Here is a 123,742-nt window from a genome sequence, read left to right on the forward strand (position 1 = left end):
TGCATGCATTTTGCGGAAGAACATTGTTTTGGAGTCCTTTGGCTCTGCGTTATCCTACTACTGTTCATAAGACATTCACTACTAGGCTTAAAGGATTAGTTCTCTTCAAAATTAACATTTCCTGATAATTTACTCAACCCCATCTCATCCAAGATGTTCATGTCTTTCAAGTTTTTTGAGGAAAACATTCCAGGATTTTTCTCTACATAATGGATTTCAATTGCAAACAATGGTTGAAGGTCCAAATCAATGCAGTTGAAGGGCTCAAAGGGCATTGAAGGGCTTCAGAGGCTCTGCACGATCCCAGCTGAGGAATAAGGTCTTATCTAGCAAAACCATCTGTCATTTTCTAATAAAAAAAACAAAACAAAACCAAATGTATATACTTTTTAACCTCAAATGTGCGACTTCTGTGTTGTTCTTCTTCACGACGTATGACGCCATCACATTGGTGAAAGTACCGACCCAGTGCCGAAAAACTCTCTCATGTTCTCCTCCAACTTTAAAATTGTCCGACATTGTTGTTTTGCCTTTATTTTTGTAAAGGGCATTTTATTTAGTCTTTGCACGTTTGTTTTAACATTGAGACGGTACTTCCATATATGTTACGTGCATGACCTTTCCGACGTGATGACGTCATACGTCGTGAAGAAGAACGACACCGATGTCGCGCATTTGAGGTTAAAAAGTATATAAATATATTATATAATATATATATTGTGACGAGCGTCCTCGGAGGAATCAGCGTCGCCCTGGCAACCAACACAAAACACCTGCACACCCTCACCGCCGGCTGATCGGTCACAGCTGCTCCCAATCAGCCCACAGCCGCTGAAATTTTTTTTTTGAAAATGACAGATGGTTTCGCTGGATAACACTACTAGGTTGCCATTGAAATACATTATATGGAGAAAAATCCCGGAATGTTCTCCTCAAAATGTTTTTATTTCTTTTCGACTAAAGAAATAAAGACATGAACATCTTGGATGAGATGGGGGTGAGTAAAATATCAGGAAATGTTCATTTTGAAGTGAACTAATCCTTTAAGAGATCATGAAATGACCTTACAATAGATACTGCTTTACAATGAACTCTGTTACAGAGCTACATATGGCAGTTTATCTGTTTAATTACCTGTTGAGTAATAAAAACCCCAACTCCGTGTGACTTTTACAACATTTTGAATCCCTCACTTCTCGCAATCTCTGAAAAGCCAAGCTAATGTTGATTCTTGTTTTATTACAAGCTCTGTCACGTTCTCTCTTTGCCAGTGGACTCTCCTCTGTTTGGTGTTTGTTTAAAACGGGTGATTCCCTGGAGGTTCGAGATTTAGCTACTCCATGTCGACCTTTCTCGCTCGATGTGCCACTTACACACCATACACACGTCAAAGTAGCCGGAGCAACTTTCCTCTATGACGAGACACGCATGGGCGAGGGATGTATGTGCGCAATTTCCCCTGAATACCATCCCACTAGTTCTAAAATATAAACACTTCAGGCCCCGATTTACTTCAAACTAAATTGAAGAACGTACTGATGTGACGTTATTTCGAACAAAATCAGACCGAAACGAAGGTCATTTGGAGTTTGTTTTGGAAGTTCGAAACAGCTTGACAAAAAGTTTGCTTCGGCTGGTAAACACCTTCGTACTACCATTGGTCCATGGCCATTACGTAAGATAGGTGTGCACGCGGAGACTCCGCCTTCTTTCACGTAGATAATCTTTTCCAGTTCATTTCTCCTCACGATTCTGTGGAAGTCAGACGTCCACGAATGAAAACACGAACACACTGGAGAGCTGCTTTATAGTAGAAAACAAAGTTGTACTTTAGATGAAACGAGACACTGACACTGTTTTTCATGTTTAATACGGTAAAGCTGCTTGATTTTAAGCAATCAGTTGTATAAAGTGCAATAATATAAACTTGATGTGACTTTACTGGAGTGCCGAGTTGCAGAGTTTGTGGAAACAAACATACCCACATTGCTACGATCAGATGCTTTTCTTATGCTTTATTAAAAAGATGAATTTACATTTTCATCTCAACTCTGCTCTCAGCAGATGTTTGCTAACAGTATATCACCGCTCAAGTATTTCAAACTTCTTTTTACCCCTAAACGAAGAACGAAAAAACACTTTGCTTGAAGTATATCAGGGCCTTTATAATAGGCCCACCATAGCGAATCAGGGTGAGACAAAAACATGTTTGGGGAGAAGAATGAATGATGTATTGACTGAAATTTTGTTAATTTTGAACCAAAAAAAGGTTACATAGTGTACCTTTAAAATTAAGTCAAGAACCCTATAGGGTTCTATATAGAACCACATTAAACTTTTTTTTTCTAACAGACATGTTCTTAGCAGATGCTTTCTCACCAAATAGAAAATCTGAACCACACAGACAGCAAAAACCTCGTGAAACAAACATAATTAACCAACGTTCTTCATAAAAATCCTCCAGGTCCTGCACATTCTAGGTTTCCAGCATCTTTTGCATATTTGAACCCTCTCCAGCAGTGACTGTATGATTTTGAGATCCATCTTTTCACATTGAGGACGATTGAGGGACTCAAACACAACTATTAAAAAAACGTTTCAAACATTCACTGATGCTCCATAAGGAAACACGATGCATTAAGAGCCGGGGGGTGAAAACTTTTGAACAGAATGAAGATTTTTCTTATTTTGTTTAAATATCAATTTGTTTCATTTAGTACTGCCCTTCGAAAGCAACAGAAGATACTTACATGTTTCCCGGAAGACAAATTAAGCACAATTTACCTTGATCTTCAAATTCAAAAAGTTTTCACCCCCAGCTCTTAATGCATCGTGTTTCCTTCTGGAGCATCAGTGAATGTTTCAACCTTTTTTAATAGTTGTGTTCGAGTCCCTCAATCGTCCTCAGTGTGAAAAGATGGATCTCTCTCAAAATCATTAAAGGCTTAAAGGATTAGTTCACTTCAAAATGAACATTTCCTGATATTTTACTCACCCCCATCTCATCCAAGATGTTCATGTCTTTCTTTCTTCATATGAAAAGAAATGAGTTTTTTTTTTAGGAAAACATTCCAGGAGTTTTCTCCACATAATATATTTCAATGGCAACCAATGGTTAAAGTTCCAAATCAATGCAGTTTCAAAGGGCATTGAAGGGCTTCAAAGGCCTCTGCACGATCCCAGCCCAGGAATAGGAACTTATCTAGCAAAACCATCTGTCATTTTCTAAAAAAATTATAAAATATATATATAATTTTTCAGGTTTGAAACAGCAAAGTCGATAATCTGTTGTGCATAATGTACATATAATAAAACCCTTCTGAGTTTGTTTTGCATTAGTGTCTAATGCAAAGCAAACTCGGAAAGGGTTTATTTTGTCATAATAACAAGCTGACTGTATGCTATCCCTCTTATTACACAGCTTACCAAATTAATAAATACTCATGAAATATTAATTTGAGTTATTTTACTTTATGAGGTGAAAGAGACCACAGAGTGATGTGAGAAACATTAAACTAGCACCACACAAATTGTTTCACAAATTTGTCAATTATTCAAAAATATTTGATGGCAGAAGGTTGTGATCAACCAATCAGAATCAAGTATCCCAGAACATTGTAGGTGATGAAAAAATGGCAAAGCTGCTTCTCGCTTTCCCTTTTATGCCATTACATCTATTTTTTATTAAGCACAGACCCAGCTGAGGGTAAACGGGCTGAAGTTGAGCTGTGATGGACGTGTGCTGTGCCCATCAGCGGCTGTCTGATAGAATGCAAGAGACAGCAGCCTTACAAAAGGCAAGAGACTCATCGCTCATCTCAGCTGCGTCAGGAAAACAGATTCAATTTGTCGGCCCCGGAGACTCTAACCTTGATAGTGAAAAAAATGACACAAGCATACAGTGCATACAATAGACATGCACTACTGGATTCGAATGTACTACGAGTGCATGATGAAAATATGTTGTGTTAAAGGAACACTCCACTTTTTTTTTGAAAATAGACTCATTTTCCAACTTCCCTAGAGTTAAACAGTTGAGTTTTACCGTTTTCGAATCCACTCAGCTGATCTCCGGGTCTGGCTGTAGCACTTTTAGCATAGCTTAGCATAGATCATTGAATCTGATTAGACCGTTAGCATCTCGCTAAAAAAAAATTAACAAAGAGTTTTGATATTTTTCTTATTTAAAACTACAGCAGAGTCAAGTTTTAAAAAAAATATCGAAACTCTTTAGTCATTCTTGAGCGAGATGCTAACGGTCTAATCAGATTCAATGATCTATGCTAAGCTATGCTTAAAAGTGCTACCGCCAGACCCGGAGATCGGCTGAATGGATTCAAAAACGGTAAAACTCAACTGTTTAACTCTACGGGAGTTGGAAAATGAGCCTATTTTCAAAAAAAGTGGAGTGTTCCTTTAATACCAAAAAGCTACTTTTGAAAACACAAGTTCATTGAATGCTTTGTTTATTCGATCATTTAAATAAATGTTGATAAATACATATTTACAGGTCTATATGGGCAGATTGGCAAGCTCTTCTAGTCTTCGGGTTACATTAGCTTAGCGAAATGGTATAGATCAACATTAGGAGACATTTCCAATAATCCATCAGAAATCAGTCACTGCATGCCACATAATTGCCTTACTTCAGTGTCTTAAGTGTTTAGTATGCTAAATTTACTATGTATATGTGTCTACTTATATTCCAGTTGTTTCACACTACCGGCTATAAGTTTGGAATAATTATGATTTTTTATGTTTTTGAAAGAAGTCTCTTATGCTAACCAAGGCTGCATTTATTTGATCAAACAAACAGTGAAAACAGTACCATATTGTGAAGTATTATTACAATTTAAAATAACTGTTTTCGACTGTAATATATTTTAAAATGTAATTTATTCCTGTGATGCAAAGCTGAATTTTCAACATCATTACTCCAGTCTTCAGTGTTACATGATCCTTCAGAAATCATCCTAATATGATGATTTGGTGCTCAATTATCATTGGTACTCAATTTTTAATAATGGTTCTTATTATATTCAATCAATTTGTCAAAATCAACAGTTGTGCTGCTGCATATTTTTGTGGAAACCAATGCATTTAGGATTCTTAGAAAATACAAAAGAACAGCATTTATTTGAAACAGAAATGTCTTGTAACAATACAAATGTCTTTACTGTCACTTTTGACCAGTTTAATGCATCCTTGCTGGATATAAGAATTAATTTCTTCACCTTTTTTCTTTTAGTCTTACTTACCCCAAACGTTGGAATGGTAGAATATCCTGGTTCCCACAAAAATATTAAGAAGCACAACCTTTTTCGATATTGATAATAAAAAAGAAATGTTTTGTGAGTGGTAAATCAGCATGATTTCTGAAGGATCATGTGACACTAAAGACTGGAGTAATGATGCTGAAAATTCAGCTTTGCATCAAAGGAAAAAATCATTTTTTACAATATATCAAAATAGAATTTTAATACAATTTCACAATATTACTGTATTTTTGATCAAATAAATGCAGCCTTGGTGACATAACAGACTTCTTTCAGGAACATTTATAAACATTAAAAATTTGTCCAAGCTTTTTACCAGTAGTGTGTATTCCAGTGAAAATGAATATCACAAAAACAAGGATAATGCTCAGAGGTCATCTGACTCTGGGATAAATGTGTACGACATGGATGATATGGGCTCAAGGGGGATGCTGGGAAGTATCAGAGGAGCACTGTCAGCAACCCAGCCTGAGGCTGTTCTGTTGAAGGTGGCCCGTTTGACGCCGGCAGGTGCTGCGACCATGGGACTTGGAATTGGGTGGCCGGGTTCCACATCAAGAGGTTTAACAGGGGCTTTGGGTGCCTTGCCGAAGCCACCAAATGGAATAGCCACCCTTTGATTAGAAAAGTGACAGTTAATGAGAGCTTTGTGGTTTTGTTAGACAACAGTCTTACAGCAAAAAAGTGTAGCATATACTGTACCAACTCTGCAACATTTTACACACTTCATCAGATTATCTTGCTGACTGACCCTAATTCAGAAACTGCTGGATGACATCTTTCCGCTCATTAAACACGTTCCTATGTACAGTTCAGGCAGGTTTCCAACACATATACTTAAAAGTCAACATAGCACAGCATTTGTACACCATTTTATTTTTGTAATTTGACATATTTACATATGCGAGTGGATATTCAAAGAGAAAAAGGGCCTGGGAAGTAGGAATTGATTGGATTGTGAAAACTGGGCATTACATATTAGAATGGACCAGTGCAATTAGCTGAGCGTGATCTATTGCAATGTTATTGGGAACTAAGGGTACGTTTTCACGACAACGATGTACCAAAAACAGAAACAAAATTCCACTGTGTTTTTCGCTTACAGATGACAACGGATCTGTTAAAACGACTAAAACGCGGTATTTTTCATGTCAGGCCAGTAGTTGGCGGTCACTTTGTAAAGAAACTAGTACGTCAATTACATTTTTTTTCTGTAATTAATTGTGATTAAAAACATGAGTTTTTTATATTTTTATATTGTAAATAGTATTACAGATACTCTCCAAATTAATGTAGAAACAACTTAAAGACTGGCTATCACCAGACCAAGCTCAATTTGTTAAGATTGAACATTAGTCTGGGGAGTCTGCTCTGTGTTTTCTACTGCACAAGAGGTGTGATCAACGGGCATAGTTCAAATGACTCTTTATGAAATTGGATAGTCCTTCAACCAATCAGACCACAAGAGGCGTGATCAACGAGCATAATTCAAATGACTTTGTACGAAATTGGATAGTCCTTCAACCAATCAGACCACAAGAGGCGTGATCAACGGGCATAGTTCAAATGACTCTGTATGAAATTGGATAGTCCTTTAACCAATCAGACCACAAGAGGCGTGATCAACGAGCATAATTCAAATGACTTTGTACAAGATAGTCCTTCAACCAATCAGACCACAAGAGGTGTGATCAACAGTTAAAAACATGCAGAACTAGCTCCTACTACTGGCCGTACTCTCTAGCCTCTGGCCAAAAAAAGCCTCGATGACGCAAATGTATCAACAAATATCATCATATTTGTATCATCAGAGGCTTTTTTCTAGCCTGACAAGCCAGACCCAACTGTTGGCTCTGGGAACACACCATTGTCAGGGCTCAATCCGAGGGGCAGGATAAACGGTTGTCTTTCAAATTCTCTCTGCACGCAAGATAGCGCTACAGCCAACCAGAGCAACGAAGAAGGTGAAGCGGAGCTAGTTGATAGATTAAACTTTTGCCGTATCCGGTGGGCAAAAATTTGAACACATCTTCTTTTCTTAAGAATGACTTCAGTGCCATTCTTTGTTCTTTTCTCAAGGAAAAGCTTAACTCCAAGTCTTCCAGAGTCACGGCCAAATCCGATTCGAAAGACCACGGTTCGCCAGCTTCTTTGTTTACAAGTAGCACGCAGAACCGTCATAACTCTGCCGTCATTATGTTAAGCCCGCCCACCAACTCTATACACAATGTGATTGGCCTGACCAGAGTTTGGTTTTTCCAGCTCGCAAACCAACGGAGAGTTGCTAGATGACCCTGGCTGCAAATTAGATTTGCTACCGCTAGGGTGCGTCTAGATTTCTAGGCTAGCTTTTTTCCCAGACATAAAATAAATAAATCTCTCGTCTCAGGGGGATATGGGGGGGGGGGGGGGGGGGAGCACGATCAATCGAATATACCACTGGGTTTCTACTGATACAAAGCTTAATGCTAATCACGATCAATCGAACGATCAATCGAATATACTACTGGGTTTCTACTGATACAAAGCTTAATGCTAATTGCTGAAGTATCCCTTTAAGTTCATGTAAGACGTTATTTAACTAATTTAAGACTGCTCTTATGCGAATACTTGACAAAATGCGCATTTTGTCATAATTCAGTGTGTTATTGTTTGTTCAAGCACGAAAGAGAACTTGATACTGTTGCGCATCTTTCTATGCGTCGTGTGAAGGACCTTCACAGACAGTGCGTTCTTGATTCGTTGTGCTCTAAAAGCATTTGCATGAATAAGAGCATGATCATATAATGTAATGCTAGCCCAAGCATGACAGAAAAAACGGATGCTGCAGTATTTATGTAAAAACTGAAAAAATGAATTGCATGTGTTAACGTGGTAATTTTGATAGCACTTAAAGAAACTACGCACCTATAGACTGAACACATAATGCGCATGATGTCACCATTTTCACAAATTCACATTGTTGTAGTTTACATGGAGACGATAAAGGTGGCGTTTTCAAAAACGTGTACTTTGAAACCCGGTTTTAAAAGTTTTAAAAGTTTTTTTGGCCCCCAAAACGCTGTTGTCGTGTATGAATGGCCAAAATGCATAAAACACTTTTTGGCATGAAAATGGTGTCGTGTAAACTAGGGGTTTTCAAACTAGGGTCCCCAGGGGTCCACCAGAAGGTTCCAAAGGGTCCCCAGAAAATTTCAGAGGATAAAAAGACTACCGAACATTCTGTTTCATTTCTAAATTTCCTCTCCTTTCTTGGCGTATACGTACTTTCCAGAATTGTATATGTTTGCTTTGTATCTTTCTATAGTCCCCTTTATCTTGCTCACTGGGGATGTAAGGCAGTTTTCTTAACGCAGTACATATGCTGCTTACATACATTTATAGTGTAAAAATTGCTTATACAAATAGTTTTTAATTGAAAATGTTCTTCTTCAGGTTTATACATTCAACATTACGTATAGCCATAAGTTTGGATAACAAAATATTGTTTTTACAATGTCACACTTACTATTTATCTAACAGTTTAAATGTTTTTTCATACATAAAAATATATATAGATGATTTTAAGAAGGGGGTCCCTCATAAAAGTTTAATCATATTTGGGGGTCCTTGGCATCATACATTTTGAAATCCCCTGGTGTAAACAACCCCTAAACCTATAAGTATTATATAGTATTTTTAATAAGTGAAATAAAGCTGAAATAATAAAAAATACAAATACTAGATCAAATAAATATTCATTAATATTTATTCATTAATGAAAATTATAAATCATTTTTTGGAAACTAACTGAAATAAAATAAGTTAAAGTAATGTACTAAAATAAATAAAACCGAAATATAAATAGAATTTAAAAATAATAAAAAAATTACAAAAACACATGAAAAAAATTATAAAGCTGAAAAAAAGCTAACTCAAAATATTAATACATACTATAAAAAGTATTTAAATTATACGAATATAACACTGGTCTGAAGCGTATTTATAAATTTTTTCCTTTGAATATTATGCACAGATGAATGAAACACAGTTAGTCCAATAATTTTAATTAATTTTAATTAATTAAACTAAATTAATTTATATAATTTTAAAATATCTACGTTTATTTACACTTCTTACAAGTTTTGAGTATAGCACAAACCTGTTAAAGCTCTTGTATTGAGGTATCTCATGTCTGCTTTCAGGTTCAGGCATGCGGGCGACCAGCGTTTCGGCCAGAGAGGGGTCACTAATGAGGGCCTGCTCCCAGGGGGACTGGTAGGATCTGGGCATTGCTGTACAGTTGAACTTCTCTGCTGGAACATCCTTCAAGGGACCACCATAGCCTATTGAAAGCATGGAAAAACTTTATTTGACCATAAGGCGGGCCATGAACCAAAAACATTTACAAGACATGCTGAATGACAAAAAACTGCTGATAAAGAAAAACATGGTAACACTTCACTTAAAGCATTTATATATAATGCATAATTAAAGAAGTTTAATGCGTTTTTTATTTTAAATAATGCATTAAGTATGCCTTATAATGCACTTAAGATCTCATTAATAATCAGTCCTTCCAGAAAAATGCGGCTTTTTTTTTTTATTGTTGCGGGCAAAAATCCTTGATTATGCGGCACGTTTTCTTAAAAAATGCGATGGAAAATGCAGGATATTTATGCAATTTTATGCTATGAAATTGCGGGATCTTGCAAAAACTGCGGTTTGATGAAAAAGAGAAAAAAGGCACTACATCACAGAAAGTGCTGGGAATATTTAAGTTCTCATCTTGTTTTATTGAAGACCTTAATAACTCACTGATTCATAACGCTCCAAACCGCTGAATCGACTCACTGATTCATAACGCTCCGAACCACTGAATCGACTCACTGATTCATAATGCTCCAAACAGCTGAATCGACTCACTGATTCATAACGCTCCGAACCGCTGAATCGACTCACTGATTCATAATGCTCCAAACCGCTGAATCGACTCACTGATTCATAACGATCCGAACCGCTGAATCGACTCACTGATTCATAACGCTTCGAAGCTTCTTGATGCTGTGTTTTGAAATCGGTCAACACACTGGGAAACGGCTTTGCGCGGTCTTTTGCTGCTATTTTTGTTGGCATGGGAATGGGAATTTGCGGGCTTCATCATGGTTTCACCGATATCTATGGTTTCACCATGGGGTTTGCAGCTTTTCGATGACGTTCGCGTCGGGTAATTATGTCACTTCAAAACGTTCCCATGGCAATAGGGGGAAATGGCGGCTCTTGTGTGAAGTAAACAAACATTTTTCAACTTTCTGCTAATATATATGACTTTTTTGCAACGAAAATGCGGGGATTATGAAATCATGCTAGCCCCGCATATTTTGCACGCGGAAATAGGCAATTTATGCGGCGAAAGTGTGGCGTATTTGAAAAAATACGGCCCCCGCATTAATATGCGGACTTTGGCTGATTATGCATTAAATCATGCGATCGCATGATTGTGTTTTTCTGGAGGGACTAAATAATTGTAACCATGGTAATACATTATGGCCCGGTTTCACAGACAGGGCTTAGACTAAGCCAGGATTAGGCCTTAGTTCAATTTGGCAATTTAAGTAGCTTTTATAAATCTGTCTTAAAAAAACATTACTGGTGTGCATTTGCTTTCAAGTTGCTTTCAGTTAAAACAGCACAAACATTTTAGTCTTGGACTTAAACCTTGTCTGTGCTACTTATCTATTCATTGAACACACCTTTAGAAAATATAATACATTAAAACGCATGACAAACAACCAATTTCAGATGCAACAAGGAATCTGCAAATATCATAATGCACTTTAACTTTGGTTATGTGCTCAAGTGAAAATAAAGTGGCAGATCAAGACAAAGCACATGATAGGAGAAGAAAAATGTGCATTATATCAATGAAAACATTTGTAGAGATTTCTAATTGAATTGTTACTGGTAAGAATGCAATTGCAGAGCTCTCTAATCGCAACTGTTACTAATAACAATTGAATTGCAGAGCTCTCAAACTGAATTGTAGAAAAAATACAATTACTATGAGTAATACTGGGAAAATTTAATGCTAAAACGGCTTGCCATACAGTGACACCTATAGGTCAAGGAGACACATGGGCTGCGTCCGAAACCTGGAAAATACTGCCTTCAGAGTACACATTTCAAGGTAGGAAGGCATCAAGGCACGTCTGAATCTAAAGTTAGCTTCACTTACTGCCTCCTGAGAGACCTTCATCTGATCGAGTTTTGAAGGTAGCACAAATGTCTCCTTCGCTGTCTTTGATATCCCAAAATCCTGTCTGTGTGTTCCATTCTGTGACAGCTGAGCTAGAAATAAAGATGGCGTCCAAAAGTTGCGTTTGCTGGTCAGTTTGTGTGTAAATGTATGTTTTTGACCAACGTTTTCCACTTCTGATGTAATTTATAGTGAGAAATTACTACTATAGCAATAATCTTTTAAAAAAGTATTTGTTTAGTTCTCACTAAAGCTTGCGCTATTTTGCTGTAGACCAATAAACTGTTACACTGCCTCAGAAGTCTTCAAGTGTGTTTGTTCCCAGTCGCTTGTGGCTGCAATCACAACTAAGTCTCCTGAGCCACCTAAGACTCATTTTATTTTATTAATATTATATTATCTGCATAAGTTTTCAGATTTGAAGTACACTAAAGTGCACATTCAATACAAATAAGCCCACATCTTTTTCTCAAGGGAAGTGAAAAAGGGAATATTACTACATTTTCTTAGGATTTATCTCTTTAGCTTATTGCTATGCTACAGTACCTTTAGGTTATTGTTATGCTGTATGGACTGCTAGCACACTCTGTTAGCTACTGCTAGTGTATTGTCAGCTTCTGCAGTGATATATTACTGTCTGGTCATAATTTAATCTGCAGTAAAAGGCTTCAAAAGTTCTAAAGCATGCTGTGGAGGGACGGAGGGGGACCCTTCAAAAAGAGTATACCTCAAATTGCTGTTCACTGGCAGGGCCAGCAAGCCCAAAACAGTTATGTAATGTGGGTGTTCTGTCACATATCACCCTCATACTGTGGACAATCTCCTTCCTGAGTTTACTGGCCTCAAGGAAGCAGCAAAAAAAACCCTGCATATTTCAGAGCTGAGGGTCTGGGCAGTTCAACGGGCCTCAGAGAAATGATAATAACAGCAGGAGGGGGTTCGTTTTTAGACTGTTTTCATGGGGCAGTGCACTGACACATCAAGACACTGATGAGATATGAAACATTTCTCATTAGGAGGCAATTTATGCTTGCTGGCTAGTGGCGCAGAAAAAGTAATTCACTCAAAAATGTTGAAAGATGGTGTTTATGCAATATTTTAGACAAAATTCCTTTCTTCCTTTCCCGTCACTCCCCAAATATGCCATGCTTAATCAAGTTCAGATTTGGTCTAACAGTAAATTATACCAACTAATATTACGTAAACATTAGGTGCCAAAAGTGAGGTCCAGCCTATAGGCAAATGTACATCTTTACCCTTTATTTAAATATAAAATTGTTTAAGATTTTGTAAGCATATTGCATTGTTGTACTTGGAGACAATTGTTTGTTTTGTGATAATGTAATGAAACATGCCAAATTGTGCAGACATAATTTTTGGTTTTGGTTTTGTACATAGTACGTAGGAGGGCGGAGGGCGGAGCTGGGCTAGTGACGTATTTCCAAGTGAAACGGAATATTGAATAGAGGGCAGGGTTTTACTTCAGCGCTCCTCCTCTCCATCTCTCGCTCATAGTAGACGGCTGGAAAGGAGTGGTTAAGGATATTCAAACCCAAGCCGTCAAATTGCCGTCATCCGAAAGGGAACGCTGTTCCAGACCGGAAGTTACTTTTCAGATTTTGATTAGAGATTACCACGGCAAACAATTTTTTTCTGTGTATTAACTTGCACAGATTAATTGTTCACCCTAAGACCTGTGATGTATGCTAACATGGTAAATAAGATCGATTTTGATATTATGAGAACTTTTTTTTTGGCGCTAAATAATGCCCCAAAATACCAGTAAATTGATGAGCGTAAACCTTAGTAAATCACCTTGCATAATTTATTTAAATACTCTCCTCCAAATTTTCCACTGTGCGCCCTTAGTAAATCTTGAAAGTAGGTTTTTAACAGCAAAAGAGGGTTTGCGCTGATGCAAGCTGTTAGTAAATCTGGCCCTAGGTTTGATATTAATCTTGTTTATTTATAATCAAAAATGCATCGGCCGGTCTTCATATCATCCCCTCCCAATCCAAATGAAGCCTCAAAGACACTAAAATAGCAGGACGTACAGTAAATGTGTGCTCATTCACCAATCTAGGAAGGGTGGCCAAGCCCCAAGGCTAGATCAGGCCATGGGAGTTATAAGGATAGGATCTGTTTAAGATGTTATCGTGGACAGCTGCGGCTCTGTGCCACCACTTAAAGGACACAGGAAACACTTAACAAGCTTCCTGTTGGAGCACTACGGCCACTGTTCACACAGGAATTATATGCTCAAGACGTAAAAGATGTAATGTGCAGTATTTAACAGGAAAATACATCAGAAAGTTTAGATAAATTTTCATTTGTAGTCTGTCTTGGTTTTGGTTTCTGTGTTCTGTTACCGTTTTACCAGAGTAAAAAAAGTAGTTTCCTTGGCATTAATTAGCTTTACACCTGTTCTGTTGTATCCTTCATTATGTTCCCTGTGAATTTATTCTTTAAGTTATGTTTGATAAGTTGTCAATGTGATCGTAAGTGTGTTTGAGAAATTATTACTGTTATTATTAAAGTTTTCCCATTGTGGATTTTCCCTGTACTCCTTTGTTGTACGCTCAACACTTGTGCGCTAATGTAACAGAATAACAGACCCTCGAAATGAGTATAATGGACTTGCCGGCAGTCCAGCTGCTCTGCCTGGAAAAGGGGCAGCAGTCTCTCGAGACCCACACCTGTGGACTTTAAAATCTGGCATGTTAAACCAACTTTCCAGACCATTTTCTGTGCACTTTCTACTACACCAGCCTGAGTGAGGAGACAAAAACACGCCTGCCTGGTGTGGGTCCTGGTAAACAATGGATCAGCGTTTACCATCGGCCCTTGCGGACATTACCAGCCCCGCTCCTCATCCAGAGCCCAGCCAGCCAACTCTGAGCTGCACAGAGATGTTGCTAGAGCCCAACGCAGACAGTGAAACCGAGCATGCCGCAACGCACGAGCCAGTAAGAAACAGGACTGAGCAAATCATTGCCCCGGAGCCCGAGTCACACCAAGTCTGACCAGGTGCGTGAGCCGGCTACAACGTCAGTCCCTGTAGGGTCGCTTTTGGAGTTCAAGGGCATGGTGGGAAGCCCTTCTCCCACCCTCGCCGCTGTGGAAGAGTTATGCCTGACCTCTGGAAATTATTTTGATTTGGAAGAGGAGGATTTTCCTGTTTGTCCTGTCGAGCACAAAGTCTCTTGTTTCTCCTGAGATCCCAACCAGCCTCCTCTTCCAAACTCAGCCAGTCCATCAGCCCTGGCTCTGCTGGTTCTCTTCAGCCCCTTGGCTTCTCTTCTAACACTGCCTACATCCGTTGATCCCGCCACTCCACCTTGGTCCATCAACCTGTTGGCTGCGCCTTGGCTCCTCTCTCCCTTGGCTCCTTGATGCACCTCCAGGCTCCCTCATCCCTCTGGCTCCACCTTAGTCAAGCGTCACCTTGCCTGCGCCACTTTTGAGTCATCCACTGCACGTCTTTCAACCCCTACATCTCTGTCTGGCTCCACCATACCTTCCAGCTACACCTCGGTCCTCTGTCCCACCAACTCCGCCTCCATCCTCAGGCATCCTGACTCCACCTTGGACACTCGTCCGGATCCATCTCGGCCTCCAGGACCATCAGTGTGGTCTGGTGTCATCAGTCAAGTCTCCACCATGGCTGCTCCCTCCGTCGACACTGCTGCGGGCTATCTTCCTGGCTGCGCTCTTGTTCTGCCTGGCTACTCCTGCTGACAGCTCCTCCCTTACTCCACTCCCCCATGGACTGTTCTGCCTGCCCCTGACTGGTTACGTTACTCTCCTGTTCCACGTCCTCCTCCAGAGCCCTCCTCAGTTGGACCGTTTATTACAATGAGGTGATCCACCTTCCGAGAGGGTTTGTAATGGCATGTGTAGTCTGTTTTGGTTTGGGTTTCTATGTGTTTTGTTTCTGTTTTACCTGCCTGAGTTCCTAGTTAGTTTCCTTGGTTAGCTCTACATCTTTTCTATTTTATACTTGATTACGTTCCCTCTATATTTATACTCTCAGTTCTGTTTGATCAGTTGTCATTTATTGCAGATGTGATCGTAAGTGTAAGTAATTATTACTTACATGGTTAAAGATATTTGGAACCATCCCAACAAAGGTTAATGTCTCTACGACTTGATGTCTCTACTGATGCCCAGACACTTTAGGGTAGAGTTCTTCAACCCTCAAACACACCTGAATCAGCTCATCAAGCTGTTCAGGATCACATGAAAGTCACATTGGTGTGAAATTCAGGTGTGCTGAAGCAGGTTGGATATAAACTTTGCAGGACAGTGGGGCTGAATTTGATATCGCCCCCTATACCCTCATATAGGGGATTATTTGAGGGGACAGCCATTTGTAGTGGTGTCCGAAACCATAGTGGGTGTTATTGAGTGCTCTCATTTAATCCCACATTGCACCGCAATAACGAGTATACAGTTGATGTACGTTGATACAGTGGACTAAGTAACGTAAGGGGTAGTGATTGAGGGTTTAGGGGGCGATTTTGGATTCAGCCTGGGTCTCTAGAAGCAGGGTTGAAAACAGTATAAGTACAGTAGGATCCAAAATATTTGGTCCTTGGACCCCTAAAAAAAGAAATTGCTATGGACAAACCTGGGGCCAAAGTCTCAGGGTTGAGTGTATTGTGTGCCTGGTCAATGCCAAGACAATTTTCATGACTTAAAATTTCAGCACTTGGGCCCAGAGAAATGGCATCAATCTGAAAAAAGAAAAATGGAATGATCACTATGAGAATTTTGGTTATTTGGATTATATATAGCCACACACCGACAGTCTGTGCTTTTGGACCACAGACTCTGTGTTCTATGTAGCAAATGACACTTACACTGTGCTGTGTGTTGGCTTCATTCTGAATGCTTTCAAAAGTGTATTTCTCTGAGCGCTTCTGACGCATCTTAAAGAGACGGGAGCCCCTGTTTGATGCTAAGGAAAGTTCCTCCAACATGATCTCCTTTGGTGCGCTAACTTTCTTCCCTAGATCCATCTCTGCTTCTGTGGAAAAAGAGTAAAAAGTTTACAATATAAGTCAACACAATAACATTTTGAAAATGGGCAGTTGGGCTAATGGTTGATAATGGGCAGTCATGGCCTAATGGTTAGAGAGTCAGACTGGTAACCCGAAGGTTGTGGCTTCGATTCTCAATCCCGGCAGGAAATGACTGAGGTGCCCTTGAGCAAGGCACCTAAGCCCCAAAGACTCCCTGGGCCACACAGCAAAAAAATGGCTTCCCACTGTTCCGGGTATGTGTGTCCACAGTTGCAGTGTGTGTGTCTGTGTTCACTACTCACTACTCCTAATGTATGTGCTCTAACTTGGATGGGTTTCAAATTCGGAGTAGGCTATGGGTTACCATACTTAACCTTCACATGTCACTTAAATGAAATATGCAATTGACCTATAGGTAAGCCCCACCCCCCTTAGTTACTGTTGCTAACTCGGACAAACAAACAGAGTTGCTAACTCTCTGACAATGACAGCTGTCAGTTTGAGAACATTATCCCAAGTAGTTTTTGGACACAGAATGTAGCCCGAATCATTAATCCGTTCGAATGATGGCCAAACTTTACTGATGGTTTATAAAGTTAATTGCGTCCTTTTTCATTCCAAACAAAATCACTGTAAGAGCAGAACAAACAAAGCATAAGTGCACATTAACATCTCATTCACAAGCTCTCTATCTCCGTTGCATTATCATTAAAATACACAGCAAATTCCACAAAAACACTCATACAACTAACAGTAAAAAAACATATACAGACTGTGGGCCCTATCTTGCACCCAGCGCAATTGACTTTGTACACCGACGCATGTGTCATTCCTATTTTGCACCCGCGCAAAGCGCGCTTTTCCCTCCACAGAAGCACGTCGCTAAACTAGTGAATGAACTTGCGCTCCCTGGGCGGTTCAGCGCAAAAAAGGAGGCGTGTTCCGGCGCAAACAATCCCTGGTGCTATTTTGCTGTTCCATTAAACAATTGCGCCACTGACCAGAACAAACCTAGTCTAAAGTCAGTGGCGCGTTGCGCGTTGTTCATTATGCTATTTTAAGGGCGCATGCTTGACCATAATGTATAGCGTGCACAACGCGCATACACTTTGCTCATGTAATCTACACAGATGCAACAGTTATTTTTGCAAATCATAAATTGTTACACTAAAAAAATATTAACACATGAGATGACGGAAATCATTGTGGTGTGCCACGAAGATGTGAAAAAATAGGCATAAATCTAGCTTACAAATGATTCAGGCTAAAATTGTAATAATTAAGGATAAGACCTGTTTGCCCAAGAGTGGCAAGACATATAGCCTATGTATATAAGGACATCTGACAAATTGGTTTGTCCGTCAAGAACCAGGAAAAAAAATCGACTGAAAAACTGAAAAAACTGAAAGACTGAAAAAAAAAAGACTGTGAAATCACCTTTACCATAATGTACAACATTACAACTTCACTTCTCTGTCTTTCACTGCTCTTACAAGAACATCAGTCTCCTCGGCTGTGAACCGCTCCTGGCGTGCGCCTGGTAAATACGCCATAATAATAGCAATCCATAATGGAACTTGCGCACCTGCTTTTAAAGGGAATGTTGGATGAAGCTCGGATTGGTTTATTCACGTTACGCCCAAACCACACCTATGAATAATGAAGCTACTTCAGACCAACCCATTTTAGATTTGCGCCGGGCGCAAGAGCCATTTATCCCGCCGGGAAAATAGCAACAGCGCCGAGACCCGCCCACAAAGTTACTTGCGGTTCGCGCTTTGACACTTGCGTTTCAGATCGTTAAAATAGGGCCCTGTATGTCTTCTCGGGAGGTGCTAATAAACATTGTATCTGCAAAATAACTCTGATAAACTGCGAGCTCTCCCTTTCACTATAGACTATAATACCCATCAAAATAGGAGTTCCTCCTTTGTAAGACAGATAATGCAGACCTTAAACATATCTAAACTCATAGAAATATAAAAAAATGTATACAAAAACAAATTATAAGATAAATCACAATAAAATCTGTCAGGAACACCTCTCGTCGAGGAGCATTCAAGTGGGACTTAAATATGCCATGGAGGGATAAAAGATTTTAAAATAAAAATGATGGGAGATTAATTTGGAAGCGATGGTTTACAGATCTCAATGCAAGTGGGAGAAGCCTCATGTTACGCTCATCACGATCGCAGATGACAACATCCAGGATCAACACTGTTCATGTACCACAGGGTAAGATTAAAGCTACACTGTGTAACTTTTTTAGTCTATTCTTAGCTAAAAACACTTAGTTCTTTCAAAAATATATGTGCTCATTAATGTATATTTACTTCTTTCAAGTAATAAAGTATTCTCGTAAGTTTATAATATGCCAATGAAAATACATAAGGTAATGGGATCTAACGGTGGTCGCCATGTTGCCCCTCCATCTTGAAAGTACATTAGCCAAAGAGGGACATACCCGTAAATTCAAGCTTCGCTTTTCGCGTTTTAACCGGTTTTAACACTCGATGGCACTGTACAAAATTCTCTGCCTCGCGCATGTGCGCGTCAACTTGTTCAGACTTGTCTGGTGCATGTGCAGAGAGTTTTCATCTCAGCAGCTCCAGTAACAGTTATACGGAGTTTTCCTGGCTTGTTTATTCCTCAAAAGTCTGTTTTTCCTTGTGTGGTATTTCTGTGCGTTAATAACTCCGTGAGTAATAATAGTTATTGTCATTGTAGATGTGTTTCAGAGTGTGTCATCGCGTAATTCAGTTGATGTCACCTCAGAAGTATTTTTGTGTCAACATACAATAGCTTAATGCTCACCTATTTGAATAATCATTCAGTTATTTTGTTATCAACAATGTTTATTCGTTTTTAGAAAATATTTGCTTGTAATGTATGTTGATGGAAATATGTATCAGGTCTGATCGGCATATTATCAATTGTTATACAGAGCGCACTGCAGTGCTAACGTTAAAGCGGCGCACACACTTTTGTAACCGGACACCGCTTGTTAGCAGCAGCAGCAGCAGCTCCGCTCCTTTTAATGCAGCTGCATTTAGCGCCTATATATGGTACAATAAGCTCTGGTTTACGGTTACATTATACAAATGTAACTTATAAGTATAGTTATACAGTTCTTAACTGTGTATGTATATTTACCTTCCTTATTTGTTCTCTCACAGAAACCACATTTATGTACATATCCATGCAAACCTGTTTATGCCTTGCAATTGGATGACTGAATAAACATTACTATCATCAAAGTTCACTCTGGATTAGCTGCAGTTCTTTCTAGCCGAATAATTAGGCCAGTTGAGTTCCAACCATCCCACTGCGCACAGAATATCCCACAGGCACCGTGTTGAATGTGGACGAGGTCGAACTGGAAGCCATGTTAATCTTGGACTAAATCGGCCACCGTAGGAGTTGAAACGAAATCGGAATTGAGAGGAACAGAAACTAAAATTCACTGGATGGTCATATACCTTTTCACCACTAGATGGGGGAAAATATCACACAGTGTAGCTTTAAATTAATTTACATTTAACCAGTTTAATACGGAGAGGCACTAGACCTTCGTTTATGTGTTTTGACCTACACTGTACATGACGTGAGAACAGTTCGTTATTTCGGTTTGTACGTTAGCATAGACTCAATAACTTTAATTGTAACTTCGACAACCAGAAAATCCATTCAGGATACCTGGAATCGGTGTTGCCGTACCACAGGCACATCGTTTTACCATTTTTGTAGCATAAACACCATCAAACCGATGAGAGCTTTGGATTTTCCAATGTTTCTCTATGGCGCTGAAACCTAAAGATGTCAGAGTTCCGGTCCCTGTGCAACTGATACTCAACTGCCATTGGCTAATCTGCGTTCGAGGGGAGGGGCTTACCGATAGGTCAATTGTGCAGCCACATATTCTAAACCAGGAGTGTCAAATACACTACACAATTTTCAAATAAAAATAAAACTTATGCTTTTTGGCTGTTCATTTACACGACAGCGTTTTGGGTGCCTGAAAATGCAAACTTTAAAATGACACCATTATCGTCTTGTCAATTCTTGACAAGAATTTGTCAAAATGGTCAGGGCATGCATGTGTATATTACGTGTTCAGTCTATAGGTGCATAGTGTTTCTTTACAGAGAGACATCGCCAACTACTGGCCTGGCATGCATAATACAGCGTTTTTAGTCGTTTTCACATATTGGTGTGAAAGGGGATTATTTTGACAACCTTGTCTGTACATGAAAAACACAAAGAAAAAACATATCCGTTTTTAGTGCATCGCTGTCATGCCAACATACCCTCAGTTCCTGCAGAGTTTAGCTTTAACCTTTAATTAAGTGCACCTGATCTAGATAATCAAGTCCTTCAGGCATATTTGAAAACTACATGCAGAGATTGTCTGTGTTTGAAATCACCCCCTATACCGTTAAATTGGCCACTATTTGAGGGAACAGTCATTTGTAGTGGTGTCCGAAACCATATTGGACGTTATCGACTGCACTCATTCAATCCCACAATACACTGCAATAAAGAGTGTACAACCGATGTATGATCAACAACTAGAGAATACCCATAATGCATTGTGAGAGTCGCGCGTCAAATGAATTCCCGCATCTGACCAGAAGAGGGCGTCCGCAGCTGAATCATCCATCCATCCATTTTCCAAACCGCTGGTCCAATGTGGCTACAGCATAATATCATAGAGGCATCAATTCCTTTTTTAATTGATTAATAAATTGTTAAATTAAGGTTTATACATAGTTCATTCATGACAGATCTTACACACGCAGAAAAAAAGGTACAGTGGAGGTACAATTTTGCTCCTTGGGGAACAAAATGTATAACTGTACCTTTAAAGGGACACAATTGGTAAATACAATTATACCATAGTTTTCCTCTACTTAGAGCAGGGCAAATTCGGTCCTAGAGAGCCGCTGTCCTGCAGAGTTTGGCTCCAACCCTGAAAGACATAGAAGCTCTTATTGAGAATTATAAGAGGTTTAGATGTTGATGTTTTATTGAAAATGTTTGGTCACCATTATGGTGATCATTGTTTCCTTTAGTTGGGCAGTTTGACTCTTGGCTTTTTATGCGAGTTTGTGGTTTTTGTTAATGTGTTAACAAAACACATTATCTGTTCAAATCGTAAACAAAAATTGTCATGAAGAAATGTTTTTGACTAAACTCACACTGACTAAAAATGTTAATAAATAATATTCAACAACAATATTTTCTTGCCACAGATCAGACATTCTGAATTCTGAATTTAAATACATTCTAGGGGGGGAAAGTTTAGACACACACAGATATCAAGAATCAGCATATGAATTTCAACAATGGTGACATACTTAATGCTGCAGTGCATGCTGGGAACCAGGAGTTCTATACTATGGTGGCTTAGTAGGGTAGGAGCTAAACTCTGCAGGACATCAGCTCTCTAGGACCGAACTTGCCTACCCCTGACTTAGAGGTACAAAAATGTACCCTTAAGGGTATGCCCCAGTGACAGCAACTTGTACCTTAAAAGGTACAATTTTGTACTCTTTTTTTTAAAACTGTACTACTGGATCATCTTACTTGAGCTGCCAGTTTGCCAAGTTTCAAATGATTATTAAACAGTAAGCACAAACAATGCAAAAGCGGCAGCCCTTCTGCCACACTCAGTGTCTGAATTCACTCGCTCGTTTTCATTCACTCCCTCAAGTGGACTATATTAGTGGAATGATGTAAGGTATAGGGGTGATTTTGAACACAGCCATATTATATGTAGATGAGTGGCTCTGTGGCTCTTAACATTGGAAAAAACGTAACGGCTAACTTGGATCATGTGAGGCTTGTGAATAATGTTCTATATTTGGTGTTATATCGCTAGTAATTCTACAGTAGGACTGCAATGTGCTTGTCTGAGTCAAGTCAAGTAAACTTTATTTATATAGCGCTTTTTACAATGCAGATTGTTTCAAAGCAGCTTCACAGTGTTAAACAGGAAAATAATGCAACAGAATTTGATTCGGCTGTACAGCCGCTCTGGAGAAAACAGTGATGTCATCATCAGCTGATTTCAATTATCATACAGTGACAATGTGGGCAGATCAGTAATTTAGTTTATATGGTTAATTTAGTTTACTAATTAGATTTATTTGGATATTTAGTTGAACATTTTGAGTGGTACGAGTGGTAAAAAGAGCCTGTTAGCTGCAGATTACTGGTAACACATATCACTGATACTAGTCACTAAAAATGTAATTGTAATTTAATTGTTGAAATCTGGAAGCCATAGACAGAATACATTTGTTTATTAAAATCTTTATATTTAGTTTACCTTCATTCATTAAAAAGTGTTATCATTATTAGGCATACACAGTAGTCATAAATCATAACAATTCAAGCCTAATTCCTAAAACCTTGAAGCTGTAGAGAGAACACATCATCATTTTATTTTTTCATTAAACAATATAAAATATTTATAATTAAATTATATTTTTTTCTCTTTATTCATTAAAATGCATTTTATAATCATATAATCATTGCAGTCATAGTCATTCAAGTCTTATTATAATTGGTCAAACCTGAAAGGCAAATAAAGAAAACATACATAGGGCTATTGTTTTTTTTTAATAGACAATATAGAATATCACTCAATATTATACAACGCCTATTATTAAATTCTACTACAGTGTGGTAATGCTGTAGATGAGTCCTACCTGTTGCGTCATTCCCTACTCTGCCTTCTCTTAAAAAATAAAATTTTTATCAAGGTAAAATCTACATATCATTCCCAACGAAAGTATTTTTTTGTGTAAAACATGTTGAAGATTAGCAAACAGGCTGTTGATTCATTACATTTTGAGCTATGTCCTCTCAAAAGCTGTTTATTCAGTGTAGTTAAACCTCTTCTCCATTGATATCCATAAAAAAATGGTCTCTTGTCTCCCCTGTGTACCGCCACAGTTGGAGCGTTAGCATTAGCCGCTATGCTTTTTGGACTAAAGGTTGCAGCTTGCCTTCGATTGGCTATAGGTAGGCCTATGTGTGTTGAGCACAGACTGTAACTACAATTCATCGACTGGCCGCTAGGGACAGGCTCCAGAAGGGAGCAGAATCTCATTGAGCCCCATGTTAAATTGCCCAACTTTACAGCAGAAAAAAAAAAACATGTTTACAGCCTGGTACAAATTGTGTTTTTTGTCTACATGGTTAATTTTGCCCTTCATGACAACTGTGAGGGGGGTGAATTATTTTATAACTCATTCGTTTACATTATATAAAGCCTTAAAGTTATGCATAATTAAGGGCGTGGCCACTTTGAGTGACAGGTGGAATGTCGTTTGTCTGCTGTCTGTTAGTCATCACGTCACCTCGCCCACGTCCCGCCTCTTTGCCCATTTTCTGTTATCCTTGCGTGCCGCGCTGCCAAGATGGCAGCGGCCAACTCGACCCTACTTTATGCTTCAAAAATGGCTCTTCAGAATTCTATGGGTGACGTCACGGACACTACATCCATATTTCTTTTACAGTCTATGGTGTTGAGGCAGGGTTGGATCTAATCTCTGTAGGACTGTGAGGAGTTTGACCCCCCCCTATTCTAAACTGTGATGCAATGTTCTTGATCACTGATCAACAATTCAATTTAGTTGTCAGTTGTCTTTAGCAGAGGCCCAAATTGAGTTATTAGCCTAATGAAGGCTGTAATGCAGGTCACTTGGGAAACTCTTACAGGCAAATCAAAGGATGAAAATATATCCTACTGGTATGTTCTTACAGCTGTCAAGCATCATCTCTTGCAGTCAGCCACCGACCGATCAGTTGTCCGCTACCCGAAATAGAATTTCAAACAGACAACTACAAAAGGATTAGTTGCTCCCGGTAGTTATACATCTCTACGGATTAGTATTTTTAGCTGTCCAGGGTGTGGTTAATCTAATTACTACAAATGTGAATACACAAATCTTAACAGTGTTTTAATGTCGAAATGTACTATAATTACCCTAGCTTGTTTGGGTTTACAGTATGTTTATATTACAAGGTTTATATTAACTTGAAAGCCTTTAAAAGAAGAAATTCTTCATTCATCAAGGATGCAACAATTAAAAGTGCAAGTAAAGACTTTTAGTATGCTATAAAAGATAAAATTTTTTTTAAAAGAATCATGGACAAAATGCACCAGGGTTTCAAATATTAATTAGCACATCTGTTTTCAACATTGATAGTAATAGAAATGTTTTTTGAGCATCAAATCAGCCTATTAGAATGATTTCTGAAGGATCATGGGACATTGAAGATTGGAGTAATAATCTTGCATGGTAACACTTTCGTTTAGGGTCCAATTATCAACATTAACTAGTTGCTTATTAGCATGCATATTACTATGATATTGGCTGTTTATTAGTATATATAAGCACATATTAATGCCTTATTCTGCATAACCATATTCTACATCCCTTAAAGGTGCAATATGTAGGATTTTTTGCATTAAAATATCCAAAAACCACTAGGCCAGTGTTATATATTTTGTTCAGTTGAGTACTTACAATATCTCAAATGTTTCCAACTATTTGTAAATCGTGAGAAAATTGCGATTTTAACCAAGGTACCGGGACGTGTGAGGGAGTCGCCTGTCAATGGCGTCATATCTGCGTTACCCTTGGTTTCCACCATAGACCGTAAAAAAATATTGACGACGCGACTTCATTGGCTTCCGCTGAAGTAAGTGAAGCCTCCGGAGGGCCGAATATGGTGATGACATCTTGCACAGATTTGGGACCGAGTCTGCGCAGTAGTGATCTCGGGACCGGAATCTGCGCAGTAGAGAGCAGGAAGTAGAGGTGCGATATCAACAGCCCGCCCACACTCTCGCAGATGCAGAACAATTCATTATGTTGGTGTGAAATAAACAGTTATGGAAATGTAGAAATTAAAGCTAAAGCTCCAATCTCCTCCCAAAAATCCAGAAAAAAGTTAGTTGTTGCCTCAGTGACAACTTCACTCAGAGAAGCCGTCAATCTCAGCTGTCAATCATGCTGTCAAAAATATTATAGCATCAAATAACTAACTACAACCAAACTTATTTAAAAAAACGAACACTTTTTAAATTAATTTAATTTAAATTTAATTAAATTAAATCAGCATGATAAAAACTGCTTAAAATGACAGAAACCATCTTTGGGGAAAAAATATATGAAGTGTAATTTGATTGTTTAGTTTATCTCGTGTTCATTAGAATACACGGAGGGGCGGGGGTTATGAGCTATACTGGGACCAACCACCTGGGGACGATCGAGGCGCATAGGCTTCAGTTATTTACAGGAGTGCTGCAGGCTTGGTTTCCACTTTTACTGCCGTAGAAACGATGGCAACAGACGTGGACAACTGCGTAATGTCGCTATTGTAGTTTCTTTCTACCAGTATGGACCAAGGCAACACGATTAAATATTATAATATCAGTATGATGATCTAATGTTGATGTAGTTTACTGCTAGTCTCATAGAGCCAACAAACGAACACACAGAATAACATTATAACTTTCAACACAATCAAATGCAGTTTAGACCAATTGAAACTGCATCGCGTTTCCTCACAATTTTAATTAGTCAAATAAACTGAACTGTATGAATAGAGTTCAGTAGAATGAAATGTCCTCATATCTTTACGTTAGGGCGCGATTACTAATAAGAGGGGGATATCTTTATATCCCCCACTTATTAGTAATTGCGTCCTAACGTGACTACCACAGTCATATTAAATAACATAAATGTATTCACTCATCCATAAACATTATTTCCCCATAAACATGATTAGATCCATCGGTATGACGACAAGTTCCATGATTCCACACTCATTCACTGCGTCATCAATCTACGCCTTTGTTATTGTTTTAATAATACATATTGTAGCTTTAATCCTACCTAATAACTATATCCAACAACCACCTTACTAATAAACAGTAATTAGATGTTTATTGAGGCAAAAGTTATAGTTAATAGTGAGAATTGGACCCTAATGTAAAGTGTCTGTGTGTGACACACACACACACACACACAGAGAGAGAGAGAGAGAGAGACAGGTTAGTAATAAATCAATGCTAGTACCGTCAGTGGCATGGATCTCTCTACAAATAGCAGCCGCCTGCATTTTCCTCTCCTGTGTTGACATCAGAGTATGCTGAGACATGCTGTCTGTGGAAAACAAAGTTAGGGAATGTGAATCTCCAACATTTTGCCCCTTGCAATCTCACACCTTTTTAACCACAACACAACAAACAAACCAACACACAAACAAACAAACAATCACATAGTCACATTCAAAGTCCAGCGGGTGACATTTATTACACCTGCTGAAAGGCTGACACTAGCACATCCCTTTAAATAACCCGGAGAAATTAAACATGACGTCCTAGCAAAGGCAGCGCTCCCCGTGTAGTTCTGCAGGGGACTGTGAATCGATATGCCTGATATAGACCCGACTGGACAGGAACGTCGCAGGCTCGCAGCCGAAGGGTGTGATGTCACAGCGTGCGAGTCGACCATGGGAAAGGTGGTAGTTTGTGTCCACGTCCATTACTGTGCTGTTCTATTCGCTAACCACGTTACTAAAGACCTAAAGACTGTAATCTCTAATGGAAAGCTTCTCTGACAGGGCTGAATTCCCACCAGAGTTGTTACCAATATCTAAAACAAAAAATATTAGATTAAAAACTAAAAAATGAGTTTACATTTTAAAATGACTAAAACTCAAAAATTAAAACATACATGTACCATGGTATTTACATGGTACTTCAAAAGAGTACTATGGTTCATGTGTAAAATACAGTATAGCCTATATTTGTCCCAAAAAAAAAGCAATATCGTGAAAAATGATTGAAATTATTGGTATTGTCCAGTGCACTTGTAGTACACTTTAAATCTTAAAAGTATATTTAAAAACAAAATTGTTCTTGCAGATAATATAATTATGACATAAAAGTCCAGTTAATTGTACTTCTGTCATGACAATTCTCTGATTGATTGGCATTGTAATGGATATGGCAATGTCAATCTTTTTGGTCTTAGATCTGCTACAGAGACTTGCTACTGCCGGTACATTCATAGACATGCTACTGCTGCACATATAACATACATGAAATAACCCCTGTTGCAGATCTACACAGGTGGAGCTGGGGAAGGTGGAGGGTTTCTGAAAGCTCGAAAGATAACGATGTGATCGCTAACAAATCAAGTTAAGGACCTACTGTATCAGCCTGTGCCATCTGAGTTTCATGACAGAACTTTGTATTTAAAGCGAGTACACTTTCATGAAGTACATTATGTTTTAATAATCTTTTGTCATGCTTTAAAGAAGTACACTTATTTTGATGTGTTGACTTAAGCCCTTCGGACGGGATTAGCTTAACATGGAGAGGTGGGTTAAAGTAACTATTACCAAAGCTTCTCAGCAGTGGCGGCTGGTCAACAGAGGGCACTGGGGCGCCGCCCCCATCAAAATTCCAGAAATATACATGTATACAAGAATTACATAAAAGTGAAATAAAAATAAAATAGTTTACTCATACGATGTGCTGGCTGTTAGTAAGAGCCTCAGCATTTAATAAGAACTGGCTTTGATGGGTTAACTATTTTATATGTTCTTCAATATGTTTCATGCGCGAGGGACGCCGGACAAATGGATCTCTATCTGAGTCTAAAAATATATGGGTAGCATGTGACCTGAAGCTGGTCTGTAATTGGTTCTTAAAGATCCTCCTCCAGACGCAGGTCGTCATTCAACTTTACACTCTTGGCCACTAAAGCGAAAGTGCGCGGGCGACACAGTCACTCCGACTCCGCCAAAACCTTATTAGGATGATCACTTTCGTAGAGATGGCAGCTGTTAAACCAATTTCTTTCACAAGGCGTTCATTAGAAGAAAAAAAATGATAAAGGATCCCGAACCGGTCCAACGCGATTTACAAATCCAGCAGCAGGCCAGTGACAGAGGATGAAGCTGCACTCGCGTCACGCGCATGTTATGAAAAACGTAGGTGGCTGGCTGGATGTGTTGTTAGCAATGCCCTTTATTGCTTTCCCTGTCTTTTATTTCTAAGTGTCAGTACTGAAGTTTTGCGGACAACAACGGGGGTAAGAGACCTCAAATATCTAACTGAAAAATGCAAACGTCATGACACTGCTGAGATGACTGACTTTAATCAGAGAGTCATTGATAAATTTGCTGGCCAGAAAGAAAGGAGAGCAAAGTGTATGTTCAGTCAACATGCTTTTTTATTCTTTTGTTTTTCCTTTCCTCATTCAATTATATGTGGGAAATGAATGTGTAAAAAGATAAAAGTGAAGACACTGTTTTCTCTTTAATGCTTGAATTTAGTCAACATGCATCTTGATACTGCCACCGCACCCCCCCCCCCCCCCGCGAAAAAAAACGCCCCCCCCCCCCAGAATAATTATCACCAGTCCCGTCCGAATGTGCCATCTCAATAATCATTATGTACAATGTCAGTACAGATTACAGTGACTTTTACCTTCTGTAAAAGGGCCCTATTTTAACGATCTGAACGCATGGTTTGAAGCGCATGGTGCAGGTGCAATTCACCCTTCGACAGGAGTTTGATTGACAGGCGATCTGACCAATCATAATCCGCCATTCGCAGAATCCGCCATTTTTGTCCGACAAAGCAGTCAAGAGAGTTCGTAGATTAACGTCAGTGGACTTGAACTTGAAAAACGGTGTGTACTGACGTCTTTCCGCGGTTGAAACAACATTCCTTCTGAAGTTCATTCATGTTTATTTGATACTATAAATTAAATTGAAGGAAGAGATGATGGGTCAAGAGCAGCTTTAACTGAGGCACTACAGCGACCTGTCACCACACATTAAAGAGCCACAAAACGGTATTTATTTACATTTCTTTAAAAAATGACAACATTTTATAGTTGAGTCTTTGTTTCATTTTAAAATTAACCTGCTCTATCCTGTCTGTCAGTGCATTGTCAGTATCCTCTTTGCTCTGCGATGTGTTTTTCACTGCGTGAGAACGTGTGTGGCGTGAGAGCGCGGCTTGTCGGACATAGCAACAGTAACTAAAGGGGGCGGGTCTTTATGAACGGACAATTATGGTGTGTCCGAATCCACTTTTGCTAGTTTACAACGGTTGGCGCTCCAGGCGCATGGTCCAAAACGGTTGTACCTAGTCTCTTAATGAGTCATGGGTGTGCTTTGGGCATAATGTGCAATAAACCAATCAGAGTCTTGTCTCCCATTCCCTTTAAAAGTCAGTTGCGCTTGCACCATGGCGGAATTTACGAGCGGAAAGACTGAACACTTATTTTTTATATTAAAAAATAGTTGTGTGCTGCTGCGCGTCCCTGTGTGTGTGTAATAAGTGCACTGTGCCCCCACCTATAGACGCATATTACTAACGCGTCCTTTAAATGAAAAAAATACTGCGCTATTGTCTTTAGGACAGGTTTTTGTTGGTCAATGGCGCAGTCGATTTCAGTTGCCTCAAAATAGCAACGCGCCAACAATGCGCCTGAACACACCTCGTTTTCAGACCAGCACACCTATGGGCGAACAGATGGGCGTGAGTGCATTTGCTATTTAAACAACATGGCGCAGGACGTGAAAATGATAACTGCGTCGGGCTGAAAGACTTGTGTCGCGTCTAGCATTGCATTGCGATGGGTGTATGATAGGGCCCAAAAGGTCCGGAAAAATGACCTCAGGTAATGCCAATCCTGTGCGAATAGACCTATACACGTAAATATTATATAAATATAAACGTTGTTTTCTGTTTAAAAGTAGTTTTCTGAGGTTTTTAAAGTATGGAGGCGCTTGAAGAAGCATTCAGTTGCACTCTTGGCAATTGGACAAGTCTGTGGCAAACCTCAAGTGTTTTCCGCACGTCATTGAGATCAAAAAAGAAGGTCCAAAACACTTGTTAGAGGCACACATTTTTTTTACTTTAGGTAAGTGCCTATTACCAACAAATCCAATCAGAATTTAATTAATTCAATTTAATCGACCAGGCCTAACTGTTTAATTTTTTTGATACGTGATATCAGGAAGCAATGTAATATGCACATGACAACAGGGAGGTGACAGCGGTGCATAAATCGAGTCACCCCTCCCACTTCTGGTATTTTTTACTGAGATTTCTTATCCCGTGCAAATTGGCCATTAATATTAAACACGTCCTGTGGTAAAATTACATTACTCCATCTACCCTTGTAAAACTAATCCTGTCCAAATAGGGCTTTACATACTAAAGCACATGTAAAGTTCTTGATTATAATTTGAACTGTAGTGTGTTATTTGATGTTACTACATTGATATTACAAGTTCATATATTCTAAATGCCAATTTCTTAATTTCAAATGTGTAATTGCAAATATATTTAAATACATGATAAACATTTCAATAGAAATGACACTAAAGTATATTTTAACTTACCATAAATGCAGTACATTCAGCAGTGAACTTGAACCATATTATAAACAGAGTAGAATTCCATAGAAATCATTTAATATACATTTAAACTACATTTTTATTTAATTGTAAATAACGTGTATTCTGCATGTGGCAGAAAACATTACATTCACGTATTTAAATTCTTGTCAAATATATTATTTACGTAATAAACAAAATACCAAAGTATTCTAAAGTGTACTTCTCTTTCACAAGGGACAATGTTCCTTCACAACTTTTTAACACACTGTACACACAACCCACACATCCCTGCTGCATAAGCACCTAAGGCAGGGGCTTCTTACCTGCAATGTGTCAGGTTGTGTCAGTATCCTTTAAGAGAGGTAAGTGGGTTCAGTCTGGATCAGTGCAACCTGTGCTTGTTCCCTCTCTGACCAGGACTGAGGGGCTCTGGTCGAGCAGACTACAGGGGTGAGGGGTGTGAGAGGGAGGGCCAGCTGTTAAGTCTGTCTGTTTTAACCAGCATGCGTTATAAATAGCGCTGATCACACACAAACAGACATACGTTAACACTTTTGAGTGTAATGGACACAGCAGGTGTCTGCTCAGGTTATGACTTCACTGTATTTGTACAGTTCATTCATCAGGGGGCCATTCTTGAGTTTCAGCTTGAACCAAGTTTTGGTTAACACAGTCAATGGCCTAGTTTCTATGAATAAGTATATTATGATTTGGAGCCAAGATATAAAACACCCTACTCTGGCATGAATATAAATATATGATATACAATATAATATATAATAAATATATACACAATATATATATATTCATCAGTATTATACATTATATATGTTAGCAACATGAACACGAAGTCCATGAAAATGAAACAGAACCAAATATCCCACACAGAATGCTCCCTTAATAGAAGAAGTGAGGGAGGGATGGAGGGGGCTTTGGAGGTGGCTGAGGTGATGACGCAGGGAAGGAGACAGGAGATGGCTAAGGCATGGTGAAGGGCTGGCAAAGGGTAGGCGAACCGGTAGAGGATACTGGGGAAGGTTCAGGAGGGGGACGGGTGACCGGGAGGAGACAGAACCGAAAGGTCCAGGGCGGTGCTAAAGATGCGGAAAGCCAGGGAGGAGCCTTGAGTAGGGCCTTGAGGGCAGGTACCCAGGCCACAGCCAGAACTGTGCTCCATGTTGGCATTGACGGAGACGGGAGCCATGTTGGTTCAAGTCCTGATGCCACCATGGTCACAGCCGGAGTCGATGACGCTGGAGAAAGACCCCATCACATACTGGAAGATCCGAGATGATGGAGCGAAGTCGAAGGCCCTGGCAAACGTGACTGAGCCACAGTGACGACCTCACGTGCTGACAGAGTGAGTCCAGAGGACAGAGGGTGAGCTGGGGCGTCCGAGGGCGGTGGAGGATGCTAATGGATGGCTGAGCCGAAGGGGTGGAGGGTCAAAGAACAGTGGACGGCCCGCAAGGTGGAGTTGGTGTGCAGGTGTGGCAAGGTCTGACCCAGGTGGAGCCGACTGACTGATGGAGCTCGGCGAGGCCGAATGGCCGATGGTCCATGCTGGAATCGTGGGTGGGAGGAGCATAGGTGAGGGAGTCAGGGAAATGGGTCGAGGTCTACCAAGGTTGTAGGCGGAGTCTCGGGCTCCTCTTGTCGAGGTGGACACAGAAGGAATTGTGGGAAATGGTGACGAGTGGGTGGCAGAAAAATAAAGACAAAAGGTCTGAATGAAGTGCTGCCAGAGTCACGCTCTCAGTAGCGGGAGGGCAGGCTGGGCTCTCCTCCTTGCCCTCCGATTCCACGACAGCTTCATCGGTGGGTGAAGGTGTAGCCGGCATGCGCACGTGGTCAGACTTGTGCTTCACAGGCTCAACAAACTACATTATCCAGACTGTTGGGTTCTGGCTGGGCACTGGGTTGGCAAGATACCAGCACCCACTCCACATAGTCGTTGAAGCTCCCTCGAGGAGGTACCCCAAGAAACGTGAAGAGGCAGTTGTCTGGGAAAGTGGTCTGAGATATGCCAGATATGCCAGAACACCTCCAGGTGTTCCTCAGGTCTCCCTGCTCAAGGCAAAGCAGCTTGACAGAAGGAATATCCATGACAGACAGGAAAAAAAACAAAACAAACTGGAAACGGAACAGAAATACGACAGAAACGCCACATCGATACTTTCACACTTTAATTTGAGGTCCGGTCTTCTGTTAGCATGGGTTGAGGACCGGAACATGAAGAAGATGATGAAGATCAATATGCTTTGATAAGCTTCAAAGATGCATCCAAAGACAGGTAATCACACACACACACACACACACACACACACACACACACACACACACACACACACACACACACACACACACACACACACACACACACACACACACACACACACACACACACACACACACACACACACACACACACACACATTGGTATACAGTACATACCCCCCATGTGAAAAGAAATACACTTAAAGGTTTAGTGTGTAGTTTTCATGAGGATCTATTGACAGAAATACATAACTATGTTTTCAGTGGTGTATAAAGACCTTACATAATCATCTGTTATGTTTTTATTACCTTAGAATGAGCCATTTCTATCTACATACACCACGGGTCCCCTTACAGAGAAATCGGCATTTTGCACCAGAGCGCTAGTCACTCTCTGCTTTCGCCAACAACGACATTTTTGTCCTCGGTCGACCACCGTAGTTATGTCCTCTGAAAGGGAGGGGGGATGCAATTCACAACCTCACCTCTAGATGGCGCTAAAAATCACACACTGAACCTTTAAGTATAGTTTTAAAAAGAGTAGCCTACTTATTACGTAAATAATATACTTTAAAAGAATATACTTAAGTGCGAACTCAATTTAATGTTTTCAGACACTTAAGTGCATTTTAATTGCAATGAAATGAAAATGCATTACAGTTTAAATGGATTTTAAATGCAATTAGCTTTTAACATTTAAATGGATTTTAAATGCAATTAGCATTTAACATCTTTATATGTAATTTCATAATTACTTCTAATGTCTTTATAATTGGTTAAAGTGTACAGCAGAATTGATAAGGATTTATGGTGAACTATAATTTATTTGATATTGGAAGTGGAACTTGCATGAATTTAAATATATTCGTAATTTCACGTAATGATGAAGTTTTCAATTCAGCACAAATCAAATGTATTAACTTTAAATGTAATATTGAATAACACTACAGTTCAAACTATAATCAAGTACTCTACATATGCTTTTAGTATGTTAGTCAACACATCAAAAATAGTGTACTTCTTTAAAGCACAACAAAAGATAATTAAAATGTCAAATGTGCTTTAAAGTAAAACTTTTAATTTGACATTATTACAAAGTTTTAAAAGTGTACTTAAACCATGAAAGTGTTACATATCTGTTTGACTTTAAGTTGTGTTTTCTTCCTGTCACGTGTTCCTCTGTCTCAGTTTCTCGCCACTTGTTTGTCACCGTTGTTACAGTCCTTAGTTCTGTTTCAGCTGTGTTCAGTTAATTATCTTGTTTCTGTTTGCTACTTAAGTTCTTCCCTGTTCCTCGCTCTTTGTCTGGTCACCGTTATGATTAGTTAGGCAGTTGCCTGTTTCCCTGCCTTTGTTTTATTTATTATTAAAACACGTTTGTATTTGCATCTCCTACCTCTTCTCCCTGTTCCTGAGCACCACACCCATAACAGAAAGTGTACTGTTAAGTGTTATCTGGAGGTTATATATTTTTTTAAATATACACTACAAGTGCACATTCAAAACAATTAAGTGTCGTTTATAATCTGTGATCGTTAAGCAAAACATTATGTGCATAAAGCATAGAAAAAGTCACAACTAATTTTATTGTGTATATGAAGTTACATGTTTTTGTCCAGCATTCTAACACTCTCATTCCCTTCATCCTTCCCATAAACAACAAATAAAAATGTCACTCCCAGACATGTGACATAATCAATCATTGCACCGTAGATGTGAGAAAATATATTTTTTTACAGTGTAATCACTCATGTCCTTGTACTTTTACAAGTATATTTTAGTATACGACTATAAATAATATATTACAAATAATATATAAATCATTATGTTTATCGTTTTATAATTATTTGCAATAAAACTGGAATGGCTGACACTGAATGTAATTTACATGTTTCCTCCAGTTTATATCCCAAATAGCAGATAAATTGCAGAACCCTATTTTGAACACGGTTCAGTCTTCAATATCAGCTGCCACATAGCTTGGTTGTATGACAAGTACAAAATCGGGAGTCGAGCCAAGCCTCCCAAGCCATTATATAACAAGACAGCAACTTGTTACAGACTATTGGGCCGAAAGAGACTCTCCCTTAGGCTATGCAGCATTCTTTTTCCCTCCCCAAAGCTTCCAAAAAAACAATGCAGAGAGATTTCTACACGTGTTACTTTAATAGAAGTGCAAGCATGGTTTTATGTCTGTCACATACAAAAAGTGGAGCTGTAGAGTGTAAATCAAACAAGCTACTTAATATACTGAGCTATACTTGGGCAAAACAGTATAAAGCGAGCTGTTTGCTTCTCTCTGTGTCAGATGACGCACTTGACAATTCAACAAATACCCAAATATATATTTTGCATCTCGATCAACATTTTACAAAAACATGTCAAAGTTTAGCTTTCTGAAATCCATTCAGTCATTGAATACAGAAATATAAGCATGAACAACTCGGTACAAAAGAGCATGCATATGAGAACCCACAGGCATTCACAGCAAAATACATTTAAGGAATGTTCATTAAAGCTGCTGTACGTAACTTTTTTTGTGTTTAAGATTGCAAAAAAATATATAATGAGAATGTACAACATTAATCCATTTTCCAAACCGTGTTTTTGTCTTACCATGAATCATTATAGTCCAACTAGGTGAACCCGGAAATGTTGAGTACACCAAAGTTTTATTGCAGAAGTGTGAAGTATGGTAGCCTGGTCTTACCAGACTCTCGTACATTTCATTTGTACAGAGAGTCTGGCCACTCTCCATTGACAAGCGTTTACTTCCTTGAAGGCGGGTACTCTGTTGAAGTTTAAAACTATTGGATCTTCCCAGAGCCACTCTGGATCTGCCATAAACAATCGCTAACGTTTGGTCGGGATGTATGTCATGCGCCGTTCGCCTCTGTTTCTCACATGGAAGTCCGTAAAAATAAATGTGCGGATTGTGCACGCCACCTCAGTGATAAAACCTTAAACTTGTGCATTCGGATTGTGATTTATTCACGGTGGAGGGGAGAGTTTTGTGATCGGGAACGCGCTGCTCACGTGGTCCGTAACATGATTGTATGCTGTAAATAAAATGTCATATGCTTGGTATGATAAGAATAAATGCTGCCGTAAATAACGGCCCAATTCAAATGTTTACGTGCTTTTTTTATTTTTATTTTTTGAGCGGTGATGAAATATATTGCTCTTGTAAACACTTGCCAGCATTTAAAGAAATACAAGTCTAGAAATGCATCCAAATTACAGCGAAGCGCAACCGAACGGTGCTCTGCAGTGGTCAAAAAGGATATAAACTCAGAGATGTGGATTCGGAGAGCAATTGAATAACCACACAACCTTGGTGTTTGTCTAAAACAGTAGGTAATTCGGCCGGGGATTTTTACGCGGGTGGTGGGAGACAGACGGCAAAAAAATCACTGACTAGCCCCTGTAAATGATGACAATACCTTCCGACCCCACGAGAGATAGGGCTTTAGCCAACTCCTTCACCACTAACGGAGAAAATCTGGAAAATCAAACTTTTCCCGAACCCTGCAGGGAGGAGGGCCACAACATCATGGCCACCAACAGAACTCAGCAAAGATTGTTCTTGTTTCGGCTTTAACTTCTGGATATTCGACAGCAGTGCCACAACGGAATGAATGGTTTTGCTCGCATCTTTCTCAGCCGCCATTACTGAACTACAACTCAAACTAGCGCACGACATCAACGTCATTGTTCTCCGTCACTCCCTCTGTTCGCTGATTGGACCGGTAAAAATTTGTTCGGAGAAAACCTAAGAATATACCGCAGTCCCAGACGGAGTACTGAAGGAAAATGAAAATTGAGCGGAAGTACGTAGGAGGGCGGAGCCAGGCTAGAAGTATGGGTCCCCAGCATACAAAAACTGTCGGATGCTAATTTACATATGTTGAGCAATTTGCATAATTAGCATTATTAGCTTTAATCGTCCATTTTGACTACATATTTTGCACTCTATGGCCAATTTCTACAATATGGGAGTGGTTTTAGAGGATGCTGATTTCATTTCATTCTAATTTTATGCTAATTTTATTACATATTTTGATTTATTTAAGCAAATTTTGATTACTTTCAAGCCTAATTTTAGGTTATTTCTACGGTAAACAAAATAATCGTACATTTGAGAATCATGAGTTCGCTTGTGAATGTTGATGCATTGTTTTCAGGGTGTAGTGAAGCTGAATCCCCTGCTGATACTTTTGAAGATTCAAAATTGCTTTTTGGAAAAAATGAATCTTTATTAGGCTGAATGTTATGCATTTCTGGAGGAAAAAGCAATGCCGGTAATTGACATAACTTGGATTCTGCAACTGTACTATGCATATTAATGGGGTAGCTCTTTAAGACACCCAATGAGATGACATCACCTAAGCCCATCACCAACGAACAAATATGTCCATAGAAATTTTGTCTGAAATTAATAAAAAATGTGTATAAATTTATCCAAATTTGTAATACCATTTTGAAGTCTGAAAGTGCCAGAAGTGAAAAAAACGTCCTCTAAAACCACTCACATATTGTAGAAATCGGACATACAGTGCAAAATATGTGGTCAAAATGGACGATTAAGCTAATAATGCTAATTAAGCAAATTGTTCAACATATGCAAATCAGCATCCGGCAGTTTCTGTATGCTGGAGACCAATACTTCACATTTCTGCAATTCAACTTTGGTGTACTCAACATTTCCGGGTTCACAAATGGAGTCTATGGGTTGGCTACTAGTAGCCTGACAAGCCAGACCCACATCGAGATGTTGGGTCTGGGAACTCACCATTGGCAGGGCTCTATCCGAGGTATGGGATAAACGGTTGTCTTTCAAATTCCCTCTGCACGCAGTAGGATAGCGCTACAACCAACCAGAGCAACGAAGAAGGTTAAGCGGAGCTAGTTAATAGATTAAACTTTCGCCGTATCTGGTCGGCAAAACTCCGAACACATCTTCCTTTCTTATGAATGACTTCAGTGCCATTCTTTGTTCTTTTCTCAAAGAAAAGCTTAACTCCAAGTCTTCCAGAGTTGTGGTCAAATCCGATTCGAAAGACCGCTGTTCGCCAGCTTCTTTGTTTACAAGTAGCATGCGGAACCGTCATAACTCTGCCGTCATTATGTTAAGCCCGCCCACCGACTCTATACACGATGTGATTGGCCTGACCAGAGTTTGGTTTTTCCAGCTCGCACGCCAATGGAGAGTTGCTAGACTACCAAATTAGATTTGCTGCCGCTAGGGTGCGTCTAGATTTCTAGGCTAGGCTACTAGACTATTATGGTACACTTATAATAAGTGTTTATATTGGGACTATTTCAGACCGGTCTTGTAGGAACCGCTACGGAGGAGCACAGTCCCTGCGTGACTCGCCATAGACATAAACAGAGAGAAGTAGCTCCGGCTGCAATGTTCATCCGCAAGACGCATACAGTTCTGTTTATTAACCACTAGAGCGCAAAAAGTTACGAACTGCAGCTTTAAATAACCTTTTTTTTTATCATCAGCAAGTAGTAGTGAATTTAAGTGAATCTGAGTCCGGGGCAACAGGGCGTGTGGGTAAGACCGGGTCACTAAAGAGTGATTTAATCTTTTCAAGAGAAGCTTATGTAACAAGTTTGTCTGTTACTGATTCAACAGTTTCTGCTTTGTAGCACACAAGCAAAATAATTTTCTCTCTTCCTCTAATTTTATGACAAACAACTGATGTTCTAGCTGTCATCACCACTGAAACACCCTCATTATTGAATTATTTTAATGCAGTCATTTAAAATGTGCAACTAATTAAATACAGACAGCAATGAAATGTCTCACACAAGCATTTACGTACTATGAAGACCTATTATGTTTTGTTATTTCTTTAGCATGTAGGCCTATCATGCACAATCACTTTGCCTCATTCCTTCGTGCAACACTTTAAAACTGATTGTGTGACACTTGCGAATAAGAAGTGCACGTAGAATTGAATGTACACTTTTAGAGTACTTCAAATATTCAAGTTTTTAATGCTGTTTACACGTCTATGTGGTGTTTTTAATATGGTTTAAGACAAAACCATGTGCAAATTCAAAAGTCAACACCATTGTTGAGTATTTTCACCTTAAAAGTCCGGTGAACCTAAGACAATCTCAAAAACGTGGTTTGAAATCACTGGTGTTTGTGACATCACAGACTACCTTGTAACCAATCACGTCAATGTGTGTGCGGGCTTTAGCATATCATTAACTATTTTCTGAAGCAGGGAGTCTCAAAAGAAGCCAGGTTATCCCGGTATATTTTTCTGTAGATATGAACAATCGGATACATTTAGCAATGTAGCAGGTTTATTATGTATATTACAATGTTATGATGAACTATAGTAGGCCTATGTCTTTCTCCACTGATGTTCTAAGATGTTCAAAACGTTTCTAAGGATACTGATTTTTAGAAAGCCGTCTGACTCTGAGATGGTGAATGGGAAAATGGTTTGTGTAACATTAGCTACACATTATTAGCTGTTTGATAACATAGTCAAGCAAAAAGTTAAGCATATTAATAAGCGTTATGTGTCCCACGTTGAAAAGAGCGATACCATTGTGCAGCGTTTACTATAGTAAAGTTGAGCGAGTGGATCGGTCACGATTCACCATTGAGAGTGATTCACACTCCACCCCGGACTGTCATTCCATCAAAGACTACATTACCCATAATCCTTTTCCCGAACTCACCAGCACTCATTGTTTACACCTGTGTCTCTTTTACCTCATTACCTCTGCCTATATCTAGCCTGTTCACCCTGTCATTCACCGCGAGGCTTTGTATGTGTTACACTGCATCTCTGAGTGTTTATCCCTGGTTGTATATTGGTATCTGGACTCTGCCTGTTTTTGGACTACCCTTTTGCCTGTCACTCCTGTCTTGTTTGTTTGGACTGCCTGCCTGTTTATTGACCCATTGCCTGTACATTGGATTACAAGTCTGGATTGTCCCTCTAATAAAGTTGCATTTGAATCTCCAACCCCTCAAGTCTCGGAGCAGTTACTTAACAGGATCTCTGAGGTGGTGTGAGGCGGGACTAATTTTTTATATTCATGGTCCGCGCATACTAAATGAAGCAAGGGTGTAGAGTTACATTCAAGCTATTTTAAGGCATGAATCATTTTTATTCACAGGTAAAATGTTTAAATGTGTCATTTTGGTGATCAAAGATGAGTTTTAAGGGATAATATTATTGACTACATGGGGACTTTAAAAGTATAAAAAAAACTACAGATAATTGAATGAAATAAAATGGCACTTAAGTGTACTTAGAAAGATGGGACTCAGAGAGCTCTCGGATTTCATCAAAAATATCTTAATTTGTGTTCCGATGATGAACGAAGGTCTTACGGGTTTGGAATGACATGAGGGTGAGTAATTAATGACAGAATTTTCATTTTTGGGCGCACTAATCCTTTAAATGGTTACAAAAGCACACTAAAGTTAAACTAATTACATTTAATAGATATTTAAACTATAATACATTTTCATTTAATTTCAATCTTAATTTAAATTAACTTGCAGTCAGGTGCACTTATAGGTGCACTGTCACATTTTTTCCAGTAAAATATCCAAAAATCACTAGGCCAGTGTTATGTATTTTGTTCAGTTGAGTACTTAAAATATCCCATGTGTTTCCAACTATTTGTAAATTGTGAGAAAATTGCTATTTTAACCAAGGAACCGGGATGTGTTAGGGAGTCGCCTGTCAATTTCGTCATATCTGCGTTCCCCTCGGTTTTATTTTGCAGAAACGCTTTACTCCTACTGCAGTGTGCAACAAGTGTCATCGCAGCTGTCGAGCGAACGCACAGAGTAACGTCATAACATCATTTTCAACACACTCAGATGTATCTAATATGATAAACAGAGCTGCGTTACCTCATACTCATGGACGGAAAAGCTGAAATGGCGCCGGCGACTGTGGCATAATAAAAGTACCGCTGCTCGAGAGGCGTGTTTTGGGTTCATCTTCTTAACAATCACTCCAGCGGCCTTGCTCAGCTCCCACAACACTCGGTCCTGCTCTGCTTCATACTACAGTAACGTTAATAATCGCATCCATGAACATGATTTCTGCCCGCGTCCTATCCCGATTCTTTTCCTCCGGCTGTGAGGTGAAGACCATATGTCACAAGATTCTGCGCTCAAACGTGGCGTCATCAAACTACACCTTTGTTTTGAATAGGCGACCTCTAGCAGACGGAAAAGTTACATAGTGTACCGTTAAGTATAGGGGAGCGCGGGGCACAACCTAACGCGGGGTTAGTTGTAACACGCATGTTTTAACCCTTTCCACACATACCAGAATGACGAAACTTAGTGTATTTACTAGTTGCCATATCAACACTATTTAGAGAAAAAATAGCGCCAAAATTAGAAAATCTTTGGAAGATATTACGGAACATTTATTTAACCATGGCAAAAGTACATTTCTTACTTAAGTTTATTTTTCATCTCTGTTTTTTGTGTTTATTTAAAATAAGACAAATCTGATATTATTTTAATCTTATATCTGTTATTTAACAGTTGAGATCGTTCTTTAATGCTGATCTAACCAGCCGAAGGCACAAGCTGCGGTTTAAATCATAGTTGCGCAGATGGGGTGCGTTGTAACACTGCGTTACAATGAGCCCCTATTAGAAATGTGCTATTATATTCTATACTTTTATGATTTTTTTTTAGAAACCATGAGAAAAGGGTGAATAAAAACTGAGAGTCAATGATCAGAAATTATTCATTATTGTTATGTTTTTAACTATGCTGTATAGCTGTATTTAGCTATGTGTTTGTTGTCAAACTCAAAAATTAGTATTTTTAATGATTTAAAAATTGCCTCATTTTATTTGAAAAAGTATGTCTTGGATATTTTTTTGATTATATCAGGTAACATTTTAAGCTGTCATTTGGTCATGTTACAATGTGCCCCTCACGTGTTACAATGTACCCCACCTATGGGGCATGTTGTCACACTTCTCTTCCATTCTTCAGAGACAGTCAAAAAGCGTAAGGTTGTGCCCCGCTCTCCCCTATATTTTTTACAGTATATCAGTTCCTATTTTAAACGTATACTAAAGTGTACTCTTTTTCACAAGGGAATAATCAAAATTAGTGATTGTTGTATTGTAAGTGTAAGTTTCAAAAGCCAGCTGTAACACTCTGTCTACTAATATAAATAATCTTTATAAACAACTTCTATGCCGACTTTCACAGACCCTCATTCTGCAACATCAACTTCTCTGTCTTTCAGTATCTTTGTCTTTTTGTTCAATAGTAGCCATACAAATTTTACTTTACTCACTTTCCAGAAAAAACTCCCTTACTTTTGATTTAACTTTCACAACCTGCATAAAATGGGTTTCCCGGCACTCCTTTAAAGGGTTAGTTCACCCAAAAATGAAAATTAATGAATTACTCACCCTCATGTTGTTCCAAACCCGTAAGATCTTCAGAACACAAATGAAGATCTTTTTGATGAAATCTGAGAGCTTTCTGTCCCTCCATTGACAGCTACGCAACTACCACTTTGACGCTTCAAAAAGTTCATAAAGAGATCGTAAAACTAATCCATATGAATTGGGCGGTTTAGTCCAAATTTTCTGAAGAGACTCGATCACTTTATATAATGAGGAGATTGAATTTAGGCTTTCAGATTTCATCATAAGATGAACAAAAATCTTATGGAATGACATGAGGATGAGTAGAGTTTTTTTTTTGGTGAACTATCCCTTTAACGTCTACAAGAACTGCTATCAGTGGCATTATAGAGTCTCAGTCTATGAGGCCCCATTTCCTTCGGATCACCCTGTGAAGGCCCAAGATTAGCTTCTGTCATTGACCTTTGGGGTTGACAATGTCTAAAGGGTGACCCATACGGGACAGGACCAGCTGGAGCCGACGCTGTGCTCTTGGTCGGGGACAAAAAAGTCAGGGGGGATTGACTCAAACTGTTTTTCGGTGGAGGTTCATATGCAACCTTTGCCTTCCACTCGGCCGGGGGCTCGGGTAAGAGCCTACTCTGAGCGGCATAGCGCAGGTTGGAAGCAATAGACTGCTGAATGTCCAGGAATGTAAAAGCTGCATCCACGAGCCCCAGTGGGTGGCGTGAGGCAGCTTCCCAGGGGGTTGGTGGCTTGTGTAGCTTGACAGTCTGTACAGAAGCGGGTTGTGATGCAGGTCTGGGTGATGGAGAAAATGACACCGACCTGGGACTGAGACCTGAAAGCCTAACAGGTGGTGACAAGGATGAGCTCCTAAGCCCCTGAAATGAGCAAACAAATATGTGTAAAACAATTTTCATGGCAATAAACAATCGTACTTGCAGATTCATATCAATAGTGAAGACACAGAAAACAACGTTGGTGTAGAAACAACTTTCACTAGTAAATTTTACAATTAAACCCAGGTGAAAAATACGTACTATTAAATGCATTATAGTATTTTTGTATTGTACTAAAAACATACTCAGGTATGTTTTAAATGCATTTAATAAATCCCATTTTCACCTGGGAATACAAAGAAACAGCTTGAATTAAATGAGAAATTTGCAAGTGGAAAGACTGAAATAGTATTTTCTATATTCTAATAATCTTTGTCCTATATTTTTTCACAGTGTAGATATGTGGATGCTTACAAAGATAACTTTCCTCTAGGTTTCCACATGGACTGAACAGATACCTAAGCTTAACAAGAAAGACTGTGCTGCCATCATCTGGTTATGACATGAACATGCAGGGCTGTAATTAATTCAATTCACTATAACCAGTCTCTTCAAGATGAACAAAATTAGCATTTTGAAAAAAACTATCCAGGCTCTTTTGCTTTTAGAAAAACAAGGACAGGAGGTCATGAAGACATGGGATTCTATTAATGATAACTTTATTTTAGTGAGTTTGTAATGTAATATGTAATATTGCTAAAATCTACAGAGCCCCTAAAGGGACATGGTGGTGGAAAAAAAAGAATAAGATGGGAATAAAAAGAACATGTCAATGCTTTTGCAATCTTTTGCAAATGTTTTGTGTTCCCCAAGAAACTTCGCTCTTTTGAGTTATTTGCGACGCAAAGTGTCTTGGGGGAACGCAAAACTTTTGCGAAAGAACACAAAAAAAGCATTCAAAATATACATTTTTCTCCAATCCCATATTTTTTTTTAACACCACCTCCCTTTATGGACTCCGTACTACGGAGAGTGTTTCCCGCGGAATTTAGCTATTTTCGCACTATTGCCTAATTGGGTTTTGAAGCAATTGGGCTGTTTTTTTGCACAAACCTGCCAACCCTGACATAAGGGAACAATTATTTTGTCAATGCTTTTGCATTCTCTCACAAATGACAAATGCATTCTCTGAAAAACGTTGTGTTCGTGCGCAAAATATTTGCGTTCCCCCGCAAAACGTTTGCGAGCGGATGCAAAATCATTGCATTTTATATATTTTTTCATCACCATGTAATGTCCTTTTAGGGTCTCCGTAAAAATCAGAAGTAATCAGATTAAAAAATGACAAATGTAGTTATTTTGTACAATTAATTTAATGTTTTGTTTTAAAAAGCCAGTATTTCAGTTGAATGTTCAATGGCAGTATTGACTGGCTTAAATAATTGACAAATATAACATCATCTAGGTGTTGCTGTTGCACATTTTCATTGTATATAAAAACATAAATGAACAAGTCTAAAGTGATATAAAAGTGACAGGTGCCATAAAGCGAGGTGCCCTGCTTTTAAGTCATGGGACCAGAGATCATATTTCTCCAAATATAGCCCCTGGAGCAGGCCTTGCAGGGCATTCATTCATATCATTTCCACTTTTCCCCAATTATGAAGTATGTCTTACTTAACTCCTGAAAGTATGATGCAACACAGGTTCAAATTTAGAACAATACTCACAGCTTGCCTCACGGCGTACTTATTTTAGGCTGTCAAATTATTTTTTTCCCCCATGCAGAAACAAATCACTTTCCTGCAAATCAAACTTTTGGAAGGACTGAGTAGGATGTAAATAATAATAGAAAATATGGATATTTCATATGGATTCGCATATCTGAAAGTATCTTATATGTTAAATGTAATCTCCTACCTTTATTGTTGGAGAGCAAGATTGAGGATTCAATTGTAACTAAATGTATCACAATCACAAATAAGATACAGTAAAGTGGTGGTAATGAATAATAAATCAAATGTATAACTGAATTGAATGATTAAATGTTTTATAAGCATAATTCCGTTAAAATAGCCATTGACTTCTTTGTTGTAGTAACGTTAAGTCTTTACTTACCTTATATAAACTCACAAGTAAACTATTACTGAAAGATACTTTGAAAAGGATTATGAAAGCAAAGAATAGTGAGAGGTGAAGAGATTGAAAAGATGGACGTGAGTGAGGTGCATGCAAAATCAAACAAACAAAACTGAAACAGTCATTTTAATGGCACTGTGGTACATGTTACAAATAGTGTACTATGAAGAAAATATCACACAAAGAAATGAGCAGAAGACAGCAAAAAAGAACAGAAGACAGCAGTCAAACTAAAAATGAACATTTTTAGAACTCTTCCACCTCTTATATCTGTTTTATTTGACGTTCTAGTTGAACTGATGAAAAAAATATTAAAGCAAACAAAAAACTTAACATAAATTCCTCCCTCAAGAAAAGTCTACTTATCTTCATAAAAAGTACAAATGAATAGCTCTCCAACTATGTACCAGCTGTTCAACAATGAAATAGTGACATTATTCGACCTACTTGAAAAAACTCACATACTGAGTACATTCATTTCTTCTTTTATGAAGAAAGTCTAAAGCATTAATTACAATTTAGAAATGTTTTTTTCCCCTCAGAAGGTGAGAGCTGATTGAACTCCGCTTATAAAATATTCACCATAATACATTCCCTCTCAGTTATACTGCATCTCCTTGCACTGTTAGCCAGAAGTTAATACATTGTTTACTTGCATATTCCAAATATCATTGAACTGTTCATATATTTATTTCTGTCTATCCACTGAGGTATTGTAAAATATTATCACATACGCATAATGCTTGTGTGAAAGCTGATACTGCAAATCCCTTTGGAAGCTATGTTAAGCTTTTACACATTTTAAATTTGATTATATATTAGTTGGTTTTAAAAGGATAACATCCTTAAGTTGTATTCCAAATCAGTGACTCAGTAGGTCTCATAATAGACTATTACATCTCTCTTTTTTCACCTGCAATAATTTTTCCATCATCCATTCCATGTTTCTCATCTCGAACTCACACTCAACACAAATTCCCTTTGACCAAAATGATGCCTAACACATAACTCATTTTCGAGCTGACTAAGTACACAAGCTTTACCTGTAGCAAGACAGGCCTATAAAATATGCAGTATAAATCAGAGAATTATTCTATAAACATCATGTGATGTAATTTTGAAATGTCTATGCCCTCTTCTATGTTAATCATTTGGTAGATCTTAACTGTAATTTGTAACAAACAATATTTCATTCTGGAAGTTTTATGTATATGTTCTACAAAAAATATCTGCATCTTAGGTTAGTTCTTGTTTTTACCTTAGTTCTTAAGGTAAAAAACACTGGGGGAAAAATCACTATAACTATTTTTCAGCAGTGCTTGGCTTCCACACCTGAGCCGCACTCTTCTTGGCTGAAAATTTTGGCTTTGGGGCAGCAGTAATACTGCCTCCCGAGATAGATTCAGCCCTTGCTGGGAAAGATGGCACAACATAAGAACTAGGGGCTGGTTGGTAGGACAGTGCAGGTCCAGCTTGATATACTGGATTAGGACCTGCCTGATAGGAGGGCGGGGAGGGTTGTTGGTAGGGAGGACTTGGTGCTTGTTGGTAAGGATTTAAAGGAGGTTGTTGGTAAGTTTGTTGGGGGTTGTATTCTTGTTGAAATGGGACTTGATGTTGTTGATAGGCATTTAGGACAGGCTGATATGTGTCAGGGGGGACTTGGTGGTAAAGGCCATCCTGCATAGATGACTGACCAGCCATTCCATAGGGTTGCTGGGCCTGTTGTGGCATAAAACCATAAGGGGGAGGACCTTGGTTATATGTAATTTGCTGGGTTTGATTTGGAGCACCTAGTGCTTGGGCTTCAATTTGGGCCTGGGCCTGAGCCTGGGCTTCAGCTGCCTTTTGAGCAGCTAGCTTTTCAGCTGTCTCCTTTTCTGCAGCAAGTTTCTCTGCTGCTGGGCCATAGGTGAAAAGGGAGGATTTCAGCTGATAGGGCTGATGTTTCATGACATCAAGAACATGAAGAGGTTTCGGGGCAGGTTTTCCTTTGCTTTTGTTCTTGTTTGTTGTTGAAGAGCTAGAGGGGGGAGGCTGCTTCATAGCACCTGGTGGATATGACGGTGAATGAATTGGATTATATGCCAAAGGCGGGGGAGCCCGACAATTGGGTGAATATTTCCAGGAATTTGACAAAGAAGCAGAAGGTGAAGATGGTCTTGCCTTATTTTGCTGCACTGTGGTAGAATCCACAATGTACTTCTCCATTCTGGATTGCCTCTTGGCGAAAAGTTCAGCTCCTTTCCCTTTCAAGGCTGGCATCTCGAAAGCTGAACCAAAACCAGAGGTTGACATACTACTTGTTGGAACAGGGGATGGTACCTTTGTCCCAGTGGTATATGAGTTCATTCGTCGTGGAGGAGGGGGCTGAGTGGTCTGAGATGGACTCCAAGACTTGATTGGTTGGGACGGCAACTTCTGGGTTGCAGTTTGGGGTGTGTTTCCAACTGAACCTTGCTGGTGTTGGGGTGCCCAAGCATTCACAGCTGGTTGAGACTGAGATTGTGGTGGTATCCATTGGCTCACAGGTGGCGGTGATGCCTGCTGTTGAGGTTTCGGTGCCCATGGAGGATGCACCTGAGGCTGAGTTGGTGGCATTGGCTGAGCCCAGGGAGGCTGAATTTGATTCTGTTCAGGTGTCCAAGAGTTCATTACTTGTTGAGGAAGTTGTTGAGAAGCAGGTTCTTGTCCCCACTGTGGATGTGTTTGGGACTGGACTGGTATTGGTGGCCAAGGATTCATGGGTGGCTGCACTGGTGCTGTGGGCTGAGGTGTTGAATGAGTCTGTTGAGCCCATGGAGGCTGTGCTTGAACTGGACTCTGTGGTTGAGTCCACACATTTGCAAATGGCTGTGTTGGCTCTTGCTGTTTGGCCTGAGAGACCCAAGGTGGTTGTGGTTGTGGCTGTGGCTGTGGCTGCCTCTGAGGTTGAGCCCAAGAAGGCTGTGGTTGTTGTTGAGGGGGTGATGCCCAATGTGGCTGGGATTCTTGGAACTGTTGTTGTTGGGTCCAGGGTGGCTGTTCCTGGGCTTGATTTTGATCTTGTCGCCAAACATTAATAGGTGGCAGTGCTGGCTCATGAGGCTGAGACCATGGGGCTTCTGGTGTTGACTGATTTGGGCTTGGTACCCATGTATTGATTTGGGACTGAGGCTTTGCTTGATGCTTGGGTGGGGGTGAGGTTTGAGGCTGTGTTACCCAAGAAGGCTGGGATTGTGTTTTAGAAGGCACTGGCATTTGTACTTCTGAAGGGCCCTGAGACTGTGTCATCCATTGTGGCTGTGTTTGAGATGGGTTTTGAGATGGGACTTGCAATTGGACCTCATTTGGACCCCAAGAACTTACTGGAAGCTGCTGATGACCTTGAGTTGGAGCTGGATCCCATGATCTGGCAGATGGATCTGACTGCGTAACAGGTGGTGCAACAGGATGAGCAGAATTAATTTGGAGCTGGGGTTGTTTCTCGCTCCAGGTTTCTGGTTGCTGGTTCAACTCCATCTGAGATTCTGGTTGTTTCCAGGCATTACTTGGAGCAAGTTGTTCAGGACAGTGTTGAATATTTTGGGTTTCAGGGGCCAATGTAGGTTCTACTTCAGACATGGTTGGGGCCCCTGTTACTGGGGCGGGAGCAGCCTCAACCCCTGTGACTGGAGCTACAGCGGGTCCAGGGACACTGTTTGCGGTTTGCTCTGGGATGGGTTGGTCACTAGTTTCTTGTTGAATTGACCATGGGGGAGAAGCTGGGTTAATGTGAGGTTTAGGAGCTACTGGTGGTGGAACTTTGTGTTTCATCTTAGGAGACTGAAGAAAGTTGCATGCTTCAGCTCCTAAGCTTAAATAATCTTCTTCTGGGCATGACTCAAAACCTGCCTTCTTGTCATTCCTGTTGAGGAGATTCAACAGAGCAGGATTAGGTGAAATCTTTGGAGACTCTTTGAAAGTGAACATAGGTTTGCTGGCACTCCTCCTCCTTGTATCTTGCAAGATACCAGTCTTGATAGCAGGCACAGATATACGCTCATCACGGGAAGCAATCTGTTCACCTTGTCCCAATTCACACCCAGACTGTTCTTGATTATCTGCACTTGTGGGGGAGGAAAATGGAGCGGCCACTCTATTTTGAATTGAAAATGGTTTGGCACTTCTGTTTGTGACTGATGCCTGCATTTCATTCTGCACTTGCTGATCGAATGTGCCATTCATATGATGTGAATACTGCTGCACTTGCTGCTGTTGGAAGTGTTGTTGCTGATTGTATGATTGGACATTTTGATACATTTTTTGTTGCTGGTATTCTTGCTGTTGTTGATACTGTTGGTGCTGTTGCTGGTATTGTAGCTGCTGCTGGTAGTCTTGATACTGCTGCTGCTGCTGCTGCTGCAGCTGCTGTTGTTGATAGTACTGTTCTTGGTACTGATGATGTTGTTGCTGTTGCTGTTGCTGCTTTTGAGCTGATATGCTGTGGTGTAGATTTACATCCATGTAATTTTGGGTTTCTTGTGCATTCATATAAGCACGTTCCTCCATGTGTTGGTATGTTTGATGTGTCTCAGGCTCCAGCGTCGCTTCAACAGGGATCCCCTTACGTCTCATCTCTTCATGTTCAGCTACTATCTCATCCATGCGCTGTTTGCGCTGGGCAAACATGAGAGCTCCTTTCCCCTTGGTGTCAGGTAGTGCTTCCATATCCTGCTTGTTGTCAAGCTTGCGCTCTATCTCAAGTAATCCGGTATCCCAATCAAAGCTTACAATGCTTTTCTGAACTGAGGCATTGGTAAAGAAATCCTCATCAATTTCGGTTTCACTTGTGGCTAGAACAGTGAACTCAACAGCGTGCTCCTCCTTGTCGTCTTCGTCGTCCTTATAATCTGGCTCGTCCTCACCAGTACCGTAGCTTACAAGTGTATACTTCTTGGCCCTCTGTCTATGCTTCTTAAACATCAACACCCCTTTGTTATGAGGGTTGAGGGCAGGGGCAGACAGCAGGAGAGCAATGCGCTTGCATTTGGACTTTGCCTCTTTCACCTGCTTCTCTGAAAGGCTCTCACTGCGCCGGAGCCCTAAGAATGACACAAAAAAGCAGGAGTTTAGGGTATGGGCGGGTGAGGTCATAAAATAGGGATAATGTACATGGTTGGTCCTGGTGGCCTAATTCACTGAACGTGTATGAAGCATATAAATAGCCCTGTTATATGAGCAGCCAACAAGTCATTTCATATGAGAGGTCTTGAACTGAGAAAATACAAGTATCAATTGAGAACCATGTAGCTAACTCATTTTAATCTAATGTGAAACCAAATACATAATTGTTTGGGATATGGGATAATAATATGCATGTGAATACATGCAATTGAGATTTTGCTGCATGAAGTAATGAATGAAGTAATGCATGACAATGTGTATAAACATGTGTATCAAAATGTATTTTAAGAGAGTTGTGGCTTCTCCGCTAATCAAGTAATGAATCCCAGATTTAGCAGGTGTTAAATAGAATTTACCGATCCCCTGACCCACATTATTCCCAATGACCCAATAAGTCATTCTCCAAACAGAGATTTGACAACACCCTCACCAATTAACTGAATCTGTGATCCATGTATAACAGCCAGATATTAACATAAGCCACTTACAGCTGTGAATGTGTCTAGAGCACGTTAGTGAGACTGAGCCAATAGCAGATCCAGCAGAGAGAAAAAAGAGAGTAAAAATAGCCCTGGGGCCGTGTGTGGACTTGCTAGTGCCAGAGAGCTAATACAAGCCCATATGTGTAGCTCCAAAAGCTGTAAAAAAAGACAAAAACACACCCTGTCCTGTTTTAGTCAATATACATACAAGTACTGTGTCACTCCTTTCAAAATAGGTTTGGCTAAAACTTGGCACATTTCTGATTCTTGTCTTTCCAGTCTCAAGGTGGACAGTGCCATAGATGAGTGCTCCTTCCATTTCAGTGCTGCTAAGATGGCCAGTTTTAAAGGATCGGGTAACAGGCCAGAGTTGCACATGTCGATGTCTGTCAAATGTCACTTCTGCAAGCATCATTAGCATGCCCATGTTTTATTCTTAACTTTACTAGTCATGTCACCCTGCAAGCCCCCACCCATCACTGCAACAGAGTGAATGATTGCCATGTTCTTTTTGTTCTATCTTCTATAGAACAAAAATCTATCTATCTATCTATCTATCTATCTATCTATCTATCTATCTATCTATCTATCTATCTATCTATCTATCTATCTATCTATCTATCTATCTATCTATCTATCTATCTATCTATCTATCTATCTATCTATCTATTATCTATCTATCTATCTATCTATCTATCTATCTATCTATCTATCTATCTATCTATCTATCTTAAGGTATTACAAAACATTTATGCATGCTCTTGCTCACAAATCACTGAAAGCATGCATAATACAGATCATAATACAGTAACACAAAAATGTATAGGTTAAAAAGAAACACACAAATTGGACATGAATTATGTTTAACGTTTTTAACATCATAACTTTAGAAATTACAAGCAATCCGCAGCTGACTCCGTCAGTTCACTGATGCTATATCTATAACCTAAGCTTTTAAAATAAGAAATTATTGCTATTCTTGCAAACAGATACTATATCACACTATAACAAGCGACATACTGAAAATCAGATGTTACTTACTGGCGTGCCTTGCCCGGTGCTTGTTGGGCTTGTTGACCTCCCTCTCCGATTCAGAGTCCCACTCCTCTGAGGGAAGTCCAAAGGACACAGAAGAGGAGGTGGGAGCTTCTTCAATGTGCCCTCCTTCTTCCCCACCAGAATCCAACCGTACACCGGCCTCTACCCCCTCCTTTCCAGAACTGCTTCCAGATAACTGCTGCACTGTCACCTCCACCTGTCTTGGCAAAGCAGGGGATTTGCTAACCAACACACCCCACTGACCAAGGGGTTGTCGGTCTCGTCTGGGTATATATAGAGGTCTATCTGGAGAAAATGTGGTGGTGATATAGTTGACGCTCTCATCCGTATTTCTATAATGGATGTCTCCCTCAACTCCACAAGCACTGCCTAATGCAGTACAATCTGGCTCTTTCAGGGTGGTCTTGGAGAGCGACAGCTGCAATTCGACCACAGATCCTGCGGTTACATCCAAACTAGTGTCTCCACCACCCTGGGCATAGGTGCCTCTACCTTTATTCCTAGAAGCAGGTATTTGAACTTGCGTCCGGACCAATCGAGTCCCCACAGGACACTCTCCATCGCTGTCTGTTTCCCCATAATATGCTTCATCCTGGGACTCAGAGATGTATATTTCCTGGGGGTCTGGATGAAGCCTAGATGGAGAAGGGATCCGAAAAGTGGTACTAACCACTTCAAAGCTCTCTTGAGGTTGAATACAGCATCTGCAGGGGGGAGATTATAGTAAAATCATGTTGTGTGCAGTTCAAACCCCAAGACTTTTTGTAAAGCAAATCAATTATTGGAAGTAAGAGAATTACCTTAACTTTTAGTTAACATTAAGAAAAGCAAGAATGAAGCATTAATTTTTCTGTGAATAATGTATTAGTGTTTTATTACCGGTAATCTAAATTAATCTAGGTCAGTGATTTTGTAGTACACAGTGGGTGAAGGTCAAGAAGGTCATAAACAAGACTTTTAATTAAAGCCACAATATGTAATTTTTCGCCGCTAGATGTCGCTTATTCAAAACGAAGGCGTAGCTTGATGACGCCTGGATTTGATTATGCCACAGACGATCGCTTCAACTTTTTCCGGTCATAAATACGCATCGCTGTTTTATCATATTAGATCCATTATTTGAGTGTGTTGAAAGTTATGTTATAATGCTCCTTAGTGTGTTCACTCGGCGGCTGCTATGAGACACTTGTTGCACACTGCAGTAAAGCTAGATCAATATTAGGCATAAAAAACATGGTTTCATAAATCATGACAACGAGATTTAAACAAAAAGACTAACTGCGTTGAGCTGTATAACAATGATTAGTTTTCTGTCGATGAATGTATCCAAACAGTTGCTCACCTGTCTAATAAAACACACAATATATTAAAGCGTCTTTGGTGTTTCCATGGTTTCGGAAATCGAGGGCAACTTAGGTATGATGTCATTGATAGCACTGACATGGGCAGTGTCCTGGTTAAAATTGCTGATTTCTCTGGATTTAAACATTCTTGGAAACATTTGGGATAATGTAAGTACACAAGTCAACAAAATATATAACATTGTTCTAATAGTTTTTGGATATTCTAATCCAAAAATCTTACATATTGTGCCTTTAACTATACTATAAAATGCAAAACACTAATTTAATGCATCACAATACGTAAGTTGCATCTGGTTTAGTATGAGTTATTGCATTAACTTCTAATACTTCTAGTAATGCTATACCTTTTTTTGCTAGACAAAAAACCTCATCGCACAAATAAAAGATGCAATACATTGAAACGTAAAGTGCATCAAGGAACATTTGCCCTAGCAATAAAATACCTTTTGACAAGCAGCTGTAGACAGTCAGCAGACGCCTCAATGAGATCAATAGCATCTGAGAGACTTAGGTTAGAGCAAGGCTTTCCATTCACTGACACCAGTTCATCATTTTCACACAATCCAGCAAGGGCAGCGGGACTACCATCCTCTATCTAGAAGAAAGATAATGATCACATATTTATTAAAGGGCAGTTTTAGCAGTTAAAACAATGTAATTTAACATAAATCTAAAGGTAGACATTGCAATGCAGAATGCACACAAAAAGTGTTTTTAGAATGTTATTTGAGTACAAACATAATTACTTGAGTAGTATCTTAATGCATATTATTAAGAAGAGGAAATACATTTGATAATAAATGAATACATTATTTTCGGGGGGAAAAATACAGATAAAAAAGACAAAATATTTACAGTGAAACTGGTGAACTAGTTACTGGTGTGTGTTTGTGTGTGTGTGGTTCAGGTAAACCTTATGTTATGGGGACAAAGATGGCAATATCTGAAATCCTTGTCCTTGTGAGGAAATTTTTTAGTCCCAAAGAGGAAAAAAGATTTTAAATCATACTAAGTGAATTATTATTATTATTTGTAAATTTAAAAAGTTTTCTGTGATGGGTCCTTTTATCAAAATGTACTACTATTCTCAGTTGAAAAGTAAACTGGAGTAGTGACGTTTGTCACGTTAACTCACAATTTTTTGTAAGGTAAGGCTTGACTATATTGTTACTATGTGTTGCTAATTTATTTAACTGCAGTTTTCTAATGGGTGATGAATTTGCATGCCTTCAGATGCGTCACACGCTTGCTGGCTTGGTGTGTTTAGAAATGTTTTGTGATAGTCGTTGCTGCAGCACATATTTGTGAATGAATGGATTGTAAAAGGTGGTGTTTCGTGCTGTCATGTGGGGTAGTAAATATAGAACATAATCGGGAATGCCTGGCCAAAAGACTTGCGTTTTGTAGTCTCAGTCTTGACACACAAGTCAAGTCTCGATTCAAGTCTCAGGTCAGTTGTTTGCGACTTAAGTGGGACTCGAGTCCAAGTCACAGACTCCAGTTTCCATCTCTGTCATAAACCTGCCATGATAATTGTGAGTAATCCCTCCTGAGGTCATCATTTATACTGAACAATTTCAATCAGGAACTGAGATTAGTTCATTTTAAACCTCATTAATACCACAATTCACCAAGCATGCACAAAAAAAAAAAATCATCCTAAGTGAATTTTTTTTTCTTTTTTTGTAAATGTAAAAAGTTTTCTGTGATGGGTGGGTTTAGGGTTAGTGGATAGAATAAACAGTTTGTACAGTATAAAGATCATTATGTCTAAGGGAAGTCCCTATAAAACATGAAAACCCAACGTGTGTGTTTTTTGTAAAACATTGTGCACATGTATACTGTACAAGTTGGATGAAATAAAGAACTATAACTCCATCCTTGGTTCATAGACAGCGTGTCTTAATTTAGACCAAGAGCCTCTAATTTACGCATCACAACAGCTGCATGTCAAATGACTAAACAGTATTGGCCAAAGCAGGTCTGTGACCCATAAGCCTTGCATACAGAACCAGAGACACTTCAACATAAGATTTAATATACGCCATCTGTAACTTTAAGTGCATCACAAATCAGCTCTCAACTATAAGGTCAAGTCATAAAGCACAGTAATTGTTCGTCAAAGATCGCTTGATATGGCACATGGTATTATTAAAACGTATTCAAGCTGGCAAGCGAACTGAAATTCTATATTACTCTATATTGATATACAGATCAAATCTTAAATATTATTAAATGGATGACCCGAGTAAAAAAAAAAGTAACAGAATTATCCAGTCCTAAGATGACCTTGTTTATTCAAATGTTTGCATTACAAGTCATTCCCAAGTATAATGGCAGATTTATCTATGCGTATGACCATCTGACAGTGATAAATACCTTCACCTAAAATAAACTTCTTAGATAAATCACCTAAGATCCTGAAACTACAGATGTCATGTCATGTCACCTGAGGTCATCATTTATACTGAACAATTTCACTCAGGAACTGTGAGATTAGTTCTTTCACAACTCACCAAGCATTTGCTCACAGCTGCTCAGGCCAAATAAACAAATACATAAATAAAATATAGCTGCAAGCAGCAATACCGGGGCCAAGCGCAAATAAGAAGAAAAGACCAAAATGGCTGGGAGTGTCAGACCAACTGCAGCAATGAGCAATTAAACACATTTTAAGATGGTTTTAGGCAAAAAGGCTGAAAAATGCATTGTAGTCTATGGGAATTTCATGTTTCGTTCTATTATAGCGCCACCAAGAGGCACAATCTTACCAATTTTTTTATGTGTCCTCAGAGTGAGCCCATGTGTGTGTCAATTTTGGTAAAAATATCTCATTTTGTTTTGGAGTTATAGACATTTATATGTAAAAACACATTAAAAAAATGACTGACACCTGACTTTGATTGGATTTTACTACCCCTTACTATCAATATTTAGACATTTGGGCTCACAAGCGTGACTTTCGACCTATGTTTCCGAACTTCTGACGCTGGTTTCGGCTTGATCGGACTAGCGGTTTCGAAGATATCAGCAATTTTTTTTTAAGCGCTAAATTACAACGCTGCACAAACCATACCCCGAAACCTGGCAAGTTTGGTATCGTTGGACTTGGCAAGGATTCAGGAGACAAAAAAAGTTACTATAGTAAAATAAGTCAATCTCACACAAAGTTATAAGCGTTTAAAAGAAAAAAATCCACTAGGTGGTGCTGTTTCGAAACTTCTCAGGCTCTTTCAGGGCATCGAGCTGATGACCCATACTGAGTTTCGTAACATGTGTTCATGTGTTCATAAAATACAACATTTTAGCACATAATTCAAAATGTCTGACAGCCAAAATGGCCGATATGGTAAAATTGGATATCAGACGACTCGACATGTCGCCCTGAATCTAACGAGACCACTTTTAGGACAAACGGTTCAAACGTTATAAGCAAAAATAGCCATTTTTCATATCTTCGGACCAGTAGGTGGCACTGCGCCGAAACGCTGCAAGTTGCCTCAGGTCACGCTTGTGATGACATGTACCAAGTTTGGTCTAATAACAATAAAGTGTTGCGAAGATACAGCCTTACGCCTGTTTTTGCAAGTGCTTTGTCAAATTTGTTCACGCGTTTATCAAAAACGATTTGACAAATCAACTTGAATTCCATAACTTTTTGTCAGCACTGGCTGAAGATGATCTGGTAAAATTTTCGTGCAAATTGGACGGACCGTCTAGGACGAGTTCACAAAACGTCTCTAGTTACGTATGTAACCTATGTTCCCTGAGAACAGGGAACGAGACGCTGCGTCAGCTGACGCTACGGGGGAACGCCTCCAGCGTGACAGGTGCCTGAAATCACAATTACAAAACGTCAATCCTATTGACCGGCGACAGCCCATGACGTCATCAAGGTGCAACCAGGAAGTATAAAAGGGCGCCTTGCCAACATGACCGTATCTAAACGTCTGAAGGGACTGTTTGGCAGACAAGCCTTGCGGCATGGCAAAGCGACGCAGCGTCTCGTTCCCTGTTCTCAGGGAACATAGGTTACATACGTAACCAGAGACGTTCCCTTTCGAAAGGGAACTCGCGCTGCGTCAGCTGACGCTACGGGGAACGATATACCAACGCTGCCATGCCGAAAGGAGTGCATGCCCAATGGCAGTGACAACTGTCAGGACAAGCAAATTCAACTGAAAAGCCTGAACCACTCCCCTTCTGGTCACATTAGGCTGTCAGTGACAGCGCTCCCTACGGTCAAAGCCCAAGCTATAAACCTGAGAAGGAAACTTCGCATACTACATGAAGTCCTACCCTGGCCGCTCGAAGGCCTGGAACCAGCCCGTTCAACAGAAGGGGTTCCTTTAAGGGAACGTGGCAGGGGGACCCGAGGGAACCCGTGCCAGTCACTATTCGGGAAGAATTCACCGAATGCCACCAGGGAGGCCTGACCTAGCGACCTCTATGTGGGACACGTCAGTTCGGCCAACCCCTGTCTGCTTAAGTACAGAGCCTCTGGTACTTGCCTCCGGAGAGACATCCTGCTAGGGTACTGCAAAAAGGCAGTGTCCTCCACCAGCCGGACCTCAGAGACGGGTTATCGTGGAAGCAGCGCTCAGCGAAGTGCTTTCTAACCCTTGCTAGCGAGGGGAGTTTAGCCACTCAATCCTAGGATCTACCAAGCACTTATTTTAAAACGTGCTCAGGAGGCCGAACAGGCCTACAGGCTGATCCTTGCTGGGAGGCCTCGATGGGCCTACAACCGACGGATCAGTGCCAAGCGGCTATCAGCTCACAGAAGACTCTCACTTGAGAGGAGCTCCCAAGCCTGCCTGGTAGGTAACCATGCTGTAGGCGATCTATGAGAGTCCCTTCCTGTAGGGACCGCATAGTAGCAGCGTCGTCTCGTCATGCTAGGGTATGAACACCGCCTTCAGGTGCTACCGGCTAGAAACCGGCGCCTGATAGCAGGTGACCACCAGCTGTCAGCGTAAAGCCAGTTATGTGTTCCCTCCTAGCCAGAAGGGGCCTCCACCTGGTAACCTGTGCCGACTGCTCGCGTGTCCAAACCACGGAGCTCGCCCTCAGGGAGGCCTAGCAGGCCTACCACCTGATCGCAGTCGAACTAGCCCTCGTGGTAGCTGGGAGAACAGGGACTCGCTCCGTCAGGGAGGCCTAGTGAGGCCTACCACCTGTTTAGTCGTTGGGCGTTCCTTCAGGGAGGCTTAGTTAGGCCTGCCACCTGACAATAGGTGCGCTAGAGATAGCTTTTTCACAGTGACTAGACTCATCTAGAGACTGCGAAACCGGAACATGCCCTTAGAGGAGGCCAGATGAGGCCTACAATCCAATAGCGAATCCCCCAGGGAAGACTGTGCCGCTTGCTACCTGTTAGCAACCCATGCCACCATGTGGTACCGGAACTGGGGACCGGGGAACGATCTCAGGGAGGCTCGCCGCCTACCACCTGATAGCAAAACCTGCTAGTCCTCCAGGGAGGCCTAGTGAGGCCTACTACCTGCTAGCACTCCACACTCACCGCCACAGAGACTGGGAACCGGGAACTCGCCCTCAGGGAGGCCGGGTGAGGCCTACTACCTACTAGCAGCTCATGCTAGCCATCCAGTGACTGGAGCCCGGGACCAACACCTCATACCCCTTTTCCACCAAAGCAGAGCCAGAGCTAGATCGGAGCCAGAGCCTAGTTTCAAATCGGTTCTTTGTGTTTCCACACCCAAAGCCCTAGCTCCGAGCCAGGAAAAGTGGTTCTTAAGTAGCACCAAAACATTGCTGGGCTAGAACAGGGCTAGAAGTAAGAACCGATTACGTCAGGCGCTGGGGGCGGGGTCAACAAGACCAACACACACTTGAGATCCGCCATTGTGAAATAGCAGCTAATGGAGCTAACAGCTGCTGCTCGTTTGTAATCTCCGTCTATACAAATTACGGCGAACTACATGAATGCGTTGGATTCGCTGTGTTTGCGTTGTGTTTTGATGCCGATGTAGGATCGTAAAGCCATGTGAATGAATAGTAACGCAACGTTTGCATTGTTGATGGAAGGCTTGTTCGCAGCGGTGCTGTGCAGACCGATCGCCGTATGATAACGAGTCCAGCGAGAGCACATGACTCCTTATGCTTTTGATTCACTCATGCGTTTTTATATCATATGTGGATCGGTCTGGCAAGCGCTGATGCGTCTCGAACAAGCCTGGTGTGTGTGTGTGTGTGTGTGTGTTTCCCGGCAGGGTTGCCAGGTTTTCACAACAAACCCGCCCAATTGCTACTCAAAACAAGCCCAATCGCGTTCCAGGGGGGACTCCCCAGTAAAAATCACATTTGGGGGTAAAATATGTGTTTTTTGGCATGGTTGCCTACTAAAATTCGCAATATGGGGCTAAATATCACATAATTGGGGTCGCTTCATCCCGTGGACATGAAAAAACATTGGCAACATTGCCGCTGCCTCGCTAGCTTTGCTGAGAGAGATGAGACGTATACAGTGACGTAAGACATGGCTCTGTTGTGGCTCTCAGCCCGTGGAAAAGCAAACGGTTCTTAGAAAGCTCCACAGTCGAACCAACTATGAACTGGGACTAGCTCTGGCTCTGAATTAGCTCTAGCACTGCCTTGGTGGAAAAGGGGTATCAGAGGAGGTCCAGTGAGCCTGCTTACCCCACAGCAGGCCCTTAGGGAGGCTTGGTAGCGCCTACCACCTACTAGCAGCTCGTGCCAGCCGTCGAGGGACTAATGCCCAGGAATACCCCCTCGGGTGAGACCGGGCAAGGCCTGCTACTCACAGCAGGCTCTCAGGGAGGCCTGATGGGGCCTACCATCTGAGCCAGGGTAACCCAAAAACGGGAGCCTACCCCTCAGGGAGGCCTGGCAGGGCCTACCTCCAAATAGGAGGTCTGCAGGTTCTATGAACCCTGCCGCGGATAGAAGAATGCTGGCTGCTGCACCCGGGCTGACGGTAGCTGTCTGCTGCTGACGAAGAACTGGACATCCAGTTATCACCTGGGGACTCATCCCCAAGGAGGCCAAAGAGGGCCTACCAGTTGACGAGGTTACTGCTGAAGTTGACGTCGACGGAAAAAATCCTCCGGGGCCCACCTATGGGCCACGACGTTGAGACTCCCTTGTCCTAGAGTCCGCTGCCCAGACTGCCCAAGCTGGCTACTCACAACCAGCGGGCCTTCATATGCCCGCACCTGGGGCTGGCTCCATCCCAGAGGCTAGAGGGCCTCCACGATAGCGCAGTCTCACAGGGCAGTGCCTACAGACATGAACCTAATCACATTGCCAACAGCAGTGCACTCAGTGCAAATGCTTAGGAACCCTCTAAAGCGAGGGGAGTACAACTTACGTCACCTGCTTCAGGGCGGCCGCCTTACTTTCTCATACAGCGGTCTGCCGTTCGTGCAAGGACGTCAGCCATTGGTAATGCTCGGGCCTCAGGGGAGCATTCGATCAAACCGCCACTTTTTGCAGAAGGTTGCGATGTTCAGCTCGACCCGAGCCCTAAAGAAGGTGGAGCAGAGGACATAGAGCAGAGGGTAAAACACATCATACAAAAATGTAACCCACCGGCCGTACCATCCTCCAGGATGAGGCCGGGGGCCACCAGAAGGTGGTGGCCACACCAGCTCTGAAAGGCGGGGCACAGCAAAACTAAAGTCTTAGACGCACACAGCGAAAGACGCTCAGCCCGGCCCCACGACCACTGGCAAGGTCGCTATCCCCGCTGCAACACCTACACTGCATTACTAAATAACCCCAGAATGCAGAAAAGGGGGCGGGCCTTGGCCGGACTACTCTGTAATAAGAGGAGGCTGAATCAAGGATGCAGAAAAACATGCACTGTTCTTATATCTTAAAGACCGGCCTAGGGCGACATACCTGCTTTTAAAGGAAGCGCCCCCCATTCTTAGCAAAGCCTAGGCCAAGTGGTGCGGTGCTAAACCTGCACTAGATCTACCCAGGGCTCGGGAAAGAAATATTATCACCCCTTACATAAACAACGGGGCCCCGAAAGCCATTTAAAAGCCCAACAGGGCTGGGCGCAGATCTCACTACAGCTCACGCATTAGTGCTTAACCCGGTCGTAATGCTACTTTATACTTAAAGCTAGGAAAACAAACAACTCGCCCCCGCGCGCCACAAGCCCGCGAGCAAGAGCGGCAAATACAAACACTCACATAAGTGAGAGAGATAACACGGAGAGGCGGTAGATCTCTACTAGCTAAAGTATAGCATTATGCACAAACATATAATGTTGCAAAGAAGATCGTTCTTAGCTTACTCACGGGGAGCTGCAGGCCCTGCGATGTCCAGCAATGTTCCATAATCCCCCGAGCCCTCTCAGGAGAGCGAAAAACGGAGTCCTGAAAACATTAGTAGAAAATGTTTCACCCTTCTCGAGGGGGACTCACCACTCGCTCTTCTCGGCGCTTCAAACCAGCCATCAAGCTAGTATACGACCACCATCCTGAGGGGGGCGCTTTCACCAAACAAACCAGGCGGGCCGTCAGAATCTTACATTTTCTGCTCGTCATTGGCCTACCGGCCTGATGTAAAGCGCCCAGGGGAAAACACAGGAGGAAGGGAAAAAGGCAGCGCTCATCTGTGCGCCCTGGGAGGCGGAGTCCGCTGCCTACGCTGATTCCGGTTACCAGCACCGGCTTCCCTCCTCTTCCTGTTGAGGGTGTCCCGCCTTCTCTGTGCACCAGTCCTACACGAAGGGGGCGCTCGAGAGGCGATGCTGGTTCGCTGGTCCCGTCTCCAGTCCTCCGATCGTGACGGGCCAGGGACACCCGGCTGCCTGGGCGCAGTCCCGGACCTCAGCGGGATACATGCTCTAAATGCCACCGAGCGCGCCTTCGCCTCCCTGAACTTTCCGACCACCGCCTCCACGGAGGTGCCGAAAAGTTCAGAGGGCGAAACCGGGGCATCCAGGAGAAAGGACTTCTCTTTCTCCCCGATGTCCGCCAGGTTCAACCACAGATGTCTCTCCGTGGCTACCATCGCCGCCATCGAACGACCGATGGCAAACGCGGTTTGTTTGGCAGCCCGGAGAGCGAGATCCGTGGTCCGGCGCAACTCGGTCACCGCATCAGGGGTTAATCCCTCCCCCTGATCGAGGTCCCTCAGCAGGTCCGCCTGGTAGGCTTGTAACACCGCCATGGTGTGCAAAGTCGCCCCAGCGTGACCCGCTGACATGTACGCCCTGCCGTTCAAACGTGATGTTGTCCTGAGAGGTTTGGTCGGCAGGGTGGGAGCCCTCAGTGTCGATGGCCGCCCAGAGGTTCGCAAACATCTCGTCCACGGGCGGCAACGACACATATCCAGCCTCAGCCAGTCCCTCGACATCAGCGAAGTTAGCTCGCTGATGCCGATGGATGCGGGCTGAATAAGGCTTCTTCCATCCCTTCGAGATCTGCTGATGGAGATCTGGAAGAAATGGAAGACTCCCGGGAGCTGGGCGGTCATGAGCGGAGAGAAACCGGTCATCCAAACGATTTGGATGCACAACCTCTCTCCTCGCGCGCTGCCACGGCAGCTGCCGTCTACCTGCAGCGCGCTCCATGACCTCCACCAGCTCCCCGTACATGGGACAGGATGGATGTGAGGTTTCAGCTTCAGCTGACTCACCAACCTCTTCATCCATCCTTTGCTCAGTCGGAAGAGCCGCAGACGAGGAGGAGGAGCCCTAATCCCGCTCCTCCTCCAATGTCTGCCCCTCGCGATCTGGATCGTCATCTGCGAGCATTTACACCAGTCTCCAGATGACGAGCCAGATCCATCTGGGAACCCCAGGACTTCAGACGCCGCTCAGCCTCAGCTCGAGCGGGGCTGTCCCCAGATGCTGAACTCTCTCCCCTCGAGAAGAGAGCCAGACGAGAGCGGAGCGTCTTCAGGGGAAAACGCTCACAGTTTGCACAGGAAGCTCCCTCGAGAACTTCCCGTGCATGCTCCTCACCCAGACAGTAAACACAGAGTGTGTGTGTATCCTCAGGTGTAAGATACCTGGTACACGGGTCCACATCTGCGGAAGTGGCGTTGCTTCTGAGCACACTTCATTCTCTCGTTTGCAAAACTTTCTTTGACGCTTTACGTGAGATAGGCAAAACAGTCCCTGAAGACGAAAAGATGCGGTCATGTTGGCAAGGCGCCCTTTTATACTTCCTGGTTGCACCTTGATGACGTCATGGGCTGTCGCCGGTCAATAGGATTGACGTTTTGTAATTGTGATTTCAGGCACCTGTCACGCTGGAGGCGTTCCCCCGTAGCGTCAGCTGACGCAGCGCGAGTTCCCTTTCGAAAGGGAAGTAGGTTTTTGAGAAAATTCCAAACGGTGGGAAATTTATAATGACGGGACATGACGTTATAGGGTTATAGGGAATTTTGTTTCTAGCCCCTTAAGGTCCAAAAGTTATTAGCATAAACATGAGTACAAATTTGGACAGGTGGTGGCGCTAGAGGGATTGAGATAGAGACACCAAAATTGCTATGGTGACAGATCAGACTGTCCTCTATTAGTGTGCCAAATTTTACAACTTTTTACCATACGGTTCTATGGGCTGCCATAGACTCCGATGGCGGAAGAAGAAGAAGAAGAAGAAGAAGAAGAAGAAGAAGAAGAAGAAGAAGAAGACAACGGTTTCAATAGGTGCCTTCACACCTTCTGTGCTTGGCCCCTAATAATACAAAAATAATAAATACATTTGCATCTTTCATTTCAGGTTTGTACAATAGAAGAGGGGCATCATCATCATCATTATTTAATTTTTTTATTCATGTGCTCTCAATCTTTAATTAAAATAACTTCCCCTCCCTCTTGCAGAGACATCTCTTCTCTGATGACGCGTTTACTGGCACGAGGGCGGGACAACCTGTCACTCATATGAGATCGACCAATAGCAAACCACAATTTTCCAACCATCCAATTAATTCCTATAGACAAAATCAAGTCCCGCCCTACATTTTTCGTGCCCGAGAAGAACATCAGAACAGAGAAGAAAAGACCATGTGACATCTCTTCTCTGATGACACGTTTACTGCCGTGACAACCTGTCACTCACATGAGATCGACCAATAGCAAACTACAACCGTCCGATCAATCAGATCAGAAAAAACATTATGACTTCCTAAAATTGTGTTGGTCCCCCTTTTGCTGCCACAATAGCCCTGACCCGTCGAGGCATGGACTCCACTAGACCCCTGAAGGTGTGCTGTGGTATCTGGCACCAAGATGTTAGCAGCAGATCCTTTAAATCCAGTAAGTTGCGAGGTGGGGCCTAGATGGATCGGATTTGTTTGTTCAGCACATCCCACAGATGCTCGATTGGATTGAGATCTGGGGAATTTGGAGGCCAAGTTAACAACTCAAACTCGTTGTTGTGCTCCTCAAACCATTCCTGAACCACCAGGGAATACCGTTTCCATGAAAGGGTGTGCATGGTCTGCAACAATGCTTAGGTAGGTGGTACGTGTCAAAGTAACATCCACATGGATGGCAGAACCCAAGGTTTCCCAGCAGAACATTGCCCAAAGCATCACACTCCATAGTGCAGCCATGTGTTCCCCAGGTAAGTGATGCACACGCACCCGGCCATCCACGTGATGTAAAAGAAAATGTGATTCATCAGACCGGGCCAACTTCTTCCATTGCTCCGTAGTCCAGTTCTGATGCTCAAGTGCCCACTGTTGGAGCTTTCGGCGGTGGACAGGGGTCAGCATGGGCACCCTGACCGCTCTGCGGCTATGGAGCCCCAAACACAACAAACTGCGATGCACTGTGTATTCTGACACCTTTTTATCAGAACCAGCATTAACTTCTTGAGCAATTTGAGCTACAGTAGCTCGTCTGTTTGAGCGGACCACACGGACCAGCCTTCGCTCCCCACGTGCATCAATGAGCCTTGGCCGCCCATGACCCTGTCGGTTCACCACTGTTCCTTCCTTGGACCACTGCAGACCGGGAACACCCCACAAGAGCTGCAGTTTTGGAGATGCTCTGACAATTTGGCCCTTGTGAAACTCGCTCAAATCCTTACGCTTGCCCACTTTTCCTGCTTCTAACACATCAACTTTAAGGACTAAATGTTCACTTGCTGCCTAATATATCCCACCCACTAACAGGTGCCGTGATGAAGAGATAATCAGTGTTATTCACTTCGCCTGTCAGTGGTCATAATGTTATGCCTGAACGGTGTACATCAGAACAAGAAAAAAAAGAAAGAAATCCCAACTACCATTTCATGTCGAGGTTATAAATGTTCTTTACTGTCTGCCTTTCATGCAGTAGAAAGTGTCCCAATGATGTCACTTCTTGGGTTTCACGATTTAATGACATTTTTCTGAGGGGAAACAGGATTGCTTTGTTAGAACGAATTGTTTTCTTAGAGAAAACCGTGAAAATATATAGTTATGTTTGACTTTTTAGCTGAGTTTACAGTAGGTGATTTACTTTAATCGATATCTGGCAACAGTTACAGGCTACATTATTTTTCACAGGCGAGTCATCTCAGCTAGCTCATGAAATCACATTCTCAAACCAAACATTTGAGAAAAGTGACATACATACATTTTCAACATTTTATAATGTCAATAAACTGTTTCACATTTTATGATAATAAGGCAGTTTACATTAATGATAAGTATATAGCTGGATTTTGGGCATCAGTAAACAGATGAGACTATTGCAAAAATAACTTTTGATTGTCTTATTAAAAAGCATATTTAAAAAAATCCACAGCTTGAAAACACTCAAAACTTGCTTGTTTGCTAGGCTTACCGTCTTTAGAAGACAATATATTTCCTATTCATCAACACTAGAGGGCAGTGTCAAGTCAATAAAAGACAAATATATTGTTATTCTCAGATGAAAAGTAAACTGGAGTAGTGTGACGTTAACATATATGAGATATATGCTAATTGTGAGTATTGGTGCTCTGCTGAAAGGTTTTGTCTTCAGTGGTTTGTCTTCTCTTGAATATTTAGGCTAAATTGTATGCATATAAATGCAACAAATGTCCAAACTGCACAACACTGCCACAGAGTAGAACATTTTTCATCAACACACAGCTGGCCCTCTGTAGCTTTACAACACACCATTGTGTAAATATTGAAAACGTCACACACTTATATTTCTCTAACACTTATACTATGCAAATTCATTAATGATTAAGCCTAAAAATACAGCTCAATCATAATATTTTGTACAGAAACAATCCTCAAAAAAGCAAAGCCTTTTAAAGCCATTGGGGTGAAAGTTCTTTAATTGAATAAAAGCATGGAGCTGTGGGATTGTTATGAAGCTGTAGGGAAAAAAAAGAACAGCTCTGGTCACCGTATAAGGGCTTTTCAGGAGGACAGAGACTATATAAATCACTGCTCATATGGATAAGAATACAGCACTTCTCATCCAAAAAAGGTCGGGAAAGAACCATCTAGCAACTGTACTTGTGACATTTGCTTTAAAGAAGTACACTTATGTTAATGTGTTGACTAATATACTAAAGCACAGTACTTGATTATGCATTTAGTTGTAGTGTTTTTCAATAAAAATAACATGAATGTATATTTTAGTTTACTATAAATAACCTTGTCAAAACATTCAGCAACTTGAACCATATTTCAAAGACAATAGAAGTAACTGCATAATGCAATATAATGTTCATTACTTTGTTATGTATGCTTTTGTATGTTAAAGCAACACATCAAAATAAGTGCATTTGAAAGTATTACAAGACATAATGATTTAAAATCTACAATGTAAAGTAAATCTTTTAGTTTGACATTACAAAGTGCACTTTTTACTAAGTGTGCTAGGAAACTGTTTGTTTCATAAAAATGAACTGTCTTTAAACACAAGTGGCCTTTTATTTTCTTAATTTGATCTGCAAGTACAACTTATTTTAAATATATACTTTTAAGATTTAAAACAATTTAAGCACACTTGTAACACCAGGATAACGTAACACATTTTAGGTTACCTGACACAATATTGAAAAATATATATGGAGGCCAAGTTAACAACTCAAACTCGTTGTTGTGCTCCTCAAACCATTCCTGAACCACCAGGGAATACCGTTTCCATGAAAGGGTGTGCATGGTCTGCAACAATGCTTAGGTAGGTGGTACGTGTCAAAGTAACATCCACATGGATGGCAGAACCCAAGGTTTCCCAGCAGAACATTGCCCAAAGCATCACACTCCATAGTGCAGCCATGTGTTCCCCAGGTAAGTGATGCACACGCACCCGGCCATCCACGTGATGTAAAAGAAAATGTGATTCATCAGACCGGGCCAACTTCTTCCATTGCTCCGTAGTCCAGTTCTGATGCTCAAGTGCCCACTGTTGGAGCTTTCGGCGGTGGACAGGGGTCAGCATGGGCACCCTGACCGCTCTGCGGCTATGGAGCCCCAAACACAACAAACTGCGATGCACTGTGTATTCTGACACCTTTTTATCAGAACCAGCATTAACTTCTTGAGCAATTTGAGCTACAGTAGCTCGTCTGTTTGAGCGGACCACACGGACCAGCCTTCGCTCCCCACGTGCATCAATGAGCCTTGGCCGCCCATGACCCTGTCGGTTCACCACTGTTCCTTCCTTGGACCACTGCAGACCGGGAACACCCCACAAGAGCTGCAGTTTTGGAGATGCTCTGACAATTTGGCCCTTGTGAAACTCGCTCAAATCCTTACGCTTGCCCACTTTTCCTGCTTCTAACACATCAACTTTAAGGACTAAATGTTCACTTGCTGCCTAATATATCCCACCCACTAACAGGTGCCGTGATGAAGAGATAATCAGTGTTATTCACTTCGCCTGTCAGTGGTCATAATGTTATGCCTGAACGGTGTACATCAGAACAAGAAAAAAAAGAAAGAAATCCCAACTACCATTTCATGTCGAGGTTATAAATGTTCTTTACTGTCTGCCTTTCATGCAGTAGAAAGTGTCCCAATGATGTCACTTCTTGGGTTTCACGATTTAATGACATTTTTCTGAGGGGAAACAGGATTGCTTTGTTAGAACGAATTGTTTTCTTAGAGAAAACCGTGAAAATATATAGTTATGTTTGACTTTTTAGCTGAGTTTACAGTAGGTGATTTACTTTAATCGATATCTGGCAACAGTTACAGGCTACATTATTTTTCACAGGCGAGTCATCTCAGCTAGCTCATGAAATCACATTCTCAAACCAAACATTTGAGAAAAGTGACATACATACATTTTCAACATTTTATAATGTCAATAAACTGTTTCACATTTTATGATAATAAGGCAGTTTACATTAATGATAAGTATATAGCTGGATTTTGGGCATCAGTAAACAGATGAGACTATTGCAAAAATAACTTTTGATTGTCTTATTAAAAAGCATATTTAAAAAAATCCACAGCTTGAAAACACTCAAAACTTGCTTGTTTGCTAGGCTTACCGTCTTTAGAAGACAATATATTTCCTATTCATCAACACTAGAGGGCAGTGTCAAGTCAATAAAAGACAAATATATTGTTATTCTCAGATGAAAAGTAAACTGGAGTAGTGTGACGTTAACATATATGAGATATATGCTAATTGTGAGTATTGGTGCTCTGCTGAAAGGTTTTGTCTTCAGTGGTTTGTCTTCTCTTGAATATTTAGGCTAAATTGTATGCATATAAATGCAACAAATGTCCAAACTGCACAACACTGCCACAGAGTAGAACATTTTTCATCAACACACAGCTGGCCCTCTGTAGCTTTACAACACACCATTGTGTAAATATTGAAAACGTCACACACTTATATTTCTCTAACACTTATACTATGCAAATTCATTAATGATTAAGCCTAAAAATACAGCTCAATCATAATATTTTGTACAGAAACAATCCTCAAAAAAGCAAAGCCTTTTAAAGCCATTGGGGTGAAAGTTCTTTAATTGAATAAAAGCATGGAGCTGTGGGATTGTTATGAAGCTGTAGGGAAAAAAAAGAACAGCTCTGGTCACCGTATAAGGGCTTTTCAGGAGGACAGAGACTATATAAATCACTGCTCATATGGATAAGAATACAGCACTTCTCATCCAAAAAAGGTCGGGAAAGAACCATCTAGCAACTGTACTTGTGACATTTGCTTTAAAGAAGTACACTTATGTTAATGTGTTGACTAATATACTAAAGCACAGTACTTGATTATGCATTTAGTTGTAGTGTTTTTCAATAAAAATAACATGAATGTATATTTTAGTTTACTATAAATAACCTTGTCAAAACATTCAGCAACTTGAACCATATTTCAAAGACAATAGAAGTAACTGCATAATGCAATATAATGTTCATTACTTTGTTATGTATGCTTTTGTATGTTAAAGCAACACATCAAAATAAGTGCATTTGAAAGTATTACAAGACATAATGATTTAAAATCTACAATGTAAAGTAAATCTTTTAGTTTGACATTACAAAGTGCACTTTTTACTAAGTGTGCTAGGAAACTGTTTGTTTCATAAAAATGAACTGTCTTTAAACACAAGTGGCCTTTTATTTTCTTAATTTGATCTGCAAGTACAACTTATTTTAAATATATACTTTTAAGATTTAAAACAATTTAAGCACACTTGTAACACCAGGATAACGTAACACATTTTAGGTTACCTGACACAATATTGAAAAATATATATAAAAATATGTTTCAAACAGGAGATTTTCAATCGGAGGAAATTCTTTGTTACCAGCACAACACATTTTTTTTTAACAACATTGCAAACACGGTGCTCATACTGGAAGCTTTTTCCTCAGAATTGCGAGATACAGTATAGACTCAATTGCAAGCTATAAAGTCTTTTATAACTCCCAATTCTGAGAGGATAAGGTCAGAATTATAAGATAAAAAAGTCGCAATTACCTTTTGTATTTTTGTCCTATGGCGGAAACAAGCTTCCATATGATATAGTTGCAGTACATACTGACATGAGCACCAGATGGAGTGCCCTTTATATCTACCAGAGGGCACTGCTCCCTATAGTCTCTTGCCATATAAGCATGGACTACATTTCCCAGAACTCACTGCCCGGACTCATCATCCCTGATTGCTGTCAGCTGTGTACTGTGTATACCTTGCATTAACCTTGTTAACTCTTCCTATATAAACCCGGTTTATTTAATCATTCATTGCTAAGGCCACATCCACACGAAGCCAGAGCTTTCCCTATCCAATCTTTTCCCCCCCTCGTCTCAAGTAATAACTGCACTGTAAAAAAAAAAAAAATCAGGTCTCCAATTGAAAATTTTCTAGTGACTGATCACATCTAAATTTTTGAGTTGGCCAAATTGAATTTCTGTTAATTAAATTGCATCAATTCACAGAAATTAAATTTGGCCAACTGAAAATGTTTAATGTGATCGGTCACTAGAAAATTTTCAATTGGAGACCTGCATTTTTTTTACAGTGTGCGTACACACGAAACCACTGAAACCGAAATTAATCACTTCTTCGATGCATCGCGATGCAGACGAGGACGATTCGGTATTGGTTTAGTAATAGACCATAACCGATTATAATGAACTGATGCTTTTCTACCGTCATTTGTCATGCACGTGCATTGTCGCGGTAGCATACAATGACAGAGGGAGGCGAGACGCGAGTGAGAATAATTAAAATGCTCCAACTACTTTAAAAGACGACATCTGGGTACAGTTCGGCTTTTATGAACAACCTGGTAAGCACGACCTGGAGAACACGCGCTGTGTGTAAATCAAAGCTATATGATTTATCAAAACGATTTCATTTACATTTGGTCACATAAATGTATCTCCGCGAAACTTCTTAAATTCCCGCAATATATGCAGATTTATTGGAGTTCATGTCACCGAAAACAACAGATATGAGCTGCATTTTATTTATCATCATTGAGCCGCGCGCTCTCCTATTGCGGCCTTTGATTTTGAAATACAAACATACCATTCTCATCTCCGTGCGTGCCATAACTCTGTCTGACGCAACCACCGCTAGCCTAGCTTAGCACAAAGACTGGAGGTAAACGGCTCCAGCTAGCCTACTGCTCAATAATTGTCAAAATAACGCCAACATTTTCCTATTTACATGTTGTGATGTGAATAGTTACATTGTGTACTAAGACCGACGGAAAATTAAAAGTTGTGATTTTCTAGACCGATATGACTAGGAACTATTCTCTCATTCCTGCGTAATGATCACAGAATTTTACTGCCGTACCATGAGTGCAACGGCGCAATGATATTATGCAGCGCCTGAAAATAGGCTAACTTCCATCAACATAACCAACGTGTAACAGACTTCATTATGATTTATCTTATAATTAGTTTTTTTGTGTAAATTTTTGACATTTCAGTGTGTTTAAATAGGTTTAAGGTCTGCATTGTCTGTCTTAATAAGTAGGGACTTTTATTTTGATGGATGTTGTAGCTAACGGAAAGATAGTGAGCGCTCACGGTTCATCGGAGTGGTTAGGCAGATTTAAAGTTTGCAGTTTGTTAAGCACCCCCCGAAAAGGCATAAGGTGTGTATGTTCTTGTTTACTGTCATCTGTAACGAGTATTTTTGTGTATTTCGCCGTATGTTAATGATAATGCTATGAAGAGAGTTTGTGTACGAGGTGTTAATGCGCACTTCTTTGCTTTATTTGTTCAGCTCTTACAGTGATTTTTTGGAGATCAAACGGTTTCAATAAACTCCATGAAACATCAGTAAAGTCTGGCCATCATTCGGAGAGGGTCCGCTACACAACGTGACAATCTGCTTGCACAGAGAGCTCTGGGGACTATTATCAGGTGCTGCATAATATCATTGCGCCGCTGCACTCATGGTACGGCTCAAAGTTCCTTGATCATTACACAGGAATGTGAGAATAGTTCCAAGCCATATCAGTCTCGAAAATCGCAACTTTTCATTTTCCGTTGGTCTTAGTACACGATGTAACTATACACATCATAACATGTAAATAGGAAAATGTTGGCGTTATTTTGTCACTTATTGAGCAGTAGGCTAGCTGGAGCCGTTTACCTCCAGTCTTTGTGCTAAGCTAGGCTAGCGGTGGGTGCGTCAGACAGAGTTATGGCACGCACAGAGATGAGAATGGTATGTATGGACTTATCTAAATCTGGGGGATATGGTGAATAAGCTAAAGTCCCAAAAAGTCGGCGTGTTCCTTTAATGAAGATGATTGTATGTTGACCACCTGCAACTTTACTTTCAGTAGTTGGTGCGTTAGCTTGATGAAGAGATACGCAGCTGCTCGTCTGCGGCAATGCGTGCTTCAGTAGCGCTGTCATATCTGGCTATGTCATATAGCCCATAACGCGCTCTCACACGTTAATTTATTTTAGCATTGTTGCGAGGAGTAAAATTTGCATATGTGGTTTCAACAACCAGATGCATTTAGACTTTAGTTTTGACTGTATTGAGCGCAGACCACCTTCTGAAGTGGCTTTTAGTATTTTCTATTTGTTCTAAATGCTCCTGTTGTCTTCTGTGCCCAGACTTGAGTTTTGTTTGATACATTCAAGAAGCGTGTTTTCTTTGAGCAGGTAAAATTAAAGGTTCAGTTCATTTAACTGACTGACAAAATTGTATGAGGATGCAGTGCATCGTCAATGCATCGTGATATCGAATTGAAGCGAATCGATGGCATGATAATCGTAATCGAACCGAACCGTGAGACCAGTGTATTTTCACGCCCCTACTCAAAACGATGTAGTTTACATGCCAGACCAGTATGTGGCACTGTAATTCTGCAACAGAGATACACTAAAAACGGAGAAGAAGAGTTGTGACTAGAAGGGGTACAGCAACGGTTGGAAGCGAGCCAAAATCTCACGATAAAATAACAATAAATACATTTGCTACTTACCAGATTGTGTTTTATTAACGCCTAAACCTACCCTTATAATAATGCAAATACAGTAATTAAATGACGCAATATTGATGTGCGCCTGCCCAGTGGCCGCAGCTGTATCCCTTCTAGTCTTTACCGTGCGGGACGTGGTGTGATGACATCACCGTTTCACAAAATATATGGATTGGCTGTACACAGGAAAACGCAAAGGTGTCGGTTTCAGATTTATCCACTCTTGGTTTCAAAAAATACCGGTTTCAGGCTCCAAAAATGCCGGATCTGTCTGGACGAACGCCGAAACGACACAACATTTTTACATATACAGCTAAACGCGTCTCCTCAGTCTTGTATGTGTCAAAACTGCATTTCTGAATCCTCCTTTGATTATCTGTCCCATGGTTTTGACCCGGTTGCCTTTTTTACAGATTTGTCCTTTGAATTACCCTGTTTTCCAAAGTTCCTGCCCTATCTGTTTGGATTGTTTGCCTGCGTTTTGACCTTTTGCCTGTTGTGGATAATGTTTTTGGATTACCCTTTAATAATCTACTGCGTTTGGCTCCTCCTTGTGATGCATACTAAGAGAATAAAATGAGACAAAATGTTATTTATCAAATAAGAATGTTAGTTCATGCAAGTACAAATCGGGTGAGTGTGTACTGTACTTTTAATGAGTGTGTAAAGCAGTAAATCTTAAAGTCTTGAAAAACTGCTGCTTCAAAGAAACCATAAGCATTCAATCTTTACTCAACTCTGTGATTTTCATTTGTTTGAAAGCAAGGCTGATTGCGTCATAGTGCATTTGCTACTTGGACATTGTAATCAAGCATTATTTGGTAGAAAAAATTCAATTTTAACAGTAACATTTTGGAAGAGAATGTCAAAAGCACAATTCGTTTTCTTCCCATACCCATACTGAGTGAACTAAGTGTTGGAAAGTTCTCATGCCTCTCAGCTACTTCTGTCTCCCACAGCTTACAGCAATTATCTTTCAGTGTTTCCAACAGACATTTCAGGTAAAATGGACCACGGTGGTCCACAGACTGTTAAATCCACATTAGCTGGACTTTCATATACTTGTGCTGTAAGTTGAGTAGCAGTTTACCCACAGCACACAGGAGTGAATCCAGCTGTAATGTTGATAGCTAAATGACTTAAGGTTAAGCATTATTCTTTACTACAGAGGTCTAAACGGTTCATTATGAAAATCTTTATGTAGGTGCACGTTCAAAAGACTGTATCAATCTTTACTTTTAATGAACTCACATTGGGCCCTTTTTTAGCCCTTTACATGAGCCAAAATATCTACAATGTGCTCTAATTGCAAGAATTCTTTTTTTTACCATTGTAACAATGTGGTCCAGCATATACATTTATGAAGCATGCAAATTATAAATTACTGCAGACGTCTATTATATGTGATATAAACATAACACATATATATACCCTACGTATGCTTTATTGTACTGAATTGCAATTGAAATTGTACTTGCAGATACTATAATATTAATAACTTAAAAGGTCACTTGTGCAGGTTTAAAAGGTGCACTTTTGTTATAATGTCAAATTATAGTTTTACTTTAAAGTACATATTAAATCATTATGGTTTAATAGTCTTTTGTTGTTCTTTAAAGAAGTATCCTAAACTCATTTTGATGTGTTGACTACTAAAGCAAATTAGTTAATATATATTTTAATCGCAACTTAATTACAAATGTGTAATTGCAAATATACTGTATTTTTTATTTACTGTATTTAAGTTTCAGTAGAATAGAAATGACATTCAATTATATTTTAGTTTATCATATATGCTTGGCAATACACTTAAACCTTATTTCAAACTAGTTATGAAATTACATATACAGATGTACTAAAGTTCTATTTAAGTGGGTCAAAAAGCACTCTAATTGCAACTTCAGCTAATTGCATTTAATATAAATGTAAACTATAATATATTTTCATTTAATTGCAATTTACTATTTTTAAAGGTATGCTAAAGTTGGCTTCTTACACTCAGTTTCATGTTAGACATGAACACCATTATGCATCACACTGAACAGCCGTTCGTCATGAACAGTATTTATCAGCTTCATGTTATATACGTTTTTAGGCATGTTTCTCTGCTGAGTTTGTTCTTAGGTGAGTCAAGTAAAAGTTATGTTTTCCAGATGAGCATGGGGTCACTCCACAGAGATGGAAGCACGTATCTGTGAGAACGTTCAGCTCAATCTCTCTCATGACAGCTCAGACAAATATTTGACTGCTCTCGGCAAAAAGTGCAAAGTCAGAAAAGATATAGATGTAACATATAATTATATGTTACCTAATAGGAAAATCATTGCTATCAGATGCTTAAAAAAAAAGTTTGAATAACAATAAAACATCAGGTATCAGATATGCTTTTGGATATGTGTATTTTAACACTTTAATCTTGTTGAGAGAGTAACGTAGACGGTCACTAATCTGAATTCAGAATTGGAATGTAATGGATATATTGGATTAATGTTAATATTACAATAATTATCCTTATTTATTATTATGCTGTTACACTAAAATAATTTCTATCACAAAGTAACAACATTTTAGTAACAACGGCCCAATACAATCCCATTAATAAGTAATATATATTCAGAGATATTTTCATGAGCACCAACACTTTGGAGTCAAAAGATGACTGCACATGTAAAAAAACTAAGAAATTAATGAGAGAGAACATAATTCTTTGTATTTTACAGAATCAGCTAATATCCCAGCTAAAAAAGAGAGAGAACGTTTTACTAACGTTCCCATTAAGTAATGAAAATGTTATTTCTAAATGTTTTTTTTCTTTATTCAAACATTACAGGGGTACTTCACTGCTGGAAAGATGAATGTGTATTTAAATTGGGTCATTTGTGTAGTAGAAATGTGAAATTATGTTAGAAGTTGGTGCCTTCTACACTGAGAAAAGCCAGAAAAACAACAACTCCCAGAATGCACTTGCTTCGCTGCCCTACGAGGCCACTCCCACCAGTTACATCTCTTGCCCACTGCGGTACCACCCCACCGTTGTTTTGATTTTTATTGTAATAAAATCATTTAGTCCAGTTAGAGAACAGACACTACAATTAAAAACTGAATGTGTCTTCTCAATACAGCACGAGCCGAATGAGAGTCGCAGCACAAACGCAGCAGGAGTCAGATGATTGCGGAGGATTTGGTTTCAAAGCTAAATGCGCCTATTTAAGTGAGTTTGTCATTGTACCGTTTTGTTGTTGTGTTTTCATGAACCCACAATTCAAGCAACCCACCCCGAATTTTAAACCGAAACTAAAATGAGCACGCACAACCGGCATTCATTCACGGCCTCACAGTAATTCACGGTGCGTGTCCAGTCTTGCGCGTTTTCAGTTCATGCCTATGGAAGCTTAACTTTCATAGGAATTCATTGAGAACACTAGCTTTGTTCCGCACCGCTCCGTTATGAATGTCCGTGTGGCCGTCAGTATCTTACATTCTGTGAGTGAGATCCCACCTCTATGGGCGGGTTGAAAACATGCGGAACCAGCTCCTACTACTGGCTGTAGTCTCTCTAGCCTCTGGCCAAAAAAGCCTCTGATGATGCAAAATGACAATATCGGAGGGGAAGCACGATCATTCGAATATACTACTGGGTACAAAGCTACCTGGTAGTAAGTAGTAACCCTTTAAGGGAACTGTAACGGTCTGCTGTAAGCAACTGGCACAAACGAGGAATACTAAAGTCTTTTATTATAAACGGTTTTATTATAAAGATTGTTACAACAACACATTACGAATAGACAATAACTGACAAAGGACTAAATTAAACAGAAAGTTTATATACAGGGAGAAACAAACAGGGACATAACCAGAAACTGCAAGTAAACCGAAACTAAACAGAGCAGGGAAACAGGAACTAAGGGAAACCCAACAAAACATCAAAATAAGAGTCCAAGACCGTGACAATAGTCCCCCCTCCCGGAAAGGCGCATCCTCGTGCCATAACTGAACATCCAACTATGGAAGGAGGGAGGGGGATTTGTAGGAGAGTAAGGGAGCTGGTGATGGACAGGGATGAGGAGTCGGTGGATACAGATACCACGGTGGAGCCAACGGTGGGAGGAGCCTGGGTGGAGGCAGAACCAGGGGACTGACTGACGGAAGCAGAACCAGGGGACTGACTTACGGAGGCAGAACCAGGATGCCTAGAGGAACCGGCAGAGGAAAAGAGGCCGACATCCATGGACCTGGTCGACATCCATGGCTGTAAGCCCAAGGCGGAGCTGATGGCTCGCGTGGCCGAAGCGGAGATGGGGATGCCGACCAGGACGACGATGGAGTGTGCATGGGCAACGGGAAAACCGGAGGAAGGGAGGAACCCGATGGAGCCGAAGGGGATAAGGGTCGAGGCGCAGCCAGAGACCTGAAAGCTGTGCGACGACCAACCGAGGTTGATCCGGATGGTCGAGGGAGCCCGGAGGAGTCCCAGGGCAGACAGGCCATGGTAGAGACGAGGGAACGCAGAGCCAGACCGAGGTTGAGAAATGGGCCTGGAGGCATGCAGACAGGGACACAGCGCCACGAAGAGCTGGTGGGAGGGAAGCCTGGAGCTGAGAGACGCATGGAGTGGCAGGGGCAGAGCCAAGGAGCTGGACAACACCAGCTGATGGATACAGGGGACTGTCCCTAACCAGCAGAGGAGACCAGGAAGTCAGACAGGAATGTCGGAGGAAGCAGATTTCCAGATGGGACCGGCAAAGAAGACAAAGATACAAGGGTGAGTACTTGGGTGGGAACTGGATCCGCGGACCACAGATAAATCAGGAAGTGGTCCGCTCCTTGCTCTGGGATGGACTGTGTGGCTGTCCCTGGCTACGTGCTATACATGGCTTCTCCTTTACCTCGCGGACAGTGAGAGAGGAACAGCTGTTTAACAACATCCACCCCAAATATTCCACCAAAGCTCTTGGTTGGAGTAGGAGGAGAGCGCTGCTGGTGAGTCCATCTTCTTTGGATCACAAACAGGCTGATATTAAGTACAACGGCACTCCTGTGTTATATTGCTTAAACATTTTGCACTGTTTAAATACTATTTCATGGCTTTGAAGATATTTTAATCTTGTTAAGCTGTTAAGTAAGCAAAGCATTTTAAGTATAAACATATGTCTTTGTCTCATTCAGAATATTCATATATTCTAAGTAGACACTCACAAAACCTGCTGATATACTGTATATAAAAAAATGTTTTCCTAATGCTCATAACGAATGTTCTATTAACTTACTGGAAAAATGTTTGCTCGTAATTTGGGAGAAACTTGCCAGAACATTAGCAAAAGTTCTGAGAATGTTCCCAGTTAGCTGGGATGTCCTCTGCTGATCAACAGTGAAATGTCAGGTTTTTTTTAACTCAATGATGACAACCTAATGACAGCTACACTGGAACGCATGATTAATGTTTAATGTGAGGGGGAAGGGATGTGACAGATGAGCATGATTTATTAAAACAAGGACCATATTACTCGAAGAAACTAAAATGTACTAAAATATGCACAAACACATTGTTCATTAACATGTACATCTTTATCCATCCCAAAGAAGTTTAGAAGTTTTTTTAGCAGAATGTTTACTTATTGTTTAATTATGCGGTATATTATACAATATATAAATTAAAATAGACAGACAATAGTCTCACTCAGATTTAGAGTCAAGGCTCTGTGGGCACACTGCATTTCTCCAATGCGGTTCACTTTTAAAATTATAATGACACCAGAAACAGAAGCTTACTTTGCCAGTTATACTTTTATGAGGGTTTAACTTGTATATAATATCATTACAAAGAGTCAAAAGTTTGCTAATTAGGAGTTTGCCAAAGCTAAAGTGTGGGAGTCTATACTAAAACACCCGCGGCCATTATAGGGACTGAGACCATACTAATGGCTATTACTGTTTTACTGAATTGTAAAATATGACTATATTTTGTGAAAAACACTTTATGGAGCTGCAAATAAATGAGCTTTTCAGCTGAGAAAGAAATTACTGCTGAACCAATTTCCCACTGGCCAGGAACACTGATCATCCAAAATGACCACTATGTGACCTCAGACTCAAGTCTAGGCTGTTATTGTCAATTATTTGTCAGTTCTAGTACCTACATAAGCCCCGTTTCCAACGAAATTATATACTGAACGCAGAACGATCCTCGCAAAAGACTTTGAAAAATGCCGGTTGAAATAAAATGCTGCATGAGTTCAACCAATCAGCATGTTCAGCGCCCAAGTCCAACCCCCGAAAGTTCCTGAACTTTGAAAAAGTACTAACTCGGGAGCAGGGCCGTTCAAAGCATGGTTCGGAGGGGGAAATATTTACCCGGAACTTCATTTAGACCCCGGTTCCTGCGGTCGAAACACACCGAGTACCACCCCAAAGTTCCTAGTTCCTGGGGAAAGTTCCTGCGGTGGAAACGCGGCTATACAGAACAGTACATTTATCAGGGTATTTCTTTTGGTATGCTACATATTATCAATTGCATTGCTGGACATGGATTTGGATTTCAATAAGCAACCTGTGGAACACATCAATTTGTATTTTATGCAAGAGTAAGTTCTGGTCCTCTAATCTGATTGGCCGAGCGGTGTACGGCCATGTGTGTTGTGTTTAAATGTATTTATTCATAAATAATTAAATATGTACAATTAACATTTAAAGTGTATGAAATTGATTTACATGCACTGCCCGTCCAAAAAAAAGTTGCTTTTTGGATTTAAATAGGCTAAAGAAAGAGTCTATGATTGGATCCTTATTGCAATGATTATTATGTTTCTAGAATGTTATATATTTGGCACAAGTTCTTCTAACCCAAACGAGGGAGTGTGTAACATTTCATTTCTTAAACAATCATGTAGGAAGACACATCATGGCCATATTCCAGGATGACAACGTCAAGATTCATCAGGCTCAAATTTTGAAAGAATGAAGAGACGAATGAAGAATCATTTTCACACATTAATTGGCACCTTCGAGTTCAGACGTTGAATGAATTGAAAGTCTTTGGGATGTGCTGGAGGAGACTTTACAGAGTGCTGGACTCTTGCATTGTCAATACAAGATCTTAACCAAAAATGTATGCACCTCTTGATGGAAATAACATCACTTATTTCCATCAAGAGGTGCATCAATTTTGGTGAAAAGGGTTCTTCATGCTCCCTCCCAAGTTCAACCATTCTTTTACAACATGCGTCTTTTAAAATAAATAAAAAATCTGGATGTTTTCTCTTGCTGCAAGCCATTTCTTTCTCTCACCATTGAGCAAGGGCAAATTCTGTATCACAGACAGGCTGATATTCAGTAAAACAACGTTACATTGCTTAAACATTTTGCACTGTTTAAATACTACTTCATGGCTTTGAAGATCTTTTAAACTTGTTAAGCTGTTAAGTAAGCAAAGCATTTTAAGTACAAACATATGTCTTTGTCATGCAGGCTTGGAGACTGTGTTTCCATATAAGTATTTCCATATAAATATAATACTATTATACACATAAAACATTCAAAATACTCACAAAACGTGCTGATATAAGAAAATAAGTTTTACTAATGCTCATTATCATTAAATCAATGTTTTCTCTATAGTAAAAAAAGATCAACTAATAAATCCAGCCTTTCAATACTAACAGTTTAGATTCTTGATATCTATGGGAGTGAAGACAGATAGCCTGTACTTGGCCAACAAACTTTGTTAGCTTTGCTGTGACCATATAAGGACCCTTGCTGAAGTCTGGGACAGGCAGAGCCTGCGCAGCACAGATCTCTCTGTAAAATTCAGCTAAAGAAAAACAACTTTGGCAGTGAACATTTATCAAAACAACGGGCGAATTTGAACTCAGTGGGTGGCCACTATAGATATGTTGTCATTATGCAAGAATCTGTTTACAGCATTGCCCATTTCCAACAAAGATGGACATTGGTTTGTGTTATTTCCTAAATAAGAGAACTACATATAAAACATTCATCCATGGCCATACATTATAGGCAACTCTCAGGACCAGCCAATGCATACACATATTAACTCAAATGTATTTTAACCTCACCTTTATCCAAGAGCCAAACTTTCATGACGCCTGACATCAACTTCAGAAAACTTTCACCCTGCTGAAAAGAGCTGTCTAAGTTGGTTTGCTGGTTTTAGCTAATATCCCAGTTCACTGTTCACGCTGTTAGCAATTGGCATCTCATCTGGCCAGCTAAAAGTGCCCAAGACCCCACTAAAGCGAAGCCCAGAAAACCACCAAGGTCTTGTGCATTGGTGTGCTTTATTATATAAACCACCCATTGAGATAACAGCTAGCCCTATAATAAAAGAAAAAGAAAACGATGGATATTCACCAGCGTCATCAGGTCTCTGCCAACGCGTACTAAAAACTTAGTTATAAAGACAGAGTCCTCATCATCATAATAGTAGCCTATAGTCTCACCTCGAGCACCTGGAGAGGATGTTGAGGGTCCTGAGCGCTCTGGATGAGTCTGAAACCCCACGGCGCGCCGCCACGCACCGTCACGCACACAAACTCCCCCGTGCCCATCCTCCTGCCGCGGTCCTCCAGTCTGAGACTGAGAGAAGTCAAGTTTGTTCAGTGCGATATCGGAGGCTGCCTTTGGTGGGTGTAAAGCCACAACATCTGGAGTCCGGCCCTCTTTTCGGCGTCATTCTTCAGAGATCATCCTGAGGAGAGGAACTGTCCTTGTACGCAGGTTTAACCGACGCTGAAAAGCAACGCGCCACATAAATGCGTTCAGAGTTTTAAAAAACTCCCTGGGGAGTAAAATCTCTTGTTCATCCGTGTGAAAATGCTACACTTTAGCATACTTCTAAAAAGAGTACTTATTGCAGAAATAATATGCCTTAGTGCAACTGAATATAATTTTTTTTTTAAACAATTTTTTGGAATCTTGACTGCATGTTATTGTTAATTGTAATAAATTATAATTTAGTCTAGCTAAGTTTATATTAAATGCAATTAGATTAACTTTAGGCATTATTAAATACATTTAAATAGGAGTGCATCTTTATATGTAACTTCATAATTACCTACTTTTATTGTCTTTGAAGTATGGTTAAAGTGTAGGCCTACAATAAAATATTATTAAAACATAATGATTTAAAATTTACTTTAAAGTAATAATTTGACATTATTGCAAAGTTCACTTTGTGCTTAAGTGTGTTTAGAAACATGAAAGTGCCAATTTAGTGGCCTTTTATTTGATTAATATTACATTATCTGCAAGGTTTTTAAAAAATGTACTTTTATGATTTGAAGTACACTGCAAGTGCACAATCAATACAATTAAGCAAACTTTTTCACAAGGGCATACTCACTCTTACATGCAGTTTAGGATAAATCCTAAGGAAGTGAGAACTAACAGCTACAAAATAACTGTTACTGTTCTGAATTGTGTTGTTTTAAAATTATTTAAATATAGGCCTAATATGCTGGGCATATATTAAAATGATTAAAATGGTAATATTTAAAAGCTAACAAACAAAGCATTTCTGTTGGCCAAACCAATATTTTTCCTCCACACGGGACTTAAAGGGTTAGTTCACCCAAAAATGAAAATTCTGTCATTAATTACTCACCCTCATGTCGTTCGACACCCGTAAGACCTCCGTTCATATTCGGAACACAAATAAAGATATTTTTGTTGAAAGCTGATGGCTGAGAAAGGCTTCAGATAGGCCTCCATTGGCATTCAGTACATTTACACTCCCAAGACCCATAAAAGGCACTTAAAACGTCTTTACAAAGTCCATCTCACCACAGTGACTCTACAATAATTTTACGATGCGACGACAATAGTTTTTGTGCGCAGAAAATAAATAAAAATAACACCTTTATCCAGGTTGTTCTCGTCTTCCGTGTGTGCCCTCCACGACGCATGCGCGAGAATATGACGCAGATCCGGCGTTCGGACACATGACCCAGAAGTGATTTGTTTACAAGCAGAGGAAGACGCGCCTATCTAAGCTGTTGAATTCTACATTGATCGTGCTTTAGGTCTCGGCGTAGTTCTCAAAATCGGGCTAAAGTGTGCATTTCATGGATTCCCGAACCCCGGCGCTACGTCATATTCTCGCGCATGCGTCGTGGAGACACACACGGAAGACAAGAACAACCTGGATAAAGGTGTTATTTTGATTTTTTTTGGCGCACAAAAACTATTGTCGTCGCATCGTAAAATTATTGTAGAGTCACTGTGGTGAGATGGACTTTGTAAAGACGTTTTAAGTGCCTTTTATGGGTCTTGGGAGTGTAAATGTACTGAATGCCAATGGAGGCCTATATCTGAAGCCTTTCTCAGCCATCAGCTTTCAACAAAAATATCTTCATTTGTGTTCCGAATATGAACGGAGGTCTTACGGGTGTCGAACAACATGAGGGTGAGTAATTAATGACAGAATTTTCATTTTTGGGTGAACTAACCCTTTAACACCATGACAAAGGCCAAGCTGTCTGGGGAAGGACCTTGAGGGAGCCTCTCCGACGTATATGTGGAGTGGGCAGTGATGGGAATAACGGCGTTATAGATAAAGGGCGTTACTAACGGAATTATTTTTTTCAGTAAGGAGTAATCAAACTAATTACTGTTTCTCCCGTTACAACGGCGTTAGCGTTACTGAGAAAAAAAAATGCGGCGTTACTATAATTGAGCTCACTGAAGCGGTTTTCATCCGTGTGTTTGTGTTTGTGTGTGCGTGCGCGAGCGTGCCAGCCATGCGTGTTTGGTACACATCACTGATGATGATTGGTGGGTGGGAGACAAGGTTGAGGTTGATAGGTTGAGTTTACACCTATTTTTTTTACGGTCTATGGTTCACACACACACACACACATACACACACACCTATGACGCACACGCATATGCACAGTCAGCGATGGCAAGTCCAACGACTTCAAAGGTAGCTTTCGCAAACTGGAAGTATAAGTGCTACTTTTCCCTCGTTTAGGTGAAAGGTAAAACTTTTTATGTAACGTGCAACTTATGCCCAGGAAGAGTTTCTCCACGTTGGTGGCAAGTAATTCTAATCTACTGAAGTGTCTCACATCATCACAGGCCGCCACAAAATTAGTGGCTAAAAACCCAGGTGATAACGTGAGCTCCACTACCAAAGGAGTAGTATAGTACTGATAATATTTACACAATATTTGCACTATAGTAGGTCGACTGATAATATTTACAATAATGTATTGAATTTGATAGGTGTCTCTCACATTGTCCCACAGCAACATTACAATAGTGTACATTAATTTACGTTTTATAATAGTAATTTATTCTATTTAGTGTCCAATTCATTCATTTAACATATCTAATATTGGGGGCATCCAAGTTATTTGACATATTTGAACATTTGAAAAAAAAAAAAAAGTAACACAGTAGTTACTTTCCCTGGTAATTAGTTACTTTTATAATGATGTAACTCAGTTACTAACTCAGTTACTATTTGTAAGAAGTAACTAGTAACTATATCTAATTACTTTTTTAAAGTAACGTGCCCAACACTGGGAGTGGGTGCTGCATTCTTCGTCAGCCCAGCGGATGATGACACCAGTCTCACTCCCAACCCAGTGCCCAGCCAGAAACCACCCAGTTGCATGGAACATTTGCCTGAGCCCACTGCAGACAGAGGGCCCGAGTCTGACCAGGTGTGTGAGCCAGCAGTACCATCCGTCATTGTGGGAGTCAAAGTGGAGTACGAGCAATGCTCCCTCTAAATTTCTTTTCTCGCTGAGCAAAACTTTTCTCCTTTGGGCGGACATTTTGGTCACCTGGGTAAAAACATTCTTTACCTGTACAGCGTACGTAAATACACAAAAAAATGGGTTCAACATCCAGTTATAACTTTTAACTTTAATGTGCCATTCCTATTTTATTTAATCCTTGCTGCAACTTAGTGATATATTAAATAAAAAAACAGTTAATTCAGCAGTCACTAAATTAAGCACATTTTACAGTGCTGTTAACTGTAGTCTTCTTTACCAAGAAATACTATTAAAATCTCCCCCAGGACAGTTTAATTCTTTAAAATAATTAATATAATATAATATATTATGAAAAAATTAAGCAGTTACACTGAGATGGTTCTAAATGTGTTTTTGTACTGTAATTTATTGGCGACAGGCAGCATTAAACCATCAAAATTAAATGTTTGTGTATTGCTTATGAATTTCCAAGATTTTCTATATCAGGGGTTTTCAAACTTTTTAATGGCAAGGATCCCTATACAATCCCCTTGTGAGATCAATTCTTTATTAGGCGTACAATATAATAGCCTATAATATAATATAAAAGTGAATTGAAATATTTAAACTGATATATTATATCAGTTTAAATGCTTCAATGTGTTAAAAAAAACATACTGAAGTAATTAAATAGATCTAATAGCTAAATATGTTCAAGGAAACATGTGAACTCTTTTATAGTTATCTAAACATCCCTAAAACCCAAACCACACACAAATCTATTTAAACTGACGCGTGTTACTGAGGTATTTAGAGTTTGCACGCTACTCTTGTGTTAACTGTAAATGTCTGTTTTGTTACCGTGTCCATCATCTGTTATTTCCACCACATAATCAAGCCACTCTTCTTTAAAACAAGATGAGGTTTTATTTCACACGTCTTTGCGTTTCATGTTGCCTCTCATATTGAGCTATTTGGACTGCAAACACGACTCACTGCTGCTCACACGTGACATCATTGTCTTTCTATGAAACCTGTAAACCTGTTCTAACACGAGAGTGATACTAACTCTATAGCGGTTGAACAGAGCACTGCAATTATTTCTCATTTAAACTACAATCAGATGGATTTCTCCCCACATTTCGTGTCTGTGTCTCTCGTCTGCGCGGCATATTATTCTTTATACGCAGCCGCGGCATCACGTGCACAGCTTAGAGGGAACATTGAGTACGAGGGTACAGAAGTGAACGCGACCCACACTCCCGCCTCTGAGAGAGAGTTTCTGATGATCTTAATGAACTGTTGTTTTGATTTTGGAGAGGATGATTCCCTACCCCCCCGATCCCACCCAAATCAGACCCCTTATCCCCAGATTTGCAGATCCTGCCAAGCCTCCCTCTCCTGCCTCCTCTCCAGACCTCAGCCAGTCCTTCTACCCAGTCTCCGCTGTCTCCCATCAGCCCCTCATTTCCCCCTCAGCCTACTCTCAGTGGTACGGATTCACCTCGGGCGTGTGGATCTCCTGGCTCTGCCGCAGGCCGCTGAATCCACCTCGGCCCATCACCCTTCCTCCCTCGGCTCCACCAGGGACCATCGGGCTTTCGGCCCCACCAGCTCCCTTGGAACATCGGCTCCACATGGGTGAGATGTCGCTATTTCACCGCCACGGAAATCTGCCCCTCAACCATTATGGATCCACCCTCCCTCAGGCTCCGTTTCAGCCCTTAGTCACCCTAATTTAACCTAAGTCCTCTGGTACCCCACTTCCACCTCGGGGGGTTGTCGCTGCAGCTCTGTCGCGGACTCCGAAGTTTTCAGTGTCGCTCTGGTCAATCGGCTCTCTATTTGCGCTGAGGGCTCCACCTCCATCAACTCCATCGCCTTTGCTCGTCCCCAAGGTGGCTTTGAGGCCCTCACCACCATGGCTCCTCCCTTCAGCAACGCCGTCATGGGCCACCATCTTGGCTGTGGCCTGGCGCCTCCTGCTCCTGGCTTCTTCCTGGTTCATTCCATCATCTTTACCACCCTGCTTTCCTCAGTTTTCACCTCTCCCAGATTCCCGTCCTCCACCAGAACCTCCTCCCATCAGTGAACTGTCGGCACAAGGTCACGCCTTTACGGGAGGGGGTGGAGTATTCTGGCTGCCTTATTTGGATTATTCTGTTGAAATTATTAAAGACCGTGCTTTTGTGCCTAAACCTTCATCTTCGTTCATCTTCCTGCAACCGAGTGTGGCAATAGCCTTTATTGCATTATGTTTTGAGATTTTTTTTTCTTACTTTAGATACCATTTCAAATATCCACTGAGGTGTTCTTTTCAAAAACAATATATTTCCATTGTGACTGGACAACATGTCTACCTACACTTTTAGTGAAGTCAGTGATTGAAGTCTCACAGCACTAAAGCAGTGTCACTGTTAATCAAGATGTTCATTAGTAAAATCAGATTAAATCAATCAGAGACATAAGGCCAGAATACTTAACATGCCAAATGCCACTGTTCATACATCTGTGGGAGGTAATACAGATCAGTGCTAATATACTTATTAAATTGCAGTATAGTAAACTTGACAGATCAAGTTGGGCTGAAGCGTCTGAAGACTCTAAGGGTCAGGAGTAATCTATCAAAGACAAACAGAAAGATAACTTTATTGTATTTATTGTGTACTTTTAGTGTACTTCAAATCTTAAAAATATATTTTAAAAATCTATTTGAAGATATCATATTAATGGAATAAAAGGCCACTTAAAGGAGTCTTTGATTATGAGCACAAATGTTGCTGTTTGAGCATAATCAACATCTATAAAATTACGACACTCAAAGTTCAAAGCAAAGGGAGATATTTATTTTACAGAAATGTATTTTTAAGGACTACAACAAATGGCTGGTAGGGACTACAGCAAGCTTCTTCCCGGGTCGGTGACATCACAAACCCTAAAGTTCAGTAGCCCTGCCCACAGATTCAAGTAGGTAAATAACATACGTAGCGTGTATGTACATGTTCATAACTATATTTCTTAACACACTTAAAACCTTTAAACTTTTAAAAAGTACATTTTTACATAAAACTGTACATGAAGTATGTAAATAATTATGTTTTAATAAACTTTTGCCATGCTTTAAAGAAGTATCCACTTATTTTGATGTGTTGACAACATACACAAGCACATGTTTTAAGTTTTACTTTATATAATTAAAGATTTATATTTATTATATAATAATATAATAAATAAATACATTTAAATTTAATTTGTTAGTGTGTTATTTGATATTAAAGTTAATCGTTTTTAAATGTACTGTATCAAATTGCATCTTCAGCTTAACAAATAAATTACAAATTAAATTAAAAATAAATTGCAAATGTAATTACAAACGGGGCTATTTAAATACATGACATACAACTTTCAATAGAAATTATATTAAAATATATTTTGTTTATATCATAAATGCTTGTCAGTACATTCAATAGTACACTTGATCAATATGTAAAAGACAATAGAAGCAATTATGAAATTACGTATTAAAATGTACTTTAGTCCTACTTAAGTAGGTCAAAAACACTCTTACGTTCAACTAATTGCATTGAAAATAAATTTAAATTATATTTTTATTTAATTTAAAATAAATGCAGTTAAGTGTCTGGAAACATTACATTCAGCTTACAAAGTATATTCTTTTAAAGTGGGTAATACGAATTATTTTTAACAGTATACTTCTTTTTCACAAGGATAACCTGGGAGACACAAAACAGAAAGTAACTATAAAAAAAAAAAAAGTTGATCAAAAGTAGTCCTTAAATTCTCATAGTATACCGTTTGGCTTGGGTGTGTGACTGTGGATATTTTCTATATGGGAAAACAAGAAGCCTGAAAAGTGTCCGTTGGCTATAATCCCTCATAAAATACAAAGTATTAGGATTGTAACAAAAATGTTCTCCATAGTGACTGTAACACTATCACATTCATTCAACACATTGTGCACAACACTAAACAACAGAAAAATATGCACATGGTGAGCAGTCTTGAATAATATTTTCATTCAAGAAGCTGTTCTCATTCTCTTTTAAGGCCAACACAGAATTGCATTTGCTCACCACGCACATCTGTGTCCTTGCTGACGTGTAGTGATTCCCACCAGCGTGCGCATGCGCAGAGGCGCCTGCTGTATGACGCCGTGTACGCAGACACCGGTGCGCTGTGCTGGAGTTTGACGTGGCACTCTCGGCACGCAATTCAACATCAGAGGAAAGGACGCAGTTCATCGTTTTCTCTCAGGTAAGTCTCTATTATTTTGATATGTACTAATAAACAAACAAACCAAATATGTTTTTTGAAAGGCACCCTTATTTTGAATGTAGTTTACAAGCGCCATTCTTTAAATCATTTTGTAAGTTTGGCTTAAATGTCAGTTTCCGTGTCTAGCAAAAAATATTTCGTAACTTTGTATCAGCGGAGTGACAGCTGGTGCACACGCCTCCTTATTAATCAATCGATTTTGTCCACGGCATGTGCTGAAGTGTTTCAATATGGACTTTATTCAGTAAAGTCAGCTGTAGCTCACTGGAACATTACAGGTCTGTCATAACGGTCTTCGACGTGGCAGTTCGGGGCAATGGCAGACTGATACTGTACTGGTTTGTACTGTATCACTCAAGCATCTCTATTATGTCATCAGTCTTCTGATTATCGTATGTGTTGAATGATAACAAGTAAAATTACCCTTAGAGTTAAAGGCCTCTTGCAGAAATACTGACATGATTTCTCAGAAAGGCCACTCTTGAAAATAATTAGAGAGAAAGACCTGCCCATGTCCAGTTTAGTTTCAAATTTGTGTTTAGTAAACCAGAGGACAGCTTAGTATCTATTTGCTGTTGTTTTTATTTATTTTTTATTTTTAGCTCTGCTGTGTTACATATGGAGTTGGGACATTAGTTTATTAATAGATACAAAGTATATTTTAACTAGGCCTATAATTACATTGGAGGAATGTTAGTTATTTTATTGCATATTCTCTAAACGTTTTAATTCAGTAAATACCTGATATGTGATTAGCTGTGAAAAAACAATATTATATTTTCGAAAACCGTGTGTTTTACTGATTTATTTAAAATAAACAAAAAATATGAATCACCTTTATGGGAAATTCCCTGCATGAAGCATAACTTTTTATGTTTTTGTTATCAGTAGTGTACATTGGAGTTTTTTATGATACATTATCAAGTAGCATTTTTTTTTGGTTTTACTTCTATTTATGTTGCCTTTCATTCTATTACCAGTATTAACACCAGTATATTTAAAGGCACAATATGTAAGATTTTTTTATTAAAATATTCAAAATCCACTAGAACAATGTTATATATTTTGTTGACTTGTGTACTTACATTATCCCACATTATTTCCAAGAATTTTTAAATCCATAGAAATAAATAAGCAATTTTAAACAGGACATGGACTGTGTCCGTGCGTCACCTATCAATGACATAATACCTGCGGTACCCTCGCGTTTTTTCTTTTTATTAGACAGGTGAGCAGCTGTTTGGATACATTCATCGACAGAAAATTAATCATTGTTATACAGCTCAACACAGTTAGTCTTTTTGTTTAAATCTTGTTTTCGTGATTTACCGCGAGTACCATGTTTTACCATGCCTAATATCGATCTAGCTTTACTACAGTGTGCAACAAGTGTCTCATAGCAGCCGCCAAGCGAATACACAGAGAAGCATTATAACATAACTTTCAACACACTCAAATAAATGTATCTAATATGATAAAACAGCGCTGCGTTACCCCACTTACGCATGACCGGAAAAAGCGGAAGTGGTCGTTTGCGGCATAATAAAAGCTCCCCGAAATCCAGGCGTCATTAAACTACGCCTTTGTTTTGAATAAGTGACTTCTAGCGGCGGAAAATTACATATTGTGGCTTGAAACCAAGTGTTGGTATATTATCAGGACATGATTTAATTAAATACAGAGTTAAGACATTTAAAATATACAGTTACCAAAATTATTTCAATATATTGCTAGTACATTGCTGTATTATTTATGGTAAGTTATTTAGTTAATTCATTAATTTGATGGCTGGACACAAAATCAAACCATTATATTCACATTTTTAGTTTGTATTCTTGGCAAGATAGTGTTATCATAAAGTCCTCTTATCTCTAGTGTATATGTCAAAGGGTCAAAGTTCATGATCACACGTGCTTAGGGTTGAGTTAATGCTATCAGGGAAACTCACTGTAGAAAACATTTCATTATCTCATCTTTTTACAACACATTGACTCTGCCTTTCATTCATTCTTGCAAAGGAAATCTTCCCTTCTGAAAAAGAAGTGCGCTTAATTGTATTGAATGTGCACTTCAAATTTTAAGTGTTTTTTATCTTTAATTGCAGATAATATTAATTAAATAAAAGGCCACTTTTAAGACTGTTTATAACACACTAAGTACACTTTTAAAATGTGTTCTTTGTAATAATGAAAATTAAAAGCTTTACTTGTACATTTTAAAATCATTATGTTTTAAGAATCTTTTGTCGTACAGTAAATATTGTGATGTGTTGAATAACTTACTAAAGCACTACATTTTAATCACTGTGTGTAATTTTATATTATATTTAAAGTTAATATATTATTTTAAATTGCAGCTTCACTTAAGTGGCTCAAAAAACACTGTAAAGTTTAGGTAATTGCACTTGATATACATTTACAGTACATTTTAATTTGATTGCAGTCAACATGCAGTTAAGTGCCTGAAAACACGTCATTCAGCTCACACTAAAGTATAAGTACCCTTAGTATGCTAAAGTGTGCGTCTTTTGTTAGTGTTGTGCTGAATACAACACATAGAATGGAAGATTTGATGTTTTAAAACGAAACGTTTATGTCTATTTCCTGCCATTTCTGTGTATGTCTATTTTAAACCTGCAAAATGAATAGCGTTTGTTAGAAACATGTGGAACGTCACATTGCCAACATATCAAGTAGATTGTAATGCGGTCTGTTTTTTTTCACAGGTCACCTTTTTTGTCCCAGACTGGAATGAAAGAGGTATAACAGTAGGATGAGTCAGCAAGGTTACGTTGCCACCCCTCCATACTCCCAGGCCCAGGCTGGAATGGTTGGATACTCTACTGGATTTGGGAACCCCCCACCTCAGTCGCATTATGGGGCCTATGGATCCCCACCACAGGGTTATTCTGCCCCACCAACAGGTAAAATGAATCATCTTCTTTTTTTTCAGTTCTGTTGTTGTAATACTGGCAAGTTTCATCTTGTTCTTGATATAGGCGTCTCAGCAAAGCCTCAGCCTAAATAAACAGAGACTTAGGAAACTGTTCTTCATTATACTTCCATCTGATATAACATCCTCCATGTTCTCGTAAGGCTGTTTGATTATGCCAAAAGTTCATAATCTCAAAAATGTATCTCGATTAGGAGTTGGCGATATAACCAAATTGTATCCAATCCATGTATTTCCCAACTGGTTATGTGAACACTCGCCATTTTACAATAGTCACGTTACATGATTTGACTGATTTGGGCTTTTAAGAACGGACAAAAGTGCACCGCTTTAAAGAAAAACAGCAGAATCCGACACAATAAAGAAATACTTTCGTCTGGTTCCGCAGTGCAATCCTCCGCTAACTGCGCGCACCTCCCCAAACGAACGAGGCGTTTATACTTGACGTGCTCGCCGTTGTACTATTATTTGAAACGACAGAGGGCGACTCGGAGTGAAGAAGTAAGGTACACACATGAGACGGTTTACTTTAGTAAACTTTACCAAAACCACACTACAAAAGATTTGAGTAAAACCCAGTAAATCTTGAGATTATTACTTGTGACATTAAAATAAAATATATGGATATGAGAACATGTATGCATACAACTAAATTAACGATCTCTTAAAGGAATTATTGCACCGCTGCACCCATGGTACAGCAACAAAGTTCCTTGATTACTATGCAGGAATGAGAGTATAGTTCCTAGCCATATCGGTCTAGAAAACTTTTCATTTTCTGTCGGTCTTAGTACACGATGTAACTATACACATCACAACATGTAAATAGGAAAATGTTGGCGTTATTTTGTCACTTATTGAGCAGTAGGCTAGCTGGAGCCGTTTACCTCCAGTCTTTGTGCTAAGCTAGGCCAGCGGTGGGTGCGTCAGACAGAGTTATGGCACGCACAGAGATGAGAATGATACAGTATGTATATGGCCTTATCTAACTTATCTAATACGGTGAATAAGCTAAAGTCCCAAAAAGTCGGTGTGTTCCTTTAAACATTTTCTAATTTTACTTAACCTTTTAATTTAGTCTCGTGAACTTTTTTTTTATTAAAAGTGGATTTTTATGTTCATTAAAAAGGCCTATTATGCTATTGTAGGCTCATTTGTAAACATTAGCAACTACGTGAAGAGACATCATGCTCGGCTAGATTCGCCTCGAATTCGAGCCGAAAGAAAAAAAAAAAGCCCTGCACACCGCCAAATGAAATGGGGTCTTGTGCACTCAAAGCACACTACTGCCCACTCCGCGATTGACTTCATTTTTGCCACGTGCACCTTCGCGCTTGTGCGGACGCATAAAAGTATAAACCAAGCTTAATTGTTTTATCTCGATAATCATGTTTTCATTATTGTCAGAGAAGCCAAAATTTAAAAATTGCACAGCCCTATGTTCTAATAGACTAGTTGCATATTCTGTTGGTTACTTATTTTTCCCACAGTATTATGTGCTTGCATGAAATGAATGCTGATTTTCTAGGTGTGTTCAAGCCACCTGCCTCCTCTCCTTCTGGGATGCCTCCACCGCCAGTATCCAGCCAGTATGGGGCGAACATTCAGCAGAACGGGGCCCATCCCCCCAGGTAAACACTAGTTCAATGTTGTTGAAAGTGAATCATTTAATATGTAGCTCCTCCTAATATGTTTTTTTACTCCTATTAGTTTCGCTCCTCCTGCTGCTTCAGCTTCATCCATGTCTGCTTATGGGCAGCCTCCTCAAAGTGCGTTTTATAGTATGGCACAAGCCCCACCTCCAACTCAACAGCTGACCAATCAAATGAGTGCCATGAACATTGCAGGATATGGTAAGTTAGATGCCGTTTTATATGAATTTGAAGTTCAGATAGTGGATGTTTAACTGGCCCATTTTATACCCATTTACCATGATCTATAGGTCAAAGGCCTATGCAGTCTCCTTCAAGCTCAGCAGCACCACAACAGTTTCAAACATCACCACCACCTGCAATGGGACATCCGCCACTTTCTCCACCTGGACAACAGCCGTCTTCATTAGGATCTCTTCCACCAATGGCCACTATGGGTTCTATGCAAGCTCCACCAATGGGAATGTCTGGCCCACCTGGACCAGGTGTCCACCAACCACCACTTGGACCCCAAGCCTATCAACAGCAACCAGGTTAAAACTTGGAAATTCTGCAACAATGACAAAGCAGGGCTCCAGACTACGACCTTTTTTCCTGCTGGTGTGACTAGATTTTGTTAGAGGTCGCACTGGTGCGACCACCGCGGAGCCCAACTAATAAGAGCTGCCATTTCTGTCACATATGATAAACATCAAACGGCAAATGAAACGAAAGCAGAATGGGGCCGCGCTGCTCGTTTTATCTGTGCTGCGCGGAACGTTTATCAGCTCGGAGCAATAATAGACAGCGCGAGCTCATACATGGGCCGATCCCGTGACACCGTTAAAACACAGCACTGAGAGATCCAGTGAGAAAGCGCTTGAATTCACCACAGTATTAATAGCATTGCTACTGCGAGATCTAGCGCAGAACTCTCTGTTATAAACCACAGATATCAGATCAAACAGCCTTGACGTGAAAACCAGGAAAAACATTGAAACATTCAGGGGTTTCATTCCACAAAATAAACATTCACCATGGATTTAATGTGGTAATACCCCATGATATTGTGGAAGAAATAGTTGAATGTTTTTTTTGTTTTTTTTTTACATTATTCATCTCAGGGTTCTCACAACCTTTCGAGAGTGAAATTCACATATTTTTCAGCACGTAAAAGCTCTAAATATTATCAGATTTTAATATTATTTTTAATGTGATGATTTGTAAAACTAAAAGTTTAAAGGTGTAGCACTTTTATTTAAAAAAGACATGAAATTACCACTATAAACAGTAGATGGCGGCAGAGGAGCACTTATTTGACTTATTAGACATTTCACAAGAACAACAGTATATTTAATAAGAGTAGAATATTTACATTTCCCTATAAATATTAGATTTTTGTTGTCTGGCTATCATCAGACCAAGCTTAATCTTTTATGAGTGAACATTGGTCTGGGGAGTCTGCGCTGTGTTTTCTCCTGCACAAGAGGCGTGATCAAAGGGCTTAGTTCAAATGACGCTGTATGAAATTAGATAGTCCTTCAACCAATCAGACCACAAGAGGTGTGATCAACGGGCATAGTTCAAATGACTCTGTACGAAATTAGATAGTTCTTCAACCAATCAGACCACAAGAGGTGTGATCAACGGGCATAGTTCAAATGACTCTGTACGAAATTGGATAGTCCTTAAACCATTCAGACCATCGATCCATCACTTTTCTATCCATCATTGTGTTAAACCCGCCAATAGCACACCAGGTGGATAAGCCGGTTTGTGATTGGTCCCCGCAAATTTGTAACAGAAGCAGGATAGAAATGTGTACAAGTTTCCAGCCTGAGCTGCAGGGTGAAATCAAATCGCCGACAGATCGGGCTGGGTTTACCCAGTCTAAGATTTTTGCACATTACTGTTGTTACTAAAAGTTCATTTTATTTGCACATCAATTCAAGCTCAGTGCTTCACTGTTAAATTTTCAATAAACAAACATGTAATATTATTAGTAACTGCACTTATTGTCAAAACAATGCAAAACAATTGTAATTTTATGATTAAATTAACTTAATGATAATTTTCATTTTCCTCCAGTGCCACCAAATCAGGAGCTGGCGCTACAATCTGTAGAACTTAGTGGCACCGGTGCCACTGCTCTCAATTGTTAGTCTGGAGTCCTGCAAAGAAATTATTCAAAAACATACATTTAAAGGGGAAGTGTGTAATTTGATAGTGTTAAAAAGTCTCTCACATTCCATTTATATGACCAAAATGAAGTGATGACAGTAATATTGTTAGATATTATTATAATTTAAAATACCTGTTTTCTATTTGAACATATTATAAAATGTAATTTATTCCTGTGATGCAAAGAGGAATTTTCAGTGTCACATGATCCTTCAGAAATCATTCTAATATGCTGATTTGCAGCTCAGTCATTATTGGTACTCAATTATTCACAGTGGCTCTTATTTTATCAATGTTAAAAACATTATATTTTTGTGGAAAATGTGATGTATTTTTCTCAGAATAGAAAGTTCAAAATAACAGCAGTTTATATAGAGGATTTATTTTATAGCATTATATGACTTTTGATCAATTTAATGTGTCTTTGATTAATCTTACTCACCCCAAATGTTTGAATGGTAGTGTATGATTTCCACAAAAAGGAAATTCTGTTTTAAACATTGATAATAATAAGAAATGTTTCTTGAACAGCAAATCAGAATGCATATTAGAATGATTTCTGAGGAATGATGCTGAAAATTCCGCTTTGCATCACAGGAATAAATTGAAAAAACATTACAAAATGTCAGAGTTTTGACCTATAGCATATGTATTCATCCGTAGTCCATGTAAACACCAATCCACCTTCACAAAGTTGACTCAGTCTTTAGCGGTTAGCCTCTTAATCCTGCTTTGTGAGGCCTCAGCCCAACTCGGCAACATTGACTCAAGCAATGGTGTGAGTTTGGGACGGGACTATCTGTCTCACCAAATGCTGAAGGATAGTGGAGACTGTTTGCAATACCTGTTAGAAAACTACATTTTCCTCATGCGTTTGTTGATGTAGAAACTACACACTTCACATCTACACTATTTTTAGGGGCAAATGTTGACAAGCTTAAATAACCTTTCTTTTGGCTTCTGGTCTAAAGGGAGCCCAATTGCAGGCCCGTATGGTGCACAAATGGCAGGACCACAGATGGCAGGGCCACAAACAGGCGCTTTCCCAGGAGGCTTCCCTGGAGGTCCATCCCAAATGGCAGGCCCTCCTCAGAAGAAACTGGACCCAGACTCTATTCCAAGCCCGGTAATAAAAAAAGAGAAAAACAAGTTTAAAAGTATTTTAATTTGTGCACATTTCAAGGTACACTGACTTGTCTCCTCCAGACGCAAGTGATTGATGATGACCAGGCTAAGAGAGGAGGCCAAGTGTATGCCACAAACATCAGGGGTCAGGTGCCTCCACTGGTCACCACAGATTTCACAGTACAGGATCAAGGTAAGCATCTTTGCGCTTCACTCTAAAATTAGCATAAAAATGGTTTAATATATATATTTTGTTGCAATTTTAAGGGAATGCCAGCCCAAGGTTCATGCGGTGCACGACATATTCCTTCCCTTGCACTGCTGACCTTGCAAAGCAGTGCAAAGTGCCTCTGGCAGCCATCATCAAACCCTTCGCTACCGTGCCCAAAAATGAGGTATGCTGCATTTTATCAGCACTCTGAGTTTTTGCAGTTCTCAAGGTTTTGAGTTTATGCACTAGGTTTATTTTTTGTACATTTATTGTACACATGATGACATGATTTACAAGTGAGGAATGCTACAACATAAGTGACCATTTCTAAGGAATTTGTTTGTATGTTTTACATGTGGTAAAAACCGTGCAACTAATGTTTAGTGCTGGAAAACTATACATATCTTCCCATGTGAACCCCCCCCCCCCCCTTTAGCATACTTGTGAATAAGTGTACATGTATACAATAATATTTAAGTGCAAACTGAATGTGATGGACACTGAATTGCTTACATTTCAGACACTTAATTGCCTACATTTCTGACACTTAATTGCGATGAATTGCAATTAAAAAACAAAACAAAATTACAGTATTATAGTACTTTACACTTTTTGTCTATTGTCTTTCAAATATGGCTAACGTGCACTGCTGAATGTACTGAGAAGCATTTATGGTAAACTAAAATATTAATTAATGAAGTTTCTATTGAAACTTGTATGTCATGTATTTAAATATAGGCCTATTTGTTACACATTTGTAATGAAGTTGCAATTTAGTAAATTCAAAATATATTAACTTTAAATGTAATATTGAATAAAACTACTGTTACATTAAACAAAAGATTATTAAAACATAATTATTTAAAATATGCTTTAAATTAAAATTTCAATATGACATTATTAAAAAGTACACTTTTTTTTTAAAAAGTCTACTTAAGTGTGCTAAGAAAGGGCATGAAAGTGTACTCTCTTTAAGTACACTTAAGTGGCCTTTTATTTTATTAATGCTATATCTTCAAGTAAAGTTTTCTGAAAAATATACTTTTAAGATTTAAAATGCAGTAAAATAGCACATTCAATACAATTAAGCACACTTCTTTTTCACAAGGGTCATTCTGGTCTTAAAAGGATACTAGGGGTTTTCCAAAATTAAAATTAGCTTCAAACCATATTACTTTCCTTCTGTGATACGCAAAAGGAGATGATGATGTTTTTTGTGTGCTCTTTTTCCATACAAGCAAGTGAATGATGACCAGGGGTTGTCAAGCTCCAAAAATGGCCAAAAAATGGCAGTACCATATGATTTATTTATTCCCAGTCTTCTGAAGTCATACCATAATTTTGTGTAATGAACAGATCCAAAATTAAGCTATTAACTTAAAGCATTTCTCTCCACCGAAGGTCTCTAATCTCTTTTGTGTGCATATTCATTCAGTATCATCTTAGATTTTATGTGATTTGAGTTTTGTTTTTTGTCCTGTTTGGATATCAATCACTTTCATTGTACGGAAAAGAGCTGTGTGAATATTCTGCTAAACGTCTCCTTTTGTGTTACATGGAAAAAAGAAAATAATACAGGTTTAGAACAACATGAGGCTGGCTGAGTAAATGAAACTTTGTTTTAAGAATTAACACTGTTGTCCATGGTGTTGTCTTTGGAAAATACTGCCTTTGGAATATGTTCAAAACCTTATTCATGGGTGTCCCCTCAGTTTATTGTTTCAGTAGTTTAATAGTGTCTTGTGATGCCTTCAAGACTTGTTTAACTCTGGAACCTTTCATTGCTGTACCATTATTATGCTTCAGAGCCTTTTTAGGAAATGTTATTATTCTTATAAGAGGCTAATTAGTTTAAGCTCAGTCTCCACAGAACTTGTCAGATAAATAGTTTATTGTACTGTCAAATAAAGGAGGAAATCCATCCACATGTACACATTTGCATTTACTCCACATGTCCATATTGCAGCATCAATGAGGAACGTTTTTTCGTTTGACTGTAAAAGCTGTATAGCACTGAAATGATGATAAAGCTACTCTGCCTTTCATAAAACTCAGATTTAACTGTCACCTTATTAAAATGACACGGCAATGATTAAACATTGTTCAACAATAATTTAGAAGTTGACTGAAAACAGAAAATACAAAATTCTCAGCTTAACCCTTTTTTAATTTTAAGATCGATGTATTTTATATCTTACCTTCGTAAACCTAATTTGAACTGCACAGTAACCACAAATCTACAGATTAGTATGGTTTATTTGTTTGTCTTCTGTTAATGAAGGTAACAATTAAACATTTCCATCTAAAATGTTACATTTACATTTATGCATTTAGCAGACACTTTTATCCAAAGCGACTTACAGCTGAGGAATACAGGATGCAATCCATCACGAAGAGGCGAAGAAACAGTTTTGGACATTACTTAGAGTAGCATAAGCTAGAATAGGAAGGCCATAGAGTATTTTTTTTTTTTTTAAAGATGAGTTAAGTGCTCACGGAAGAGATGAGTTTTCAGCTGTCTTTTGAATGTTGTCAGTGATTCTGCCTTCCGGATGGAGGTGGGAAGATCGTTCCACCAGCAAGGAACGGTGAATGAAAAGGTTCTGGAAAGGGATTTCATGCCTCTCTGTGATGGTCGCTCCTTAGCTGAGCGAAGGCTTCATCGGGTGTAGTGGGTGTAGACTCGTAGGAGCGAGTCAAAGTATGCAGGAGTTGAGCTCGTTGGTAGCCAGTGCAGAGAGATGAAGAGTGGCGTGACATGGGCACTTTTGGGTTCGTTAAAGACAAGACGTGCCGCTGTGTTCTGAATCATTTGAAGCGGTTGGATCGCACACAATGGAAGTCCAGCCAGAAGCGCATTTCAGTAGTCAAGCCTAGAAATGACCAGGGTCTGGACGAGAAGCTGTGTTGCGTGCTCTGTTAGGAATTGTCTGATCTTCCTTAAGTTGTGCAGCGCAAACCTTCATGACCGAGCTGTCTTTGAAATGTGGTCTTTGAAGGACAGCTGGTCAACAAAGGTCTCTCCAAGATTTCTGAATGACCCTGAAGGGGTAAACAAGGATGAACCCAGCTGGATGGTGAAGTCGTGTTGTAGAGTCAGATTGGCAGGGAAGATGAGAAGCTCAGTCTTTGCCAGGTTGAACTGCAGATGATGTTCTTGCATCCACGCCGAGATGTCCGCCAGACAGCTCGAGATTCGTGTAGCTACTGTAGGATCATCTGGTTGAAACGAAAGGTAGAGCTGTGTGTCATGAGCATAGCAGTGGTATGAGAAGCCATGTGCCTGTATGATGGGTCCCAGTGATGTAGTGTAAGTGGAGAAGAGGAGAGGTCCAAGCTTTGGATAAAAGCGTCTGCTGAATGCATAAATGTAAAATTTTAAATGTTATTAAAAAAACAAAACGGTACCATGGGTGCACCGGCGCAATGATATTACACAGTGCCTGAAAATAGTCCCCAGCATGCTCTCTGTGCAAGCAGGTGCGTTGGTTATGTTGACGGAAGTTAGCCTATTTTCAGGCGCTGTACACGATGTAACTATACACATCACAACATGTAAATAGGAAAATGTTGGCGTTATTTTGTCACTTATTGAGCAGTAGGCTAGTTGGAGTCGTTTGCCTCCAGTCTTTGTGCTAAGCTAGGCTAGCGGTGGGTGCGTCAGACAGAGTTATGGCACGCACGGAGATGAGAATGGTATGAATGGACTTATCTAACTCTGGGGGATACAATGAATAAGCTAAAGTCCCAAAAAGTCGGCGTGTTCCTTTTAACATCATAAATGTCTTTACTGTCACTTTTGATTCATTTAATGCATCCTTGCTGAATAAAAGTAGGCCTATTAATAAAAAATAAAATAATGCTGAACTCAAACTTGTGAACTGTAGTGTATGTGTAACTATTTATAGCACACTGTATGGCATATGGCTGGTCTTATTTTTCATTCTCACGGTGATCTGCTTGTGCTCTATAGACTCCTCTGTACATTGTAAATCACGGTGAGACTGGACCAATCCGCTGCAACCGCTGTAAGGCCTACATGTGTCCTTACATGCAGTTTACCGATGGAGGACGACGCTACCAGTGTGGCTTCTGCAGCTGTGTTAATGAAGGTTGGTACTGTACCATTGGAGACTGCTGAGATCTTAATTCTTACACACAGCATGTGCACGCTGTGTTTCCTGACAGCATGTGGTAGGGATTATTTGTCTGTGCAATCATAGCTTAAAAAAAAAGTGTTTCTAAAAATGTCTTTCCACTACCTTAGTTCCAGTGCAGTTTTTCCAGCATCTGGACCATATGGGGAGAAGAATGGATCTGTATGAGAGACCAGAACTGTCTTTGGGCTCATATGAGTTCATTGCCACGTTGGATTACTGCAAGGTAACAATCTTCACAACATCCAGGTTTAAACAATGAGAACGACAACTAGGGCTGGGCAATATGGCCAAAAAATGATCTCTAAAATCTTTTCATATCAGTCGATATTGATAATTATCACGATAAATGTAAAATATTTCTTTCTTTCAAATTTAAAGGCAGATTTTTCCTCCTAAGTAAAATTTGTAGAAATCAGACTGTTAATTGTGGTTTTAAGCTACTTTTTATTGTCAGAATATGATAAACATTTCACGTTTTTAAATTCCTTACACTTTTCCAGTCATTTTTCCTTAACAAAATACATTACTTAATGTATAACAAGCTCATTTTTATATGGTAAAATGTAAATATTCTAACTGAGTTTTATTATAATTAACCATTGGTCTTCCATAGTATCATAGATTTAGATCATGATAACCACAGTTAAAATCATGCATAAAGCTCTTCACTACCTTGGTAAAATATATCTACATGGTTTCTATGGTATTTGTATGAAAAACAGCAGGCCTAGCCTAAGAACATGTAGTATAAATGCACAAATTCTATAGCTCAATCACAAAAAATACTGTAATATTCCATTACTCCTTTTAATACATGTCTACTTTAATACATATCATATCCAGAATATCCCGCATTTCTTTACCATGCTGCAGTTAGTTACAACAGTAAATCCATGGTAAATTATGGAGTTTTGTAGATCGAAAAGCCTTCTGACTGTATTGCTTCTCCTGTTTAAATCAGTTTAAATGTTAGTTTAAATCACAGACATTTGTTTTTTTTCGTTGAATGCAAGTGCTTCTCACTGGATCTCAGTTTAGTGGTTGCATGACTGAGACCGATCCTTTTGGACTTTGACCCGAGCGGATAAATAGTCTGTGTAAAGCGGTTCAAATGAGTAACAATTTGTGCTACCTTTTATCGACAAATTCGTCATCTGTGGATGATAACTCAAGGTTAGTTTCACTTCAGATTTAACGTTCGTCGCCGCTTCCACAAATTTTTCCCTTCTCGTGTTGTTTTCTTTGCCAGTAGAGTGTGTACTTTTGTTGTGCAAGTTAAAAGCTGCTGTGTGATTGGGTGTTATCCATATAGAGTAAAAATGTCCAGAGTTTATCATCATTATCGACATCAATTTTATCGCAATTTGATATGATATTGTTTATCGGCCCAGCCCTAATGACAAGTTGATAGATAAGTCTACAATAGGCACATTCAGATTTTAAATAAAGATCTAAATACAAATGATAATGGTAAGAGAGTGTGTAGATTATTAGAGAATGTGTGTTTTTGGCCAAATTGGGTCAGCGTGCCCCGGAAAGCTGCTGAGAAAGGTTTCTTTCTTGGCTGTCACATCACATATTTAGTAGGGATGCACCGATATGAACATTTTGGCCGATACCGATAACCGATAATTCTTAATATTTGAAAGCCGATAACCGATATATTGGCCGATAAATCTAAATACAAATTTTAATAAACTCTGAGAGCCTGATTACAAAAACAAAAGGCTCACCATTAAAAGCCATGTCCCAAACACTTCAACATAAATCAAACCTATACACTACAGTAGCCTATTTGAACCAGTGTGAGATTCCTTACCTTTTCAAATTAATTTTACACTCCTATGGCCAAATTTTTTTTTTGTTAGTATTAGTTAACCAACAATGAATGAACAATACATCAACAGGATTTATTAATTTTAGTTCATGTTAATCTCAACAGATTCAGACCCAAAGTTGTGTCTTTTAACATTAGGTATGAACTGTGAATGGACTGTTACAAAACACAAACATTTTATTACTAAAATAAACAAAGGTTATTGCTCTCTGTTTGTTCATGATAGTTAATGCATTAATAAAATGAGACCTTATTTGTAAAATGTTACCAAAAATTATATTGTCTAAAAAATAAAAATAATATACCTAAATAATGCAAACAAGTAATTGAACAGCATTACTTAGGCTGCATAATAAAGAATCAGAATGCAAGTGCATGAAATAACCTCCGCACAGACGATAAAGAAATGGTTTTAATCAAACCATATTGTTGATGGAAATGATACGAGAACAATAAAAGTGCTAATTATAAAAAATAATGCTTCTGTGTTTTTGAAAAAAAATATATGTTTAATATTACAGTAATAGTAAACATCTGTAATATTAGTTTAGTCTATTAGGAATAATGTTGCTGTTTGAGAGAGCGCGCTGAAGCTGGAGAGAATGAACGAACAACCATAAACTGAAGCGCTTAGAAGTTTAAGTAACAACTAAACGCATCATATATGAGAACAATCAGATATTTATACAAAATAAATATAATATTACAACTTATATTAGCACAAAATCACGCATAGGTGAAGGGTTATAACTCCTGTGGGTGCTCTTCCCCTGTTTGAGAGCGTGCTGAAACTTAAGATGATCACCGGTACAGTGAAGCACTGCGGGTTATTGACTTAACGAAACACATCCTATATGACTTTAATCAAATGTTTATACTACAAAAACGTAATATTACGACTTAAATATGCTTAAAATGACGCGAATGCACAAGCGAACTTGACTGTGCTGGTCAGAATGCGTTGTTGACGCTTCCCACAACAGCGCGCTGAAAAACAACTAAACCCAGATAATTCACTACGTTTTATAACAGAAATATTCTCATTGCAGTGTTATGTATAGGACAGTCCCAGTTATTAATGCTGTGCATTTCTGTTTGAAATGCGCGCGCCGGTACAATGAAGTGCTTTACTGCATCGTTAATTAACTCAACCAAACGCATCCTATATGGGATTATATACACAAAATAATAAATATAATATTACAACTTACAATGGCACAAAAGGCTGTGAATGCACAAGCAAACTTGACTGTGCTCGTCATGAAGGTGTAACTCCGTGGGCGCGCGCTGAAGCTAAAGACCGGTACAATGAAGTGCTTTACTGCATCGTTTATTAACTCAACCAAACGCATCCTATATGATATTACATACACAGAATAATAATAAATATAATATTACAACTTACAATGGCACAAAAGGCTGTGAATGCACAAGCGAACTTGACTGTGCTCGTCATGAAGGTGTAACTCCGTGGGCGCGCTCTTCCCTCAACAAACAAGCTGAAACACAACGCTCTTTTACAGCCTATTCTATTCTCATTATCATTTTATGTAGATTATAGAAGACTTGTGCTGCACATGTTGCACATAACTATATTTTCCTTTTCGAAGTGATTCCAAACATATTTAGAGCAATTCAAACCCATCATGGTGGACAGCGCGTCCGTCTCAGCTGAAGGAAATAATACATTATCTATCGGCTTGACTATATCGGTCAAATTTTCTTATTGGACCGATAACGATAACATCAAAAATAATAATTTATCGGCCGATAACGATATGTTGCCGATATATCGTGCATCCCTAATATTTAGTTCAGGCGTATGCATTGAAGTCTTGGTAGTAAACATATATGTTTTAAAATGAGTAAAATCATTTATTCTCAGCGTACAACAAAAATGACCCTTTAATTGATAGTACAACTAAATTCTATAGAGTTAAACTGCTCTGCCAGCAGGTCAGCTGAAAGTTAACTTGCTCTTTTGGAAGTGCATAGAACGTGTAATTGCACAATATGAATGATAGTTCTATGCAAAGTCAAAAGTTTACATTCACCTTGCAGTATCTGCAGAATATTAAAAATTATATAATTACAGTAAGCGATTTCTCATTACAAAACAATTGCTGAATTTAAAAAATGACCTTGCTCAGAAATTTACGCTTAATTTAAATAACGGTGTCATTACCTGGACGATGCACGACCTGGATGTTCCTTGTTTGTCCTGAGCACAGGACATTTGAATCCTTTCCAACAGTGACTGTATGATTTTGAGATCCATCTGAAGACAATTTAGGGACTCATACATAGCTATTATAAAAGCTGCAAACATTCACTGATGCTCAAGAGCCAGGGAGTGTAAACGTTTGAAACCTTTGATGCATTGTGCATTACGTTCTCACGGTTCAGGGTGAAAGGCTGTAATCTCAAATGAACATGATTTGAATTCAGTTATCGGACTAAAGAGATCCATGACACATTTTTGGCCTCAGTCCGTGCCTGGGTTCCTCATCTCAGCCTGACACCATAATCTGCTGCCTGGGCTCTTCTGTTTCTCTCAGATGTTTATTAATACTTGAGGATCAGCTCCTGCGATGCTTAATAAAATCATCACAGCTGATCTCTACTGCATATTGGGAGTAAAAACAAGAAGCCTTTACCATGATCCTACTGCTTGTGTTTTGGGACATTGTGATCCATTCATACAAAACATTGCAATGCAAAAGCTTTCTCATGCAATTGATGTGCTTGTACATAATTGAGAACTTTATATGTGTTCTCTGCAATATGATATAGTTCAAATATATCTGTAAAAAACAAGCAAGAATAGTACACTTTGAAGTTCATGAACTAACATAATTCTTTCCGTGATGTTCTTTTCTGTCTTTAAGAATAATAAGCCTCCTAATCCTCCTGCCTACATCTTCATGATCGATGTCTCCTACAACAACATAAAAAGTGGACTTGTCAAACTAATATGCGAGGAACTGAAGACATTGCTTGACCGACTTCCAAAGTAAGTTGAGAGATAATGTTTGCTGTCTATATTTAAAGAAATGGGGGAGAGAAAGATTATAAATCATCCTTGTTCTTCATTCAACTCTAATACTTATGGATTTTGTATTAAGACTGTCAGGTTAAAATCTGTGTTCAGGGAAAATTTATATTTTAAATGGTGTCTGTGTCCTTTTTCACCATTTGTAATAAAAATGTTTGCAGTTTACCTCATATACCTAATATTTTTAATACTCGTTTAATTTAAAAAAAAATATAATTATAAGATACTTTATAAATTGTAAAATATTACATAAACAAATTGAGAAAATCCAAATCCAGGAGATTCATATGAAGGATGAATGTGTGGGGCATTGCGGAATCTAGTGGATCCAAATTGAAATGTCACCAAATTTGCCAAAATTTAGAAAGTAGGGCCGTAAAGTAGCCTGATGTCGTCATATGCAGATTCTAGTCAGAATATGAGTCTGATACTGCTCCATTGGGCTGTGATTATGAGGCGTGTTCACTCAGTTGGATAGACCTACAACCAATCAGAGCAATGGAGCAACGCATAGTTGTCAACAGAACTCAACTGCACGCATGCTGGAAGAAGTAGAAGATGATGATGAGTGTAAACGATCTTTGCCGGTGTTGTAAAGAATTTAAGGATACACGGAGTACTTACCAACACGATCATCATTTTTGAGAGAAATAGTGAAGGTGAATGTGTATACAAACAAGTTCTCTGTGTGATATAGAACGAAATCAACCCAAGCGCTCTTTGGGGACGTTATTGTTGATCATCTGTCTATCATTGTATGAAGCCCGCCCTGACAATTTGATTGGTCCGGACAGCTCTGGTTCGAGCATAGTTGCTCCACAACGGATCAAGTCCAGACCGAACTTCCCGACCTCAAATGTTGTGGGCGGGGCTAAGTTCGGCTGGCATCCAGGCCTAGCTGTACAGTGTACACCTAATCAAATCATATGTCTGTGAATATTACACCACAAAAAGACTGCTATTTAAAAATTAAATCATATTTCATATTAAAACATATTTTGTAAAATAAATATTCATATAAAAAAAAAAATATATATAATATAATTTTTTTTTTTACTTCACCTTTTAAAAAAGTTTTCACTTCAGCAATAATCTGCCAAATATCGTCTTTTTTCAAGATTTATGACACACATGAAAATTAAATTTACAACTTAGACTGGTGCAAAAACGGGTAATAAATGGATTATAACTGTTGCAAAAATATAATGTAGTACCACAAAATCCCCTAAATAAAAATACAAAATATTAAATAAAAAAACATTATTGCACTAAAATATAGTGCATTAATTTCATTGAAATAAATAAAAAAATAATCATTTGACCTCCATGCAAAGGTTACATTTTAGTTTTATGCATTCATTTGATTACCACTGTTTTTGATTAATAAATTTTTATTAAATTATAAATCATAGAATCCAGAAAAATTTAAATGGACCGCACATAATTTCTGAAAAAAAGGCATTATTTTTTTAAAATATTTAGTTATTAAAGTTTTATAAATTCATTTGATTAGACATCATTTTGATTATTACAATTACCATATAACATGTATTATAAAATGAACTGAAAACAGAAAACATGGAATTTGTGAAAAAATTATGCACATTTTATAGGGCCTTACATGTGTCCCACTGTTTGTCATGTCAGCTTCCCGTGAGCTTCTGTCGACTGTGTACTGGCCAACGGGCTTAAATTTGGCAAGGCGAATAGATCATTATGCTAGTATTTTATTGTTTGGACCGTTTAGACTGTAAAGATCCAGGTTTGACTGGAGAGATGTGATTGCTTTCATCCCCCATCCCACACACTGACACTCATCTCCAGGTGTTTGGCTTGGATGATCTGTGGAGTAAAGTTGAAGCTTTGGGTAGAAGCCACCCCTACGTATTCTGTCAGCACCTCTTAGGTTGAACACATGTTCATCTCAGCTACTATCAGCCTGGTATGTGAACGAATCCAGCTGAAAAAGAGCCCAATCCACCGCCAAATATGGTAACTGGAGAACAAGCAAGAAAAAACATAGGGAAGAAACAATTCCAATATCTCATCTTTTGAAAATGTCCGCCTGAAGGAAGTCAGGAGGTTGAATGGCTTTAGTACTGCAACATTTCCAAGTATTTAAATGTTTCGTGGGACACATGGCTCCAATTATACCGTTTATTTGGGTGACGGCCAGCTGAAAGGTGAGCTTTGATTCACCTCTGAGGAACTTGTTTATTTCAGACTTTAACTCCTTACCTCTCCTCCGCTGGTTCCTAAGGGTACGTCCTTGTTTGTTTGGGAGCTGACCTCACTCTGAAAGCAGTCCGGTAGTGCTCTCCAAATAAGCCTGTGGTATTATATCTGATTCCTCTCTTCTGTTCCTTGCTTTGCTTGCTAGATTGCTTACAGTTAATGAAAACCACATTGGACACCCTGAGCTGATGGGGTCCGTTAGGATGCCTGATAAGATTTGTATTGGAGAGTTTGTCTCTAGTTTAATGGCAGACTTATATGGACTGTGAGAGATTCAAACCATTGCCATGTTTTACAATCTTATAAATGTAGTCATAGAAAGCTACAAACCGCAGATGCAGACGTCAATGTGGAATGCTTGTATTTACTGGCCAGCACAGCTCCGAAGCAGCTCTTCTCTATCAGCTACTACACAGTGCTCTGGTATATGTTAGTTGGTGAAATGTGCACATTTCTTTAAACGTATGGAATACTGAACATTTGAAATACTGTCATTTTAAGATCCAGGAATTAGCTCTGTCGCTACAGTCAATGTTTCCCCCTGTATGGACACAATGTTTGGACACTTAAAGGTGCAGAAAGCTATTTTTGAGAAACACTGCTGAAAGTGGATCGGACCGAGCACCACAACACACTTGTAGCCAATCAGCAGAAGGGGGCGTGTCCACTAGGAATGCGCCGATCCGATACTCGGTATCGGTAACTGCTCTGATGCCGGATCGGGTATCGGTCAGACAGGACCGATCCAAATCCGATTCTGTGCGTATAATATTTTGTGTTATTGTTAAGCCCCAGTGCCCCACAAAAGGCACAACAATATTATAAAGCATAATCAACTCTTTTTCATTCACTATATTAAGTGTTTTGAAGCCATGTCATAGTTTAATGTGAGGTACAGATGAATATTTAAGTCATTAAATTCAAGTTCACATAAATGCTTCCCTCCGCTGCTGCTGCCAGTGCTTCTCTATTCAGCTTTAAACAGTCAACACGATGAAACTCTTTCCAAGATGATTCAATGTTCCTGTTATAATGCTGTAGATAACGGTCTATGGTTTCACATAAAATGACTTTATCTGGCTGGACTTTATTGCTGCTGAATCGTGTTACTTTCTACCGGGTGTCTGTTAGATCACAACACTGAACTAGAGATTGTATTGTTCTTCACACGCACGATAACTGAAATTTTAAACTTTTAAAAGAAAAGGCTCAATAAAATATTGCATAGATTGATAGACTACGCATCGATATATCGTCCCTTTGTGTTTTGAACCTTTCAATGCGGACGGAGCGCTGCACGTTGTGACTCCATGTTGCTTCAAGCGCATCATCCTGCACACGGGATGTGCATAAGCGCTTTGTGTGCCGCTCTGTAGGTTATTGGAGCCTTTCGTATTATATCACTTTGCGCTATGAAAAATGATTATTAGCCTTTCTTGTTCTGCCCTATCTATCTATAATATGTTGCTATAATACGCTATGCATTTAAAACAAATGTCTTTTAATTTCTTAGTGTATATAGGCCCTATTTCTATAAATATATTTACTTGTTTTTCATTATGTATTTTACAGCAACGTGTAACATTTGACCAGATTTAGTGTTACACTTATTCACTTTTAGTTGTTCCCCACTAAATGTTTAGATTTTATACAATTATTGTGCACTCACGATTTTTCTAGAGTAACTTTTGCTGCTGAATTATCCACTAATCTAGTTTATCCACCATCTAGTTTATAGTAGTATTTTTGTCATAGATTATAATTTTATATATTCTTTTTAATGTTGTTTTTCTTTATAATGAAGTTGTCTGTATTTAGTAGATTGTGTTTAACACACAAAAGAGTGATTATCAGTTCAACACACTGAGGTATAGAAATTCTACATTGAATTTTTAAATAAAACTGATGGTATCAGATTGGTATCGTTATCGGCCAATACTCACAATTTTTGGTATCAGATCTGATCGGTTCTGAAGAAATGGTATTGCTGCGTCCCTAGTGTCCAGTCCAGGAGAGGGAGTGAGCAAGAGGGAGATTTGAAGAAGGACTGTAGAAAGAGATATTACAAGACTGAGAGACATTAGAAAAAAGGGAAAAGGTCAGAGGAATAACCTTTCAACAAAACACAACATAAAGGCTAGACCTGGTCCTCTCTCATCCTTCACTGCCGGCGCTCCTCCTTTTATGCTTCCGAGCTCCTCCGTGAGAGGATTCGAGACCGGTGTGACACGCAGGTGACGCTCATCTGCAATCACGCCTCGTGCCGCTCTCTCACAGCTCTCGCCCGCCCTGCTTGTCACACGTTGTTTCTGCTAACATTGGTTTTGCTATGTTTCACAGAATCAAGATATGCTGTTGTTATAATGTTAGCTATAGTAAAAAAACAGTTTTGAGTGTCATTATTTTTCTGGAGTTGGTGTGCTGCTTGCGATTTTAACAACCAACTCTCATTTGTGAACACTCTGTTGTGCTATATGTTAATTTTTTATTCTTCCTTGTCATTCGTCATCCTCGCTTAGCTGAATCGAAGCAAAATAATGCTTCACGAAAAACAATGATAGCGAGACATCCACTCTTGCATTGCGTGTTTGTGTATTTTGGGGGCAGAGCAATGAAGGGAGGGGTCTGTTTGTTTGGATTGATTTCAAATATCAATAGCGTTTCTCAAAAATCGCTTACTGCACCTTTCAATTACACTTGAAAATGTATGAGCATCATTGCCACTTGGTTTGATATTTTTTCTAATACATTTACTTAATAAAAAAAAAAAAAGTAGTGTAATGTAGTTTAGTGTAAGTAATTAGCTCTTAATATAAGCTCTTAATATAAGGTTGGATATATAAGTATGTCCAACTTTATCCGCAAACACACTGTACACTCTAGATATATGTTATGTAGCATATCTCATATGCCCACAATATCGCCCAGCTATAATCTGCTAACTGTGACTAAGGCATAAAGACATCATCATTTTCTGTAAAGCCGCTTTGGATGTGTGAATGTGTGTTGTGACACATGATATACAAATAAAATTGACTTACACATGTGGTTACTCTGCTAGGACATCTGTGTGAACCGGAGGAATATATCCTTCAGATATCCACTTAAAATCACCTTGCCACCTGTTCATTAAATGTAATAGCAAAAAAAGGCTTAGAAAAATGAAGTTGTGAGAAATTTGTTTGCAGATGCAAAGAGTTTTGAGTGTGACAAGTGTCCCAAATTTAAAAAAAGTATTTGTGTTATTATTGGTTATCTTTTTGGTGTCTTGATTTTGTTGATACTGGTGATATTGATCGATTTTCTTATGTTCTTTGTCTTCTGAAGAGAGGAGGGAGCCGAAAGTTCAGCCATCAAAGTGGGCTTTGTCACCTACAATAAGATCCTGCACTTCTACAATGTGAAGAGTGCTCTGGCCCAGCCGCAGATGATGGTGGTCTCTGATGTGACTGAGATGTTTGTACCACTTCTTGATGGATTCCTCGTCAACTTCCAGGAGTCTCGGGCTGTCATCAGCAAGTATGCTCATTTTTATCTGTTTTCTATCTGAAAAAACGTCTAGGCTTCTTACATTGAGTCATATACAGTATTCCGTTTTAGCATTAGTCACCATGAACTCAAAATGTATTTTTTATGGAATATTGCAGTATTTATTATAAATTATATTTGCACACCATTTAAAAAAAAATTCACAATCTTTAATAAAATAAACTATAATTTCTCCTCCCCCTCGCAACAACATATCTTCTGTGCAGACCACAACCGCTGACCACAACCATCCAATCAATTGCTTTTATACAACAACTTTCTTATTACAACAATTTTCATAATGCTTACATGTTGGATATATCTGCATATTGGTTATTGGTTTATTTGATACTTAAACATTACATTAATGCATTTGGCAGATGTTTCCAAAGTGACTTTGCATTTAAAGGCACAATATGTAAGATTTTTGGTTTAAAATATCCAAAAAAACGGTAACACTTTATTTTTTCAGTGTCATTGTTACATATGTTACATGCAGTTACTATAGTAATTACATAATTACATGCAGCTAACCCTAAACAGAACCAAACCCTAATCCTAACCCTATAGTAAGTACATATAGTTACTTAATATTACGCAGTACTTCAATTTATAATTACAGTGTAACAGAGACACCTTAAAATAAAGTGTAACCCAATGCTATGTTTTCTTGTGTACTTACATTATCCCAAATGTTTCCAAGAATGTTTAAATCCAGAAAAATAAGCAATTTTATCCAGAAGACGGACCGTGTCCGTGCGTCGCCTATCAATGACGTCGTTACCCCCCCATTTCGATTTTATTTTGTAGAAACCATGGAAACACCAAAGACACTTTTAATATATTATGTGTTTTATTAGACAGGTGAGCAACTGCTTGGATACATTCATCGACAGAAAATGAATCATTGTTATACAGCTCAACACAGTTAGTCTTTTTGTTTAAATCTCGTTTTCATGATTTACCGCGAGTACCATGTTTTACCATGCCTAGTATCGATCTAGCTTTACTGCAGTGAGCAACAAGTGTCTCATAGCAGCCGACGAGCGAACGCACATCTAAAATAACTTTCAACACACTCAAATAATGTATCTAATATGATAAAACAGTGCAGCGTTACCCCACATATGCATGACCGGAAAAGGTGAAAGCAGTCGTCTGCGGCATAATAAAAGCTCTGCGAAATCCAGGCGTCATCAAGCTGCGCCTTTGTTTTGAATAAGCGACATCTAGCGGCAAAAAATTACATATTGTGGCTTTAAGGTATACATGTATGTGTACATGCATATTTTTCGTTTCTTGGAATCTTATGTTGCAAAAGAATTAATTAAAGATGAAGTGATTTGGATACATCACTAACAAAGCCACACATGGATCCATTTGTGAGCGTTGCCATAGAAATGTATGAATAATGATTAATTTCTCAGAGAAAGTCAACAGCTCAGACTAGAACTACAGCAATTACTTCCTAAGCATTACTTCCTAACCTTATACTGTACTCTTCCATAATTCAAGCATTCTGTTCCTGCCTATATCAAAATTGTGCGTTATATTAAAGAATGGCTCGACTTTGAAGCAAAAATTGCCTATTTGTGTTGTTAATGTAGTTTTGTGTATTATTTTCTTTTAGCCTTTTAGATCAGATCCCCGACATGTTTGCTGACACCAACGAGAGCGAGACTGTTTTTGCACCAGTGATGCAAGCTGGTGTGGAGGCCCTAAAGGTAAAAATCTAAATCTAAGAGGATGAACTATTTACCAAACAGCTTCTGTTACATCAGTCCATCTGTTCATTCCCTTTCTAGACATACTTGCATACTTACTGTTTTTATTTTTACATTGTTTAACAAAAGTGCACTTTAATACTGCATGTAAGCACACTCTATTTGATAAACACAGTTGTTTCTCGGGTCGTCACATAAATTCTTAGACCCGAGACAATGTTCCCACTCGTCATCACTGGCGACAGCGCTGGTTGTTTCATAACATCAATGACATGTTCAGTCGTTTTATTTGGGGTCATTGCTCTTTATCAAATGTTTTTAATCAAGTACTCTTAACCCATCCAGGTCCTTCACATATACACTGATTCAAATGAACAGATAAAACCTTCAGACAATGAGAATGTTTTTGATGATTTTATATTTTTGTGATATTTTTTTTTTCTCCCCTCAGGCAGCTGAATGCAGTGGCAAACTCTTCATCTTCCACTCCTCCATGCCAACAGCAGAGGCTCCAGGAAAACTGAAAAACAGAGATGACAAAAAACTAGTCGGTACAGAAAAGGAGAAGGTGAATATTTATTTTATTCACTGAAATTTTCTCATTCAAAAATCTCAGCTACATGCTTTATAAACATCAAAGTCCTAAAATGAACGATTTGTTTGTCTGTCTGTGTTGTCAGACTCTGTTCCAGCCTCAGCGGGGTGTGTATGAGCAGCTGACTAAAGATTGTGTGGCGCAGGGCTGTTGTGTCGACCTCTTCCTGTTTCCCAACCAGTATATGGATATGGCCACCATGGGCGACGTGCCCTCACATACTGGAGGCTCGGTCTACAAGTACAGCAACTTTCAGGTACACATGGGCACATACTGAAACACAGATGCCTTGAATATGGTATCAAATAGGGGCTGAACTCGTGAAGATTTTTTGGTTGGACTTTATTTTGCAGTACATGCACTAAGAAAGTACTGGGTAATATAATAATATAAGGTTACTACATGGATTAAGGGTAGGTTTAGGGTTAGGTTCAGGATTAGTACCTAGTTATACCCAATTATTGTAATTCCTATAATATGTACATGGGGAACAGTACTGTAAAAGTGGATTTTTTTTAAATGCTGCCCTCTTGTGGTCAAACCTCAAACCTTTATATTTCTCTTTTCAGGTGGAAATTAATGGTCAGCATTTTCTCAGTGACCTCAGGAGAGATGTGGAGAAGTCCATCGGATTCGACGCCATCATGCGTGTCCGTACTGGCACAGGTAATAACATTAGAAAAGTACATTACGTAAGATTAAACAAACTACTGTTTAAAAGTTGGGGATGAGTGAGATTTCATTTTCAGTATAGATCATAATAAGAAATGTTGCTTGAGCAGCAAATCAGATTGAATGCTGAATGATCATGTGACACTAAAGACTGGAGTAATGATGCTGAAAATTCAGCTTTGACATCACAGAAAATGATTATATTTTAAAATGTATTGAAATAGAAAATAGTTATTTTAAATGGTAATATTTCAAAATATTACAGATTTTACTGTATTTTTGATCATATAAATGCAGCCGTGGCTGGGCTTATTTCTAAAACATTAAGAAATCTTACCGACCCCAAACTTTTGAACGTAATAAATATTTGGCATATATTTGTCTTAACATCTGCATGATTCTCAAGGCTTCAGGGCAACAGATTTCTTTGGTGCCGTACACATGAACAACACTACAGACGTGGAAATGGCAGCAGTGGACTGTGACAAGGCCTTGACGGTGGAGTTTAAACATGACGACACACTCAGTGAGGAGTCTGGAGCTGTGATGCAGGTCAGTCTTCATGTATGCCACTGAGCTTTGAGACAATGACAAGACTGCCAAAGAATAAAAAAAAAAACGTTTGGGAATACTTACTGCAACAAAACTGGTCACATGTTAAGTCACACACTGTTTGACATAATCAGTAATACGATTGTTTGATACAACTTTTTTTTGTTTTGTTTGGTATCTCAAGTTTATTTGAATCCTCATTGACCTGTTTGGATGTGATGCGCTTGGAATTCACTTTCTGGCAAGACCAACACAAATGAGTTTGTTTCCTCTGGTTTCCCAGTGTGCTTTGCTCTACACTACCATTGGTGGACAGAGAAGGCTGCGAGTTCACAACCTCAGTCTGAACTGCAGCTCACAGCTCTCCGAGCTCTACAAAAGCTGTGAGACAGATGCCCTCATCAACTTCTTCGCCAAGTCAGGTGAACATCTTTCTAACTCTTACATGAACGTGGATGAAAACTTCATGCTATTGTTGCCGATTTTTACATAACGTGACATAATGCTCATCTTAATATGTACAATAATGAGATTTTAAAGGTGAACTATGTTAGATTTTTGCAGTAAAATATCCAAAAAACACTAGGCCAGTGTTATATATTTTGTTCAGTTGAGTACTTAGAATATCCCAAATGTTTCCAACTATTTGTAAATCGTGAGAAATTGCTATTTTAACTAAGGAACCGGGACGTGTGAGCTATGCGTTTGAGGGAGTTGCCTGTCAATTGCGTCATACCTGCGTTACCCTCGGTTTCCGGTTTTATTTAGCAGAAACGCTGTACTCTCACTGCAGTGTGAACAAGTGTCATAGCAGCCGCCGAGCGAACGTCATAACTTCCTTTTCAACACACTCAGATATATCTAATACGATAAACAGAGTTGCGTTACCTCATACTCATGACTGGAAAAGAGGAAGTGGCGCTGGCAACCATGTCATAATAAAAGTCCCGCCGGCGACTATGCCATAATAACAGTCCCGATCTTCAATCGCTCCTGCAGCCTTGCTCAGCTCCACAACACTCGGTCCTGCTCTGCTTCATACTACAGTGATGTTAATAATCGCATCCATGAACATGATTTCTGCCCAAGTCCTATCCTGACTATTTTCCACCGGCTGTGAGGTGAAGACCACATGTCCCAAGATTCTGCGATCAAACGTGGCGTCATCAAACTACGCCTTTGTTTTGAACAGGCGACCTCTAGTGGACAGAAAAGTTACATAGTGTAGCTTTGTTTTTTTTCCCCAATCTGATCCTTTTTATGGTTTTATAGTGGAACAGCATAATTCATTTTCATTTATTCTATTTCAGCTTTATTTAAAAAAAACAACAACATTAGTTTTAGTTAACATTAACAACAACCTTTTTTTCAAATGTTTTTAAACCTTTATTACCTTAATTTTTAGACCTTTAATTTTCTGCACATTCCATCTATGCAGCAACACGTTTAAAAATGTAAAATTATATCATGAGGTGATGGTTTATAGTCTCCCTTTGAAGTGATTGTGGTGTATGCTTTTGTCCTGCAGCGTATCGGGCCATGCTCAACCAGCCTCTGAAGACGGTGAGGGAAATCCTGGTAAACCAGACCGCTCACATGCTGGCCTGCTACAGGAAGAACTGTGCCACTCCTTCAGCTGCCAGCCAGGTCAGTGTCACACTTCACATTCATGTCCATCTACGGATGTTCATATGAAATGTACATTCTTAAAAAAACATCTTCCGTCATGAATGCTGCACACGCATAGCATGTGTAAACTCATTTACAGTTATAATGCAGCAGTGCTATTGTAATATTTATGTACTATTATAATATTTATTTTGAATTAAATTTTGATGCATTCATTTTAATTTAGGGTAACACTTTATTTTGCTGTGTCCCGGTTACAAATCTTACTTGTGCTTACTATAGTAAAAACAGCAAGTTATGCACAATTACAAGCAACTAACCCTAAACCAAACCCTAATCTACCCTAATTATGTAGTAAGTAAACATAGTTGATTAATATTGCTCCATACTTAAATGTATAATTCCACTTTATCAGTCTAATTTAGCAATTGTTTTAGTACTTCAACTCATTTTCATTAAGTTTTTCATATAATATTTATATTTTATACTTTATTTAAATTAAAGTTTTAGTTAACATTAACAAAACTGAAATTCAGAAACCATTTATTTATTTATTTTTGTATTCATATCATATTCATATTCATGATTCATATCATCATCTTTGCACTGCAAGACAAAATCAGTAGAAAAATGTCCTAGCACAAAATGATCCGTACCTTTTTCCTAATACCTGTAAAAAAATTAATTCTCATTCTCATCCTTCTCACGTCTCATTTTTTTTTTTTTTTTTGAGTGTGCATCTCTGATTGTCTATCTCTGAAGGCTCTTGAACATTTTACCCTACAGCTAATCCTGCCAGATGCGATGAAAGTGTTCCCGGTCTACATGAACAGTCTGTTGAAGACGCCATCTCTAGTGGGCAGTACTGAGCTCTCCACAGATGACAGAGCCTTCTACAGACTCATGGTTATGTCGATGGGAGTGGAGGAAACCCAGGTCCTACTCTACCCTCGGCTCATCCCGCTGGTGAGTTACACACGCAACATGCATATCGCTTCTATCATAAACTTTAAACACTGAGCATTACAGTTTAACCGTTTGCCCTCTCTCTCTCTCTCTCTCAGCACACTATGGATGTGTCCAGTGAGTCAATCCCAGCTCCAGTGCGCTGTTCTGAGGAGCGGCTCAGCGAGTCAGGCATGTTCCTTTTGGAAAACGGGCTCTCTATGTTCCTCTGGCTGGGACAGGCCTGCTCACCTGACCTCATCCAGAACCTCTTTGATGTGCCCTCTTTCGGCCACCTGACCACAGAAGGGGTATGAGACACAGTTTTGTTAATTACATTTTTATTATATCCAGTAATTGAAATAAGGTGTATGTAAGTGATAATTGTTTTTAATTTTTCAATCTTTTCCCACTTTATTTACTTTCTCTGGTGTGCCCAAGCATCAGACTTTTCACCTGCAACATCCAATCTTATTATTGATTTTATATACTTTTTGAAAATCTCCTACTCTTGCTTTGAACAAAACCGACAAGCTTCAAATCTCTTAATGGAACAAATCTGACAATATTTAAATCTCTTAATAAAAAAATACAGACTGATATTTAAATCTCTTAAAGGTGCACTGAGTAAATTTTAGCGGCGTCTAGTGGTGAGGTTGCGAATTGCAACCGCCCTCAGCTCACCCCTCCCTTTCGAAGCACATAGAGAAGCTACGGTGGTGACACAGGACAAAAATGTTGTCGTCGGAGAGAGCAGAGAGTAGCTTGCGTTCTGTAGAGCAGTTTGTCCGTTTAGGGCTACTGTAGAAACATGGCGGCGCAAAAAGGGCGACTTCACTGTAAGGGGACCTGTGGTGTATGTAGATAGAAACGGCTCATTCTAAGGTAATAAAAACATAACGGTTCATTATGTAAGGTCTTTATACACCACTGAAAACAGTTATGTATATTATATTGCATTTCTGTCAATAGATCCTCATAAATACTACACACTGCACTGCAATACTAGAACCAAACCGACTGATATTTGAATCTCTTAATATCTCTTAAATCTATTGTGTAGGTAACTAAGTTTACTCTATTCTTCTCCCAGTTCACCGGCCACTTATTTTTATGTATTTTGGGAGAAGTGGATGAATTTACGTGTTGTAATTCCTACAGATATGATTCTCTGAAATGCGGCGCAAACATGGCGGCACCCATCTCACATTACAGATCAACTAACAAGATCATTATAGAAGGTGTTTAAACAAACATTAATGCGATATTTTCAGTCATGGAGCGCTATTGTGGCTGTGTTGTTTTACATTAAGAATGAAGCAATGCAATGGAAATGAGGTGATGTGTTCGGGTTTATATAACGAAACCGAAAAATATTTAAGGCTCTGTTTACACCTGTTATTAATAAGCGTTTAGGTCGATCAGATCACAAGTAGACGAGGGAGACATACCTGTTTACACCTGGTCTTTTAATCGGTCTCTTTTGTCCACTTTTGGACCACTTCTGCCCTGATTTCTACGAGGGGAGGGTTCACGGGTGGGTAAATGTATGGGTTTTTCAGGTCTTCCGATCTAATAACGAAATAAGCTCGCGCAATTTACATATGAACACAAAAGGAGATGGTGGAAAACCACACGTTAGAGCAGAAACAAAAGCTGCTGCTCTCTCTGCAAGACCACACCAAACGCAATGAGTGCGTGTTAGAATTCAGGAATGTTAAGAGAATATTGTGCTTTATGTTTTTCGTCTTCACACTAAACTTGGATCTCTCCAGCCAACAAAGTTTAAATCCTGTCTGGCTAGCAGACTTCCCATAATGTTTATGCATTAGGTCAGTCGGCGGAGAGTAGGCGTCTTTTGTGGATGTTTGAACAGATTCGACCACATGAGCGTTTACATTACAAAATCAATCCAGTCAAATGCAAAAAGAAGAAATCATTTATCCTATACAAAAGTTTGGAACAACATGTAGGTGAATAATGAAATTTCGGGGAACTATTATTTAACTTGCTTGTACTGTGTACTTATCTTTGCTTGATTGGATTATATCCAAACAATAAGCTTTTTCTTCTTTGCACTATTGATCTCACTACTTGTGTTGCTTTAATCAAGGAACTGCTCTTTTAGTTCTTCTCATTATGGAAATCAACGTCAGAGCTGCAGTGATAACTGTAGAGGTATAATTGTGTTTCAGCAGACGTCATTACCTGTGCTGGATAATGCTCATTCCAGGAAACTCCATTCAATCATCTCCAGCATTTCACAGCAGAGGGCCGCATCCATGAAGGTACAGCTCATTCTCACCATCTCCTCTCTCTTGCATGCGGTTTCAGCATCCGTCTCCGTCTCCGTCTTTTGATTGTTATAAGAGGCTTGGTGCTAATTTGAATTTCAACTTGTAATGTGCATAATGTGATTGTGAGGCAGTATTAATATAACTAATATATATATTTTAGTATAATAACAATAATGTAATACTTAATACTAGTAGTAGTTTCTTTCTCATTAAAGTCTCACCAAGGCTGTGTTTATGATCATTAAAAACATTAATATTGTAAAATATTATTTCAAATTAAAATAACTGTTTTATCTTGTAATATTTTTTTAAATGTAATTTATTCCTGCTATGCAAAGCTGAATTTTGAGCATCATTACTCCAGTCTTCAGTGTCACACGCTCCTTCAGAAATCATCCTAATATGCTGATTTGCAGCTCAAGAAACATTTCTTAATATTAATGTTGAGAACAGTTTTTGCTGCTTAATATTTTTGTAGAAAAAAACCATACACTTCCTTTCAAAAGTTTGGGGACGATTTAAATTGATCACAAGTGACAGTGAAGACATGTTACAGAAGATTTCAAATAAATGCTTGAATCCTGAAAAAATGTAGTAATAATGTGTAATAAGACCGTTATTAATAATTGATCGCCAAGGAGAATTGATGATAATTGAGCAGAAAATCTGCAGATTAGAATGATTTCTGTAGGATCATGTGACACTGAAGACTGGAGAAATTATGCTGAAAATTCAGCTGTACCATCACATGAATAAATTGTATTCTTTTTTTATATATTTTATATATATTATAATTTTTTTTAATAATATTTCACAATATTACTGATCAAATAAATGCAGCCTTGTTGAGCATAAGAGACTTCTTTCAAAAACAAAATAAATCTTATTGACCCCAAACTTTTGAACAGTAGTGTACCTAAAAGTTGTTTTCATTCTGTCCTGATTTGTGATCAGCGGTGTAATTGATGTGTGTGTGTCTGTGTGTGCAGCTGCTGATAGTAAAGCAGAAGGACAGAGCAGAGATGTTGTTCCGTCAGCACCTGGTGGAGGATAAGGGTCTTCACGGAGGGGCGTCTTACATGGATTTCCTGTGCTATGTCCACCGCGAGATCAGGCAGCTGCTTACTTAACTCTCTCACACACACGCACACACAGTTAAGAGTGTTATAGCGCACAGCCATCTTCTCTTATAATCTCTACAGCTGCCTATGATATACGACCAAACTCTTTCTGCAGTTGAGTATGATCTTTGTGCTTGATTCCTTTCTGTTTCGCATGAGGGATGCTGGTAAGTGGGTGTTTAGATTGAACACCTTCAAATGCGCCACATCTCCCTGTTCTGAGAAGCCATTATGTTGAGATCCTCTCAATGAGTTTATCAAATCATCCCTCCAGATTTATTTTACCAAAGGGAAACATTTCTTTGAATCCTTCACACAGTCGACACACAGCAAAATGAACAAAACTGGCTCGTGTGGATTTGAGTGGAACATCTGTGCTGTGTCTATTAAATTAATAGACGACATATTTGTGACTGAAACTATACAGTACATAACTTGCGATTTTCTTTGTATGACTTCAGGGACGAAACCATCACACATAACTGAAATCTAGTCATGTACAAAAATTAAATCCAATTTTTTTAAAGAACATCTTTGTCTTAATTTTTTTTTTTTTTTACCTCAATGTTATTTTGCGCAACATATGTTTACGTTTTGTTTGTATTTTTCCAAAATGTGTCAAGAGACTGGGCTTTCCTGTTTAACCATTAGACATTTAAAGAAACATCAGAACACGTTCTTCAATCAAAAGAACTGAACGTCCCTTTTATTTAGTCATTTATACAGTTTTGCTCTTTGAAACATTTCCAAAGTGGGGTTGAGATGTTTTATAAAGTGAGCCATTATTATACTAAATTTGCCTTATTTTTTTTCTGACTTCTAATGGTACATCTCTGGACCAATACTGTATATTTTATTACAGTTTGAGATGGATTTTAAAGACTCGTAAGCAACTATACCTCAGGTCACATGCATCTAGCCTTTGTACCTGCTCATTAATGCTTCGGATCTTTGTATTCAACACAGAAAAGATTCATTTCTGTAAGCCGAAGGCAGCCTGTCATGTACATTTCAATTTAAAGCCTTTATACAGCTGTTTTTGAATAAAGGTGTAGTCCCTGTTAACCTTGAAATCGTGTTTTGTGTTTATCTGAACTCAAATTAATGGATTAATCCTTCCCTCGGGTCATTTTGACCCGGAACTCATTTCTTTTTTTCTTTAAATTGAGTGTTCATTGGAGTGGTGCAAGACCATAGGACTTTTGTCGCAGTTGAACCACAAATACACCCAATTTCTTTTTATTGGATTTGAGGAGTTCATGTGGTTGAAACTTAAAGTAACAAATCCTTCCCTCGCGGGTCAATTTGACCCCTTAGGAATGAATGTAATGCTTCAGTACACATGCATGAAATTGTGAGTTAGTTTGAATTTAAGTTGAATGTGAAGAATGTGCTTAAATTATTATTTATTTATTGATAAAATATATAGTAATTTAAAGGTAAATAAAATAAGACAAAATCTCCAAAAAATAGCATTACAAAATAGCAAAAATTATCCATATGAAAAGCATTCTGGGCAAAAAAAAAAAAAAAAAAAAAAAAACGAATTTTAGGGCTTCGTGTCATTTTGACCCTGGAAGGAAGGATTTCCTACAAAGTGCAAGGGAAGAATGAGGGTTAATCATAGCTATTTTGTAGGCATCAGATTACCAATGATCCGATATACAATGAACCAGCCGTGCAATGTACATTCTGAGCGGTTTATTGACTATGTTACAAAATGCACTCATCTAATTCCACAGAGAAGCTTGGGATAGGCACACAGAGCACTAGATCTG

The 123,742-nt window shown here is 39.4% G+C and overlaps 3 protein-coding genes across 6 annotated transcripts; 1 reads left to right on the forward strand and 2 right to left on the reverse strand.

Moving 5' to 3' along the window:
- Positions 1-3,453: 3,453 nt before the first annotated feature.
- On the reverse strand, positions 3,454-31,470 carry myoz2a (myozenin 2a). 3 transcript variants are annotated; one of them, XR_013818571.1, is made up of 7 exons: positions 31,307-31,470; positions 26,633-26,719; positions 16,374-16,540; positions 16,142-16,247; positions 9,418-9,601; positions 4,371-5,890; positions 3,454-4,077 (listed from the first exon to the last, which is right to left on the reverse strand). XR_013818571.1 is itself a non-coding variant. In XM_079844490.1 (6 exons), the coding sequence occupies exons 2-6, from the start codon at positions 26,712-26,714 to the stop codon at positions 5,644-5,646; spliced, it is 786 nt and encodes a 261-aa protein (XP_079700616.1). In that variant the 5' UTR covers positions 26,715-26,719; positions 31,307-31,470; the 3' UTR covers positions 4,308-5,643. The 3 variants fall into 3 exon arrangements, 2 of the variants coding, with proteins under 2 accessions (XP_079700616.1, XP_079700617.1); XM_079844490.1 differs by lacking the exon at positions 3,454-4,077 and having other exon boundaries at positions 4,308-5,890; XM_079844491.1 differs by lacking the exons at positions 3,454-4,077; positions 26,633-26,719 and having other exon boundaries at positions 4,452-5,890; positions 31,307-31,401.
- Positions 31,471-42,891: 11,421 nt separating this feature from the next.
- Positions 42,892-82,123, reverse strand: synpo2a (synaptopodin 2a). Of its 2 annotated transcripts, XM_079811150.1 has the most exons (5): positions 81,955-82,123; positions 54,074-54,225; positions 52,249-52,970; positions 47,747-50,643; positions 42,892-43,543 (listed from the first exon to the last, which is right to left on the reverse strand). In XM_079811150.1, the coding sequence occupies exons 1-5, from the start codon at positions 82,060-82,062 to the stop codon at positions 43,013-43,015; spliced, it is 4,410 nt and encodes a 1,469-aa protein (XP_079667276.1). In that variant the 5' UTR covers positions 82,063-82,123; the 3' UTR covers positions 42,892-43,012. The 2 variants fall into 2 exon arrangements, with proteins under 2 accessions (XP_079667276.1, XP_079667275.1); XM_079811149.1 differs by lacking the exon at positions 42,892-43,543 and having other exon boundaries at positions 44,809-50,643; positions 81,955-82,086.
- A 7,273-nt stretch (positions 82,124-89,396) lies between these two features.
- sec24d (SEC24 homolog D, COPII coat complex component) lies at positions 89,397-123,482 on the forward strand. Its single transcript, XM_079810619.1, has 23 exons — positions 89,397-89,493; positions 92,240-92,437; positions 93,995-94,097; positions 94,177-94,319; positions 94,409-94,651; positions 97,250-97,404; positions 97,485-97,596; positions 97,671-97,798; positions 101,588-101,726; positions 101,882-101,997; positions 106,500-106,624; positions 112,229-112,420; positions 114,060-114,153; positions 114,605-114,721; positions 114,834-115,004; positions 115,318-115,414; positions 115,827-115,972; positions 116,256-116,394; positions 117,501-117,619; positions 118,388-118,567; positions 118,666-118,857; positions 120,745-120,834; positions 121,833-123,482. The coding sequence occupies exons 2-23, from the start codon at positions 92,287-92,289 to the stop codon at positions 121,971-121,973; spliced, it is 3,093 nt and encodes a 1,030-aa protein (XP_079666745.1). The 5' UTR covers positions 89,397-89,493; positions 92,240-92,286; the 3' UTR covers positions 121,974-123,482.
- Positions 123,483-123,742: the final 260 nt, after the last annotated feature.

This window comes from Gobio gobio (assembly GCF_949357685.1).
Source record: "Gobio gobio genome assembly, chromosome: 2".
Classification (NCBI taxonomy): Eukaryota; Metazoa; Chordata; class Actinopteri; order Cypriniformes; family Gobionidae; genus Gobio; species Gobio gobio.

Bases quoted from the DNA above. Each gene is read 5' to 3' on its own strand.
- myoz2a (XM_079844490.1), bottom strand. From the start codon at position 26,714: ATGTCTCAGCATACTCTGATGTCAACACAGGAGAGGAAAATGCAGGCG. The intron at 16,541-26,632 runs GTACTAGCATTG...CTTTTTCCACAG, and splicing joins AGAGATCCATGCCACTGACG to AAGCAGAGATGGATCTAGGG. The intron at 16,248-16,373 runs GTAAGTGTCATT...TTCTTTTTTCAG, and splicing joins AAGCCAACACACAGCACAGT to ATTGATGCCATTTCTCTGGG.
- synpo2a (XM_079811149.1), bottom strand. From the start codon at position 82,062: ATGGGCACGGGGGAGTTTGTGTGCGTGACGGTGCGTGGCGGCGCGCCG. The intron at 54,226-81,954 runs GTGAGACTATAG...TCTTTCTTCTAG, and splicing joins ATCCTCTCCAGGTGCTCGAG to ATAGAGGATGGTAGTCCCGC. The intron at 52,971-54,073 runs GTATTTTATTGC...TCCCCCCTGCAG, and splicing joins CTACAGCTGCTTGTCAAAAG to ATGCTGTATTCAACCTCAAG.
- sec24d (XM_079810619.1), top strand. From the start codon at position 92,287: ATGAGTCAGCAAGGTTACGTTGCCACCCCTCCATACTCCCAGGCCCAG. The intron at 101,998-106,499 runs GTAACAATCTTC...TCTGTCTTTAAG, and splicing joins CCACGTTGGATTACTGCAAG to AATAATAAGCCTCCTAATCC. The intron at 106,625-112,228 runs GTAAGTTGAGAG...TGTCTTCTGAAG, and splicing joins TTGCTTGACCGACTTCCAAA to AGAGGAGGGAGCCGAAAGTT.